Source organism: Struthio camelus, chromosome 5 (genome assembly GCF_040807025.1).
Source record: "Struthio camelus isolate bStrCam1 chromosome 5, bStrCam1.hap1, whole genome shotgun sequence".
Lineage (NCBI taxonomy): Eukaryota > Metazoa > Chordata > Aves > Struthioniformes > Struthionidae > Struthio > Struthio camelus.
This window is the reverse complement of record NC_090946.1, coordinates 73,361,959-73,506,137: the sequence shown is the minus strand read 5'-3', so window position 1 is coordinate 73,506,137 and position 144,179 is coordinate 73,361,959.

Below are 144,179 nucleotides of genomic sequence, written 5' to 3'. Positions count from 1 at the left end.
CTGGAGAGATTAAGTTTTCCTTAAATGTGTTGATTAAAAGATATTTACTGATCATGGTTCTTTTTTTTTTTTTGTGGCCAACACTTGCACTAGCTGCTGCATAGCTCAAGAACATAGATTTGTGTCACCCTGGTACCTAGGTTTACTATGCTGATGTCTAGACCTGCACTTTTACACACTGGCAGGGAATCAATATGTGCAACCCATGAGCTAGTCTTCACAGTGTTTATGATAACTCTATAGACCAATAAACTGAGAAAATGTTCAATTTTATTGTTTTCTCAGAGACCTGCAGACTTCCTCATCTTTAATAGTGTTTTACAATTAATTAAATGATCAGAAATTCTTAGGGTAGATCTAAGAGGAGCACAAACAAGTCCTGTGCATTTTTCTTGCTGCTGGGCTAAGAAACACTATGGCCGAGTGGCTCAGGTCAGCTTAGATTCACTATAGCAAAACCCTACAGTTCATTTCTGTTGCGTTTCCTACAATGCACTCGACAGTGGCCAAGCAGCTGGTGTGCTCTGCTTATTATGCAAACGATAATCATATCACTGCACCTCGTGCTTCCTTATCTGTTTGATGTACTCTCCTACTGCCTCTCACCAGATACGCAGGGTCCCGATCTTGCCATGCTGATGCTGAACCTGGCAGTCATGCCCACATGAAGCTGGAGGGGGGTCTCTGAGGGATCAGCAATCCTCATACTAAAAATAGCAGCATTTGGGCCGAGAATTATCAGCGCTCAGGTCTGCAAACCCTGTGGGCAGACGTGGTGGTCATCTCCATCTCACCGCTGTTTTCCTATATCACCAGTGCAAGAGGTAGTTGATCCACATAGCAATTCACAAGTGAAAGTGGGTTTGAACAGCCCATAGCCTCTGCCAGCTTAAAATTATGCTGCTGTAAATAGCTGGGCTGGGCTGGTAAACCCTGAAGAAAAGCAAAGGGTGTTAGCCGCGGCTGAGGTCTGTGCTGATGTGTTCAGCCACCACGTCGTTACTGCTGGCGCATGTCCCACAGGCTGGGGGCAGAGGCAACATGTGCTTCTCGCACTGCACAGGTGAGGGCCGGCTGGGAACAGACAGGAGAGCCCAACAGTCCCAGGGGCTACAGGAGATAGATCAGACTGACAGGGTTAGTTTGACTTATTTATTCTCCAGGATTTCTTTCTGAAGAGTGAGGAAGAGGGATCATCCGAGTGGAGCTCTCCACCATACAAATAAATAGCGCTGCTTTGCAGTGCTTCACCCAAGATGACAGCACTTGAAGGGCAAAGATGAAACAAAGAAAGAAGCAACAATGGAACATATTACATTAAAATATCAAAACCCAGCGACAAGTCAGGTGCAGTTCAGTGCCTTCTTGGCCTCTTGATGCACTATAATTATCGCACAGGGGAGATAAAAGCATTTTTCGGTGGTTTGGGAACAAATACCCATGAAGCAAGAAAAGGAGTTTTTGCCTTTGAGCTAAATTCTTTGTTGTTTTAAAAGGTGAAACGCTGCTGAGATAAAGGAGCTTCCATCTGCTTCTCCCAGCAGATAGCTCATTTGACATCTCTGCATGGTGAATTGTTACTACTTTCTCAGCCTTCGAATATGCTTCCTCCTCCTCTGTGCCCCAGAAGAAATGACATCTCTTGTGGTATCAAACAGCACAAAATACTGCACACCTGTGAGAGCTAGCTGGGGGTGCGTCTGGTACCTTTGAGATATTCAATTGATTTCAAGTCTGAATAAACACAAGAATAAAAAAAGTATAGGCTAGTATCTTTTAATTATCATTTCTAGAGATAATAAAACATGAAGTTACTGCTATTTTGCAGAGGTGAAAACACACCTCCTCCGAGTGGAATTTCTTGGGAAAGATTTTATGTAAAATGCCACTAGAACAGCCAGAGAAATAATTATCAACATTTTTTTGTTCACTTACTTTGACTTCTAATAAGTAAGAAATGTTAATATTGGTTTTGATCTCAACATATACTATATATTATATATGCTTAATGTAATATATGAGAGATATTTTTTGGTAAAATTTTGGTAATAATTACTGAAATTTTTGAAAAATTGGGAAATCATAGATAGTAGGGAATTTTATTTTTCTTGATTGACATTTTTTATCTGGCCTACCCATTTCCTTAAGTTAGGAAAACGAGGCTCATTAGTGACCCACTAAAATCAGTGGGAGTTTTGCCTTTCTGTCCAGTGCAGACAGCATCACCTTAGTTTAATTATCATTTTTTACCTTCTAAATAGCCATTTATAATGGGCAAAGCAAATCATATGGGGAGTTCCCTTCTCTGGCAGCACGAACAAATGAACACTTCAAGAGCAATATGGAGTTCGCTTTAAAATTTGCCTTCCAGGAATACATACACAAGTAAGCTTTTTACCAAATTCCTTGGAAGACAAAAGAAATCATAGCATGGGATTGTTATTACTATTCCCCTAGCTTCATTCCCATTTCTAGAAACCTCAGCACTGCACTCCCTTGTTGATATAGTCAACGTGATTTGAATATATCATCTTTACCTTCTAAAAGTCCTCTTGGCTCAGAGCTTGGCACTTGCCTTAAGTATCTCTATTCTTGCTCCATGAGGTAGCTCTGGGAGAGTGCTGGTGGCAACGTTTCCTTTCTAAATCCTTCCATCCTTGAGGTGGGGTTCTGGCATCCCAAGGTAGCAGTTCCTTGATGCTCCACATGCCCAGAATGGTAGGGCAGTGAACACCCCCTCAGCACTCAGAGCTATGTCCCAGAGTGGTTGTCTGGTGCTCAGCACCTTAGCACTCAGAGCAAGGTTGTTTGGTGCTCTCTATCTCTACTTGAACTAAGGAAGCACAAACTGTAGGTATATAGCCTCTTCAGGAATGGAGAGGGAGAAAGAGGTTTCTTGTGACCTCTCTCATGAGGCCTTTTAATTATGGTCATTAACTGAAGGAAAATTCTTTCCTGCTCACCTCAGCCCACAGACGGAAACATCCCTGGATAAGTTGTGTTTCAATCAGAAAACTTCCTTTCTAAACACTCACCTCATGGATTTCCAGTTCTGAGACAAAATTTGTCATGTTTCCTGACCATTTCCTAATCCATGTGCAATTGCTGCCCAGCACTCAGTAGATCAGAAATTGCAATGGGAGCCCCAAAACTAAGTAAGTCGTATTTCTAGGGTGAGCTGAGTGATATATCACCTGAGCAGAAACTGTAGCAGATTTCCACCCTTCCTGGACCAGGCACAGACAGTGTCCTACAGGGTACACGGGCATCACTCCTTTATTACAGCAGCGAAAGCTTCCTCCTCCATTGACTTCTATCATCCTGAAAGATTTGGCCAAAAACCTTTCTTTTAGGGAGACTAATACATCACCATTAGCGTGCTGGTTCTTCACCACTGCTCCAAAGCTGAAGAAGCCTGAGATCATTGCCCCTTGTGCCATTAATCAGAGGCGGTTTTGCTGGAGCTGTTACAACACACAACTGCTATGATGTGATATGTGATGAAAGGCTAAGTTTCTGGTTCTCCCTTAGTGAAAAGCATGTAGTGTGTAATATTAGCATAAAAAAGCGCTGAAGACTGCTTTTTCCTGCCACTGCTTGAGGTAAAAACTACTGACCACGGACACTCATGGTCAGCTCAGCTAAGGACCAAGAGGGACAGCTGCCACTGGAATAATAGAGTAACAGCAGAAAATGAAGAGTTGCAAAGGCACGAAACACAGCTACCATCCTCTATAACAATTCTGTACCACTGAATGAACTCAGCTCGGTCTGGATGTGCCTCTTTGTGAATGGATTTGTGCAATAGGAATTTTCATGTAAATTGATGTCAGCAGCCTTGGAAATAACAAGAGGTTGTGATAGAAAGAGCAAATAGCAGGCTTTTTCAAGGGAAATAAGTCTACAGATTGATGGACGAGTTTAGGGAGGATAAATCATTAAGCTTGTGAATATGAAAGTCTTTATTTGCACAGGTACAAAGTTTAAGTAGCTTTTTTGATTCACGGTTTTGAACTACAAAACAGCAGCGTAAATCGTGATATGTGTAACTTTTAATAATCTGCTTTAAAGCAAATGTGAGGCAACACCAATTAGGGCCATGTGTTTAACGAATAGCTGATCAGCCAGGTAAAAAACCATGTACCACATTGTGCCATCCATTTTAAGTAGAACTTCACACAGACCTTCAAAGGCTGGTTCTGCCTAACAAATGGATGGAAGCAATGCATCTCTATTTTACAAGGCAAAAGGGAATAGCATGGGCAAAGTATGATCCGCCTGCATGCATGTGTGCGTGTGTGTGCGCGCGCGCGCGTGTGTGTGTGTGTGTGTGTGTGTGTGTGTGTGTGCTCACAGTGTTGAAAGCACAAGATTATGCTGAGCTGATTAAACAAGCTTACAATTGCATTACAGCAGACACTGTGATGGGAGCCAAAATATGATTGGCAAAATATACGTGACATATTGTAAAACAGATAAAATGATAACAGCTTTTTACTGAAGAGCATCTGCTATTCAGTTGGGAAATTAGGGTAGGATGCAACTGTTCCTATAAATCATAAAATGGCGTTCCCATCATCAAGAACTGCTGTCTTAATTTTTTAAGTGAGATATTGTTGTTGCTTCTGTTTGCATTTAGAAAGTTAAAGACTCCAACATTTTTTTCTCTGAACATGCCAGAAACAGGTTTCTGTAAGCACACAGGGATGGAAGGAGGCCACAGTTTAAGGCAAAGTCCCTTAAAATCTGTGCTCGTTGACAGGAATGAGGAATATACCTGACTTGCTGGTTCAAATAACCTGAAATTAGTAGATTTTGAAATTGTTCAGAGGAACTGCATAAGGGAGAGTGAATCTGATTACCTTGATATTAGTTGAAACTCCTTCCCTTCTCGTTGTACTTGTTTCTACAGGGAAGATTGCACGCACAGACTGTATTGTTCTGTGTTGATCTGCCAGGTTCAGACGTACTCAGACTGAATTCAGCGACCTTCAAATGCTGCCACGGAAAAGGGTTCATTTCTTAAGCCAAATAATTAACTAGTGCAGGATGGATGTTGCCTCACTATCTATTGATTTGCCTCTGTGGGGTGTAAGGACTCACTACTTAATTATTATGGAATGTTATTATTATCTGTAAAAAGTTTTTCAGAAAGGAAAAAAATAATTGCAAATGGCCTAACAGAAACTGATGTAAACTGACCTCGTTCTACTAACTTCCAGTAATTATGAGTTAGGTCCTTAGCTGGTGTAAATCAGTAACTCCAAAGGGCTGTACTGATGTAAGTGACCCGTGATTACTGAGATGCATACTTCCAGGATAGGAGCAGAAGGCATGAGAAAGTGCAACGTACACAGTGCTCTTTGTAGTCTGACTTCCAATTATATGATCTCAGGGCATCCCAGATCCAAATTATGTTTGCCACGCTGCTGTGTTTCTGATCTATTCTGACTGCTCTGTTGCCTGCCAGGTTATGCAGTAGGCACTCATTTTTCCAGTCAAAATCAGGCTTTGTAAAATCCCTTATAGGCCTGATTGATTGCTGTGCTTTACCTGTCCCGTCCTGTCTTGCAGTACAGCAGAGATTGCCAAGGAGTTCTTGCACCTGCTTCAACTTACGCGCTGTCTCATACTGCTTGGTTGTTGTCAGGTTTCATTTCCCCCAGCTGGATCAGTTTAGGAAGTGCCAATGTGCAATAAGATTTTTGTCGGAGCTGGTAGAAAGTATAGACTCTACCATCACACTTATAACAGGACTGGTTCACATATGCCATTTCTGTTTATACCTGAGGTGCATCCACTCAGCCTCAGCATTGTGCTAATACATCAGTGTGTTTTTTAGCTTTGAACTGGAATGCAGGTAGGAGTCATTCTTGTTTTCTCTCACTAGAACGTGTAAACATACCCTGTGGACCCATGAAGATACAAATTTTCTGGCTCAGAAGCCTGTTCCTTCTTCCTGCTAGTAGGAAGTATTTGTTAGACCACACTTAGATATTGTGCTCATTTTTGAGGCTCCAAACATAAGAAAAATGTTGACCATGTGCCACAAGCTCGGCAGAGAGCTACGAGGATGGTCAGGGGCTGCAGCACTTGCCTTGTGAGGAGAGGCTGAAGGACCTGGGCTGTTCATCCTGGAGGAAAGATAGTTTCAGGAGACCTAATAGCAGCCTCCTGCCACTTACGAGAACATCATTGAGAAGACAGAGCCAGGCTTTTCATAACGGAGTATGTCAAGAGAATAACAGGCGTAAATTGAAACAGGACAGCTTGAGACTACATATAAAAAGAAATTGTTTTAGCATGACCACAGTCAAGCAGTGGAGCAAGCTGCCTATAGAGGCTGGGCAGTCTTAGTTCTTGTGGGTATTCAAGACCCAACTGGATAAAGCCCCGAGCAAGCTGGTCTGACCTCATAGCTGACCCTGCTTTGAGTAGGAAGTCAGACTAGGGACCTCCTAAGGTCTCCACCAACCTGAATTATCCTATGATCCTATGATGCCTAATAACCTGTTAAATTAAAAGCTCAAGATTTCTTCAAAGCCCTTCTCTTTCTCCCCTGTGCACCAAGGACTTTTTTATCAATTTTGCAGACTCATTCATGTCAGTGACCTACTGTGCTCTGATAAACTTATTTAAAGCCTCCCAGCTTTTCAGATCTTCTCTTAGCTTCTGCTTGTTATGGTGATGTATTTACTGTCCATTCTTACTGTCTCGCATCAAAGAAACTTACTTGTAGGGATTGCTCAGATCTGCAATACTTTCTAAAATCCTTCCCAATTAAACTTCACACTTTGCTCACTTCTCCACAATTCTTTGAGGTGTCTTTCTTAAGCCTTGCCATGTGTCTCTTTCTTAGCGAGCCCCCTATGAGATCTGTAAGCCATTGCACTTTGGAACAGGAATGCATTCCACCCTATGCCTGATGAAGAGCTGAAAGACCGAAGCTTAAGATAAACCTAAAAGTACTTCTCAGTGTTTCAGAAATTGTTCCTGTATAAACAAAAGTGAAAGTCTGTGAATTGCTTTTGTCTTATAATTTTTATTACGTATTATGGGAGAGTTCAGGAGCAGTCAGTAAGTTGAACTAGAACCAATCCTCATCTGTTGTTATGGTTACCAGGAGTAGAAAATAATTTCCTGTAATTTATCTTAAGATCATTTATGTCGGATACAAACACAGATTAAGCTGAATACCATGGTAATTTCTTCTTCAATTGTGTTAGGAACCATAAGACATTCATTTTTACTTCATAAATAAGGGTTACAGTATGTCATGCTCAGTCAAAGAAGATAAAATGAATCTAATTAAGTGCCATCAGAAGATCACTTTACTGTTTTTATTGCAGCAATAAAAGTGCCCTTACCTTCTTATTCTTAGAGAAATGGCAGAGATTATTATGGAAATAGGATGAGATCAAGTAAGTCTTGCTTGACCTAGACTTGGATATAACAATATACTTGTGTCAGTGATTGTTGACGTGAATAAGCAGTTTACAAAATCTGATGGGCTAAAGCTCATCAGAGATGCACTTGCTTTATTAGAATGAATGAAACCATATGTAAGCCTCAGAAAGGTCTTGTTTATTGAGTTTTATATAAACAGTATCAGCTTTTTATTGATCAATAGGCCTCAGTGGTGATCATGGCAGACTGATGACCACAGGTCCCTAATGTTGATTAGTTGATGTGCGCACATGAGAAAAGAACCATTTAGTATTAGCCACCACATTAGTATATGTGGCGCATACATTAGGTACGTGTATACCAGCACATTAATCTGGAGGTTGCAGGGTGGCATACATAGGAGAGCTCTGCATGGAACAAGAGCAATGGAGAGCCCTGAAAGAGCACAGATTAGATGAAAGACTGTTAAACAATACCTTGGAGACATTTCAATTGAGTTGCCAGAGTCTCTAAAACACCAGCAAGGAGTTTAAACTAAAATAAGGGGTCAGTGAAAAGACTCCTATAAACCTCAGAAAGTTTAGAGAAGGTACATTGTCCCTAATGAGACAAGCGGTAGCAGCACCGGGAACTTTCCTGGCCCATGCGTTGGGTAATGGCATAGAATTAAAAAAAACAAACAAACAAAAAGCACATATGTCTACCAAAATCCATGGCTGCAGTGAACTAGCTGAACAGTGAGCCAAGAGCTCCAGAGCCGCAAGGCCACGAGCCGCATTGGTTTTACCCTGCGCTGAAGCCTCAGGCCGGTCTGCCTCCCTCCAGTGCCTGTGCCAGGGGGGCTTGGAGAAGTGTGATCTCCCATACACCCTCCCCGCCACAGCCAGGCAGGGAGCCAGGGCTCCTCAGCTGACGAGGTCACAGCCAGGGGCTCACAACCAGATGACAGCTACAAAACTAAAAGTGCCTGGGAAACATTTCCCGTCTGGAAAACTTGGATGCTGCTGCTTTCTTTGCTACATTGCAGAAAGCATTAATTTGTTCATGTCCTTTTTTTCCTCCCCCCAGAAAATTTTTAGGAAAAGTAGGCCTTTTATCCAGTTTTCTTGAACTGGAAGTTGACCGTTTTTCTCAGAAGGCAAGCGTGGAAACTAAACCTTTCTTTAACTTACATTTTCGGTAAAAGCATGGTGCTGGCCCTAATGAAAGCAAAGTCCTGCAGAAGAGCGGGCTGGGCGCACCCCTTCCTTCAGGGGAAAACTGTTTGTAGAAGATGCAGTTTAGAAAAGTGCTCTGTCACCATTCAGTCACCTCCCACTCAGCTGCTCGGACAGAAGTGACTGAGCATGTTGCCACATCTGCTTGTGGCTGCAGGACGGCGGTGGCTCTCAGTGACGGCAAGCACCGACGGGGTTCAAAGCAAGCAGGTCTGCGGTACACCCAGAGCTAACCTTGCACATTCCCAACACAGAGGGCAGGCGGGCCCTGCCTGTGGTGCAGACTCAAGGATACCCCTAGTTAACAGCATTGATACAACCCAAGCAACTGATGCTGGGGTTCCTCTGCTTTAGGTTTACTGGTGGCTGGGGGGTATCCACACAGGTGTCAGCACAACAGGGTCGGGCTGGTATAGAGGTTTTCTACAAGGGAAACTGAGCTTCTCTGGGTAATGAAATGAATGTGTCCATCCCATTCATCTCATGCCTTTTTCTGAAGCCTAGCGTTTGCTGTTTTGGCTAGTGCTACCTGTGATAGCCTCAAGCCAGGCATCTAAAAACTGTAGAAAGGTGATAAAATAGACTATTCTTCACCATTGTAGCATGCTCTGGGGCTTCAGTTAGGGTTCTAGTGCTTAAGCGGAGGCTCGAGGAGCATTCAATGCTCCAGGAAGAGTCAAGGGGCTGATTTTGTGCCACTCCGATGAAGAAGAGTATTGCCAGGAGGTCAAATGACCCCAACTGCGAGCCTTTGACTGACAGAATTATCCCTGCAGCAGGCTGGGGGAGCGCAAAGCATTGGACTTACTGGAATGAATCATAAGCTTTTGTCATGACACAAATAAAAACAACTTTAAGTAAATCTTGATGAAAAAGAAAGCGCTATTTAAAATCAGTGCTAACTAAGCATAGAGATTTCCCCTGCAACAAACCTAGTGAGTCATAAAGAGATGCTCCTTCAGTAGTACTAGAAGGATTAAGTACTTTTATCTGGAACTTCTGCATAATATAATTATTCTGTAATGATAGCTTTGTACAGCAGATGTTTGAAAATCCTTAGATTTTTCCTGAGCTAGGCAGAACTGCTGGAAAAGGCCCTGCATCTGTGTGGCTGATGCTGTCTTTCTGGAATAGCTACCTCCAGGCCTGGACAGATAGGCCTGCTTACCTTTTGGCATACAGACAATGCAGTACATTTTGATATGTAGAATGAAGCATGTGCCTCAGGTCCTGTTTTATTTGGTGGCCAGCTGTCAGTTTGCAAGGTGACTGAAAACGCAGTAAATAGAATCAACGGGATGCAGCTGTGGAGTTCATTGGCATGATGAATATGACTAAACCCTACATCCCCACTAAAGAGTCTTGGAAAGCTTCTTACTCAGGGACTATTCAGTTCAACAGTTTTTCCATGCAAGAGAGAGCATATCTGCAGGGCTGTATTTTAGTATGCGCCTAGGGTCCAAGCAGAGACGTCTCCTTACTCAAGAGGAGTCTTTGCCTTTTTGACTTTAGCTGGTCTAGCAGAGATGTAAAGTGCCACAAAAATCCAATAATGCTAATTTGTTTCATTTCCTGAGCTGGAAGTGACAGGAGTCAAGTGCATGGTATCCAGCTCACATGAAAGCTGATGTGCACATTGAAGATCAAAAATATTGCCAAGGAGGCTGCAACTTGCATGGAATTAAACCGTGTCAAGTGACGGCTTCTGATATCCTTAATCTGCTTCAATCAATGACATTTCAGTGCTAATACGGAGTGAAGAAATGAGGGGAAATATTTAAGGGAAAAATATTGTAGCTGCAATTGCTGAGCCAAATCCTCTGCTGGTATAAACATTGTTGAAGCAAATACAAGATGTAATGATTTGCATCAGCTAGGAATATTCCCCTTAGCACCGTGCCATTAAAGTTCACGAGTGTGCGAGTTAACAAAGGCAGTTTAAAGAGCATTGGAAAATGATTTTTCATTCCATTTTAAAAACTCATTTCATGCATTGTTATGTCATCTACTTTTAAAATTACAGTTCATGCAGAAAGACCAATATGTGATACTGATCTTTTAAATCACGATCCCCAGGGCAGAAGTACATGATTGACCTGTAGTTATTTGTTAGGTCAGCAGAATGGAATGCAGGAGGGTCATATGAATAGCTATATAACAAGTTAAAAGTATTTGATTGAGAACTATATTAGAGTAAATAAATAACAGTGAGATGGCTCATGCTGTGAAGTTGTGACTGGGACTTAAATAGCCATTTTTGTTGCCTTGATGTAATTGGTGACCTACTGGAGCCAGCTCTTTGCTGGTAATCTATATCAGTGCTTGGACGATACTGCCTTTCAATTCATCGTTTCCCAAGAGATTTAAAGTAGTCATAGAAACATTTTCTTCCGTTGCATGCCATTTATTTCTTTGAAGGATGGAGTAGTCTCTTCTAACCTCCCACTGTGCATTAAATATTACAAATTAAAACAAACTACTCCCCCGTCTAAATAAAACGGTAGCCATGGGGGCAGGCTAGCATCAGCTTATTTTCTAACATTTTTCTCAGTTAAGGAGAAAGATTCTAGTAGCCAGAATATAATAAAATGTTGCTTCTCATTCTCGGGAAATATATGTGTACGTATATAAAAATATATATATCCCAAGAATGAGAATTAATTGTATTCCAATATGCTTAGTGGTTAGGGAGCACTATACAACTTCGTACGCCTGGCATTATTACTTAATCATATTGGCAGAGCTGGAAATGCCTCCTGTGTACGTATTCAAAATGATTAGACTTGCAGTAAGATATTAACTGGAAAATTACAATTTATGAGAAATGAGCATTTGTTTATGTCTTTTTTCTTGTGAATGAACAGAAAGTCCTAGCTAATTCCATCTGGGTCTTCTTGTTGTTCATAGCACACAGGGGTGAGGTTAAAAAAAGATGTCATAAGGAATTAACTTAACTGTATTACTTTAAGGTTTTTTTAGAGTATAAACCTCTAGTTTTCTCCTTTATATTAATATTAATGTAATTTATTTCACAAGAACAAAAATAAATCTTCTGTGAGAAATTTCTGCCTATGTTCAGAGTTCATTCCTTTAATCAAACTTCTGTATTTAATCATAATTCTAGATTCTGCCTGGTCTATCCTGTTTGAACAACTGCAATCTCTTTTTTTTTGTTTCTTGGACTACAGAGTGTCTGTCTGCTTCCCTGGTCCTTGATATCCTTCACTATTCTCAGCTGTAAAGGGACTCTGAAATTTAGAGAGGGTTGGTGATTTTGGCTTACACTGACCACACTGAATTTTAATAGCAAGCCACATGGAGTTGTCCTGCGCAGGAGCAGAGAGAGGGTGGGCAGATGAGGCAAGGAGGCACAGCCCTGTCTCTGCCCCCCCCTTGCCTTGAGAAGATCCCTTCACTGCTGTACCTCAGAGGAACATTAGGTATATGACCATGACCGTTGAATACTCAAGCACCCAGCTGCCATCTACGTCAGCTGGACTATTTACGACCAAGGTCCTTAGGAGTCAAGATCCCAAAACTTGTGTACGAGAGTTGTTAGCTTTACTTCACTAGTGAGTTATTGCAGAGAATAAAATGGTTGCCAGCTGCTAAACAGAGCTAAACATGGCGGCTCAGAGGCAAGAGGGTTTGCACTGGGGTGGAGGTGAAATGAAATATCTCTATGTAACACTCGTGGCCAGGTTTATTTCCCTTCCGGCATTTGGCCCACATGGTACAAACAGCAGGTATTTTTTGGGCTGTTTCTGAGCAATCTAATTCTCTAAAAATATCTGGAGTTTTTATGTGTCCTGTCAGATGTTTTGAAAAAAAATAGCTACACCTTAGCACTATGCTTTCACAGCACCAAATAGTATTTCATCCTATCCCACCAGTAGGCTTCATTCCATAGAGAATATACTCTTTCCCTATGAAATAGGTATACGCTGGGCTCAAAGCACTAATAAACATCCAGACACACACAAAATGTTAAGCCTGAGCTGAGATTCTGAAACGCTACCTGTTAATATTATTTACTATTACGTATGATGGTAGCTGAAAGCCGTGGCTGAGGTTGAAGTTCAAGGGCAGAAGCACTGCACAGAACATATAGTGAGAATACAATATGGCTTGGAGTCAGCAGGGAAAACCAGGCATGTAGAGGCGAGGTGTCCTGCCTGAAGCCAGAGAGCACGTCCACAGCAGAGCTGGAAATAGAACGTAGGTATGCCAGTTCCCCATTCAGTGCAGTAGTCCCTTGAGTATACTACTTGGTCTACCTTCTCCTCCAGTTTTACTTTATATGTCTCAGCTGCATGCAGAATCAGTGCAGTCCTCACTGAGAGCATAGCAAGGAGAAAAGCTCCGTGTTTGCACATCTCCAGATTGAATCTCTATCTCCCACACTTTCACAGTTCAACAAGAGAACAAATGAAGACAGAACTGCAGCTGGATTTCTTTCCTGCTATGGGATTTCTGCTCATTTTTAATGTGAGGTAATGAAAGGCTGATTAGGAGATTAGAGGCAGATTCTGTAATCGTAAGATGCTGTATCTTTTGTAGCCTAAAGCATTATCTGAAATAAAGCTGCCTGATAAGATGAAAGAACACATCTGAGCTCAAGAATTCAATCTAATACCATTTCTAAGACAATTCTTTCCCATATCTCTCAACTTAGGAGACGTTGGAGGGGTGAATAAAAACAACAGACAATAAATATGACTTAACAATGCGAGGTTCCAACAGCCCTTTGTTTTCTGCAGTAGGTAAAGGAGGCACAACACAAGGGTGCAACTGTGCATGGATGGTGTTCTCTTCCCTGCTCCACGCGTAGATTTGGACGTTTTGCGGCGATGCCAACCAAGGCAACCTTCTCCATACTGCAAATACCATTTTGACTGAAAAGTTTCTTCCCTGGAATTTCTCATGTCTTTTACTTATCCTCCCAGGAGATCCTCAGCACTAGCAACTTAATTACTAATCGAACGTTATGTATTGACTAATACATACTAATGTATTAGTCAGATGTGAGCCAAAAATTGTCCGTATATGTGATCAAAGTTGTGAATGGCTTTCACACAAGTGACCAGGACTCTTCAGCCTGTAACACAGAAAACTTGTGAAAGGTATAGCAGGTGTTCACACCACTGTTACTTGAGCGGGGAGAGAGGTTAAAGATCAGCTGTTCGTTGTCCGTTGCAGTACAATAGTTCAGGAGTGCCAGAGGAAGCTGGAAGGAGCAAGGTACAGAGCAAGTAGAAGGAGGTAGTTCTTGCAAACTGCAATGGAGCTTCCCACAGCACCCAGTGCCCCCTGCCACCACCACCACTCATTTCTAAGGTTGGCCAGACAGCTGGCAATTTCTCAGCAGCATGTAACCATGCTGGCTTCCACACTGATCCTTTTCCACCTGCTAGGCATTCTCAGGGCTGCTTCTCCTTGGCCTGCCTTTCCACAGCAATAATTTCTTGTCTTCTTGTCTATAATCCTCTGCAGTTTATGAGACACCATTCTACAAATTAACATTGCACTGAAGAAAGAAAGGTTGCAGAAACTACAGTGAATTCTCACCCATCTTTCCCTCCAATTTATTGGATTTTCATTTTTGAGGTACTGTCAAAAGAGTCATCTTCTGCCTGTCAGCCTGTCCCTGTCCACATCTAACATATAACTGTTTTACTTGTCTTCGTCAGACCCCACTTCAGACCTGGTATCTCTAAGCACAGTCAGGCCCCATCTGGAAGAATGTTATCACAGGTCCTCAACTTCTGAAATCCTTGGCTTTTGTAGGTATAACTCACCCCAATGCATTTGCTCTAGTATACTTTTTTTTCTCCCTTCAGTAGGTGACACCTACACTTTGGAAAGCCATAGAAATGAATACAGATGAAATATTAGAGAGAAGCTGCAAGAAGGTGTGAATAAATATGTTTTTACAGCCTTAAATAGACCCTAAAGCTGCTTTCATCTGTGCTTTCTTAACTTATCTTGGTAAAATTGATTCATTTTAAAAATTGGTCACTTACATTTAACAGCTTCTGTTCCCTCTATATTCTGCATTACTTTAGATTTCTGTAGCTAGAGATGTATGTTTGGCACCTGTTAGGGTTTATTAAGCCTGATGTATTTCTGGAGGCACATATTTGGAATAGCGATGGTGTATCTGGTTAAATATAAGGATGCCTGGAACTGGTACATGTAACGCTGACAAAAGATTTGGATTATCAGGCATTAAGCTAGTTAAAATGTGATTTAGCCACATATTGGAGATTGTATATTTGATTAAGAGTTTACGAGCAGAGTACGGAAAGGGTAAAATCAATCAGTCTCACAGTGGTCCAAGATATCACCAAGAGCAGGTAGATTTTATAAAATTTTCCGTTCAGTTTCGGAAAAGTGGACCCTTTCGTTTGTGGGCTGCCTCTTTCTAGCCTGATTCCTTAAAGGGTTGGATATTACGCCATGTGTTATCCAGCCTGCGCGTGTACTTTTGCCTATCAAAGGCAGTGGCTGAAGTTGATAGGGAGAGCCTGTTAGCCGCATTTATATACATTCCCCTTTCCAACTCAGGGCTAAAATTCCCCTGTTAACAGAAAACCCAGACTCTCTAAAATTCAAGAAGAAAGTGACAGGATCTGTTTTTGCGACAGCACTTTCTCGGTGATTCCAGCCCGGTATATATCATCGTCCTGCAGCCCTTTAATGTGTTCGCCCCGTGACATTTTTAGAAGGCAAGAGTAGAGCTGGCTAGAGGGAGCAGTCTGGGACAGGGCAGAGGAGAGCAGGCTTGCTGGTCCGTCACTCTCCCGTGGGCACGTGTCCATCAGTACGTAAGAGCTTACTAGCAGAACTCAGGTGTATTTTGTCTTAGGGCATATATGTATGCTGAGACATTGTCTGTCAATCCAGCTGCAGGCCTTTTAATGCAAAAAGAGGATAAGCCGCTAGTGTAGGATGCTGAGAAGGCTGAGTGAGGCTCACTGCCGGGCTAGCAACCCAAAAGGAAGCTCTGTCAGTCAGAAGCCAGCGGTCTGATTTACACAGCAGCTAAATAAGGCCGAAGTAAAGCACCATGATTCAACTAAGAAGTACTAAGTTTATATTAGTCTTTTGCATATAGAGACTTCATTAAGGAACCTGAAGCAGTGAGAATCTCTTATACAGCCATTGCTGGAGATTGTGTTTAATTATTATAAGTGATTTTGTAATTTTAATTATACAATTATTACAACATTAAAAGACACAATTACCTTATAAATCTACTTAAGAACTCAATTTTATTACTTTTTTATTACTTTGTAATGATATGGTATTTTATTATTCTTTAAAAACAATTTTATGATTATGCCGTTTTAAAATATGTTCTTTTTACTCTTTCATCTTTCTCTTTACTGTTTCATCATGGTTACCTTATAACCATCCTTATTATGTTGCAGAAAGTGAAATAGTGCAAGCATTTCAATAGTAACTTAGGTAAACATCAACAGTGATGGTGAAATGTTTGCGCTTTAGCTGTCACCTGCCTTACAGAATTAATGAAGCTGCCTTTACCTAAGACAAAAGTTAGTTCAAAGCAAAACCCCAGTTATGAAAATAGCTTTTGCGAGGCGTTCATGCTTAAGATGCATTATGTCACAACCGACTGCGAGATCGGGAAGCACAGGAGAGGAGGTGGTGAAGATGTCTGGGGTTAATTGTTCCATTTGTTCACAGCAACATGAATCAGAAGCAATCCTGTTGCAATCAGAGGCAACGCTTTTGTTATGGAGATCTGAAACTGGTTTCAAATTTGAACAAGGCTCACAGTCACCCATCTTAAAACTTCCAAAGAATAGGATGTTTTCCTAAATATGGGCTAAGAGTCAAGTCATACTACATATCAGGGATTGAACCACCTTAAATGGCCTCATTTTCTCTTGTATCTTTTATGTTTTTGTATATATTTACTGTTTGCTTTCATGTTTTTTCCTTTGTGTTTTTATTAGATAAAGTGTTCTTGTTGAGTTATATTAACATTTTCCATTGTTCTTCAGACTTTGATATTTTGCCTAAAAATATTCATCCTTTGTCTGAATTCGCTCCTGAGTCCTGTTACAATCAAAATGGAATACAAAAGTAGACTTTGATCTGCTGCAGTTAATAGAAATGCAAAGGCAGGGAGGAAGGGTGGGTAGGGATGTTTCCACCCTGCCCTAAAGAGCTACTAACCTGAAAGATGGGGCGGTAGTAATTTTAACTGCTGCTCTGCCACAAATGCGCTGAACACATGCCCTATGTGAGCACGAAGAATATGATCTCTCTAGTCTGTGAGTTATTGTAACAAGACAGAATTAATCTCTGGTGAGTATATCTTCACATTCATGGTTTGGTCCTCAGAGTGAATGGCAGGTCTCAGTGGAAAAAGGATTTATGCACCATAGACCGTATTCACACGCCTTCAGTAGTGCTATGCCAATATCAGCAGTTAGTAATGTCCCACCATACGCTCACACTGCCTGCTCCACACCCAAACTGTGTAACAGCAGAGAGAGAGTCATAGAGAGTAGGACATTTACCGCTATGTGCATGTAACCACAAAAAACATAATAAAACTTTAATATAATATATTCTTGTGTACATACACTGCTCATCCTAGATGCAAATCATTAATTTTAAAATTCATGTAGTTTTCTCTCCCCTCCGTTTTCAAGTCTGTTCTTTCTTTCCTGGTTTCACCTCATAAATACGTGAGCGTATGGTGAAAAGTCTGCATTTTCATAGGTGCCTCAGTCACACAGCTTCATTTTTGTCTGCCCAAATACCACAAATTCCTTTCATCTGGAAGGCATTGCATGGGAGTAGTATATAAAAATTATTAGGAACAAAAAGAAAACACACTGTATTTTTAATCTGTGAAGCTTTCCATGCAGTGATGTTCGTGCAGGACATACGATCCCTAAACACTCTTCTGATTGCGCTCCCTTTTAATTTTTAACAGGTAGAAAATATAATATTTTCTATATATTAATATTTATATATATATACACTACTATTTATATATATTAATATATATTATGTCTATATATTAATATAATATTGTCTATATATTAATATTCTAAACGTCTGATATCTATTCTGTACCACAGTTCACAACATTATCTGAAGTTGTGTAATGTAGTGTGGTAGAGTGTACACATGATGTAGGAATTAATACTTTGCAGAGATGTTCAAACCACAGCGTGCAGTGAAGAGTCACACTTCGTCTCCAGCCATTCTCTCAAACTAAAAGAAAATTTACACATCAGGACCGGATATGCTGAGGTCCTTCTTTTAAGAAGTGTTACAGCTAGCATATGCAGGAGGGCAGGAGTACTCACATCCTTCTGGACTATGTTTAAAAAGTGGAGAGATTTTAGTATTGTAAATTACTGCTTTTGATCACAGCACAGGCCAAGTACCACTCTGCCCTATGCTTTTCTTTTCTGAGATGCTATAGAAATAGCACATGTCCAAGAGGTTTGCAAAGCCAAAACTGAACAATAAAAAGTTCTTCTGCTATAACATAGTGTAATCATTCGGATCAGCATCTTTTAAAAGGTGGTTATTTCGCTTTTAAAACAGAATTTACACCAATGCAGCATCCATACATGCTACCATAAATGGAGAGATTTGTTGTACAGTAAGAAAAGCAACAAGGTGTTACAGTGTGAAGGCCTAATGTTCTTCTTCATATCATCTTTGCAGGTGGTATGCGGTTAAAGACAAAACACTCTGGAAAGAACTCTGGCTGAATTTTGATCTTTCATCACTTGTTAACCTTTTTGAGATGGGATACAGAGAAGGGGAGAACTCAAGTCAGAGAAAACCAGCATTAAAAATAACAGCTTGCAGGTACTTGAAGGACTCCCTGCTACTGTTTTGTCTGTGGACCTTGCTACCTTAAATCTCCCACAATATCCCAACGGATGGCAAACATCATTATCCCATTTTGCAGGTGAGCAGCAGAGGTGCACAGGCTGTCACACTCAGGCTGGTACTCTGTTACGGGGACTGTCTGTTGCGCTGCGCCTGGTTTCACCAAAGTCACTCCAGCTGGGGCAGATTCTGCTGAACAGAGTCAAAGGGGCAGCCTTTAAATTGACTGCAATCAGTGCTGAATCAAACAGAGAGCAAGCTAGGATATACTGTGCACACAAGCAGAAGTGAATCACTGAGGAATTTACTGTCACCCATATGGATCATTTGATCACATCTAGCTTTACTATTTTTGCAGACTGCAAAATAAAAGAAACTAACCTGTGATTCCCATTCAACCTGCAAGCTGTTATTTTCCTACATCCCTACTAATACCATGTGCAGGAATTCAATAAACAAAACACTGAACTTTGAATAGAACAATTCACCTTAAAGAAATTCTCCTCCATCATTCACATTTTTTCCCAAAGCAATCATCAAAAATTATGTGCTGGGCCTTCTCATTGCTAGGACCACTTTTTATTTTGGTGGAGGAGGGAAGGAATTTTGTATTTTGCGAAGGCTGAACTTTAGATTTTGGCAATTCAGTATGATTAAAACTGCAAGTTTCTTGGGGATTGTGTTGCAAAGCTGATTCGTTCCTTGTTTAATTTTCTTACTAAACTAGAAGCGTTGCCAGTGATTATCTTCATTTCATAAACACAAACCTATAGGTTTTGGAAAATGGAATGAAAACTCCACTGGTGTAGAAAGATCAATAATATTCCCTTTTTCTGATACTCTGGAGATACAGCTCTCTGTATAATTGGGCATAAGGGCCAAGTTTTCAATTGATACAAATCAATACAGTGTTTGGGGCTGATGTGGAGCTACAGCAATGTGCATTTCTGTAGGATTTAAGGATGTGATGGCAAATTTCGCAGACATTCTTAGCCATATTCTCCCTGAACCTGTAAGTATAGGAAATTTAAATAGCTACTCTTTAACATTCTGATACCAATAAAAGTGCAAGGATTGCACATAAATAGTCCTGGGTCCATGTATTCCAGAGTTAGATTTGTATGCTAATAAAACTGAAGAAGAATCACTCATCTGCCTACCTGGAGGCACGAATATATATAGCCCTGAACAAATTATGGCCCAGAGCACCCTCTCTCGCTGATGTAGGTTAAAATTTAAAGACGGGAGGAAGGTGATCTGTGTGTGTTATATGCCCACTGTCTGTTATATTTCAGCCTTCTTGCCTGACAAGTGTATATGCATTGCCATGTCCAAATCTTCAGGAATCCGCTTGAGGGAAGGATGTGGCACTCAGCGAAGTGATGTGGTGGCACCTGAATATCACAATGAGGGGCTCCGCCTGGGGAACGGCTGATGATGGAGCTCTGTCCTGTACTGTTAACCTCTTCAAAAAGCAAGAAGCAGCGCAAATTCAATGCTAAGTTTCTGAACAAGAGAAAGCTGATGTCAATGTCTGCTTAAAACTTCCTTTGGAATGGAAAACAATATTGCGACGTTTATTAGTGAAGCAAGAGTGCTTATCTCGGGGGTAGGGCTGTGAAGCTGAATTCGTTGTTATCGAGTGCTTGGCAGAAGTTTGGTGGGATTTTGAAAGCCCACTTTCATAACTCTGCTCCAGCTGAAATCGGTGTGAGTTGAACCTTTGGCTTCAGTATGAGATGAGTATGGTTAAGACTGATCAAGTCTGAAAATGCCTCTCAAAGAAACTATCTACAGCAGTTTCTGGTCTTAACAGTATTATGTTGTCCCATTTTATTATATTCTTGTTCTTCTTTAGGAATTGGAAGACTAAGAACATGAGTGATTTTTATTCTGTCTCAATAGATCTGCAAAGTAACAACAACTGAGGGAAAGTATTAAATATTTAAGAAAATTTTTGTATTCAAGGAAAAAAATGGACTTTTGCAGGAAAAACCATGACTTTATTCCATAAAGGATTTTGATCTGCAGAAAACTGCTTTTTTTCCCCACTGAGAGTGATCTGTCCGTGGGCATGCTGGACTCCGGTTGTGGATGCCGGAAATGTGGGGATCTCCTGCTTAGAGCTTGGGAGTTTTCATCCTCAGGGTCCCCAGGGTCTCTAGTCCCCATAAACCTCATCTGAGAATCCTGAAGAGGAAATTGGGAGCCTTATTAAAATGGATGCTGGCACAGAAGAGATGCAATTTCCGACATCTTGTGAGAGTACCAGGTGAGCAGCCACTGAGCTGGGAGACCCACACCAGCATGTGCGTTTTGAGCAGTCAGCCAAGAGAACTGGCAGGAAACCTGGCTGCCTGTATGTGGCTGCATTTCTAAACTGAACTGCTCTGCAAAACACTTAAGTGCAGATGAATTAGAACTTCCCATTTAAAACTGCTCCACTGGAGGTTTTCTAACTGAATGACAAACTACTTTTACCTGAAAGGCAGAAGATCTGAAAAAACATAGATAATGCAGTGATCCTCTTTTCCATGTGAAAGAAACTTTGCTCCCCAGATATCTCCTTTCCCAGCTCCCCACAAAGTGGGAACAGAAGTAGGATCATGTTGTACAAATGCCTGCCCTCCAAATATTCCTTGCTTGGATAGAAGCAAAAAGAAATTGAATTTCATAAGGCACCTCATTCTCATGACATTTTCAGGCCATCTTTGAAGGCTGATTAATATGCAGTGAGTGCCACGCTGTTAAAGTTCACCATGTTAAGATATCGATGTTCTGCTTTTATATTTTGGGGCAAAACATTGATTTGGGGAGTTTAATGGATTATAATAACCTATTCTACCTGCAGGCGGGAAAGATAGATCTCTGATTCTTTAACAGATTGGAGCAAAGCTTGTCCATTAACAGAGCCAGCTTTAATGAGAGAGAATGCTAAAAAAAAAAGCTTTTGATAGATAGCCTAATATTTTACATCTTCCACGTGAGGAAATTAACATGCTCATCACTTTTCTTTAAAGTTCGAATGGGTGCTTCAAAAGTCATTATGTTCCTTAGTTGGGTGATTCTCCTATTATTTACTTTGCTGTGCTCAGAGGTTAATCCAGATGAGCTGTACCTGTCAAAAATAAATAAAGCCAACGTGCCTTTCCATGCTTCTTTCCAGAATTGCAGCACGTTGCTTCTCTATCCCTTTTACTCAACTGAACAGTTTACAGCAATCAATAATGTTACTTTCATCTACATTTTTTTTCTCCAGCAATGTCATTATCGTTTCCTCTTTCAAGTCGGGGAAATAAATGCGAAATAATCTCAAGCTTCCTCTCCCTAATGTATTTTTTTTTCCAATTTTCCAAATGAATCTCTGTTTCTGGTTAAAGACTAGCGCAGTGTGATGAGTTCATTAGTTTGCTAGTGTGCGTTCCCTGACTCATATTAAAGCACTGAAGGTCTTTGAGTTAGCAATAATTAGATGAGGTCATTAAAGCTACAATGAGATCACGATTGCCAGAAATGGCCTCACATGGTATGAAGTAAGGTCAAATCAGCTATAACCATTATTCATTCCTGATTTTTTTCTTCATTACATATGCATTAAGTAACAGTAGTGGGTAATCCACAGTTTAACATGAGTGAGACGCCCTACAACCTGTCGTATGTGTGGTATTGCACAATGAATGAAAAGTTGCGTGGGGAGATCTTTTATAGTAACTATCTCTTAAACATAGAAACCACAGCATGGACAAAATAAGAACTGATCAAAAAGAAATGGCAGGGGGTGTAGACAACATTTTAAGGGAGAAGTGAGGCGGGAAAGCACGGACTACATTGTTTAAAGTCTCCAAGAGAGTTTTGTAGGAAGGATCAAATTAATGGGTAGCATTAATTGTCCCAAGCAGGACAGACTCAACTGCTTTTCAGGTCTGTACGTCACACAAAAGCCATGGCTCCATGGGAGTCCACAATCAGTGCTCCTGGCAAGCCAGTCACCTTGGCGGACATTAGCAGCTGTTGCTTGTAAAGCGCTGCTATCTGAGCAGTGTGATATACCCTTGTTCCTCTGTAATATTTGCCTTTTACCCATGGACAGAACTTCTCCAGATAAACTGAAGAGTCAACTCAGCCAACAAAATGCGTGTGATTTCTTTACTTTTGCATAGGAATGAATCCTCTAGGGACAGTCATTCATTACGAGCACATAATAACCCGGTGAGTGATGGCAGAACCCCTTCCATCTATTTCTCATTTTCTAAACCATCAAGAAACAGCTTTAAAGCCAAGCCTCTCCATGGCAATAGATAACACAAATCAAGCTGAACAAATAGTTAAGTGGGACAGTAGCCAGAAGAGGAGAAAATCAATATACTAATTAATGTAGCAATTGCTTCCAGATGTGTATATCATAGAAATCTGAGCTGTATTTGCTTGGTTTCTGAGTATCTTTCTCCTCCTCTTTCTCACACTCTGCTGATTAGAGGCACAAGGGAAAAATGACCCTTCCAACATTACAACATGCCACATTCCTTTAGCGCTGTGCAACAGGCAAAGTATTCCGTGAGAGCCAAGCAGTCTCTAGGAGAACTCACCATGCAGCAGCTCTCAGCTCTGATACATTAAAGTCTGCAAGAAATTTAAGGCTCCATTTCATCTGCTTTCACTGTGAAATGCCTCCTCCCTAGATTACAAGTGACAACCTCACCTACACGTCAAGGCTGAGCAGACACACAAAATTACATGTCCGTTCTGGGCCATGCCAGAGGAAGGAAAAATGCCCTCTTTGACAACTACAATCCAGACATGAGGTACAGACCAGGCTCTGCCTGGAAATGAAAATGAGTTGTGGCTGGGAGGATGAGAGTGGTGTCCAGGGAACTGGCCCCAACAACTAATATAGGGTTTCTCTCTGCTACCTGCTGCTCATCTCACTTTCCAGAAAGAGCTCTCGTCATGAAAGTCTGGACTCTGCTTAGATGCTAATTTGCCAGTTCAAGCACAGACCCAGATTTTGCTTTCAGTAATATCCATGTTGTCCCTGTAATAGAAATAATGACCCTAACTAGCACAGAGATCTGAATTCTACTTCCAGTTATACCTGAATTACGAACAAAAATAATAGTTACTGAACAATTATTAACTTGCAGGGTCCCTTTTGTCTGAACAGAGAGGCACTCTGGATGAGCAGGGGAAGTCTCTGTGAGGTTGGGATGTGCTGTTCCTCCACTTCTCCATTTCTCTTCCCTCCCTGTTTAGGATCAAATCTTGCTCCTACTGTGGACAGGAGAGGGATTTTTGTGGGCTTTAATAAGAAAGGTGTGGAGTTCTTAGACATTGGTTTCATTTCCATCTCCCTGCATATAGTTTCAAGTTTCTGTCTGTTCTTCCCCAGAAGCCTCACCTCCACACTTTCCTCCTTTATATAGGAAATATTGCCACGTTGGCAGGCCACCATTAGCATGCAATAAGCACAGTGTGCAAGTGCAGATTCCTAGCCTCCTGTCACTGTCAGAACCATCCACCTTGTTCACATGAGTTGCTTCTTCACTGAGGTGGATTACGACCTTGTCTTATCAGTCCCCTCCTGTGCTTTGGTCTAAATTGACTCCACAGACTCGGAGGGTCCTTCTTACCAGAGAAAATGCTGGTTTCCGCAAAAATCTTCAGTAATGCCTAGGAGAGAGAGCTGCCACTGGAGTTTACTGGCTATTGGATGTCTAAAGTTCTTTGACGTCTTTGTTTTAATCTTGGCCTGGAAGTATCTGGTGGTTTCACGTCCACTTGGACGGCAGTCCTGTTCTATTTCTGTCTGGATACAGATGCCTGTTATTTCAGGTGAGGACTACAGTCTTCGGCTGAAAATAATGCGGCTGCTGAATGCAGATTCTGAAGTATATAATGAGTTTTGGACCACAGATAGACCCTGGGATAATTCATTGTCACCTCTGGAGCCCAGATGCTATGGGTCAGCTTGCACGTGAGCTGTCAGTACCTCTGAAGAATGTGCAGTTAGACTTTTGCCAGCAGCACGCTGCAAAGATGCTTCACAGATCTCTGTCTTGGAGTTTTCTCTTTTTACTTCCACACTTGCTTGGCTGATGGGAAAAAGACGTGGCTATGAAACTGCAAAAGGAGGAGGGTGCAGATCTGGTGTGCCAGAGCCTGTCTGACATTTCAGCTACCCTGAAGAGCTACTTCTCTCTGATATGGAGCCAAAGGTTTCTTTTTTTTTTTTCATAGAGCTTTTCTTTCAGTGAAGAGGTAAATCGTTAATGCTAATAGATCCTATAATATTCACAGAGACGAAAAAATTGTTTTGTTTTAATATGTGTAGTAGAACTTCTGTGGAAATAAATAAGGAACAAACAGGTTCATTAACACTGATGTGCTGGGCAAAGGGAAAAGGACACTATAAGCAGCTGATGTTGTTTGTCTGATAATCCATCTTCCATGTCAGTGAGGAGAAAGAAACCTTTCCTAAGTTCCCTATCAATCTTCCTGATCTTTTTTTCTGTTAACATGATTTGCATTTTTAAATAAATTGTTTTGTGCTATGAAATTTTCCATTTCCCTTGTCACTTCATTTAAAAAAGAAGGGTATTTCTGCTCAGAAATCTCCTCTTCCAAATGCCTCTGTCTGTGAAGGGATCTTTACACCCTGACAGGAAAATCCAACATTTGCCCCATGGAGCAGGCAATCTACAGCTCTTCCTAAGCTGGATCTGAAGCAATGGCCCAAAGCCAACCTCACTGTTCAGTCAGCCTGCAAAAGAAGCAGGTTGTTCCTGACAAAGTCACACCTTATTTACCCAGCTAATAATAGATATATAGGCTCATGATACCTTTACACTATGTACACAGTGCCAGAGCAAGCAGAGATCATTAGTGTAATAACGGCATAGGTACACATCCAGCGTTCATATACCATCACTTACCGTTGGACCACAACTTCTGACGGACTGTAAAATCCTTCAAGTGTTTATTTAAAGGCATAAGGATTTATGAGCAAAGTAACAGAGGCTCAAAAGTTACCCTGTGTCAGCTGTGACAACCGCCTGTGACTGCCATAAGCAATATTAGTAAATAAGTCAATTACAAGTTTCATTTTACTTAATACAAAGTTCCTTAGTTTACTAGTAAGCAGAGAAAAAGCAGATCTGGTAGAAAAGATAAAGGAATAAAACACTAACCCTGCACTATTATAAAAAATAATCAGTAGTCTCTCTGTTTCTTCAAAAAGTAGGCCCAACTTTCACCCGCTCCTACGAGTCTCCATTCCTGTAGGGAATTTTGCAGAAAAGCAGAGGCCAGGCTCTCAGAAAGCGCAGACCAGTCTTCCAGGGAATAGAAGCACCTTGGCTCGATAGATTTGGCTTGATAGATTCGGGAACTGGTTTTCAGAATTTAGCACCAACAAAGAGCTGTACTCAAAATTTCTAATCTCTGTTCTGCTAAGTAAGCAGCAAAAGGTAGCAAAGGTAGCAAATCCTCACCTTGCTACCCAAGAAAGAGCTCATATGAATCTATGTGAATTACATTTGTGGCTGTAATTAATGAATTAATTAATGTAATTAATGTATGTGGAACTGCCCATAAAATCAATCTTTTAAAATCATACCCCACAAACGGTAGGAGCTGACTGCATGATCATGGGACAGCACTAGCAGAAGTATAATAAGGTAACTTATTAAATTGTTCCCATCTCTAACTTCTGTGGAAAGCTGTAACACAAAAGCTTTGCTATTTTTAATGCTCAGACTTTTGGAAAATGAGATGTAGCTTACTGACCATAAAAGAGCAGGAGACTGTGCTGTATTTGTGATTCTTATCATGACACTGACCCAGCAGTCAGATGTTTTCGGTGCGATTACGTTCGCGCGTTATCAAAGAGAGGATGGCAGCGGACAAGCTGACCTACCCGAGCGTGGCTGCTACTCTTGCTTGTGCGCATCTCTCTCTGATTTCCTCCGCAAGACAGGAAACTTGGGAAACAGCTTTAAAAACCTGACGTGCAAAATGCGTCCCGTGTCATGTTGTGCTGTGGAAAATGATCTTCAGTAGAATTATACGTGCTGTATTGCCTTCTCAATCCCCCAAAGCAGTTAAAGAGCCAGGAGAATATGAGACTGTCGTTATTCTGTCTCCCTCTCTCCGCTTAGGAGCATAAACCTCTGCCAGACACTCAGGCAGAACAAAACACTTAATCAGTGTTAAGGATGCATCTGGTCCCCCCAGAGAGATGAGCTGTTCATTTATGCTTGTTTACAATATGTTTATAAACATTAGTGGACAGGGATAGATTACCTCAGTTTACTGCCACATAAAGGAGTCAGCTGCTTACATTTCCCATCATATCTACGCACTTTTCTTTTACATTACTCAAGCGGTACCTTATGGCAAGTAATCTTTGTGAATTAGGCCAGAAATCAGGAGTGTTCCTGTAGTACTTATACTGTTTTCACCTGTCACTTAATGTTGTATCAAATCCCTACCCAAGATGTAAGTGTGCCTATTTTCCTGGCCATCTGAATTGCTTTACTTCTTTTTATTTTTTTTGCTTTTGCCCATGAAGGAGAAACACTGGTTTTATGCTCTGCTTGAAAAGTATATTTTTGTGTGGACACAAATGAAAAAAATGTATTGCAGTGATGGTAATCCCCAGTACACCAACGGCCATATCCTTCCAAAGAAAGCAGCATTTGTAAAGGAAATATTTACTTTTATTGTTTTTTTAAAAAGAGGCTATCTGTGTTTCCTCCGGATAATGCATTATGACTTTACTGAGTAGTGACAAAACGGAGAAAGAGTGTGCAGTGTTGGTCATGTAACAAACCTCCAGGTCCTTTGAAGGGGAGCCGGGAGAGAGGGATGCTGTTTGGTTCTGGGAGCAGGCTTCCCACGTGATTTTAACTCTCACCTCACCCGTCGTTCTCTCTTTCCTCTCCTTCATCTTTAACTTGATGGTGAGCTTTTTAGGCCTAGTTCATTTCATATTAAGCATTTGAATGGTACATCATGCCCTCGGTTCAAGTTAAATAATAATCATATTCAATATAAGAATACATACGGCTGCGAAACACTGATGCAACAGAGGAGAAAGAAGTTGAAAGATAGTGGAACGGACTTCACAGAGAGGGAATGCGATGGGCCAGGCAACTAGCTGGGTGTAAACCAATACAAGCCAATTGCTTTAGGTGAGCCTCTACTTTACTGTCGAGAGAGTGCAATGGCAAATAGTTGAATTAAGATTCCTATGATGTGCGCAAACCCATTTATAGGCACGAAATAAAAAGGTGTGCCCAGCTGCTGCTGCTTCTACCTGATCTGGTCTTTATCACAGAACCCTCCAGGATCAGGTCATCATCTTCCTTCTGTTTTCTGAAAGTCAGGTGCTAAGGGCTATTGCCACACCTCTCGTTAGATCATCATCTTAAATTATCCAGCAAGCCTACCAACTGATGCATGCGTGAAAAATGTCCACGAGCCTGCCCTTTTCTAATGGGATTCCCCAGGTCACCATGAGGCATGCCTTGCATAGTAAACCAGACCTCTGAGTGCAACTCGCTCACGGGAAAATTAAATTTATCAAATTACGGAATAAGGCTATGTCCCGTATGGGGAAAGCAACCTAAGCAAAGTACACCACAGCATCCTCTTGCTCGCACACTCACACAGACGCAAGGCCCCAAATCCCCAATTTGCACACACTGACAACTCCCCTTCCAGTGAGGTGCAGCAGGGGTTTGAAAGGCAGGGTTTTCACCTTCCAAGTAAACTGTGTGTGCTGTTCATGATTACACTGCTTTCTGTCAAAAATCAAGGACACTGGGAAATCAGCAAAAACAATTTCCTGGCCCGTTTTCACTGACACACAGAAAGCAGCATTCCCCATGTAAAAGAAAGAATATTCAATGTACGTATCTTCATTATTCTCAGCATTGTGGTGCTGGGTAGACGGACACAATCTTCTTCCCTTTAATAAGTCTTCAGGTGGCAGCTACAGAAAATGATATTTGTTTGTGCCTGATTCTTGAGGCTCCAATCTCCAAAGAATAAAACACACATTAGAGATGAAAGAGATTCCTATATCAAACGGTCCTACGCACAAGCAAATGGATTTGTTTGCAGGATGAAGTAGCTTGTAGACAAGATTAATGCCAAAAAGGGTGTGGATAGATTCTTGATATATTGTTATATAGTACTAATATATATGTAAAATAAGTTGAGCTGAGTCATGTAGCGCTGAACTGAAGTTCAGACTCAGTGCTGAGATTCACACTAAAAAAAACAAGTAACCATTCAACTGCAGGCTATTTGCACTCTGTTTCACACATTAGAAATAATATAGAAAAAAGGCACTTCCGATTTCAAAGTCAGACAAATGCATTTCCGATACACCGGTACATTTCAAAAGATTAAAATACAAAAATGAAATTTAAAAAAATGTGGAAAGAACTATGTGATTTTCTCTTGAAATCTCATTTTACAGGATCAGCGTTTGCAGAACTGACCATTAAAATTGGAAACATCAAAAGTGGTGATGCTATTAGCCTGGAGGATGCCTATAGCCAACAGTAGATTTTGTATTGTGCCCTAAACATTGAAATTCAGATGTACCTTAAAAGTAGTGTTTGTCACATTACCAGAGCAGAGTAAATGACTGGTAACATATATCTTGCTTTGTAAGCAGAAGTTTCTGCCACTCCTAATTTGCAAGCAGCTCCACTGATTTCACTTTTAAGGTTCAGACAGAACAGTGGCAGAATCTGACTCTGAAGGCTGGGATTTTTTTCCTTCATGCAGGATAACCCTGGACAAGTTTCAAAGCAGTCAGATAAAATTGTCGTGCAGAACTACTCGTGGAGATCTTTGCAGATCCCTGTGTCTCTGTGAATGAGTGGTTTTTTAGAAACGCTCCATCATGTGCTCAGATGGAATTGCTCAGGCACCAGCTATATTTTCTGCTCAAGTTTTAGCAAGGTATCCCAGCCACGCAGAAGGAGATGAGTCCTAAAGCCAGTGGGAAACCTCTGTTGTTAAAACTTTTTATACGCTGGCTGAATTAGGGCTCAAACAACAGGAAGTGACACAACACAAGCTGGTACAGTAAGAATACATCCAAAGGCCCTGATGATGCTGAAAGGAAACACTGACTCCCAAAATAGGGAGTGTTCACAAATGTGTATTGCTCACTATTTTCATCCTCTATATGGTAAAATATAGGTACTTCTACCTGAATAAGAGCTGCCTTTCTATATAAACAGGTTAGAGTTGATGCTTGTCCTGAAGAGTTTATGATCCAAACAGACAAGAACAGGAAAAAATGAATGAAAAGCCTTACTTTTATCCGTGATCACTATTCCTGTGGCACAGAGGGACCAAAGGTCTGACCCTGAAAACATTGAGTAACCCTAAGGGAGACATAAATGAAACACCTAGGCGGGGGCAGAAAACTTTGAGCCAGCTGAAACTGTTGGAAACATGACATGGAGACCTCTGACAGCGCGGGAGACAGAGATGATATCTGAGGTTGCCCGCTAACACATCCCGCTCCAGAGGAGCTGATGTTAGCTCAGATGTGGAGTGATGGGAAGGGCTGCACGAGGTTACGGGATGGCAAGTCCATGCTGTGCTGCATTCAGTGAACTTACAGGGCGGAGGTGAGTTGGACATACCTGTACCACTCTCTATTCTGCAATGCACATGAGGCTCCGGGCTCCAAAACCAAATCTGCATTCCTAAAACTGCCTCCGTTTAACCTTGCTGACACCTAAACTCTGTAAGTGCTTCACTCTGTTATTTAAAACGTCTGCGGTCACTTAGTCATAGATGTGCCCAGAACTGCCTTTTCTTGATAGGGCTAGTCAACTTGTCATGAGGTGCATAATTATGGCTGACCAGGACCCAGAAATTAGGCTTTGCTTTGTCCTCTGCTGCGCTATAGCCTAGGCTGGTTCTGAGGGCAGGGCTTTTTGTAGCCTTCCTGTTTGAATGAGTCACTGTGGAGCAAAGAATTGGTCTAAACAGCAGAGAGAATAAAACACTGAGCTACTGGTTAAAATACTTCCCTGGAAAGGCAGCAGAGCGGTTTGGGAACACATGAGTTGAAAATGCTTCCTGAGACATCATGCAAAAGGGAGAAGTCCTTCCCTGGATCTCGTTCCTGACTAGTAATGGTCAACGCAGAGTTCATATAAAACTGTAGTTCAGGGGATAGACCTCGGAGCTATGATAATCCATGAAAACATTGAGTAATCAGAAAGAGGAAAATGTAATGCTAAGAATCATTAGAAAAAGAGTAGCGAAAAAAAGAGGGTATCACTGTACATTTGTATCAACATGCAGTTAAACCGTGATTTGAACACTGTGCACAGCTCTGGTGCCCTTCTCTCCAAAAGGATATATTAAAACTGGAAGAGGCTCAAAGAGTAGGAAGCAAGAACGTACAAAGCTGTGGACCAACTTTTGGATAAGAAATATTCAGGTGGGCTAGGACTTTTCAGCCTGGAAAAGAGATAACTTAAGGAATACTAGAGATGTCTACAAAAGCCTGAATAGGCTGGAAAAGGTGGATAGAGACTGATTGTTCATTACCCTTTCCTGTACAAGGGCTAGGGGCCATCAAATGAAGCTAGTGAGAGCCAGATCAAAGCAAACAAAAGCAGGTGGTTCTTCCTGAAGCCAGCAATAGATATGTGGGAATCCTCGCTGAAGGGCATTATGGATGCAACAAAGTACTTGGTAGAGAGCTTTATGAGGAGCTGCTAAACAAAGCATACCAAGCTCAGGAAGTCCCAGGAGCTGAAAATACCTGGAGACTGGAAGGTAACTGGGTGGGAGTTCTTAGTCTTACCATGTTCTTATTCTTCCCTAGGGGTCAGCTTATGGGCCCTGGTGGAGCAAGAACAAAGGGCTACATAAATCCTTAATCTGAACAATGCAGCTCTGTTTATAGTCCTCTGCTCTGGAATTCAGGTCCCCGCTTTTACAGATGATCAAATCATTTACTACCTTTGGGGAAATGACCAAGATGTATCTTAAAATTAGCTCTGCTTTTTGCACTGCCTCTGTTCAAGACCTTCACAGCTCTGACAAGTAGAAATCTCCATTTGCTATCCAGCCATAATTTACCCAATTGGATTATGCTCATGGCTTCTCTCACAGCTGTCAGATGCATTTTTATATTTTAGCCAGCAACTATTTTGGGGATAAAATAAATGTGGTTTCAGTATCATCACAAACTCTGGTTTAAGAGGGTAAGTCGCACCCAGCTCTTGCAGGAAAGGGTCTAGACAGCTGATTTCAGGAGAGCCTTCAAAAGCAGAGGGTGCCAAATGGCCCCAGGTATCTTTGTGCACTGTTGTGTGTGGTGTCCCATATCTAGAGAGAGGCAGCATGTTCCCTGCTGGCCTGAACGTGCTACCTGAACTGGCTCCCATTAGGACTGCCTGACTCTCGGAGGGAGTTAACTTAAATAGAAGTACAGGAATTCTGGATCCTCTATTTAGTCCCTGATTCAGGAGTCAAGGGTCTAAACTTTTGGGAGCTCTCAGTCCCTTTTCGGAGTGCCCTTCTCTATGGGTGGCAGATCCAGTAAGGGAATTCACATCTTCTACACCCTGATTTTAAAACTAATTTTATTCTTCTTCTATTTTATTCTCAACTTGTGAAACTAGAAGGTAGGTTACATGAGGGCTTAGTTGGGAATTGCAGGTTTGAAAAATTATGTTAGTTTAGCACAAACTTTTTTAATGAAGAAGTGAAAAAAAAAGTTTAAAATATGTTTTAATTATAGTAACCTGCTTCATGCAATGTGCAGATAATTCAGGCAATCAAACTACCTAATGTGTAAGTCATTAATTCCTAGAAGCACCTTACACATTCCAACGATAACCGCATCACCCATTAAGAAAAAAAATCCATAGTCCTATGTTTGCTCTCATTTTCATCTAATAATAGCAATAGCGACCTCAGCACAGGGCATTCTCATCAATTAATGACCAGCTGGGACTAATGGCACCCTTGGCTACACCTCTGGCCGTAAACTCCTGTCAGTCCACCATCAATCTGCAGAAAATGCCCTATGCTTAGATCATTACTGCTTAACCAGTAGTTTGAATGAAAATGAAAAGCAAATGTAGAAAGAGCTATAAAAATTTCCACCTTTTATACATGATAGAGTGTGCTTGCCTTCTGTCAGAGAGCTATGCCTTAATAAGACTTCACAGCAATCTGTATTGGCTAACATGCATTGAAAGTGTCTGAAATTCTATAATTAGTCCTCATGCAATTAGCCCCCTTGACAACAAATTCTGAGGCAAGAGAGGTGGTTATTTACAGTCTGAGAAGTGCAATACAAGTTTTGGTACTGAAAAGCTACTGTTAACTTCCATCCTGAATATGATTGTGCGTTACTAGCAACGTCCAGCTAGGGTGTCTTCTTTTCATTTCAGTCCCTCTCAGGATGGCATAAGCCGAGAGCCGCAGCCTGTATAAATTATTAACACGCCTTTGGAGTTAGCAGCACTAATCTGATCTACAGAAAAACAATAGGAAGTGCAGCACTGGTTACAGTCAGTGCTCAATCTAATTTTTCAATATTTTTTCAACTGGCTTTCAGGAGAGGCACATAAAATGTCAGTTGAGGATTTGACCCAAGAAGACTCTAAATGCTGGGTAAATTTTCATCATACAACAACAAACCAATCCAAAGCACGTGTCTCTGAATTGCTGGAAATGCCAGAGATGTTTGTGAAAGCAAGTAAGAAAACAAGGGTGCGATTTGACTGACAACCAACTGCTGTCATTTATACTTCTTGCTGACTGAATAACCCCAGGAAATATTTATGCTGGCAAATTTGTAGGCGCAAAATGGGAAAATGAATTGAAGCTAAAGCTGGCAGGAAACTACTTTCTCCACTCCTCTTTAGGTATGTGTGGGTGTTCACATATTTAGAAACTTAATTAATAGCTTTCAGGGACTTTCCCTGGCTATTTTTCAATGAACTATGTTGCTAATAGATTTTTTTTTTAATTTTTACATTTCTATATCTCTAACTAAAAATGATAAATTCTGAGCTAAAATTTATTGAACAGGGGAAAATGTGATCCTTCTCTCTTCCGTTGTCCAGAAAGTTGTCATCACAAGATGCTAGAAGACAGTCAGAAGTGCTGTGTATTTCACTTTCTGATGCACCTCATTTCAGCAATTGCTTCTTGAGCTGTTTCACTCACAAGCCAACAGTGACTGGGTCTGACCGGTACTATGACACTGAACCTGCTGCTGCTTTTACTGCGGGTGTTCAACTTTGCTTTAGTCTCAAAGGTTAGGATATCAAACAAAAACATATTTCATGGGCTGAGACTTCAAGGGAGACTATGCAGTTCTGGCCTGTTTTTTTGGAAGTGGAAGTCTTGTTGACTGTAGCTCATTATAGAAGAAATAGCATTAAAAGATGTAGTGTGTGAGCAGTAGAAGAGCATGATTGATAGGAGAGCTAGAGTGTGAGTGGGGCACAGCACTAGAGGAAGATGACCCAAGCCCAGCAGTAGAAGAAGCCATGTCTGCCCTGCATTTTGGTGTGATTTGAAGCACCCTCGATCACTTTGACCCCACACCAGCTCTGTTTTGGTGTGCGGGAACCACATTGCTTGCAGAGGAAGCAAATCAAGAAGCTGTGCGCCAGGGTCTCACTGGCCGCATCTAATCATCTCCATGTGGAGAACTATGACCCAGGAGGCCAGGTTAAACCATAAACCATATCTGAAAGAAAGGTCCTGAATTGTCTACAGTGTAGATGCAGAGCTTCAGGATCAGCTGCTTTGATCTATAGACTACTTTTTACTGCAGCTTTGGATGGAGCTGTAGATCCTAGCAACTAACGCACTGTATGCCACAGCCATGCCAAGGTGGATCAAGAAGAGGCATCAGGGTCATTAGTGATGTTACAGCATTATTTGTGAGGAAAGGGGTGTTTTCTCTGTCTTCCGTTTATTTAAATCTCATCACTGTTTTAATGGCATTAGGTGTACTTTTTTGTTTCCTATCTGTATAATCTTTGTTTCCCATCCACCAGTTCTTTGTTTCTGGTCTATATATTCTGCATATACTGCAGAAAGAGCTGCTGTGTTCCTCCCAGAAAGGCAATGATTGAATTGAACTCTCTCTTTTAGGAAATTTTGAGTCACTGAGCTTTCAATTGGAACAAAAAAAGAGGTTACTTCATAGAAAACAGTCTGTCACATGAGGATGCTGAGAGAAAGGCTCTAGCCTGCCTTTCTTCTCTTTTGCCTATGCCACTGTAGTTCCTCCTGCATCGCCCACGTGTGAAGGAGAGGGATGATTATTCTAACCTTTCATCCTGGGATATTTTCTTTATTTTTTCATCCCCATGAATGTAACAAAATAGATGAGGGGGTTTGAGATGAGGTGAGACTCCAGTGCAGAGCAATCATGGAGGGTAAATCAGAGCTTGCTCTTATTGAGGTGTCCCCTGTGGAATACAAAAGTGTTCTAGCTAAATCTGACCAAAAGCCTCTAAATGGGAGTCCATCATCTTCATAGTTTGCATTCATTCATCCTTTCCTTTTATGGAGAAGGAAGGAGAAGAAGTTATCTAAATCAGTGGGATTAAACAGTATTATGTCAATTTACACTAACATCTGGCTCCTTTTAGATAAGCGCAAATGAACATTAACTAGTGCCAAAGCACAGACTTAGACTGTTGACCTAACTCTTTAAGCTGTCATTCCTGAGATGTGGATGAACAAATACTGGAACTAATCCTGCCCATTGCATATAACTTTATGCCCAGGCAGGCATCCATAAAATGTTATCAACATCACATGCCAAAGCACTTTTAAGTCTATTTTTTAAGGATTATTTTAAAGGCGAAAATCAGAAATAGTAGCAATCAGTTCAATCATAAGGCACATGAAGGTATTGCATCCTATGTACATGGTCTTTAACATTCGTTGAAACTGATGTAAGCATCACATTATTGAAGGAACCGAAAGCTCTGGGGAGACCAAAATAAACAAAAAATAACAGAAAATAAGCAATCAGTGGCAGAAGAAGTACTGCAACATAATTACCTGCTATAGTAAGCTTTCCTATGCCTTGGGACCTCTTAGTCTCCCACCAATGTTCACACTATGAGTAGCCATTTATCTGACAAATGTGAGACAAATATGCCTGGTCCCCTGATTGTGGAATCTGTTCAGGCCCCCTGAGACCAGCACGTTTCCAAGGAGAAGGTCTGGGCTCAAGCCCATGGTTGCTCCCATGGAAGGAGGTTGTTACATTAGCATAAAACTAGCATAACCCCCTCACCCAGCTCTCCTTCATGTTTTAATCTGTACCTGGCTCAGTGTGCAAAGCTGTACTATTGCATGAGGTGGTCCATTGCTCACTGAGCAGCATTGAGTCTGAATATCCATACCCCTAAATCACAGTAGATTATTGCTGGTTTGAACTGACTATTTTTTGGTTGAAGCAAATTGCAGTCAAGTGATTTTGAATCATATCAGTGAATAGTTTGTGCGGGCAGGTGGGAATGTGTGAGGACAACAGAGAAGGCTGTAATCACCTCAGTGGCTTAGTGTCAAATAAAATCGAGAACAAGAGCAGTGTTAACAGTCAGTGAACATTTGTCCAGTGCTTTTACGCTTTTCAGCACTATATAGCTATCATTATTAGCTGTTGTATTAGTCTGAAACTACATTTGACTCCTTGCCATTACCTCCCTGGTCCTATCACCTAGTCCCTGTGATGGGGTTTGCGGTGGGGAGAAGCTGTTATCACAGCAATGTCACAGTAATAGCTAGATATACACAGAAATCTTCCCTCTTCTAGTTAATTATTCCTGCCAATTAGGTGTTTACCCAAGATGCCATTATTGTAGGAATGAAAGCCCTAGTCCTTCTCAATCAGATGGTATGTTTTAATCGGGCTAGGACTTTCGTTTAACAGCTGTACCTCAATTAGAAATTGATTTCCATGAAGAAAGCACTGTTGGCTAATTATGCTAATAAGATATTAGCCACCATCCCTCCAAACTGCAGGCTGAGTGTCATGTCTCTCAATGGTACCTTATTTTATTGCAAACTGTATTCAAGAGCATTATTTACTCTCTTGTCACAGCACTCAGGGGAACATAACATTTAACTACTTACAAAATCTGCTTTCTGGGCCCGATCCTGCTAGCTTTTGGAAGGTTCAGGCTCAGTACTAGGGATGAGATTTATCACAACGTGAAGGAGATTATTTAATTGGAATTGTTTTAAGAGAAACTTGAAAGAAATTGCTTTTCCGAGCAATTGCCTACTAGAGTCACTGGCAGCTCCACTGTCTCCAATTCAGTGAGAATCTCACTTCTTCAGAGAACGATTTCAGATTCATTGGGAAGAACTGATGCTGCTCTTTATGTTAAAGAGTCCGTTTTCATGTAATTTATACAAGATTAATTTAGAGCTGTAGTTCACTGGTTTGATTTCTTATTTGTTGGAGACAGCAGTCTTCAAAAAGTGCTTTGAATCTATTGTCTTATTGGACTCTATAACAATTTGCTACCATTGACTAAAATAAATATTCCTCATTATTAACCCTTTTAGTATTATACATGGAGATTTAATATGACGTGTGGTTAGAGTGGGTTTATGCTCAAAAGAAGCAGCACACCAGCACGCTGAAAACGACCTGAAGAGCAGGAAAGTTAATAAAGCCTTTCCTTATTAAAATAGCTACTTCCAACTTCAGAAAAGAAAAGATCATTTCAGATGCTTGTTCATTTGATTGTACTTTTCTACTTCAAAGTCTGGCTGCAGAGGATGAGGACTTGTCTACTAGGGCGCTCTCTCTACCGGAGCCTGGAGCTGAACTTTTGGAGCCGGCTGTGGGTCGGACTCCCTGCAGAGCCCAGCACCCAGAGCACTGAGCATCCTGCACGGTCCAGGCTTAGAGCACTCCGCCAGTCGCAGGGAGTGCCGCCCCAGCCTGTGGAAAGCAGCATAGCTCCTCTGAAGCCAGTCACTGCCTCCTGAGGAACAGCCATTCAGTTTTCAAGAGAAAATTTTCAAAAAGGCCAGAGTTCAGCGTGGGAGTGTTAAGCTGCTTTGCTCTGGCACACGTGTGGGTTCATATTAGAAGGTTGCAACTAGTTGTTCATTATTATTGTTGTTGTTTTGATGAACTCTTTAACAGCTTATTCCCACTGAGTAAGGTAACTAACTATTCCTCTTTAATTAACTCTTTAGAATTATACATGGAGAATCATTAATTATCTTCAAGAAGTGTCTGCTCATTCTCCATCTTCACGAGTCCCACAGTGATTGTTAGTTTAAATGTCTTTAATCACGAGTAACTTTTAAAGTGACTCTGTGCATTTTATTTTTTCTAGTTCATAAATGGCTACTACTCTGCTTACAGTGATGCTTTGACTATAGCATATAAACAAAGAGACGACGACTTCCTTAAATACGATGGCCACAGACCAACTTAATAGTTGGCTGCTTAATTCCTATTTAGATATTAACTTCCCAAGTATTTAGCAAGCTGTGAGGTATGTAAAACTTTAAACAGTCTGGGCTTTTTTCCAAATAGATAACGCAGACAGAGACTGAATGGCCCAAAGCACTCACAGGTGGTAGCAACAGAACCTAGCATTTTGTCCACCAGGACAAACAACGTCTCCAGAAGCCATCTAAGGCAGTAAGGTCTGTAAGATGTGAATATTGCATTTGTACCGCATGCTGTGAATATGGTGCACAAAAATCCACCCTTCAGGAGAACGTTCTCCTGATGATCTCCATGGGGATATGTCTAATACCAGTGTGTAAAGTGCTGGAGATCCTCTGTTTGTATGTGGCCCACAAAAGTGGAAAGTGCTGAAAGCTGAATCAACTCACCATGTTGAACTGAAACCTCTTGGTGCTGATGGGATGTAGACAGACCAACACTGAGAACAAGAAGGTCTGAGATAGATAGCAAAATTGTCCAAAGACCATTTTAGTCACGGCATTAAAAAAAGGTAGAGAGTGGGGAGTTTCTAAAATCACTTCGCTACAGAGGTATTTGCTTTAGACAGGAGGCACAACACTGTCCATACGATCTCAACTACCAGCAAGAATTTGTTCTTGTGCATGTTCATACACTAGCATGGTAATGAACCTATATCTAGGTAAACAAGCTCTTTAATATTCACTTTTCCTAGCATCCAAAACATTTATGAACCCCTTTTTCCAAAAGGTGAATGTATTGAAACCTGAACAGGAGTGCCGCTAAACGTAACACTTTCAAGCCTTTTGAGTAAGCAACGCAGAAGTGTCTACATGTATTGTAAACAAGAGAGAATAAAATTATTCCTAAAGTTAATTAGAAAAGAAAATCCACCTCTATTTGCATTTATAAAAAGCTAACCTGACATCCCAAAAGCAGCTATTATATGTCAGCATGTCATGTGCATTGGGACTATCATCTGATCCAATTCACAGCTCATAACTGTCTAATTAAAGAAATATATATACAGAAACTTTAATTGGTTCATTGCATCATTTGTTTTTATTATGGTTTTAAACTCTTGCTCAACAGTCACAGCTAAAACTCAATTTGCAGAAAAAAAAAACTAGGAAGAATAAAGGTCTTGAACAATATAGAGATAAGTAGGAGTTTAATAATCACCACATGTACAGTAATATGTAAAAGTCTGAATGCTTGCTGGAATGTAAATCTAGGTTTTAATACTTCACTAAGTAAATTGATTCTATCTATTTGTGACGTGTACTATCTGCTAGAAAAGTCAGTGTAGCATCAGAAAGCTGACCAAAGCTTTCAGTTCAGTCCAAAACTTTAAGCTGAAGAACGCAGTAGACACATCTGTGAGAGCACGTTACTTCTGGTTAGAAAAGCAAGAGAGAGAGAGAAATCAGAAAATTATGCTTATGGTTGTTTGTTATCACTATTGATTTTTAGAATGCTGTAGGAAAAAAGTTACATAAAAGATATCTTATGGCTAGCTCAGTTTATATCTGATCCTTGATAAATAAAATTCAATTCATAATTATTTATGAATCAACATCAAGGAGTTTATTACTTTGATTACTCACTAATCATTTCCCGTAAATGCAGTGACCTAAAAATCCCATATAATCAATAAAGTAGTAAGTTCTAGATTTAAATCACTGCACCTTGTATTCTTGAGTAAACTTTTGGGTAATTTACAAAGGCTGTTGAATTTTATAGTAAGTGTTTTTCAAACCAAGCTGGATTCTAAACAATAATGACTTTTTAATGTGGATCTGTGATTACATTGTCATAGTGAAATACGACAGTCTTTGACTGCATTCGAAATGAGGCAGAGGGTGAATTACTCCAAAGGCATAGATTACCATAGCCTCAGGTAAAGCAATCTTCATAAATTAAACTCCAATCTAAAGTGACCTGTCACTACAAACCTGTTGCTACTCCTAGTAACCTAAGTTTCAATGTACTGTTTGTAAACAAGTTCTTTTCTTATTACCACAATTGGGGACAGTTACTTTGCTAAAGTGCTTTACAGTGAAGGGAGGGGGAAGAAACACACATAAGCATTTTATGGATTTCTTTCCAATAATTTTGAAAAACTGTTAGTTTAAGAAATGCAACTTGTCGTCTGCTAAAATGTTTATGCCATTAAGATATCTAAAGCCATCAACTGAAGGAGCCTTTGGCATAAACAGCAACTACAGCACTTTCCTAATGCATTCTTGACACACTGAGCATATTCGACTCATATGTTCAGCAATAACATCTACAGTTCAATGATATTCAGAGTTGTTTTGTACATTTAGCTGACACAGCCAACACTTCCCAAAGGGTTTATTGAGTTTGCCGTACCTCAGCCTGGGGAATTCTAGTTCTTAAACGGCTTCTTAGAGAGACCAGAGCAGCTGTCTTCTGAAAATCATATGCCTTGCGGGTAACGAAAAGCTGAGGGCTTCGTTCAGGGATGGCTTTGGATGGCATGGCTGACATAGTTGCCATCCCAGTTGTTCCCACAGCAGCTTTCTCAGAGGGTCTACCTACCACTGTAAGAACCCTGTGGGCATAGCAGCTCCTGACCCAGCCTATGACGGAAAGCTGGTACCTGCTTCAAACTATTCAGTATGCAAATACAGGCTGTTAGCAGCAGCTGGTCAGCAGCTGCTGCATGAGCAACTCATCCACCCCTGCAGCATGAGATGGGAACCTCCAAGAAAAGGATGGAGCCAGGCATGACAAGCAGCTGGGAATGGGAATCACTGCAGCTAGTCCCTGGTGCCATCCCTACCTAAAATAACCCAAATTCGCTAGACAGCTGAGAAAAATATAGGCCTCTCTGCCTGCTACAGCAGCATATCTGAAGCTTTAAAATCCCAAATGGTTACATCCTCATGGCCCTTCTAAACTATCACAGAAATCTAATGGCATTTTAAAACAGGCCTTTTCAAACTTTGATCCAGAAATTGTTCAATATTCTATTTCTACGGTGTAATGCACTGACTGGCATGTGCGCAAACCGTAAAGCGTACCAATCACAGAATGGGCCTATGGAGCCCTGTCTCCAGCTGCAAGTCTTCCTCGCAGTTCTTGGTGACAGTTGCATGAGGGAGTAGGTAGATAAATGCTGCCCTCTTGGGAAACATAAGTCTGGAGTCCAGTCATCCTAACTCCCTGAGCAGTTAATGGAGATGGATAGATAAGCTCAGTACACCTAAACTCTGCACTGTCCTGTGAAGGTGCTCTCTCACATCAGGCTCACAATTTAAGGATGACTGAAGATAGGCGGTAATGATCTTTTCTACCTTCTTTGCCAGCTGAGGCTTATCTTTCTAGGTTACCCTCTAGGCTGGCAGCACTTTATTTACACCCTCCTCCTGAGCTGCTATAGGCACTGACTTGTTGCACAGCCTTGCCTGCATTGCTCAAATAGCAGTCGTATCCTTGTAGCGCCAGAGTTTGCAACTGAATCCCCACCTCAGCTGCTGTTACCAAATGTGCTGAGGTTTGGCATCCACAATAAGACATTAAACGCAGTCAGGTTGTCCCGAAGGGCAAAGGTAGGAATGGTGAGTGAGCATGAGTGAAGGCTGAAAAGTGTTTTAGCCCTTCTACTTTGAATTTTCACCAAGTTTAGAGCTTGAGAGGGCTCAAAATCAATATGGGCTCACATGGCCAGATGAGTACAGTTCTCTTCAAGGTCCAGCACAGGGTTATTGGCTCTGCCTTGTCAGCACAGCTAAAAACCACACAGGGAAAAACCTTTTTTCTTTCTTCTTAAAGATTATTGTTCCCAAACTCCTACCAGATGTTTCAGCCCTTCACAGCATGGCCACACCAACAGCTGATGGAACAGTTGGCTGGACTGAGGTGATCAGAGACAGAAGGAACAGGGAAAGGAAATGGGGAAGAACAGAGAGTGTCAGGGAAGTCTTGAAATACTAGAAAAGTAAAGCAGATACTACTGAAGTGCCCTAGCCCAGACATTTGAGTTCAGCTTTTCACCGTCGGGAGAGTAGTTGTGCACGCCTTTATCCTCAATCCTGATGCTCAGCCTCATCTCTCCCCAGCTTTTTATCCCACTCATCTGCTGGCCTAAAAATTATTCTGTCAGCACTCTTTGTGCTCTCAATGGAGGCTGATACAAAACCAAAGGGATGCGCCAGGCTCTTACCACTGTTGCATATGCTAAGAAGAGCAGTGCTCCTCCAAATTGCTAAACGTTCTGCACTGCATGTGCAACGACATCTATCTCCCCAGTGATCCAGCAGTGGCAAGAATTTCATGCACACGTGGGATGTGCTCTGCTCAGAGAACCTTTAAGGGCAGAGTTCCTCACACTTTTATTTAAAGCTCTCACTGCTCCATGAATAGAGTTAGTTCATGCTCAGTGGCTAGGATCACCAGCACCATAAATATTTCCTTAAAAAGCTGAGCTAATTACTTGGAATTACTTGTTTTGATGTTTAGAAAGCAGACAAGATCAAACTATGGTTCCTTTTATATTTTCAAACAGGGGCTGAAGAAGACATTGGAGCATTCTTTTTTTACTGTATTTGCACGTATTCCGTCAGTAGCAAGGAAGAGAGTATAGAAGGCAGGGATGGAAGGTAAAACGCGTAATTTTGTTGACGAAAATCTAGAAAGAAACGTTTTATGAAAATATTTTCAACTGGCTTTTAAAACTTACTTATAAAGCCATTCATAATGATTGGGGAATCCCAGTATTACCTGTGGCTAGTTAAACGAACAGATGCTTACTGGTTACTATCACCAAGGTCAATCAGTTTGAAGCAAGACCTTCATATTTATATGAGCATCCCTTTTCTCTGTCAATTTTTTTTGTAAGTTTCCTTTTTAGTTTAATAAAAATCTCAGTCAGCTTCACTTACTCGGTAAACACGATGCTCTCACAGTGTGGGGTCTGGGTTTGAATCGCAAGCTCGGTTCTTTGCTCTGCAGGATGACAGGTTTATATGTAGGATAGTAATGAGGCAGAGAAAGGTTTCCCTGTTCTTCCCCCTCTTGAGGGTGTTAAGCCTTCCTTATTAAGAGTGACAGAGGTCTGGGTCGTCAAGATGTTTCTGAGGAGCTGAGCGAAATGGGTTGAAGACGATTGAATTTACAAGGTGCCGGATTTTCATTTAGGTTTTCAAATGACTTCCTTTAAGATGAATATCTGCTTCTTCATCCTAATTAAATATCGACATCATATCCAGTGTTTTCTTCTCTTCCTTTTCCACGTTTTACTCATTCTCCCATGATACTTCTTGAGCCTGATATCTAAAGAAACAGGTGTTATAGAGTCATTCTGTTTGCCAGGCAGTTTGCAATTCATGTCTGCTTACTTTGGATCCTGTGACCAATGTCATCCAAACTTGATGTTTAAAAAGCCTAAAAGATATTGCATTTTTGCAAGGGTCATGACAACCAGCATCTGTATCGTGTGTGTCTCCACAGAGGTAAAGATTCATCAGACAGCAGAGAATCCACATTAACCTGGGCAGAAGGGAAAAGGGAGCCTAAAAATGAAAGGTGCCCTAGTTAGCTTATCGATTTTGCATTACAACTCAAGGAAAACCAGTTAAAATCATTGCAAAAATTGTTTACCACTTCTCACAATACTGCCTGCATCTGCAGTGAGGAATAACATCTTCTAGATGCCTCCAGGCTTTCTGCATTCTGTCTTTTGGCTGGGCGTACGAGCAGCTGCGCAAGTCCTCATCTTGCTGAATAGTCTGATGTGTGGTCCATGCCTAGATCCTGATAGGATTCAGAATTCTATGTTTTCCCACTGATTTCTCCCCATTGATTTTTCCTGAGAGCTCGACTATAGTTGTTACTAGAAATATGCTTCATCCCACAGAAACACGATATGGTTCTTAAACTTACCTCCCCTTCTTCAGTGGGATGGCTGAAAGCACTTGGTCAGCATGTGGCACTCTCATTTCAAGCCTTCCTGATTCAGAGCAACATTGCTTACACATTATTAGCTTGCTCCTTTTATTATGGTGTCCTTAACTGAATGACCTTACACTATCTTTACCTCCCTCATTCTCTGTACAAGAGAGAATGCAGTCATAGAAAGAAAATAAATTAACTATTTCCTTTTTCGTATCACAGTTCAGGGTTGTGCCCCAGCCTTATTTACTGAACACTACTTGGGCCAAGCTATGCTGACTGGATTACCAGTTTCCTTTTGGTCTTTGCTAGAGTGCTCCTCACCACGGTGTCTGTTTCACAAATATTAATTTGCTTCCGTAATGTCCTTGTGAGCTGAAGGAATATTAACCCTATTTCACTGATAGAGAATTCAGATATGAAGTAATTAAGGTTACATGGCAGCTAATCTTTCAGATATGAAGTAATTAAGGTTACGTGGCAGCTAATCTGGAGTGCCCAATTTTAGATACCTGCTACTTCAGTGCAGTTATTCCCACATACCACTTTCCACATTCAATGAACAGGACTGACGGATTTCATTTGAATCTACAAATGAAATTCAGTACTTTTGCAAGTCAGACCCTAGGGTAACAATCTAGACAGCAGAAAACAAAAACCTCTGTTGAGTGACCACCTATAAAATGTTTGATTGAAATGTTTTGCCCAGGATCACGTAGCAACTCTTACAGATGCAGGGGCAGAACCAATTCTGCAGGGTGGCTCTTAACAAACCTGAACAAATAAGGAAATAACAAATTATTTCTTTTGTCTGCTACACAGTTTCCTCTACAACACAAAAAAGAAGGCATCTGGATAGAGCCTAAGCATCAGGTCTTTCCGCTGCTCACCCTGACAAATCCCCCAAAACAGCCCATTCTGTGCCCTGAGAGAAGTAGAAATCCTATGGAAAAAAAACACACGTGATCATGTAACTAAAACCTGCCTCTTAAAACAAATGCCCAAGAAGGCCAAACATAGTCTAAGGAGACAGAATTATTTTAGACATTTTCTAAGTTCCGGTGCTTGCTTTGCACTTTGAGTGGTCTAGGCCACCTATTTCTTTCTTTGTGATGAACAGTCACACAAAGCAGAAGAGGCCTTGGGGAATAAAAGAGTAGAAACAGTGTAAATGGTTTACATGATGTGTTAGGTAATGAGTATTCTGAGTTGTGCAATCTGTTTTAGCCGATTAATAAGGAATTATACTTTCACATTCATGATAGATAATAAAAATAATTAAAAATCATTTTAAGTTTCACTTGAAAACAAACAGCTCTGAACTACTTGCTCATTTTCAATTCAGAATGACTTTTGTTTGCTCAAATGCTAACCTGGGATTTGTTCTTATTCAAGAGATGATAACAGAACACTTTTTCACTAGAAAATCAATTGAAATTAGCAAAACAAGAAAGCTTTGAACTTGCATCACAAGCAAAGATATTGTCACTTCAGTTCCTGAACCTTTTATAGGACAAATATTGTAATCACCACCATCCCCACAGCCCGATTTCAATCAGCATTCGAAAGTCACTGCAATCCTTGCCTGCTTCTTCAGACCTGTCGTATAAACCTTTTTTTAATCTCTGACTCATTGCCCTGAGTTTAAAAGACCATGGCCGTGCCTCCTCCATCTGTCTTTCACCTGCTCCCTATCTGCTGTGCTAATTGCTCACCTTCCCCTGTGTAACCTGTCACTCCTTGGAGATGCTCACCCTCCCACGTGCCGTGCGCTCGCCCTTTTCCATGCTGCAGGGCCGCTATTCAATTAGGCTCGTGCATGCAGATGTGGGAGGGCCCCCAATTGCCTTCACTCCAGCACGCCGTCAACTGCTCTGCTTAGCAGCACAGCGAGTCACCACTCCACCAAGCTTTTCCTCCCCAAGGAGGTGATTTTTAAGTCTTGCTTGCTAGACAGTTCGGATAGGGTTTCTTGTGGATCAGAAGCTTTCCAGCTACATCTGGAAAACCAGATCTGCAAGAGGTATTTTAAGCAGAGGAGCTCTCTCTTTTTTTTTTTTTTTCCTAGTCAACCATGTCAGGGAACATGATACCTACACCACAATAAAACTGACGCGCGTCAGCAGGTACAAATGCAGTTTCGTACCGTAGAGCTTGATAACAGTAGAAGCTAATGTTTTCTCACCTTCACCAGCACAGTCAACAGCCAACCATGGAGGAGCCATGATGTGTAAAAGAATCGAAATGGAGGATTTCCTGGAAAACAAGACTGGGTGGAAAATAATGAGCAATAAGACAATGATTCAACCTATTTTCAGTACAGCTCATCCATCGCCTTGCTTTGAAATCAAATTTCTTAAAGCTTTTACATATGATACATTCCGTTTTTTTTCCACATGGTCCTGATAATTTGGTTATTCAGTGGATATTTCAAGCATGAAGTAACACACTCAGTAAGAAAAGAGATAGTTTATGAACAAATAACAACTTAATGTATCAGTATGATTTCCATTAGCATAACCCTGCGGATGAGCCCCTCTGAAAAAAAGACCACCAAGAACCAATATCTGAATCATTGGCTACCTCTTTTATCCAGAAATGAGGGGAGCATTTTGCAGCCAGAAAAGAACCTAAAGGACTGGCCAAAAAGGTCTGTGTCCTTTCCTGGTAGTCCCATAGAAGTGGGTGCTCCTAAGTCCTTTTGATTTTTTCCATGTTGTGGGATACAGACCTACCCAGACCGGTGGGATCAAGAAAGGGCTATACATTGGGCTGACAGTGAGGACAAATAGGACTTTGACAGAAGCAAGGGGGGATGTTGGATGCCATATCTTCAGGTCCCCCCTCCTGTTTTCCACCACCCCCATGCAATGCCAACAGACCATGGATGAGACCCACCAGCTGTGAGATGTATATAGGATGCTGTGGGAGATGGGATGGGGCTTTAGCTGCGTGTTGCCATGGGAGTCTTACACACAGGCGGTGAGATCTAATGGGTATTTCCCTGCATAATGAACAAAACTGAGTCAAGGGGTGATGGGCACTTCACGTTTCCCTCCAACAGTGCTGGGGACTTGGTCCCCTTCGTTGCCAACAAGTATTTTAAAGAGATCAAAATGTAACCACCAATCCTCTTCCCCCAGTACATCCTTTGCCTCAGTCTTTGGGCAATACCTAGTAAGATTAGTATCCACGTCTATTCTAAGTAGTAAGTAAGGAGCTTACACCTCCAGGAGGAACTGCACCACCACCAGAGCAGCTGACATATTTTGACTGCAGGCACTTGCTTATTTGCTCTCCTGCCAAAAATATCAGTTGGATACTACACTTGCTATTGATCCAAAAGATGTTGTTGTTGTTGTTGTTGTTGTTGTTGTTGTTGTTGTTGTTAAGAATGCATTATGTTATGTCATGTAATGCTATAAAGCAATATAAAAGGCACAGGAGGGAAAGCAGCAGAACAGAACAACAGTGATGTTATTGCTGCAGATTTTCAGGCTATAATGGGACTTTCTGGCAGACTGTCTCTCAGACAGAAATGGTGACATTATCTGTGGTGTCTGAGTCTGGAGATGATTCACCTCCTCCCTACTTTGCCTTGATGGGGTTGTCTGCAATGACACTGCCCAGTCAGCCTGGCTGAGATCATCATTTGCAACATCTTAATTAAGAAATAAACGTATCTGGAGCTGCTCTGGGTGTATGAGGAAGAATCTGGATGAAGGGTTTCACTGTCCTCCAGACTCCTTATCCAAACCTCGCTGCTGATGAGCTCTGAAGGAGCTGAGCAGGCTCTGATAACTCCCTGCTCTCTCTATCTGTCCCTTTTCTGTGCCTCTCAAGGGTAGACCTTGCCCTTTCCAGGGCACAAAGTGTGGTCAGTAGCTTGTGATGCAGGGAGCAGACCTCGTCGCACACCAGCGAGACCGATGAGCACTCACAAAGCAGTGCAACGTGCATGTCTGCCTGGGAATAGCATGTGGAGTCTGAATTCCCACCGGAGTTACGGAGATTCCTCCTGCTCTCCCTGGTGACTAACACTTCTCGTTATTTCCCAAAGAAGGGTGATGTCTTTTCAAAGAGCCTTTAGGGTGCTTTACACCGACAGCTGCTTGAGATGGAGGCTATAAAGGCTTAATTTTCTGCACACTTTTAAAGCTATGCCCCTGTCCAGTCATGAGCCAGCATCTCACAGGCCATTTCTCAGACAGGCACAACTGCAGCTGCTCATGTTAAATTTAGTAGAACTATTTAATGTCCTTAACTGCTCTGATTCTCATGCATCTATTTTCCAGCTCGAAGTAATAGCGTTGTGCAGATCTAGCTTTTCTTTCTTCATAAATAGCAAAGAACCTCCCACACTATTTTGGTATCTGTGATAGCCACCAACCAAGAAGGCTCCTCCAGCTGGAAGTTCATGAGCCCACAATGGATATGTCCCTTACCAGGAGACCTGTGCACTGTTATACTCCCTGTAGTCTTTCTTTCTGGACTCTTAGCAGTATTTCATGGACAAGGTTCTGAGTCACCCAGCTGGAAAAGAAATCAGGTTCAGGATTGACTGGTCCCAGGAGGACATAAGAGTTTATTCTGTCCTTTCTTCAGACATCTCACATGGTGGATATTTTGTGTTTATGGAATGCTTGCAGGGACATATAATTACGGAAGCAAATCACTCTTTTGGCATGGCAAGAAATACAGTCATCTAAATAAAAGACACAGAGCTCACATTCCTGCCTTCTTTTCCTTGCTCTACTATTAAATATTCCTTGTTCTTAAATCAGTGCCTCCTGAGTCCAGGATGTCCTTCTGGAATTCTTGGCTTCTTCTATGAATCAAGGAGTCTTTCCTCCCCTTTCATGTAAAGCCAGTTTCCTTTTTCCTTAGCTCTCACACAGTCAGCCACCCTCCCACCCTTTTTCCCTCTTGACCTTTTCCATCCATTTCTCAAAGCAATACAAACAAACAGGAGGCCATCTGGTTATATTTATAATATGTGCATGGATAAACTTTGTGAAAACAGTGTAATAAGTTACCCACTGAATGGAAAATAGAAGTTTAAACGCTCACCAGCTTACATCTAGCACAAGTATCAATCAACTTGCTCCAGCAGATCTGCTCCCATGTATCCCCACTGCGGATGTGAGCCAAAATCCTAAGAACAACAAACAGCCCATTATCAATCCATTAGTCCTCACTGACTGAACTACACACATAAAATCTTGTTTAACATGCATACTCCTGCCATTCCCCAGCAGAGATAATGAGATTACGTGTGCTGTATCATTCAGACCAGAAACTTGTCACATTGTAATGAGTTCCTTCTCTCTGCCCACAGATGCAAATCAAATACCTGTTTTTTCCTTTCCTGAGTAAGAAGTAGTCAGCAGCCAGGCTGAAACTTGCTTATGAAAATGGTAGCACCCACCACAGCACCCAGCTAATACACCTTTGATGATTCATTGCTAGTTTTGTCTGCCACTTTGCATTGCTTGTGAGGCAGCACAGTACAGAACGTGGCCCAGCCTGGGGTGTTACGTGTTACTGGGAAAATGGAAAAGTAGCATCCCTCTCAAATCTGCAGGAAAGTTATTTTCAGAATAAAAAAACTAACTTTCTTCTCCTGTCAGAACTTGTGGGTGTTCTATAATCTGATGAGTTGCTCATTCTTTTTCTCAAGGCAGAGCACTTCTCAGAGAGCTGACTGAATATTTATGGAGTTTTGATAGAGTATAACTTTAATGAGTGCATGAAAAAGAAGGGCTGGAGGAGCAATAAATAGGTTTTTTGGTTTGTTTGTTTGGATAATGTGATTTCACGATAGCTTTGCCCCATACAAATTTCCAACTTTTTGGACTGTTGGTGTAGATTTTACAACTGACGGACAATCACATTACTGTAATTCATTCTATGCTTATTCAAAAGTATATAATCTCCACAAACAGGTGTAATGAGCTCTATATCTATCCATGTTATGAAAGGTCTCAAAATGTATGTGCTTCTAAGACAAAGGGCTCAGCCTGGCAGGCAAGTCACCGTAGTTAGTGCAGTTATCATCCATACCTGACCCATGGTAACCATGCATTTTTTTAGCCCACAGTAAATGCAAGCAAATCAAATGTAGTTTGACTCTCAGTGAAAGATCGTATCCACATCAGAAGTGTGAATAGCAGCTAGGAGTGTGCCCACACCTTACCGCACCTTAGCTGACAGACAGCCACTGCTGAACCATGTCAACTTCATAGTGTATCTGAAGGAAATGATGTTTCCCCATTGAGAAAAAAATGAACAACTTTTCTCAGAAAAAAAGCTTTTTAGGATAGTTTTTTTTTTAATTTCTCTTTACTGCACTAGCTTTCTCTGCTACCAAATGGGAGATTCATTGGTATTCCACATCCATGGTGTCAGTCTGCAGAGGAAGACCTGGACGAGGCCATGGCATCCAGTGAAACATCTTTGCAAAGATTCAGAGGCTCACCAAGGGGAAGGCTGAAAGCTCCCATGTGAATATGCAGATTTATGCTCATAAAACTGGCCAGAAAATTTCACCTAGGGCATTCCATGCTGAATGCATGTCATGAGGCCACATTAGCAGGAGAGGCCACATCAGCAGGAGAGAGCTATGTGAGCAAAATTTCCTTTAGGTGTATTGTACAGTACTTCTGCATCCTGGACATTGCATTTGGGGATAAAAATGGAGCATAAGTGATGCATATCCCTTGCATTGGTTGCATATCCCTGATTTGAAAAGACTTTTTTTGTGAAAAAGGAAAAAGGTGCCTTTGTAAAAGTCACTGGCCTAAAATTCTTCTGCGAGATATTGCTGTGCCAATGGTATTCTTTGTTTTAGTAGGGGAAGCCCTGCTATAAATAAAAGAAGGGTCTAGCTGCTCATTTTTACTTTTTGATGTTAGATAGGTCTACATCTTGCTGAAGAGCTGGAAAGGTAAAGATATGTACAAAGGAATGGCCAATTTATGCCCTAGATTTTAAAGCAGAATAGCTCATTGATCTTGTCTGGTAGTTTTGCTTAAAATTCAGTGGTATAATATGTCTCAGGGCCTGGAGAGATGAGTGAAGATCTGTATAGCTTGTGTGAGCTGAGGAGGAAAAGGAAAAAAATCTCCCATTATGGTATAGAGTGGTTGTCTTTTCAATTATGGATGAAAAGATGAGTATGACCCTGAGGGGCTGAATTCAGACAGAATACAAGGAGGGGAAGAGCCCTAAAAACAAACAAAATCTTTACTAAGAGGTGATTAAAAGGGAACACAAATGTCTGCAAGTATTTTGAAGAAGGGAGCACCATGGAGGAGGAGAAAATGATTGTGGTGGAACATGGAGTAGTGGTATTAAATCAACAAAAGGAAAAGGTCTATTGAATATCGATAAAATCCCTTCTGTTTTGCTGTGTGATCATCTCCCAAGGGAAGCTGCAGAAGCCCCATCATTTGAGCCCTGGTGAATGACTGGGGACAAACCACAAGAAAATGGTTTTTAAGACACATTACTGTGATGCTCAGGGATGGAACTATTGACCTGGTGGCTCATTTCCCTCTCTCCCTTCCATGGGTTCCTGCAGCATTAAAGAAAGTAAAACAAAAGACAATGGAGGTGAAGGATAGCTTCTGCTTACACACGAGTGACAGCACTACACCAGCAGAGAAAAGCACAAAGGCACTGCACTTCCAAGCAGGTCAAAAGTACTGATGGCTACTAGCACACAGGGGTGGGAGAAACACAGAATAACTAGAAATTGCACAAGGAATGAGAATGGGATGGGTGAATAGAATGGACTTGCCCAAGGGAGCTAGCAAGCTTGGACAGGCACTACCGGAGCAACGTAAAGGCAAGGCATCTGGGTCCTTGCAAGATTTATTTTCAGATTGCTTTCAATCACTCCATATTTCCATCATATGGAAATCCACCCCTAGTGACTAACAAAGCAAGTGGTTCCAGCAGAACATGCTCATTTCCCCATGCTTAGACCACGTAGAGGTCTCATAAACTTCAACAGGATGGAGATACGAACCCCCCCATTTTTAATTTAGCACCAGGCAAAGTAGAGGTGCTGCTTACACCTTCATAGGTCAATCTTTTTTCATGGGCTCCACATCTCCCAGCTTTCAGTTAAAGTAGCTGGAGCACAGAAGTAACTGGTGCTGCTGGGGATTTCAGCTGCTTAGAAAGGCCAGCTGGCAAAGAGAAGGTGAAAAAAGATACCTAAAGATGGGATCACTGTACAAAAAGGCATGGAACCATATTATGGAAATGGAAGGATGGAGCTCAATTATAGGAAGATTAAAAGCTTTTCTAGCAACTGCCTTTAAAACACTACAGGAAGGTGCATGCATGCTTGGTAATACTAATGATGTCCATTTTGCTTGTGTATCTTAATTGCCCACCAAGGCTCCCACACTAATTTTCAAGCATTAGTTGGCTAAGCCCCACATCATGTTGATGTGACAGAGGAATGTCACCTTCTTCAGGTGCTGAGAACACCCAGCACACAAGGGGTTGCATCGTTACTTTGACCATGACCATGCCAAGTGCCAGCATCAGACCTGGAATCTGAACTTCTGCTTCTGAGTGCCCAGGCTGCTGCTCAAAGCCCAAACGCAGTCACACATCCCTGTTTACAAAGAACCCTTAAGCTGAAATGTGCGCTTGAACTCCATTCATCAGTAGGACATAATAATGTGCTTAAAGTTAAGCATGTGCTCTAAAGGCTTTCTTGAATAGCGTGTCTAACCACAAAATGGCATAAAATATTCCACAATGTCAGTTCAATAATTATTTTAAGGGAAAAAAAAACCTTTTGAAGTAGAGTCCTTCAGCACTTGACTACAGAATCACAGAATCACAGAATGGTTGAGGTTGGAAGGGACCTCTGGAGATCATCTAGTCCAACCTCCCTGCTCAAGCAGGGTCACCTAGAGCATATTGCCCAGGATCACATCCAGACGGGTTTTGAATATCTCCAGCGAAGGAGACTCCACCACCTCTCTGGGCAACCTGTTCCAATGCTCTGTCACCCTCACAGGGAAGAAGTTTTTTCTCAGGTTCAGATGGAAGCTGGTTGGACTAGATGATCTCCAGAGGTCCCTTCCAACCTAAACGATTCTGTGAACTTCCTGTGGTTCAGTTTCTGCCCATTGCCTCTTGTCCTACTGCTGGGCACCACGGAGAAGAGGCTGGCCTCATCCTCTTGACACTCCCCCTTCAGATACTTGTACATGTTGATCAGATCCCCTCTCAATCTTCTCTTCTCCAGGCTGAACAGGCCCAGCTCTTGCAGTCTTTCTTCATAGGAGAGCTGCTCCAGCCCTCTAATCATCTTGGTAGCCCTCCGCTGGACTCTCTCCAGGAGTGCCATGTCTCTCTTGTACTGGGGAGCCCAGAACTGGACACAGTACTCCAGGGGAGGCCTCCCCAGGGCTGAGTAGAGGGGCAGGATCACCTCCCTCGACCTGCTGACAACACTCTGCTTAATGCACCCCAGGAGACCATTGGCCTTCTTGGCCCCAAGGGCACACTGCTGGCTCATGCTTAACTTGTTGTCCACCAGCACTCCCAGGTCCTTCTCGGCAGAGCTACTTTCCAACAGGTCAGTCCCCAGCCTGTACCGGTGCATGGGATTATTCCTGCCTAGGTGCAGGACCTTGCACTTGCCTTTGTTGAACTTCATGAGGTTCCTCTCCGCCCAGCTCTCCAGCCTGTCCAGGTCCCTCTGAATGGCAGCACAGTCTTCTGGTGTGCCAGCCTCTCCCCCCAGTTTGGTATCATCAGCAAACTTGCTGAGGGTGCACTCTGTCCCTTCCTCCAGGTCATTGATGAATATATTGAACAAGACTGGACCCAGGACTGACCCCTGGGGGACACCACTAGCCGCAGGCCTCCAACTTGACTCTGCGCCATTCACCACAACCCTCTGAGCTCGACCATCCAGCCAGTTCTCCATCCACCTCACTGTCCACTCATCTAGCCCACACTTCCTGAGTTTACCTACAAGGATGTGATGGGAGACAGCCTCAAAAGCCTTACTGAAAAGCCTTGCTGACTAGAAGGGCTTGGGAGCTGTGTAGATGTCTAAAGGAAGAGCTGAGAAGAATATGACCATTTCGTTTTACTGAAACTTCAGCTGAACCCTTTGTCATTTCACTGAATCATTTTTCCATCCGCTTTGCAGGAACACTGTGTCAGAAAGGGCCCTAAGGGAAAATGCAACTAAATAACAACAGAGCTGCTCTGCTTTCCTGGAAAGAATCTTGAATATAAACATCAATTTTATCACAGGACTGTGACCAATAGCTGATGAGTAAAGCCATTCCAAAAAGAAAGAAGTCATCCATTGTTTTTAAAGTAAAATAAAATAATCATAAAGCAAATTGCCTCTCATCAGGACAGCAGAGAAAACCAATATAATTTCTGTAATATAAGACAACAATGATTATTAAATCTCATGAAAATAATTTCAGTCACCTTAAAAGTAGGCTATAAATGCTAAGTATTTCATGTCAAAAATTAACATATGAACTTCAAATCTGTGCACCAATTCAAAATCCGATTTAACAAACTGTTCTTATTAAAGTCAATTGGAGAGCTTTCCATTATAAAAGCAAATGAAATCTTAACTGTACATGAAATAAATAATTTTTTCAAAGACTAGGCAGAATGCATTAACTTAACAACCAATGATCTAAATTATGTATTAAACTCAATTATTTTTATTATGACTTTTCAATTAAGGTCACATGATTAACTCCATTTTTATTGGAGTTTCAGCTCTAATCCTACCTGTTTCAACTTTGATATCTTCTTTGGGGAAATTGTTCAGAAATATATTATAATTGAGGCTGTTCTCTGGAGTTCTAACAAGACAGAGCACAAAGGTCTGCAGTGAAGAACAAAACAACATTGCGATTACGAGGCAGATCAGAGATGCGGTGCTTGCCATAAGCTTTGGCAGCATTTTGAATGGAAGAAGATGAGTATACTAAGTTGTAAGAATCCAATTGCTCTGCTCTTACCCAGGTTTATCCTACGGTCAAATTTCGCTGAAGTAAAATAAATAATCCCTTTTACACCGTGTGTTAGTATTTACCAAAGATCTGACCCAGTACAAAATACAAAAGCTATTTCAAATGAGTAGAATCTGGATTAGGCCCATTTGTCCCAGTAAGGAAGATCTCATTGATTTCAGCAATCTCAGCCATTGGACTAGTTCACTGACTTCATGTAACTGGTCACTTGGAAGACATTATTTTCTTATAACACTGCCTTTGCGCATATAGGAAACAATTTGCATGGCTCTGATTTTGTATTTGTATACTTGTGTGGGTTTTTCTTCTTAAAGCATTCCCTTTTCTTCATATTGTGCTTTTTCTAGTGTAGCTTCTCACAGCCAGAAGTCATATCTTCAGCATTTATAATTTTTTTCTAAAGCTAGTAAGATACGAAATTTCCTTAGGAACTTGTTTCTAGTCCTCGAGAGCCATGAAAGTAGGCTACACTAGCACAGTGCAACTCAAAAGGTTTTACCATAATCGAAAACCAGACTTAGAAAATTTTTGAAAGACGTGATCTGCATATTCTGAAAAACACATGCAAAAGTTAGAAATGTTAGTCAGATCTCATTTTCAGTGGGGAAGCTTCACTGATTTCATAGAAATATCTTTGAACCGTTACTTGACTGAGAACTACCAGATCTAAGCCACTATCTACTTCATGCATAGAGCTCCTGTTTGTTAATCTAGCTAGCACCAGTGCAGAATGAAAGCCTCCGTAGACTCAATACTGTGTTCACACTCCATGCTTATCTGCTTGGAAGAAATCGCATGATATTTTGTCTGTGCCTTAGCGTAAGCTTTTTGTTTATTCATTTGATGAATTTCTTTGCGTTTAAAGACAGAAATTAATTTTACTTATTCCTCTATGTGATCATTAGAAAAGCTTTTAATGAACACAGTAAAACCCAACTAATTATCGCAATGGCATTTAACTCTAAATAAAATTGACAGGAAGCAAGAATATGATACATATAATTTTGCACAGTTTATTAAAACACATCTATCACTTTTTTTCTCCTAAAGAAACCTGATCATATTATTCTATGATAATTTAGCTAATATTTTTTCTGTGCGTTTAATATTTAAGTGGCTTTTACTGATATTAAAGTCATAATGCATTTTATGGAAATTACCTTGCATTCTAATTACTTTTCTTGGTGAGGAATGGTAAATAGAATTATCTTGTTATGCTTGTTGTAGATGAAAGCAAAGAAATATTTAATGACAAGAGACTGCTAAAAGAAAGAATTCCATATTCATTGTATGTTTTTTTTAATGAGTCCATTCTGCCATCAATTCAGAGATACGCAATCCCCAGACCCGCTAGCAGGAACCATGTATGTGTATGAGCAACGGAAAAGGCTCTGAATGGCAAGTTGGATGCTTTTAACATCAGTAGTTCCCTTTTTTCCTGTGGTCGACCTTTCCAACTCTAGTTGGGGGAGAGTTGGGACTTAGACAATCAGCTAGCTCAAGGAAGCAAGAAACACAAAAAACTGTGTCCTTGAGCCAAAGCGACCCCATGCTTTTAGTAAATTAATCCATTGTTAGAAAACTATTAATTGTATCTACGAAAAAGGGAAGGTGAGGTCAAGGCCTTTGCCAAAGTTAACCCCTCTCCTTGCCCTTTTTTTCCAGCTCTGTTTAGGAAATGTATTTACTGACCAGAATAATGAAAAGATTAATTACTGAGAACTAAAATTTTATGGGAGGGAAATTCTTTTGATGAACCTTTATAAAGGTGAAGGTCAGCTTCAGGATTAGCACTATCAGAACTGGACCACCCATCTCCTTTGGGTAACAGTCATCTTTTGGGGGACATAAGACAGAGTTTTGCTCCAGAAAAACCATGCTGGCCACAGAGCATCTGGAAATCTCTAAGAAAATCAAAAGGTACCCTGACTGTTTTATTTAATTTGTATAACTTCATAACAACCACAGAGCTGCCCAACAGAATATGAAGCAAAATTAGGCAGAAAGGAAGAAATTAGTGGCTATCAACACTGATAAATGAGGAGATTTCAGCTACCCCTGTTTTTCCATAAGGTTTCACAACTTCCGCAGTCTGCATTTTATTTGACAGCATATTTACTTTTCCCAGGGACTTTCTTTTGCACAGGGTTTTCTTATATCCACCAAGATCTACGGCACAGAGGCAGGAATCATGCTGCAGGTGCTGTATTTTCTGGGTGGCTATAAATCAGGCAGTCCCACCCACCAATGCTGCCTGTGTAAACTGCATGAAATCAGTTAGCTCAAAGCACCTTTTAGCCACGTATATCCACAATTCTTTTAACATAACTTTTCTGTTCAACTTGAGCAATGCTTCCCTTGTAACTAGATACAGCTTCAACACAAAAACCTTAAGTGTGGATGAAGTTCTGAGCCTCATTAATCTTTGAGACCACGGAGCATGAGGTGATGATGTGGGGCATCTTCTTCAGTCTTGCTGCCGTGTCATGGCATAAGATGCTTTTCGAAATGCCATTGCTACAAGTACAGGTCTGGCTGAGGACCTGGAGATTTCTTGCCTGGCGAGTGAGAACCACCCAGAGGAACTGGCCTGTCCCCTGGGAAAGAAGGGTGCTGAGGGCTTTCACACAGTCTAAAGGACTGCTCACTTTGCTCTTCCACATACTCTTAACTTCAAGGTCCAACATTTTTTTGTTAGCCTCAACAAAGTCTTAAACAAACAAACAAAAGATTATCATTGCTCTCATTGATTTTATTTTTAGTCTTCCTGTTCTAGTGATTTTAGAGTATTAAGCATTAAAAGGAAGTACATGGGAAATGCAGAATTAAGCTTTAACTCGCAATGAAAAAGTAAATTCAGTTTAACTGAAACATTCTGCATCCATTTTAGGTGAATTGTTCTGTTTAGGGGAGGGATCCTAGTTCTGCAAATAATACCTATTTCAAAATCTTCTGAGTGCTTTTTTCTACTTGAAATGAACTTTAAATGAAAGGAATTTTTTTTAAATTTTACTTTTCAGCTTATCTTTTTTATTTTTTGAACCTCAGGCAAAGCATTTATTTTTCTGCTTGTCTGTCATCATTGGAAACACCCCTGTAGAAACTAACAGGGTAATCCAGTCTACAGATCTATATTAATTCCTTTTTAGCCAAACCATCTCTGAAACATCTACTACAGCTGTACAAACAAATAATTACAATGATATTTCTCTGTTGTACTAAGGATCAGATTATCAGAGCAGAATATTTAGAAAGGTCAGTGTTTCATATATAACGAACAGGCAAAAATAAAGCCACTGTGGAATGTCATTAATATTTACTGCAAATGCACTATAACATTCTGAGTTTGCCAGGCACATTTCTCCCTGTAATAGAACATGTTTCTAAAATGGATTAAATCCTGATTTTATTTTACTACTGTACATATTACAAATGCATTTAATTTTAAGTGACAAAATAAAATGTAGCATATGACATCCTAATCTGATGTATAGCAGTTTCACCAGCAATCCCGTATGAGATATATCTCTTTTTGTAAAAACGTCAGTGTTGCCTGAGTTAGCTCAACAGGGCCATATATTCCAGCAGCACTGCACCTGAGTCCTGTGACTTAACCAAACGTTAACCAAACTGAAGGAATCTCAACAGGAGAAACAAAAGTGATTTGAAGGCATTTGTTTTATAAGTCGTAAAGAACACTCTCTCTTCCTATGCTCCATTTTATTTAAATCGATAGAGGAAAAAAAATGTATGTAGTGCTTCTGAAGGGCCATCGGAAGTCTTGCCATTGACTCAGGATGAACAGTGAGAGAAGGAACATGGTGTAGCTGTGTGTCAAAGGCGCAGTCTTGTTTTGGAGGTCACTGGGTATCTCACTGATGGAAAACAAATAAAATGAATAATAACATTAACTGGATGATTGGGTTATGGGCATTATTCTCTCCAGAATCCTTCAGAGGTTTCAATGTGTTGACTTCAGCAAGGCAAAATCCTCTCAGGGCATCATGACCATTACGACCTCTTTTCTCTCAAATTATGTTATTCCTGAATAACAATTATGGAAATTAACTTATTAGTGCAAATTGATACATGATGCTGGGCTAGCAGGATTGACTCTTCTATATTATTTCATTTATTTATGCTGCAGCACCAGTTATAGTGCAATAAAGAGAAACTAACTATATCATTAATGTACAGGGATATTTAAGTTACGGATTGACAAAGGAATTCATCTGTGCGAGATTTGCCAAAGAAGCATCAGGGAATATTCAGCTGTTATCTGCAATTGGCTGTGACTGAAAGGCAAAGAAATGGTTTTCCCAACACAAAATTCAAGAATTTAGAAACTACATTTCTTCTTTGAGCTTCAAAATGAAATCCTGCTTGCTTGAAATCGTTCACGCAATCCTAAAATAGCAATTCAGTAGTAATTTCACCGCTTCCTATTTGTTCACTTCTTCCCTCACTCATCTCTTTCCAGTCAAAATTTGAGAGGGAAAAGGGCGAACTGGGCAGCAAAAGAGAGCATGTAAGCCTCAGGAGTGGGGAAGATTAAAAACAAGAAACAAAAGATTTATGGACTGAGGCCCAGGGACCAAGAGCTCCCTGGGCTTCTTTGAGCTTTATCCCGGTGTCGTGACTGTGCCTCCCTCCCCAGGGGTGCTACCGTGCTGGGGGCACACGTCGCAGTCCTCCTGCAGGCAGGCAAACCTCTCCGTCCTTCCCAGTAACTGGGCACCCCTTCACTGGGGAACGTCCACGTGCACAAACCACCACTCCAGAAGAGCATAATCCAGAAAAGGAGCATGAACACCCACTGGTATAAAATGCATTATAATTTTCTGCTATTTCGCCCTCCCTGACGCTGGCTCTCCAAAAGGCCAAAAGGAAAGTCTGAGTAAGAATTAAGAAGCTTTCAACGTGGCTAGCCATATTCACATGTAAATTCTTGTCTTCAAGACTTGAGATTAGCGACATTGCCATGGGATTGAAGTGGCCGGTCCTGACCCTTGAATAAGAAAGCTCAAACTGGCTTTGCAAACATGCATGTCGTGCTTGCGCAGGAGCCATTCTAATCTATTCCGTATCATTTCAATTAATTTGGGAGCAGCCCCTTAGGCTTAAATATGTTTACATCAACTGTTTGACAAATAATCACACATAATGAGGAGAAAAATAAAATTCAAAATATGTTCATATGGGGGAATGGAAGCTAAATTTGTCAAGAAAAATTAAAAATAGTTATTTTGGCTTCATTCACATTAGTGCATGGAAATACACTATGAGCAGCTGTAAAGCAAATTTTAATGGTATGCCTCAAAGTCACACTTAAATCTTTTGCAAGCTTTTACAGCAGCAGCATTTTGTTTTCTTTTTCTTTTTTTTTTAACCTTGGAGGTTATAATAACAATATTTCCTTTCTTTTTTTCCACATTTCACATGAAAATCCTCAAACTTTAAAACTAAATTTTATCTGCAAATTAACAAAAACTTTTAGTGTTTCAAAAATAAAAGAAAGAATAAATATTTACACTTTGCTAGTCAGAAATTATCTTTAATTTAAAAAACAACCAATTATCTTTTATTTCACTGTATTTGCATATGTTATGGAGTAGTTTTGGGGAAAGTCTGATTATTTGCAAATTTTGCCTGGCAATAACGATATGCCTCTAACGATACCTGGCTGCACATTGCCCCAGCTGACCATTTCAGCCATTAGCAGGAATTTGGGTGCCCAAACTAATTTTCCCCTGGCTGTCTGAAATGTAGCCAGGAGGACATAAAGGACTTCCAAGGAGGACTGGCTATGCCAACTTTCCGGTCAACATATGCAGCTAGACCCCGACGTGGCTGCAACGCACAGGCTGCAGGCAGGAGAGTTTGGGGAGTCGCGGGAAGGCAGCTTGTGCAGGCGCGACTGCAACGCTGGCAATGGCATCTCAGTAAACAACACCTTTAAAACCGAGCTAGTTAAATGCTACAGGCTTTGGATCTGCTTACGTAAATACCCAACACACGGCCCTGCTTCTCTTCTCTTATGTTTAGTGTTTGGCACTAACCTCACGGGACAGTTAGCTTACAAACTCACCCATTAACCCCAAAGAGCAGATCTAAGCCAGATTTCTCATCCCCTCAAAGCCTGTCTCTGGGACTTGCGGACCTGAGGAAGAGACACAAAGCAGAAGCTTGCAACCTTTCGCACAGACATCCGCACCTGATGAGGCATCATGGAAAGCCACAGGCAATTCCCCCTCAAACGCTGAGCTGCAGACTGGGCAAACAACTCTTCGCCTAACACACTGAAGTGTGGTAAGGAGCTGGCACAAAGAGCCCATCACCTTCTGAAGCCTTCTCCTCCCAGCAGTGCTGTCTGAACTTCTCTCTGCTGTAACAAGCTCAGCCTGGCTGAAGCTGAGTAAAATCACTTTTCCCAAAGAGGAAGAAGGCATGGAGACTTATTAGTTCAGCTCCAGTCTCCACCTGGAGATACCTGCTGGGTGCCCCCAGACTGGGCCACCTCCATCTCTCTCTATCCCCAAAATGAGGGTGTAGGCAAGTGCCTATATAAAGCACAGCACAGCAGCCCCTCCTGTTTGCTTGAGGGGAGCACAGGAGGAGCAGGAATTTTGAAAAGATATTTTGTACAGTTTTAAGTATTGCTATTGTTCAACTTTCAGTTTACCTTGTTTCATAAGGGCAGAAATGAATCGGGGAATCTATGGCTCTTAATGGTACTCATGCCTGAAGCTAGTTTTGTGCAGTTTGAATCTAGATAATATCTGAAACTTTCCTTCCTGAGCCTTTTTCTTCTCTCTCTGCTCAAATGGTAGCTTTCTGAATAATTTTAAGCTATCAGAAAAACAAATGTCATGGTTCTTCTTAATTTCCCAGTCCTGATAAATAGATGTGAGTCTGCTGACAAGAATTACAGTGCACTGAAATATCTAATAAACTTGCACTCCTCTTCTTTTAATCTCTCAAAGATTTCTGGGCCCTCTCTGATTGTGATTGGAGCTAAGCCAAGTCCCAGTAACAAAAATAACAAAGGAAAGTAGAAAGTTGCCAGGTTGAGGCCTTAAGTACAAAACTATTAGTGTATTTTCTTTTTCAGAGGGATCTCTTCTTGCAATTTCATAAAACTTTCAGCCTCATCCACCAAAGTATGCCTTTTAAAAATGCTTGTTTTAAGTTTATGCCATTGTTTTAGCATTAATTCAGAGTTTTACGGGTAGATCTATTTGCTCTGGGTCCTTTCCTCACCTGTAGAGCCTGAGCTGTGTCTATCTGAAGTTTAGCAGTATCTCTGGAATTCCCCAAAACCTGTGGGAAAAACAGCAAGTTTGGGAGTTTGTTTTTATTCTTCCTATATCATGCAAGTGTTTAGAAAAGTTTTCAGTTCCTTTAGGACTCCACTCCAGGGCCAAACATCACCAACAGTGTTACTTTCCCATCTGCTTCCCTATATAACTCTAAATTTCTTAGGCTGTAGATGGTGAGCATGGCCTTCTGTAGAGCTGGCACAAGTGGAGAGAGCTGGCCTCATTTGCCTGCGTTTCTAATCACTGCCCATTTATCCCTGTTACAGTAGCAACAAAGCAAAGCCTAATTCCTCCTCCTAGGACAGAAATATGGATTTAGGTTGGGAGGCAAAGATGGTTTTATACTTCTCTGTTCGTGCTGATACCATATAGCACGTATGCCTGGATCACAGAGTGTGGAGATGCGGATGCCCCGCACCCTTTGCCATGCGGAGGTAGTGTCTGCCCTCTCGAAATGGGGGAAAGTAGTTGCGAAGTTGGAAAATGAGAGTCCTGACCTGAGGACCTGGCTCTAGTTAATGGATTTAGTACTAAATGTAAATTATTGCTAATATAAGAAAGTGGAAGACAATTTTAGCTATTAATAAGAACAAGTATGAGGTAATTATTTCTTGTCAGTCTTAATGCGAGAGAGAGAACAAAGACTGTGCCAATGGATTGGCACTTTATTTTATGTCCCCACCTTCACTGGGAAGAAACTCCATGCTGGAGCAGGAAAGATAAGATAAGATGAGATGGAAAAATAACCTAAAATCACTGTGGCATCTTTAAGAAACAAGGATTTAATAATTTTAAAATGTGAAAGTGCTTGGGTTTATTTATACATTTTTTTGTAGCACGTTCAATATGATCTTGATTTGAGGAGGAACAATGAAATTATAGCAAGTAATTTGTTGATAATAAGCTCTGTCTGGTTTTTGTAATTAAAAAAGTGATTAAGAAAGGCTAAATCATTCTTTCTTTATGAATTTGTGCAATGCGAGAATTAATAGACTGATATTCTGTGTAGAGAAGAGAAATCATTCTACCAAAGGCCAGTGCAATTGTAAAACTCGTCCTGTTACACAGAGGATATAACTGCCTCATCCTGCTGCTCAGGTACTTCTTCTTTTGCCAGGTTCATTATCCCAGAGGTAGATGGTCAGGTTTGGCAGGCAGCTAGATAAGCTGTGGAACGCCACAGCCCTCTATATCGGAAGCTCTTCCTAAGGAGCACCTCGGAGGGCGCATTTCAATGTTTCAGCATGTTTCAGTGGACCTTTGCCTTTTGCACACGTTGCGGAGTGCCTGGGCTCTTGTTCCACTGGAAGAACTTAGATTTGTGTTTCACATTAGGTATCGCAAGAATCCAACAGAACCCAGTGCTCAAGCTCCTGTCTTCAGTCTCAAAAGTATGGACATTTTTCCCAGGTATGTTTGGTCTGCCTTAACTTCTCAGCTTCAGGCAAATGTAGAAGCACTGAAAGAAAATGGGGCAGGTCTTGATATTAACGCAAGCAGAAAGTACAGCACTTCCTTTCATCCTATGCCACAGAAAGGTGCAGGCTGGTATCTCACTACCCCAAACATGGAAGAGCTCTTGAGATAGTACTTAATATTGCATATAAGCTCCAGTGCTCTGTCTGTGCTGAGTCTCCAGGCCTTTTGAGTGTTTTGCATGAAGCGGGATATGCGTACCAGACTCCGCACTAGGAGAGAAAGGGCTGGGAGAGTGTAGGGGGAGGAGGGTGCATCTCCTTCTCCATCTGTGGGAGGGAAGCCAGCATCATAAATCAGCTACAGCTGCTTCACTGCAAAAATATAGTTTCGAGAAATTATTTTCAGGGCAGAAGATCACCGCTCTTTGAATTTCATGACATTCACAACTTGCAGAAGACTTCTTGAAAATTCATTTTTAAATTTTGTCACAGGTGACATAAAGTTCACTTTTTCAGCTGTTTTACCTTAATATTGCAAGTCATGGAATAATGGGAAAAGCCTTTATTACTTTAATGAACAATAAACAGCCAAGGTAAAATAGACATCTCTCCACTTAACTATAAATATTAAAAATATTTATATGTTCTTTTATCATGTAAACCCATCTCTTAAGCTATATCATCAGTCAAATTGTAGGAGGTGTGAGGGTTTTTTTGTTTGTTTTTGTTTTTTGTTTTTTTCTCCAGATCCCATCTAGGCAGAGGAAGATTTAAGTCTGGGACTGACTTAAATTGGGGCTGATGCTGTAGTTCTGAATGTCCACTTGCAGAGCAATTTGGTTCAGAATTTTTTGTGATTTGGAGATAGAAATTATTTCTCCGTGACAGTGAAATCGATTAAGATCTATCAAACTTCAAGGAAATCACTTTCTACTTGGTAATGCCACCTGAGGAGAGCCAGAGGCTTTAAAATTTGTTATTACCCTTGCTGAGCAGCAGCATGGCTCCAGATTAGTCTTGTAAAAATTATGAAATGGTGTCAATGGAGGTCTTATATTTCCTGCACAAGGATACTCTATGAAATGATGAGAGAATACCAGGAATCAAAGCTTTTGCATTAGAAAGATTTACAGCTGCTGCCTCACATCATAAGTCAACACTGAATAATTAAAAGACTTGTAATTAAAGGCTAATTTAGTATTGATTGTGTCCTAGAGCAAGGGGGCCACTTCACTGTTCTCACATCGTCCTGTGCGAGCTTCATCAGCCAGATAGCAAGAGTGTAATTATCCTATGTCGCCATCGGCAATGGGTCAGCGTTTCCTCAATTCCATTTCTGGGGTCTCCACAGGTACTTTCACAGGATCAGATTGTGAGGAAAAGTGATCATCTTATAAGGTCTCCAAAGGTCTGAGGTCCCGTCAGAGCACTCAGTGCTCCAGATATAAACATCAAGTCTATTTATTTTGGGAAAGTGAGAGTCCTCTTGTTTATGTGTTCCCTCCCTCCATGGAGATTTTGACATGATTCAGGGTGGTTCCCGTGACTGGTAATTTCGGAGGGAGCCCCTTTCTCAGGTGTTTGTGGCTGCTGTCTCTGAGACCTCTGTAAATGCATCAGTCACCTTCAGGAAGAAGAGCACTGAGGAGAGCTGTGGCGCTACCTTCTAAAATCAGCTTGTCTTCTCTGGAGGCCACATCCACCTCCACGTGCTCCATGAAACTGCCCATCTCCCTGAGCACTCTGAGCTTGGAGCTGAATGATGGCATTTGGCACAGCTGCATGAAATGCAGAATGGCTGTCATGGCCTTATGAGAAATCTGTACCAAAGAAAGTAATGTTAGAAACTCTGAGTTTTATGTTTGTCCATGAAACAACTACATCTCCATGAAAGAGCAATTTGCAGGATGAAACCTGCTTTTGAGAGAAAGTTCAGAGCTGCCTTCTAGCTGGAGGAATAAATGAGAAAGGAAAGGCCATGGGTAACTGCTGTCGAATCTACAGATCCATGTCCACCTCTGCAGCCTTGCATATAATTTAGCTAGCCTTTCTGAAAGTGGAAGACTTCAGTTTGCTAATGCGCACAAAGCACTTACTCTTCGGTGCATTGACGAACAGGAAAAGATCACGTATTATAATACGGCAAAGGTAGCTGTCAGAATTCAGAAAGTCGCATTTCTTCCAATGACACCTTCATGATCCTTCGATTAATCTTCACTGTCCTTAAGTAGTATATTGCCACCAATCAATTGTTTTTTTTTTTTTCCTTCCAGGATCTCATATGCCTCTCGTATGCTTCATGTATCATAGAAATTAGGTCATATTTAATATACTGAATCATAAACATTAGAGATGGAAAATCTCATTAAGTCATCAAATTCATTCCTTTGTCAGTGCAAAAGGGTTCCCACATAGAGGAGAATTTAATTTTTAACATAACATATCTTCAGCCTTCAACTGTTTCTTTTCAGAGGATATTCTGCTGAACCCATTTAGTCCTTGCTATCAGTGATTTTTAATGATAATCTAAATTTCCTGTTTGAAACTTTATTCTACAACTTTTAATTATATCTCTAAATTGCTCTTTCTACATCTAGAAATGTAATATTCGCAGGTAATAACTATACCCCTTCTTTTCAGCACTACTCAAAATTGAAAAATTGTGGCTAAATATGGAAATTCTTCTGAGATATCCACTTGTTGTATGTCTCCAAATACTCCTCTACTTGTTTCTCAGTAGTGCATTTTTTTTCAGATTTTCAGAAACTGAAATAATCACTTTCAAACTTGAAAATCAGCTTTTGCTTAATGGTATTGTGAATTACTTTTCAATAGTCTTCATCATGAAAAAATCTAAGGCAACTTTTTCCCATAAAATCTTTTCTTTTCCCTTTTTTGCTAAGACTTTGAACAAGAACAATTTTCAGGGCAAACTCTGCTTTGTTTACATATTTGGCCAGCTGCGTGTTTTGAACTCTTTTGCACATTCCAAATCAATTCTTTTACCTATCTGATGGCTGACTTGATGGTTTTGCATAAGGCAGAAAAGCTAATAACTGCAACAGTTGAAACAGTCCTTTAGACATTAAAAGTAATGGAGGACAAATAGACACCGTATGTGAGATCCCAAATGATTTTATTTTTCCCCACAAGAATGAAGCCCAAAGGGAAACTTACTGTTACAGTCCACCGTGGCAGGTGACATTGCTAGGATTTATTTACTTTTTATTTATATTAACACAAAATGGAACAATGCTGAATCACTGAGTGGGGCTGAGCATCCCTTAGTTTTTCTGGCCACAATGATGGACAGCTGGGAGACAGAACCGTATCTAATAAACCTTATACCCTTCAAACGACTTTCAAAGCTATTTTGTGACATCCTTGATTCGGATGACATAAAGCAGCCAGTGTGACAACAACAGAAAATATAGATTAATGTACATGTCTTCTGGGGTTTTACCCAAAACGTGGCCAGAGAGGATGACCTATTTACAAATGTTGATGATACAGACCACTTTCTCTTTTAAGGCTTCGCACCACCTTCTTAGAATCTTTGGCTGCCAGCCAAAGGACAATTTCTGACCAGTTTCACTAATTTTCCCACTTGCAGCAATGTCGCCATTCTGCCTGACCTTTCAAATCAATTAATCTTGAGACATATTATTGACTAATGTCCTGAAATTCAGGTGAAGTGTGCCCATTTTTAACCTTGCTCCTTCCTTACATACTGAAATTGCCTTATCCTCTGGTACTAACATCACCATTAGTAAGCAATCAAAATTCTTCACCAAAGGCTTTTCTATTTTATTTGCTCTTTTCATGCTGAATTCCATGATGTAGTTCATCTAATCTTGGTGCTTTATCAACTTTTTAATAGTACGGAGAGCTTTAATTGCCTTATCTTCTCTACTGCAGTGAGATTAGGTTTTTTTAGCATTTCTTTTCCCCTCAAGGAAAACGTGGACGGTGGGATATTACAGGCCCTCCATTTCTTGGGATGAAGAAATTGCTCAGACCCTTAAGGACACCAACTTCATCTCTCATCAGCATTTCATCCATTACAGTCCCTCTTCATCCTGCCAATAAATTCGCTTCTCAGGCAGTAAAGGCTTCAACCCCTGTGCTCTTGAGATACAGCAGCATCATGTTGTTCAGTGTCTGTTTTCCTCTTTCCTGTAGTCAGAAAAGCCAAGATTATCGAGCTAGAAAGCCAGTAAGTCCTTAGGATCAGGACTGTAGTCTAAGGAGGGTGGCACTATGCTAGGAGACAGGGACCCTGGATTCTGCTGTTTGCTTTTCACTCAAAGGCTGAAAAAAGTGGAAATTTGAATAAAGTCCAGCCCGGGGGACTTGACATGATGGCAAATTCAAAGTGCTAGCAGGCTTTGGGTGGATGGATGGCACTTTGCATTGGGCCAGAGTAGGTGCCTCATGTCCCACAAGCTTGTGTGCACATATAGAAATGGGTATGGATACTTTGGTTAATATTGTCACCCAAAGCCTAGGCATAAAAATGCGTTTAGGTGACGAGGAGTAGTGCAACTACATCAGTGCTGTCCTTCTGGATTGCCTCCTTGGCTGTATCCTGCCTGTCTCATCTCAGGTGGCAAAGGGGCTTACCTGCTTCTTCTCACCATGTGCCCATCAATGGGATCGGTGGCAGGTCCTGGGTATGGTTGTCCTATTGCCTCCTGACTGTATGTCTTGCCATGTCTTTGCTCTGGCTTTATCAAAACTAAATGAGTAGAGTGTCACAGATGACCATCTCCCAGACCAGACACCGAAGAGACAACAGCAGTGAACTGGAGGACCAACAATGTCAGAAATTCAGGATTAAAATCCTCTACTAACATGGAAATGGATTTAGCTTTATTCACCTGATTTTCTTGGCACGTGCTCCAGACTGCACACTTGCTTCCTGTGTCACCTGCAAACAGCTGTGCTGGACTAAGTATAAAGAGATGAATAACATCACAGCCTGAGTATAGCCATGGAAATCACACATGAAGGAAAAAATATATTCCCACTCAGAGCTATATTAACTGAAACTTTCATATTATTTATTTTTTGCCTCACATACACACATACCAGCAGAAAATATCTAGCATTTATAGTAAATCTACTGTACTCTGTTGTAAGCCTGGAAAAAAGTGTTGACTGATTTGCTGCTCTGAGTTATTTAGCAAGAACTGAAAGCTGGAGAGCTGTTGGTTTCTGCTAAAGTGAGTATTTTTTTCCCCCTGAATAAAAACATTCAATTTAAAGATCCTCAGTATTTGCACACGTATTCATGTTTCAAATACAGGAATTAAATGTTAGCAGAACCAGGCCTTCAGCTACAGCTGATGGCAATGTTGAAGTCAGTACAGCCGTATCGATCTATTACCCGAGGAACTGACCCAGAGTCGTTACTTTCCACTGGACATCACGTATGAGCTCTACACAGGATTTCTGAGTGTGAGAAAATGCAGCATGGAAAGTGACTTGAAACCAGCAACTATGTGTGAATATAAAGCTCTGCCCTGTTGCAAATATACCTCTCTTTCTCATACCGTTGCAGTGGAAATGTTGTCTGGGAATCTAATGTCCCCACCACTCCTATTGGAAGCTGAAAGGGATCCTGTTGATTCAAAGAGCAGGCTTGTGTTTGAAAATTGGTCTCTTCCTGTTGTTACAAGTGATGACTTTCCATTACAGTAGCTGGAAAATTTTCCATTTTCTTGACAACAGCTTCACTGTGGGTAGCACAGGAGTGGTTTCTGCTCGTTGACCTGCAGATACCATATCTAGTGCTGAATGACTAATTCAGCTATCTTCATTTTTTTCAGTTTTCTGTTATATGGACAACCTACACAATTACTGTGCTAGCGAACAGAGTGTGGGTGAATCCAGAGAGTTGAAAATCTAAATATCTTAGGCTGTGAAGCATTTAAATTCTTAATCTAGATTTAAGGTTTATAGTTCAAATCTGAATTGGAATAAATCTATCTGCACTGAGTCTAGCAGGGCTCCTGTGGCTTGTAGCCACAAGGGATTAGGATCAATGTACTTTTGTGAACAGTGAGTTTCTCAATAAAACATTGAGAAGATTTGACCAGCTCATTTTGCAGTGGCTCTAAACTCAGAGCTCTGTCTGCCCCTCTCTTTTCACTAACTGTAAACAGTTTAGACCTGATATTTAACGCTTAAATAGCCTCAATTAGATGGCAGAAGACCCTCTCAAAAGGTCAGATTAAGTCCCAGTTGAAGCACTAGGGTGGAAATACTGTATCCTGATGCCCGTTGAACTACTACTGTTCAAAAAAATCTGCTGTTTAAAAAAAAACTTCTTTAAGAATGTAGACCTTTCTTTCGGATCAGTAAGTTGTTCCACAGGATAATCCAAACTGATTGGAAGCATCTGTTTTATGTGGAAGTATGGGCACAATAGGGTGGAGAATTTTCTGCACCTGTGCTGCTTTGCAGGACACTGTCTTTGGATATTCTCCCCTGCATGTATACAGGCTGCTGTGCAATGTGTTATCAATTTTACTTCCTGACAGGACACGGTGTATAATGAATAAACAAACATACTTCTGTAGGAATTTTCAAGGAAACAATAATTCATACTAAAATACACGAAAGTTTTGGGTTTAACAAATATTTCCGCAGATATCCTAAGGGTATTTGGGCATTCATGAATAATTCATGAAGCAGTGTTTTAAAGGAAACCAAACTCAATGGAAAATATTTGCAAATCGGCATTTCAATATTTGACCAGTTATGATCATTATCCAGTACCCGGAGCTTCAGCACCTCTTCAAAATGAAAAAAGTAATTTTACCACGTGGGCCTGCAGCTCACTCACTGCTACTGCGTGTCCTTGTAATAGGCAGCCGAATTAATAGCTTGGAACCAGGAAGATTAGACTTCAAACTGTTTTAATATATGAAATGCATCATTTGCAGGAATTGCACATGGGATTTAACTTGCTTTTTGGAAGACACAACTGATATCTAATCTACAGGTTAAGACTACGCTCACTGTCATGGTGTGTGAGCGCTTTAACTGGTTGAGTGTGAGTGTCTTGAAGTTTCAGCGAGCCCGACCGATCAGGTCAGTGTGTTCGCAGGCAGCAAGCAGGGACATGTTATGAGACTCGAGTTTCGTTATCACCCTTCACGTGGATTACTTGCTGTTAAGTAAGGGGGGAGTAACACCTGTGAACAGACAGAAAACATGCTTGCTGCTTCAGATGAACGGTAGTGGTTAATAAGGGAGGCAACGACATCCACTCAGGACTTCCATCTTCTCAGTGATGTGTGGCAGTATAAAGGGCATTGTAGATGTCAGCTGATAAGGGAAGAATAAGTAGAACTGACCTAGTATTAGAGGGAGAGAACAGAGAAATTGTCTGGGCTGTCATATTCTGCTGAGATAAACCTCCAGAGTTTCCTTTTCTCAGACACCTCTTCCACCAGTGCATGCTGGGTGCACATCCTCCTCACAGCATCCTGCAGTCTAGAAGCATGTGCAAAAGGCTTTTTTGTTGCTGTTTTTTGAAATTTACTGGATTTTGATTTTGCAAGATATTGGGAGAAATGAATGATTTACTACAAAATTTAACATTTCTGCCTTCAATGTTTTTATATTAATTTTCATCTCACATGTTGAGCTCATTGGTAATTTAAATACCATCACAAAAAATCAGCAAAGCATTTTTCTTCTTTTTGGGTGCAATATTCAATTATATGTTTGTCTGTAGCTTTTCTGACTAGGCAGAAAGGGAGTGTACTGGTAGATAATTGTAAATAAGGCAGTTAGTTAATAATTATTAATAGGTGAACTTTTGTGTATACACCAGTAACACAATTGCATACCAGCAAGTCCAAAAAAAAAAGAATAAATTTCCTCCATATTAGGCAAATAAAAAAATGTGTGCCCTCCTGACCTGTAAGCAAAGGCAAGGTCTGTACAACAGGGCCGATGATACACATTCCAATATGGGAACCAGGAGGTTTGATGCAAAGCCAGTAGGTAGGAAGTTCAAAGTACAAGCAAAAGTAGGTAGTTCTTCATTAAACACGTCATTTAATAGGAAAAACTCTTGCCATGGGCTGTCACCTATGTGAAAAGTTCAAAGGAGACTGGGCAAGTTCCCAAAACAGAATTTCCTTGAGAGTTACAAGACATACAGAAACTACCCCTGGGTCAGAAAAACTCTGAGCTGCAAGGGCTGCAGGTTAGAAGGAATGATTAGGGGAAACATTAACTACATTTGCTATATTCTTTTCTCCTTTACACATCAGCCTTTGGTCTGATGTAGAAGAGCTATTTTTACTCAATTTCTCATGCAGTGCCCATGTTAGCCACATTGAAAACCACTTTAAGCCTTCTAGTCCTCCGGGGGGTAGGGCATGCAAAGATATTTAAGAGATTGATGCTGTTTCTGAATTAACTTTAATGCAGATATTAGATGTTTCTGCTTGCTTTGGGATCATTAATCCAGTTCCTCCAGATCAACCACTCAGGTTTCCGCTGTGCATCTAACAAAAGACCCAAAACTCAGCATGTAGGAACAGGAGTCATAAAAACACAGTGGACACTCATCAGTCGTAGTAGCTTTACGGGTACTTTGCTGTGTTTAGAGGTCCAGAACAAGGTTTACTTACAATGAGTAGTAGGTCCATCAGTAAAGCTCAACACATGTTTAACAGTACAGGGCAGCTTTATGACAGGATCAGAATCTGCTATCTCATTTTAGGGCCAGAGCAGTCTATAGGAACAATTTTCCAGCAAAATATAGGGACAGAAGAATGTGGACATCTCCCCTCCCTTGTAAAAGCGTCAAAACTTCTAGAGGCTGCAGTTTTGTAAGAGGCTCTGCGCTTAATTCCCATGCAGAAGAAAAGTGTTACTGGATTTGTCACCTGCCAGGAACGGTAATTCTGTAACAGCAGCTGTCTGAAAAAGTGCATCCAGCCTGTCAAAGATGTAGGGGAAAAATAAACTTGAGGACAAAGTACTAGTTCAGCTCTGCTTCTTCTATTTTCCCTCTGTCTCATATTTGGGACATACCGTCCCGTCCTGTGTGAATAATGTGAGATACGTCCCTTTGAGGGCATATGTAGAAGTTCTGTATTACTGTTCAGTAGAGTCATCTTAGTCTGCCTGTTGTCTTCTCAAATACAGTGTAGCTCACATTACTGTTATTTTTAAATGCAGCACTTATTCAGCACTGAATTGTAGCTGCACAATGCTTCCTGGCTAAACTAAACAGAGCACTTGCACACACTGCAGCCTGTCTGTCGTAGGTAGTCGTGATATTAATGACCATCTGTAAGCAAAATATACAGGCAGGGTATTATTAGCGCAAGCAATTTAGCTACTGTGCTTTTTGTCGACGTGAATGCAGTGTAAAGTAAACTGTTGTTGGCTACAGCTGAAGAAGCTTTTACTTATCCTGTAATGAGCAGCTTCTAGTTTTCTCGCAAAATGCGTTCCTTCAATAACTACTTACAAGATGATCGTGCAGTTGCAAAGGCTCTGTGCCTGTATCTTTCATTTCAGAGTGGCTGGTTGGAAAAACATGGAAGATTCCAGAGCAGACTCTTTTTTCCTTTCTTGAGGGTGAAATACGATATTCATTCTGGTGTAAATCAGAGTTCAGCTATTCACATTCAAGTTATGCCTATTTACGTTCACATTTTCAAGTTATGCCAGTTTATGTCTGCGAAAATATTTTGTCAATTAATTTTTCTCTTCTGAATCCAAGGTGGTGTTTTCTTTTTAAGGCGAAAAACTGTTTGCTAGAAAATAGTGCTCCCACTGTAGAGCGAATTAGATGGCTACAGCGCAGCTCTGCAGCCAAGGGAAGACATAAGACTGTTTTAGAGTCGGTCTCTGGGGATCCAGTACTCCAATTCATTATGCTGTTTGTGTCTTAGAAATCCTCCAGAGTGCAATCCAATGACCATTGAAGCCAACTGGCATTGAACGGTGTCATAAATTGGAATCTCATGATCGACAGGTTTTAAAAATCCCTCGACTCGGGGGAAATTATTGACGCTTCTGGCACAGTGGCAAATAGGGCTAACACGAGCCACGACTGTACGCATGGGAGGAGAGGGGTAGGAGTAAGCAGGTGAGTTTACCTCTGCCTTTGGCACTGGTCAGGCTAATGCTGAAAGACTAGGCATGGTTCAGGTATCCATGATTTAAAGGTAATATTGGAAAATTGGAGAGGATGTAGGAAAAATCAGGGTAATTAATTGAAGGATGGGTATAATGCATGATGAAACACTGCTGTGAAAAATAGCATCTTCTGCATTTCAGGTCAAAACTGGATGCCTTTGAAGGTATGATTTAGCAGAGGCGTGGGAGAAGTATCTGGGATCTGCACAGGAGGTTAGATCAGTTCTCTGTTCGTAGTTTTAAGCTCTATGACTCTACAAGTTGTGTGATAGCCTTTCTATACAATGTTCAGGAGCAATGAACCTATTTCCCCAGCTCTCTGAGCAAACGATATCCTAATTGAATCCAAGTATCCTGGCTTGCACAGGAGCAATGAGACCGCTGATTTCAGTTACAGGAACACTGTCTGTAAATGAATCTGGGTAAGTCGTTAACAGGGTGTTGAGGTGTTTGCTAGAAAATTATAAGGTGAAAAAAAAAAAAGAAAAGGTTAGCTCACTGGACACAGTATACATTTCATTAGGTTTCTCAGCTTCTCAGCATGGTGTGATCTAAGGACTGCATGCCGATCCTGACTTTCATGTTTTTTGGATTTATTTTAATTTGATCCTTTTTATACTACTTTTTCCAGTTATTTTTCACTCTGTTTCCAATCTGTTTATTTTGACTGATCATGATACAGAGAGGTTATACCTGGGAAAGAATAAGATCATACTTGTCCTGTTTCTTATTTTTCTTCCCTAAGAATCCACTCCTAGCCATTCCTGAAAACTTTATTGGTCTGGATTAATTTTTGTTTTGACTTATTATGGGTGCTCCTATGCTGTCATATCATTGACATAGGTAGTATGGAGTTTCCAAAACCCCCAACATATTGAGGATTCCAGCGTTCATTAATTACGGACATATATTGAAAGCCTACTCTCTATTACTAGAATGACTTTGTTCTCTTTAACTATTTTAGGCACATAAGATAGTAAGCTGAATAGGCAAAAAACTGATTGAGTAGTTGCCATATGCAAAGTTCATAATTCACATTAAAATCTAAATATCTGTTGTTGCTATGGTACTAAGAAAAAAGAACTAAACCTTTCAGTGTTTTTATGTAAAAGAGACAGGAGAAAAATACAAATCCTATCGCTATGAAATTCTTTTATCCTCTGACCAGATGGTTGGAATTTCTGGAAGGAGCATGGAAATTATTTCTGATGTTTGGCCAGCACTGCCACATATTAGAGACACTTAGCATAAAGTGGGCCCAGTGGGAGAGCTGTTTGATGCTTCCAAGATAAATGTCCACTGGAATTCTGGCCAACTGCTCGGCTCAAGCATGATCAAATCCCTTCTTATTTGCTCTTATTTGATGAACAAGTGTGCCACAGGTCTGTTTGCCTGACCTTATTGCTCCAGAATACTTTTTCTCTAAGCAATAATACTGTTTGCCTTCACTTCTGGAGGCATGTTAATAAGTGAAGTAGAGCAGAAGCTGGTTATTGCATTGGGTGCTTACTTTGTGTTGTTTGCTTTTCTTATGTTTAAAAAGTTTGAGCTGTCCAATCGGGCAGCAGTAAGCAGTGTTTGTAGGTAATCAGCTGCATACTGTAAATAATTAACAGGAAATAGTTGAAGTGATAGGTTTGAAGAGGAAACAAACTGGTACTTGTGCATATGGCAATGCACAACAAATATATTAGCAGAAATCAAGACCTGTTCCGACTGGCATTTTAGCTGGCACCTGGCTTTTAAGTAACACATTATCCCATTCTCCCTAATTTGAGAATAGCTACTTTTGTACTAGGCTGTTCATGCTAAATCCCTCTTATGCTGGAGTAGGAAGGAAGGTGAGGGTGTGATGTTTGGAGATGCATTTCTTGTCAGTACAACAGGCGAGAGACCTGAGTGTCCAGAACGCGCTCTTATATGAAACAGGTCACCTCTTCTCAGCTCTTAGGGAATTCAGATTTGAGGGACTGTCAGAGCAGGAAGGAGTTGTGGGCTGACTGGAATAGCAATGAAACAATCGTATTGTCCTCAATCACAGTATTGCAAAGTCATTCTTTCAGAGCCGCAAATCCAAGGGTTAATCCCACTTGCTCATTCCAGCCAGGCAAGGAAAGGTTTATGGGAAGACACAGCTGGGAAGCACCAAGTGAGGGTACAGTTCTGTGCTAATCCAAGCTCACCATCCTACCCTATAATGCCAATCAGAAACAGATGAAACTTCAAACAACTTAAACAGTAGGGCCACACTACTGCTAACAGGAGCAGTTTGTTCCAGAGATAAAAACTTCTTTATAACAGTTAGATTAAACTTGTTTCATGGTCATTTGTTCTTGTGACAGTGTTGTCCTTTAGCTAAAATAACATTTTCCACTAGAGTTTGTACCATAATCACACTTCCTTGAGTATACCTGGGGATAGCGAACTTACCCTCCTTCTTTATACTGTTTTGGATTATTTAGCTTTGCAAAATCAAGTCTACCTCTTTCAGTCTCCTCTCATGACATATGTCCTCTTTTCCCTGACCCATTCAGTGCACCTATTCCTCGCATCAGGTCTTCTGACTTGAGTTCTTGTCTGTGCCTTGCACAATGGCACTCATACTTCCTTTTTAATGATGAGAATATCTCAGGAGATATGTTCTACTATTTCACCTGCTTTACTTTCCCATCTTCATCACAAAATGTCTCATGATTTTTCTTCAGAAATGCCACAACTTTTTATTCCTTACTGTTTCCATCTCAAGAGCTCTCTATTTAGATTTCTCATGAGTCTCTACACGCATGAATTGCACTTTGGCTATGAAGTCACATCCATTTCTAGCGTTTTTACCACTTCTCATACTACCCCAGTTCTTTCTCTGTTTCCCTGTGTCTTAATAATGCCTCTCATTTCTGTGTCATCAGCAAAGACTTCCACTTTCAGAGCCAGATCACCAAGTGAAAATTCATCCCAAGATCTATCCTTGAGGATCTTCACTAATAACTTCCTCTAATCCATTACCATCTCCCCTTCAGTTCATTCCTCAATAATTGAATGTTTTGCTTTCATCTCCAGCTTGCCCAGCTTAACTAGTAATTTCCCGTTTACCAAGCTGAGGGGACACTTTTTCCTAGAGAAAAAACAGCTGTGTTGCTGAAAGAGAAGTCTGATGAATCACTACAACCTGCCCGCAATAAAACTTTCTTCATGTATTTTGTTTTGCCTTCCTTTAGAATTTGTTCTAAAACCTTGGACCTACTTATCAGAATAATTGGCCTCTAGTTGCTAGAAGGACCCTTTCCTCCCTCCCCCTCCCCCCTTTTTTAAATGTAGAGACCCACAATCATATAGCTCAATATTAGATAGGCTAATTAAGTTTTGGTGGCTGTTCTTGAAATTTCACATGCAGGTTATCTCAGTTCCAGCATGGGAGAGTACTCAGCTCATTCAGACTACCTCTCCTCGTGTTGTCACTCCCATCACCTCAGTCACTGTCTCTTTAGCAAGTCTATACCTCCCTTAATAAAGTCATAGGGTTAGAAGGGAGGGTTCTTTGTCTAATGCCACTGGCAAGATGATCTATACCTTCACAATTCCTAATACTTAATTGTCTAACTTTTCCTAAAAATATTGTTTTGGAGACTTTAGAGTTTTTCTACGCTTACCATTAAGAAAAGTGTCCTTTACGAAAGTTTACAAACTTTCCTTATCTACAGTTCACATTCATTAGTTCCCGCTCCAGCCATCAGGGACCTGGAGAACAGACTATTTCTTCCTGACCTTTAACAGCCTTTTGTCTGCTTGAAGGCTACTATGTACCCGTCTGTGTCCTTTTCCTTAACATAAATAGGTCCTGGTTTATGGCTCATACACAACTGGTTATGTTTATTCAGATCCTGACCACTCTTATTGCTGCCTCTTGGGAAAATATCTTTCTCAGTGTGCTCCAATTTAGTAAAAATCTTGTAGAGTCTTTCTTAGTGCTAAGTAGAATATAAGAATTAATTGCTGTCTTTACTCACAGCACTCCTGCATGAACTATAGATGACTTCGCTGACTCATGTCCACCTTTTGATCTGCTGTAACCCTAAGGTCTTTCCTTGTAAAACTGCTGCCTAGATAGTTTGCCCCCAGCTCAGATAAGGGTAGTTGATTTTTCCTGCCTAAATATTTTTTGCTTTGCTCTTCTCTCTGATGAACTTCATTCCATTTAGCTTCCTGCTAATTTTCAGAATGTTCCTTCAATAGACAAGCTCATTTTGAATTTTCAATGTACTTGTAGTCCCTCCTTGCTCCATATCCTCTGCAAATTTAATAAACACACTTCCTATTCCATCATCCAAGTTAATGAAAATATTGAATAAATGTGGACTTAGGACAGACTCCTGCAGAATGTCACTCAATATACCCTTCCATTTGGATAATGAACCATTGATAAGTACTCGGTAAGTATAGATTTCCAATCACTTTTTCACCCACCAGTTTCATCAAGATAGTATTTCCCTGGCTTGCTAATAAGAACATCATGTGAGTAGCATCAAAAGCCTTATTAAGGTCAAATATGCCTATTGCTTCTCCTTTAGTCACACAACCCTTTATCTGGTTAAAGAAGAGCACTAGATGAATTTGACACAGCTAGGTCCTGACAAATCTATAACAAATCTATAAGTGGTTGCTTATCCACTTTTTCTCTTCCAGGCGTTGTCTTCCATGCAACGGTTTGTTCCAGATTTTTTCTGAAAATCATAGCGGAGACGGCTGGCCTAATCCTTCACAGGATTCACAGTTTTTTCTTCCCTTTGGCTATTCTAAAGGACCTGGAATGCACTGGCTCCACTTCTTTTTGCACTCCTGTCCCTGGTTATTACTGTTTTGTGTACCCAGTGTGCTTTTTACTGCCCATGTTATTTTACCACTTGATTAGAAGATAAGGCAAAGTACTCATTTGGTTTGGAGCTCTTTATTATCTTTACTCTCTCACATTCCAGTGTCCTCGCTTCTTGCTTTCTTTTTCATTTCTGTGATTGGAACATATTTTGATTTTTGTTTAATGGCTTCTTTGTTTCCCTTCCATTTTGTGAGGTCTTACTCGGCCTTGCCTTGATAGAAGGGACAAAGGGAAGCCAGAATTGTACAACACGGGCCAGGTTTTCCAACACAGTGCTCTGCCTGTGCTTGTAAAAGCATGCACTGTGCATGGGAATGACCTGCTTATCTGTGGAGAAGCGTGTACCCCATGCACGCGACGCTGCTGTTTCCTTTATCCCTCACAGGAACTGCAAAACGACCGCGTGTAACTTTGCAAGGCCAAACTAAGGGCAGGCTGCAGGCACAGAGGCAGTGCCAGGCTCTGCCTGGGGCTTAATGGGACGGGGATCTACCAACTGGCCTGCCAGCCCTCCGACTGCGTCCGCTACACTGCAGCTCCCTTCAGCTTTCGCAGGGTGTTAGCCATTGTGGTGAGATTCCGGCAATACTGAGATCAATGGCAAAATAACAGTCCGTAATATCAAAACCAGGATTTAAGCTTCAGGAACGATTTGCCCTTTTAATAGGTTTGGTAACATACTCTAGAAGTGAAGAAATAACGTTCTTTTCCCTCACTGCTTTCCCGTTTTCCCTGTATATGTTGGGGGGGGGGAGGTTACTTCCCCCCAGCCCTTCCCCGTTAAGGCTGTTGCAGCCTTCTGAAATCTAGGAGCTTGCAAAGCTTCTGTTTGCCGTCACAGAGGGCCTACCAGCAGCACCACTTCTGAGCGCTCCACTCTATTATTAAGGTAAACCATGCCCATTTGTGCACATTTGTTCTACTTTAGAGTGTTTAGACTTACCCGAAGTGGTTTATTACACCATTTAAATACTTGTATTTATTTTTAAAGGTCAGACAAAATCAATCAAAACAGATCAATTTACATTTTAAAAACTGTGTTAATGTGACACCGTGATCGTAAGGGAGATTGAGAGACCCTTAGCTTCAGGGAGAAATTAAAATAGATTTTGCAAAATAAATAACTACTGTAATTGTGGAGACTAAGAACTGAACTGACGCATCAAAGAGAAGAAAAAGGGTTTTCAGGCCAGGTCTGCAGCTAATGTAGTTCTCTGGGGTGATGCTGATTTTAAGCCAAATGAGGACCAGTCCAGAAACGTTAATTGAACAGCATAATAAATTTCTGCAGCGTTGTCTTCTTTCTCCTCTTTCACAGAACTCCTCTAACCACTCCCAAGCACTGCTATCCGCACTATATGCAACTATTAACTCAAGCCCAGCTCCGTACTGAATATATAGTGTGAAAAATGACTGAACGTATTTATAAATGTTCTTGCCTTCAGCTGCTTCTCCCCCTCCCAGGGGCATGTTTGCTTGGTTTCAGAACATTACATTACCTGGCAATATGACTTGCTGTTGCCTATTTAACGTCTAGGCATTGAAAGAATATTATAGGCTGTGGTAGCACTCCTGTACAGCACTTCCCTCAGAGCCAAGACGGAGAAGGCAGCACGCCGGAGGCTGAACGCCGGGAAAAACGCCGTCTGTCAGCTGAACTTTCCTGCTCTCTGCAGATTTGAAGGAAACTTGGGAGAGGCAGCTCTACAGTGCCGTGGCATCTCAAAAATGTAAGGTCTTGCTGCAGTTTTTTCCTGCTTCTTCCCCTGTCCACTTGAGAGGCGGAACAGCCCTCCAATTGCCAAGGTGGTGATGAATTTCAATATTTTGGCCAGAATCTTGAGGGCAAGTGACAAGCTAAGCAGAAATCTTTCAACATGCATCTGTATCTTTATGATTTATTGCTTTTTTAATAGCCAGTTCATCATGCGCAGCTCTGTTTCTGTATTATAAAAGAGACGTGGAAGTATTTGTTTGTTTTTCACACTCCCTCCAAGGTCAGACTATACCTCTGTTTTATATCTTCAGAGGAACAGAGCTTTATTTTGGGTGGGGGAGGGAGCAGCAATTCCACCACTTCTTTTTTTTTTTTTCTTATTATATTTCCAAATTCTAGTTAGCTGGGTTTTGTCTGGAGTATCCAATGGCAGTGTAATTATACCTGTCTGGAGCAGGATTCAGCTCAGCAGCCAGGGATAACAGTCCAACGAAGCCCCCTTGGAACAAAATGTCCTGGACCCTCCTGCTCATTTTTAGAAGCCAGAGCAACTTCAGCACTTTAAGGAGCTGTTAGTAAGTCTGGGAAAATCTACTTCTTTATTTACTACCTTTTACATGTACAGGATATACTTAGGACTAAAACCAGAAACGCTGATGTGCTGATGAGAAGCTGCTCTAAATTCTGGTTAGGATTAGCGGAAGATTTGCCAGAAATCTCATTAGCGGGCCCTGCTTTTGTCAGTTTTACAGCCCGATTGTCATGGCTTCAGAGCCTTGGATAAGCATCGCTGTCTGAACTTGCAGACACTTTTCCCAAACAACCCCCCTCTTTTAAGATTTGTCCATTAATCAAGACCACCTTAAATCCTTCAGCTGATAACATTCAATGGCAGTCTGAGTCACATTTAACTGCTTAGTGGCTTCAGAGGCAGAAAGTATTTGTTTTACTCTTTGAGGGAGAAACTGCCTCTCTTGCAGGGTACTCATGTTCCCTCCTTTCACAGCCGTCGAAGCAGCCTGCTTTAAAAGACGAGCCAAATTTTTTGGTTTTGAGCGCTGGAGATGAAGCTCTGGCTCACTGGGAGCTGTGTGCCTGGACGAGGCGTGAGCAATGGGCAGGCTGCCTCGTCCTGCCAGGTGTGCGGGCACTTTTGTGCCCACAGCTGAATAGGTGCTGGGAGGGAGGAAAAATCAGGAGGGCAAAGAGTAAATGTGGGGTAAGCAGCCCCTCTTTCCACTCTTCTGCTCTCGTTTTTGTCTCTTCTGACATAAAGTACGCAGTTCCCTTACCCTGGGCAGCTGCCTGCATTGCCTCTACCATGAGCTGGCACTGGCTGATACAGCTTTTAAGTATTTGTTGTTTCAGAAATCTGCAGCTGCCTTTGCTAATGAAAAGCAAACAGACCTTTGATACCACTATAATGGGTGGGGTTTTCCCCTCTCCTTTCCGTCCTCAGCTGTCCTAAAATAGCCACCTCAGTTCTGGTCATCAGTTCTTCAAGGGGAAATTACACTTGTAAATGGAAAATTTCATTTAATGCCACGTTTTAACAATTATTGTGCCAAGTTCCAAAACTATGGAAAACAGAGTTTCTGAATGGAAACTACCCCTCCTCCCCCACAGATAACACTGCCACTATAGCTAATATCAGGTGTCTCGTGATACTGAACGTCAACTCAAATTGATTAGCCAGGATGTTCTCCCCACACCCTGCTGTAAGATGTCACTGCTCATATTTATAACTGGCCTCTATCTACATACCTTGCAGATTGCATATGCAAAGCCTTATACTCATTCTCTTCATGAATGTTTATTTTTTTCCTCTCTTCCATCATTTCTACCATGAGAAAAATTTACTAGTCTCATAAAATAATCTGTATATTTGAAAATTAATTTTAGGTTTCTGGGCTTTACCTCAGCTCCACAGTTCCGTTGTATAAAGGTATATGTTTATGGCCTGGGTGGATTTAATCAAAATGATAAAAAATATCAGCTGTATTCAAGTGTCAATTGCTACTTAACACCCAGCCTTACTTTCTTGTAAAGGTTGTTTTCTTGAATGCTAGAGAGATGAAAGATTGAAATCCTTAGTTCTAGGAACTGCATTTTTTATGGTTCTTGGAGACATCTCCCTGAGGACCCAGAACATGATGGCATACTTTGGTAAGGAAATAAAATGCTATCTACTTAATAAGCATGCTACCCTTTCATATTTTAAGGTATCTAAACAGTATTTGCATTTCCCCAGCCTGGTAAAACTTCTGAGAAACATCTCAAGCCATTAGGTAAATAGGAGAAGTGAGTGTCTCCTCACTTTATGGGAAAGGTGTTTTTTGATGTTTAAAATACCATATTCCATTTAAGGAGATCATTACGGCAATGCTGGACAGACTTAATGAATGTTTTACTTTGATCCTTGGGATTTGATGTCAGGAATATCAGATTTCGAGAGGAGCAGCCAGATTTGGATCTGTATTCATCATATGTTTGTAAAAAGAATGGAGGATGAATAGCAGTGCCTTTGAAGAAGGGGAGCTAAAGAAGAAAACGATGCATATTTTAACTAGTAACCCGTCGGTAATACATGAACACACATTAATAGAACAGATATGGACAGACCAGCTGCCATATGCTACATGCATCAGGCCTAGCGGGTGGATTTGCATCGACTTGGATCCGGCTCTGACACAAAATTGACCTCATTTCCAAAGGACAGACTTTTTGTATCTCGTAGACTCCCTTCTCCACTCAGTCTGTTTTTCTCCTTTAGGAAGTTTAAGGACACAGATCAGATATTTCTCCTGGTTTGAAAGGTTATTCATACAGCTGTAGTGCTATGGGAATTTTTAATGCTTTGAAAAAGAAGCTACGGAGGAGATATATTCCTGTTTTCCCATCAGTGTGTGAAACTGAATAAACAGGAGTGGGGTGGACTGTGAAAGGAGGGTGAATGTACCTGTCATAAGCTTCTAAGCAGACTTATTTTCCAGGAAAGTCTTAAATTTTCAGGTTCCTCAGATAAAGTGCATTGTCTCACAAGTAACTCCATAATTAAGATTGCATTGACAGCTTTCGTACCTTTTGTGCCTTGTCAAAACTGAATTAGCATTAATTTTTCTACACGCATCAAAAAATATTTTTTTAAACTTTAGAGCTGGAAAGCAAAGAGCTCCCATTAAAAAATAAAATAATTTATTATATTCCACAATGAAACTGTAATGACTAAGAAATTGAAACTTTTGGAAAATTATTATTCTAGTATCTACTTTTTCTGTTGATTACTGACATATAGCAGCTTCACTAGAAGCTCCTCACAGAGGAGAGCCAGCCCCTCAATTACTGTTAGCAGTGCACAAAGACTTCCATCCTAATATGCTTTAATAGGAAGGTCTAAAAAGTATTCACTGAAGTTAATTAATAGCAGTTAATTGTGGCAAATGGAAGAAAATATATTCCTGCTTTGAAGAGGAACACCTCTGGAACAAGAGTTGTGAGGAAATGGTGTTTTTTCCAGAGGTGGCCTTTTCCATCTTCGGGCACTTTCTCTACTCAATTTGTATGTCTTCAGTTCATGAGAATTTTTTTTCAATGCTTCTGTTTTCATCTCCTCCCTTAGGATCAGGGGAGGGAGGATACATGAGCTTCTCTGTCTTCTCTCTGCTGGCTGTGAAAACTGCTCAAAATGGTGTGGAAATGGCTGAATAGCACATAGATAAAAGATATGTAAGATGAACTTGACTAAAGAGAAGATGGTAAAAGGTGAGAAGACATGAAAAGGGGAAAAAGGTGCAAACAAGCTTGTTGCTGAAAATTTGAGAGAATGAAGTGAAAATGAGACATCAAAAGTTATTTCGCAGTCTGTGGAGCGAGACAAACTCATAGTAAGAAGGACAAATAACTCTTTTCTCCCTTACCCTGAAAAAGCCTAAGTCATGTTTACAGTGGCAGCTATCTGATTTCTGTGTTCTCTGCCGTGCCCTCCTATATCTTGAAAGAGGAGTAATTATTGATTTAACTGAGCAGTAGAACAGCTGGGTAGATAAAACATTAGGTCTCTTGAACCTTCTCAGGTCCTTATCTTCAGGAACGTTCCACAAGACATTTTTGTTAGCTCTTGAGGAAAGAAGATACGCAAGCATATGTTGATTTATTTTTGAAGGCTGATTCAATCATGATCATAGGAGAGCCTGGAAATGGTAGAGTCAGTGCTCATAGCTGGAGGTATGTTTCCATAATAAGATGTGCCATACTATTTGTACTCCATCCAGCTGGCCCATTGGAGCACAGTATTTTATGTAATTATTGCATAAATTCAAAAAGATAAAACATGTAAATGAACCTGAGTGGTAGTAATAGATGATTTTAATTACCCAGACACAGACAAGATTGCATTAAGTAGAGGAAATATATTTCTAGATCTGGAATGAGAGTGCTTTCTAATTCAATCTGGACAGGCAAAAAAACAAGACTGGATTCAAATGTGACTTGGAGAGGAGGTTGAAGAAATAATGTTATAGGACAATCTGGGCTCCAGTATATTAGCTGGGGTCACAAATACACTACAGAGGCAATTAAAATAACAATCAAAGCTAAAGAGCGCAGTATAAGGGTAGACCCCAACGATTCGCTTCAAAATAGCATGCTCTGTATATAAAGCAAATTAAATGCAGTAAAGCACTAAAGACGAAGACAGTAGAAACTAAGAGGGTTAAAATGAACAGTAAATGCTTGGTGACAGCTAGACTTGATATATAGCGGATCTTGCACCTAATTGTACACTTATTTGTTGGAGGCTAAGCAAATAACTCCTTGTTCTAATGCGAAGTGAAACTGTATGCTGGCAGCATACATGCTCACAAACCTACAGACCACTGAAGGCAAAAAAAAAAAAAAAAGCCCACAAATTTTTGTGGACTTTGGCTCAAATCCACAAAGAGTCACATCCTTCCACCTCTTCTGTGCTTGCAGTCAGACTCGTCCTTAGAGGAGCTCTTCAGATCCCCTCTCAGTTCTGAGGGCTTGGTTCAAATGATTCATTTCTCTTCCTGCAAGAGGCTTTGCCTTCTCCTCTTTCTTTCTCTGCACATTTTAGCAGAGTAGGTGCTACAGAGCAGTAACTATAGAAAACTCATGAGCTATACTAGGCTTCGCTACGTAGGCTTGGCTATGAATAATCTCACTACTATTTGGGGAAGTGTGGAGGGGATTCATAACGGAAAGGTTAGCTGGAACAGAAATCCTTCGGTCAAAGAGATTGCTGTAGCCTTCTCCTCACCAACAGCTTCCTGATGTGACCACCCATCGATATTCTAAGCGACACCACCTTGTAGGCAGAATGACACTGGCAGGAACCGAGAAGGGTGCAGCTCCATGCTCTGCTGTGTGCCCCTCCAGAGGGCACACTCAGGGAGTCACTCTCATAACAAGTAGCTCACTTCTCTCCCAGTCTCTCCTCCTTGGCCATCTCTCTCTGGGGCGAACACTGCCTTGGAGGTGGCTGTTACCTGTGTGCAGCCATAATACACAATAATATTCTGCATGCTGAAAGCTTGTGCCATTAATGCTTTGACTGAAGGCTAGCCCAGCCTGCTTCCCCTCTGTTACTTGACGGGATGGTTGATAGGGATCCTCGTTTCCACACTTGTTTGTTCAGAAGCTCCTGATCCATCTCAAATGCGTACCTGAATTTTGAGACTGCGTTCAGAGCAGAGGTGAAGTGTGGATCTGGCTCTAAATTCTTATAGTGGTTGAAACTCTTCCTCCAGGGATTGTTTTTATTTTTTTACCCATTTATAAATAGGCAAGCTTTTTGATATTCAGCTACAAGCTGAATTTTGTCTGAAGTTCAGAAATATTCTGATCAGGAGTTGGCTTTGAGAAGAGAGAGAAGCCGAGGGAAGCACAAATGCTAAGTCCAGCCCCAAGGCCCAAGGTCTGCTCAAAAGATGGAGACTTGAAGAAGGTTTACCAGGATTGCTGACATGAGCACATGAAACAAAGGAATTAAAGATAAACACCCTTATTTCCCTGTCCCGAGCAAGCTGAAGTAAACAGCAAGGTAATGAGGCTGTCTAGCCATTAAGGAGCACAACTGGGAAGTTAGTGACAGCTCAGCTGATAATGTTGCTGACAGTCTGAATGATTTCTTTCCTTCAGCGTTCACAAAAGGAGCTGAAGATCACATTTCTAAGACTAGGATACATTTTCCTGGAGGGAAAGTGAAATGTTAAAAGGCTTTATGATTGTACCAGTGTAGACAGGCAATTAGAAGTATTGAAAGTTGAGAGGCACCAGGTCCTTATGAACTTTATCTCAGAATTCAGAATTCAACAAGAAGTAGAAATAGAAATGAAGAGAACCTTCTGCTGCTGAATTTTGATAGGTCACTGCAGACAAGAGCAGAGGGTAGAAAGAACAGCAAAAGGCTGGAGGAAGGGTTAAATGCAGCCGCACTGAGTAAGAATTAACTGAGAGAAAGAGAATGACAGGCCATATCTGCGTTTGGTTTTTGAGCAGAAGGTATAGGAAATACTGTTCAGGGACAAAGGCAGCAAAGCGTTTGGTGATCCTGTAATGAAAAGATCTAGGAATGGCTGGTAAAAGAGAGAGAAAAAGCAGCAGCTGGGGAAGGGGTGGAGAGTGATCGAACTGTCATGCCTTAATTTTCCTGTCCTACACATTAAGCTCAGTCCCAGGTCAGCCTTCCATTGAATAAATGTCAGTGTAGAAGGATGGTGTTCCTGAAGTATAGCCTTCGATTCGGAAATGGTCCTTACACAACTAAGAGCTAGTCCCTATCCCATTCTTGCTATTGTGCTCTCCATGGCTCCTGTGCTGTGTTCAACCCCCCAATCTTGAAACATCTTCATCGAAGCTTAAAATGAAAACATATTCTCTAAGCCCATGCTGGCTTCAGCTGATCATACTGCTAGACACTTGACTGGCTTGCATGCCTGAAGGTGGATATCATCTTAGTAAGACCGAGGAGAGAGAGGGGTGGAAGAGAGCATGCTTTCTTTCCCTGGGAGGGTGGAGAAGGTTCTGCCACCATTTCCCGATCCTGCCGCTGCTTGAGAGTTATTTAGAAGAACAACAGCTACAGTGAGAGCAGATTAAATTGATGCAATTAAACATGCAGTCATAGATGATCTTTTGATAGAGAAGCATAATCTCTTTCCCAGCATTAGCTACAAATAGTGCAGAGGATAATAACCAGTCTTTTAGGCCTCATAATACTCTAGCATATGATGCATACCTCTTGCCTTTGATTTGCTTTCATTTTTTTAGATTTCATTATCGCTGTATTATGGCACCATGTAAAGACTCTGCTAAGATACTAGGTTCTGTAACAGAAGCTAGGAAGAAATACTTTGTCTTTCACTTACAAGTTCTGTAAGGCAAGATGGACAAAATGGGGGAGGAAATGGTTCCCTACGGGTCAAATGGGGATAATGCTGAGGTACAGAGAAAATAAGCAATTTTCCCGTGTCACAAAGGAATTAATGAGGGAGCTTCAGATTGGTTAAGGGGTGGGCAGGAGAGCTAATTTCAGTCCCTTATTCAGCAGTGGTCTCCAGGCTTAGCCAGAATCTCCATGCATAAATAACACAAATGCAATAATAAATAGCAATGACAAATAAAGCTTTGCAGCAATTTATGGAGAGAATTTTTCCAATGTGCATTTTTATGTCTTTTTAAAAGCAATTATTTTTCATTAAAAGTAAAAAAAGGTTTGTAAGAAAATTCTGAAGAGAATTTTGGTCAAAGAGAAGGAAAAAAAGGTATTAGTAGGAGTTAAGTAGTTAGTAGTTAAGGAGTTATTGGTTAAACTGATTGTTTTTAAGTCAAGAGAATCCTTATTCTATTATCACCTAAGCAACTTACTGTTTGACCTTGTATACGTCATCTAAACTCCACACACCTCCATCAACTCTAGTGAAAAATAGGACAAAAAAAGAGACTCTCACTAAAAAACACATGCTGCGGCTACTGTGTCTTCCCCTGAAAAGTGAGCTATGAAAATAAGAAGAGATGACTATTGTTTAAGTACTGGAAAAAATATGGAGACAAAATGAAATAAGGGTAATGTCTGATTCTGTAACACTGACAATGATCCAAGAATAAACAAACTCTAGCTATCCAGCAAGAATTCTGCACTGCCGTTGCAGTTTTAAACAATGGGCACAGTTCTGTCCCTAGTTACAGCTGCCTAAGTCCATTTTACACCGTAGCTTTCTCCTGCAGCCCTTCTGAACAGAGATGGATCAGAAATCCCCAAAGGACGGGGCGACACAGCCTGGCTGTTTCAGCACAGCTGCAGCCCTATGCTGAAAATCCAGCCATTTGGGTTGGTTTCCAGGTTCTGGACCTGATGTTGGTTAGGGATTTTGCTTCATTCCCCTTCCAGTCGTTTGTCTGTTTTGTCTATTGCAAACTTTAATAAGCAAATTCTTCAGGATAAAACATTTATAGTGCTTACTGCAATGAGGGACTGATCTTCTGGGTAAAACCTAACCACTGTTTATGCCTATTCCCGTGTTTACTTTAGGTACAAGTGTCTTTATTTCCTTTTCAGTTACTTTCCAGCAGGTCATTCTGTAAAGACCTAACAAACCTTGAATGCTAACAAACCTACTTAGGAACCTGCTTAGGAATTTTGCATATACTGTGCAGTGAGACCAGATAAAGCAACTCAACGTATTTTATAGACAAGCTAACAGCAGTATCATTTCATGTTTTGTTATAAACTACAGCTGACAAATGTTTTGAATAGAACTGCTTGAAAAGGGTGGAAAACCATCAAAAATTAGGTTCAGTTGTTTTTTTTTCTGCTAGAATATGAGAAATGTATTTTAACTAATTCTAACTTTCAAAAGCAGTAAATGACCTGCAGCTGAAGACAACTTTCCTCCAGCTGAGAAGTAGAGCAGAACCCAAACAGAATTCTTACAATTTCCTTGTTATTTTGACCAAGAAAAAGGTTTTCTTAACCCAAAATGTGGTCTATTTTTTCCTTTTTGGCTAAAAGGATATCACTTATTGTATACATTTCGCCTTGCTTACGTGACCAGTCTGGCTACAGTAAAATAACTAGTTTACATGGTTTTGTTCATAACTTTCATTCAAAATCAGAATGGGTTTATTTTCTGACTTCCAGTTTTGTGCCAGAAGCAGCTTCTCTAAGAATAGCAAAGAATGTACAAGATTTCCACTCCTGGGAGTCAACCACTGGCAAAAAAATAGATCAAACTACTGTTCTGTCCGGTCCTAACACCGTTCCAGTGTCAGTGTGAAAATCTGGCTCTTTCCTTTTGTCTTCATCTGCTTCCATTGACTTCCTTGGTTAGGAAGACGAGTTAGGAAGATTAGAAGACTCACAGAAATTCAGCAGCTCGATGTGTTGCATGTTTCTCAGTATGGGAACTATTGAGCTGGTGGACTATAAGGCATCAGAAAGCAGTCTATGAAAAGGTTGCTGAAAACAAAAAGCTCCATGTGCCAGTGAGCAAAGTGGAGGGAAAAGGGTAATAGTGAGCTTATCTTCAAAATCGATGTTTAGCCACAGAGGAAAGCCATTGTGGAAACACAGCATGAGACAGTTTTGATGAGACATCAAAAGATTAAGATGTTGGATTAGAAAAGGATGAGAAATGATGGGACAGTAAATTTCTCTTTTCTCCTGAGGAAGGGGTCATGTAGTTGAATTGTGGTGCTGCTGCCCAGAATCTGTTCATGTTTCTGCTGTAGATTTTGGTGAAAATATACACCAAGCCATTTGAATGAGACACTGAAGGACTTGCCCACACACCTGCCTGCATGCAATTAAAGCAACAACTGTCCTCCTTGGCTCCAGTTCATGAAAGTTTGGAAAGTGCTGCAGCTCGAATGAAAGGCAGCGTCTATTTCAAAAACTCCCAAATTCGGCTCAGTGCGAGGCCAGGGGCACAGATGCAGTTTAAAGTCTCCTTTCTATTGACCCAGCTAGTAGGTGGGGACCTGCTGTAGTCAGAAGGATTCAAACCTTACTGCAGATATGCCTAGGCCCAACGGAGCTTCCCTGGAACCACAAGAGTGTGGAACTGCTCCTGCTTTTCCCTGCCTCCATGTTTAATTAGGGGATTCTTCTTATCCTTTCTCTGACTGTAGGAACAGTCGCTTGTTTTAAGAGTTGGTAGTGCTCAGTAGAGAGGAGTCAACCACGAATGAATAGACTGGTCCTGTAGCTTTAATGGTAGATATTTTTCAAGCTTACTCTTTCAGGATGGTTGATGTAGATATTTTATTTTAATTTTTGACTTGTCCAGATTTCAGTGAATGTAAAAAGGTCGATTGAAATGTGATCATGACCATAATCACATCTTGGCTGCAATTCTGCAATTCTCAGAATGTAATCCCAATGGGAGGCTTTATAGTTTTCCATCTAAGATTCAAGAATATTCTTTAAGAATTGAATATAGAGTCAGAAGTCCTCAGTGAATCTGGTCTGAGTTTTTAAATTTAGGATAGAATCCCAAAATATCTATATTCCTTGTGTTATTAAACACCATTCAGCAAAGAAATTGCTAAACATACACAAAAGAGTAATAATTGCCCTTTATAAATATCTTTATATATCCTGCTTTGAAACTCTCACTCTATCTGCATGACATGATTGTTACTGTGCATTCTGCTGCTTCCTAGACAATTGCTTTTATTTCCTGCATATGCTGCTGGCCAGCCAAACTTGAGAAGGTGTAGAACAGTGCTGCATGTGGATTCTGGCTCCACTCTTTCTTCTTCCTGCTATGCTTGCCAAGAATTACACAGGCAAAAATATGTCACTCACCTTGTCAACAAGGACAATCCTGTTGCAATTGCAGAGGAGAAAAAAAGCTGCCTGCTTTTCTTTGTGTCTATTTGTCAGCATAGAAATATCAGAGAACATTTCCTTCCTGCCCCAAGTATTCAGTACTATGATGCTATTGTTCACATCCAAAAAAAGATGCACAGGTTTAGCTCAGCCACATAGCAACCATGACTGAAAAAGGGTGTGAGACCTATGCCACATGTTCCATCCTGTTACCCACAAAATTATATTATATGTTAAATATTAAAATATATTAAATTACATTAAATATATAAATTATATTAAATATTAAAATATATTATATTATAGGTAAGCCTATCTGACCATTTAATGATATTGATTCAGGATGCAGTATGGTAGTACCATTGGGTAACATGCATGGCTGGAAGGAGTCACCGGGTTTCTCCCTTTCTCCTACCTCACTAGCGGCCTGCTCCGCAGCTTACCTGAATTCACTGCGAGCAAGGGGGTTGACTTGCCTGTGAAAGGCTTTGTCTAAATCTCTGAAGAAATCAGATTCAGACCTGTCCCCCTCCCTCGGGGCTGACGACGTCTCTACTGATTCTCCACCCGTAGCAGCTTTGCTCTGTTTGAACACCATTTTGGGGGAAAGGGAGGACTATTACTAGCAAGGGGAAGAAAAGAGAAAGGATGGCTTTCCTTGGTCCTTTATCTAATGTTGGAGTAAAGAGACCCTTTCATTGATATCAAGGCTATCGAAAAGTAAGGGCAACAGATTCAGATCCAGCAAGGCTGATCCAGACTCTGTAGAACAGGGTACGAGACTAATACCCCAGATACCAGCATCACTGGATGTTAAGTACACTTAAAGTCATGATGTCACTGTAGTGTTACTTGCTCATCACCAACATCCAGACCTAGCTTTCAGGGTACAGCTGCAGCCTGCTCTGTGCCGTGCTTTAAAACTCCGGCGAGTTTAATACCAATATTTTGGATGAAAATCCTTTATCCTGAACTCTTAAAAATCTATGACTGCATATCCGTTTTCACCACCGTGGTTATTCAGGGTTCAGCTGGCAAAATGGTGCTGTGCATAATTCTGTCACCATACGTCTCCTTGTTCAACCAGCCTGGGATCTGTGAGTCTCCAAAAGCCCCACAAGCTTGAGTAGACACGGGATTAAATTGCACAGTCCTCCCTTGGTAAATCCGATGTGACGCTTGGATGCTCCTGCCTGGCTTCTGTCTACTCACAGCACCAAGGGATACACAGGCCAGCTGGAACAGTGTCTGGGCCTGAAGATTGATGCTGTATGTACAGCATCATATGCTGCTTATACCTTATAGGGAGCCAGTGTTGCTGGCCCAGGAGAAATGTCCATACTGCTATTAAAAGAAAACAAAACAAAAAGACGAGAAATATGCTGTGAGCAGCATTATTTTCCACAGTGATCAGCTTATCAATGAATCACAAAAAATTCCCAGTGAGCAGTGCCATATTGGAACGCTTCAAAACTCCTACCCCAGCCGCTGTTCACCCTGACGCTCCCAGGGAAGACGGCACACAGTCATATGCTTTAATGACCTGTCTCCCTAACACAGGTCTTGCTGCTGGTCCTGCTACAAATCTAAAACAGTGAGGCTTGCTTAAAAAAATGCATATAAATCAAGGAGAAGTCCTCCGAGCTTCAGACCGCAGCCCATTTACAGCCTGGAAGACAAGAGAAAGAGGTAAAATATGGGTCTGTTTGCCCATATCAATTGCCTTTTTATCTCTTGTCTTCTAGGCGCAAAGGCATTTGAAGTGAGGAGATGTCAGTTTTGTTCTGTATGTTCATGGTTTCATTGTAATAAATTATGTCTTTGACACATTTTTTTGTAAAGAAGGGAAAAAAAGAAAAAACCTGCCCAAACCCTTGTAGTCTCAGGTACAGAGAGATCACATGAGTTCTGGTGATGATTTTTGACATCTAGAGAAATAATGTAATTCAGGTGCTTTAAATGAGACATCAGAACGCAGACTTTAGACACCCTGCTCTTTGCTATGCCGGTTTGCTGCAAGTTTGTCCACTGCCCCGCTCTGTCCTACCCGGGATCCAAGGTCAGAGCTGTGGAAAGGTGGACGGAGAGATTGAAGCCTGTGGGAACCGGCTGAGTGCACAGCTCAAGCGTGCTGAGACCCTCATCACAGTCATGCTGGTGGAGGGACACTGCGGGCTTCACCAAACAGGGGGAGAGAGTTGAAGTGCCATTGCGTATACAAACCTGAAATTGTTCTATGCTGCCTTACACAAACTGCAAATATCTGAGAGAACCGAGTAGAAAAGACCTTAAAGCAGGGGACTGCTGGACTCCACCGCTGACCCCGCTGCTCACTCATTGTGTGACTGCGAGAGGCACTTGTATTCATCTTCCCTCTCAATTTACTCATCTGTAAAATGTGTCTATCTGTGCCTCTCTCAGCAGGGCATTAATTAAAGGTTTTAAAGCTCTTGGATATACTCAGATGAATATCCTAGAGAAGCACTAGATATTTAATCCTTCGATAATATTTATTTGGCTGATGCATGCTAGAAGGGGAAGGAAAACCAGGACACATGTCTTTTTAAAAACATCCTTTCTCATTAAAAAGGGCCAAGCTAAATTAAAAGGTTTGTAGAATGTGTTTCCTGTCAAACCTCAGCCCTGGGGAAAAAAAGCTGGAGGAGGATTTGTGGCTGTCAGTTGGTTATGTGGTGACTGGAGCACAACTACAGAGCTTCTTGTGACTTGTGAGACCGAGGACTAAATTATTTCATTACCCTACAGTATGGCACTCTGCTAATATTTGCATTGCTGTGTCACCTTGGTTCAGCTACAGCAGGTATTAATTGCCTATACAAAACAAAACTGCCTAAGCAAGTTTATGGGATTTTTGGTCTGTATTTTTTAAATTTAAGTAGGAGCTGGTGACTTTATATTATTCTGCAAGGACCAGTTGGAATCTTTCCTGAAAGCCCTGGTAAAATTTGATATGTATTTTGTCTCACTATCTAAAAATCTTTAATCTTTTAAACCTGACATAAAATACGTACTTGCTCCTCTCACTTTATTAATTTTAATTTGTTGTGATCCTGTATTTGCTGTTTTAAGAATCCTCCCAATCTAGCTTCCAGGTTCAAAGCCAAACAAACAGCCTATGCTGCAAACTTCACATCTGTATTGCATTACATTTGGCAGGAGAGATAGGTTCACTCATTTACTGGAGCTCGGCATGGGATGAAGGTTCAAAGGTTATCATTCCTGATGACTTACATCTTTACAGATGTTTTCCCTTTATGAACAACAGAACCACTTGCCAATCACACACCAAACCTAAAAAAGAGATGCCCATGCCTCATTTTCATAACTGATTCCATGCTTTGCGGAGCCCCTTTTTAGGGTTCAGCAGTGAGGAAATGATTGCAGATTAACAGTTGCAAGAGATTAGTTAGCATTTTAAATGCGTGTGGAATATGACCGTCTAAAATAATAGTGAAAAATACAACGACAGTCAAAACATATGTGAAACCTGATCTGCAACAGTCTTGACTGAATTAAATTAAAGAATTAAAGAATTAAAGCCTATATCATGTTTTTTCCAGTCTTGCCACCGTGGGAATACTGAATGCACACATGTAATATACATTGCAATAGAATTCACAATCAAGATGATATATCACAGTAAAACCTAAATTTGACTGGATCAGATTTAGGTACATGACTCATTAGAGTGGTCACTGTTAGTTTAGTTTTGGTTTGGTTTCTGTAGAACCCAAGAACAGCACCTGGGTAGGAATGAATGCCATTCAACAGAAGGAAGCTCACAGCCAGAGGTTAAGTGACTTACCCAAATACCACGGGGATCCTGTGAGAGAATTAAAAAAATGAACCTATTTTTTCTCCTGAGCAGTCCAAGAAGGTAGCCAAATAATTTATTTCCTTGCTTGGACTGAATAGCACTTAAGGTTTTTGTTAAAAATTCAGCCCCAGCGTAAACAAGAAGAGTTCCTCCAACCACTTTTTCTGCATTAACTTTTATCTAGCTAAAGAAAGTTGTTTTAAACATTTAAACTAGCAAGTGATGGTCACTGGGAAATCTGCAGATGTTCAGAAAATCCAGACATTGATTCAGATGACACTGAGCAAGAAGAAAGCAAGTAATTTAAAGTTACCCCATCTCCGCTAATCTTCAATAGCCAACATGTGTGCAAGACCTTTGTCATCTAGTGCACAAACCACACCAATGGTTTGAATTTTATACAAAGTGCATCTTACTTTGCGGAGCAATGGACTTGGAAGTTACATATCACCAGTTACTACACCTTAGCTGAGAAGTGTCATCTTAAATTGCTTCCATTAAGTCACGGAAGATTGTCTGACCACCCCTTATCTAGACGTTTAACTTAGCTCTCCCACTCTTACAGCTTTATAGTGATCTATTTTTTTATTATTATTATAAGCAAATATACTATTTCTTTACTTATGTTTTTTAAATTCTAGCTGTGATTATATATGGATAAGTTCTTTATAATAAAAAATACCTACAGTGACACAGGCTTGAAATCTGCTTTATGCATCTGGAAAGAACAAGTAGGAATGGGTGAGTTGTCACAGGCAATAAAAAATGTCAGTGGCGCATGTTTATGTGTAGTCTGTGAAAGCTGTTTGATGTATTTATCAGTTCCTTCCTACAATATGTTGTAGCTACCGAACTGCACAGCTTGGCTATTGATGGGTAAAAGAAGTAGAAGATAAGAGAATAGGCAGACAGTGATTTGGATTCTGCAGATGATATTTTGCAGGTTGGAAAGGACAAAGACAATCTGCAAGCACCAGCAGCTGATATAGCCTCAATAGAAGATAATTCTGGGCTTGGAGACAGAGAAAAAACATATGCACAGTAAATCATGCAAATCAAGTCTAAACAGAGGGACGTTTGACAATAAGGCAGAAAATGATGGAGTCGGAGGTTGTTTAGAGGCTTTTTTGACGTTAATTTTGTACTAAACTTATTGTTGGACTGTTACTCTATTAACCTCTTGGTGTACAAAAGGCCATAACAGTGAAGCATACTGGGATAACGGTAAACCTATACTGGGAAGTGGGAAGACTGAGTAAAGGACCATCTAGATCTTCTGTACTGACTTCCCTGAAGCTTCTGAGAAAGTTATACCTGGGTAAGAAGAAGATAGTCGGTGGGTAAGAGTGCAGACGGTTTGCAGTATTTAAGAGTGAGAGGCTCTTTTTTCTGCTTCATTATTGCTAGTTAACTGCTTTCTCTGTGAATACTTAAATCGTTAATAGCAAACAACCCCTCCCAAAAAACCCAACAACACAAAAGCAGTGAGATTGTTTTATGGCCGCATTCCTCTGCAGTATCCCTGGAGCGCTTCCCCTTGGAGTGGATGCTGATCAGATGAAGAAAGCCAAACAGAGTCACCAGCAAATCTTTACCGCTGCAACTTCTTGCAAGAGAGTGCAATACTTAGGGATAGAGATAACGACCAACTGTGGCACCATGCCATGGAACTGTCAAATTATCTTGAGAGAGGATGTTAACGAATGTGTATCACTGCTATATATGATTTGGTTTTAAGCGGGTAGGTAGGGCTGTGACTGAACACAAGCCATTAAATTATGAACAGAAGGAGAGCTATCCAATTTTCTGCCTAGCTAAGGAAATGAATAGTTTTAATGATAGCTCAAGACTTTGAGTTTGCCCTTCCTTTGTAATCTTCCTCAATTGATTCCTTTAAGCATAGCAAATCTAATTCTCTACTCTGTGCTATCAATGTTGTGCTGGTATAATTCCATGGATGTTTTTGGAGAAGCTGGGTTTCATTTTAGTGCAGTGAAAGGAAAAATGAAGTTCATTGTTCAAAAGCTCATCTTACAATGAGATGAGTGAAACATATTATTTTATATCCCTTCCACTTCGTTGCCGGAATTTCTTTGGCAAGAAGAACCTTGGTTAAGGGTCACTTTACATCTGTGCTGTATGCACAGTTACTTCCCCGCTTCCACGTAGAGGTTTCACCCAGGACTAGTTTCACCAGTGTTTAAAGAATATAAAAATGGTGCAAATAAGAGGACAGTGGGACCCACAGGTTGCTATGAGAGCAAAAACTACACTCTTATTAGGAGGCTCTGTCATCCATCAACTGTGGAATGGGCATGCAGAACTGAAAAAAGTTTGATTCAAAGCTTGTTGACAACACGACTTTTTCATGGATTTTTTTTCATGGATTTTTTTCATTGATCGTGGTCACACATCCTAAAAAAGAAAATGCTATGCTCAAACGCATATTTAATAAAAAGGCCTCTTTATTAAACTAGGACTCTTTATTAGACTAGGATTGGTTTGTGTGGCTGAAATAAGAAGAAAAATTGTGTATAGTGGATTCTGCCTATCCTGTACTTACTGTTTCAGCACTGCTAAGTCCTTTCTTCATTTCATTGAGATGTAATTGGAATATATATATGGATTTCTTATGAAGGTAGCTTTCTGCTGTTGCAAACTGACCTTAAGCTCTGTACCTTAGGAAAAACAGTGCTGAAGAGATTGAAGAGGCAAAATAAAAAATGTGTGCAATTAAGGGTACTTCTTAGTACATAGCGCATGTCTTCTGAATACCTTTTATCTAGTTCTGATTAAAAGCATTTCACCTTCAAGACAACTTGATGGGTTTATGACTTATTGACTGTCCTGTTACTATGTAACGTAATTGACTGGCTCTTTCTTTGCTTTAATCTCTGATGTCTGATTCTGCTAAATCTTTAAAATATGTTTTTATCTACATCATCCTGTAAATCTTTAAAATAAATATTCCTTAACTGCTTTTTCAGTTTTAATAAGTTCTGTTAAACAAATAGGTGGGGGGGGGGGGGGGAAGTGGGGAGAAGGGAAAATGAATGAAATATTCATAAAAGTCAATATGAGATGGTCATTAGATAGGGCTCGTTAACCTAATTGCTTATCTAACAAGGTATTTAAGTCTGAATTCTCAGCTAGGACACTCTGAAATAAAGTGAATCGTACTTTCCTAAACAGTGAGACAGTCAGAGCCAGCAGAATGAGGGAGTGTTTCTCCCCTCTCTTTTTTTCTATTGTTGAACTACAATGGTGAGGTAAAGTAGCTCCCACATACTAACTTTGGATACCAAAAGATCACTTGGCCCACAAACAACTTGGATAAGGCTGATATAATTTCAAGTAAGCATCTCTTTCTACCTGGAACACTATGATGGGAGCTGAGCACAGACATGGGTGTACTGGGGGCCCATAACTCTCCTGGTGACAGTGCCACATCCTCTGAGCCGTGTGCCAGAGATCCGATGACCTCCCACCTGTGCACCTTCCTCCCTCCCACCTGCCTGAGCCGCCCCAGTAAGCTCAGTGCTGGGCAGAGCTGGTGGCTACGTGACTCGGCCTTGCTCGTGGTGCGTGGCTGGGAAAGGGCAGCAGCCCGCCTCCCTGTGCCTGCCTGATGCCTTCGTGCTAACTCTGCCTGCATGGAAAAGGAAAAGACGCCATAGTCCTGTCTTATTTTATTGGCTGGAGATGAGAGAGAAAGGTTATGGTTAGGGTGTTTTTGTCAGTACACTGAAGGCAATGGGAAACAGCAAGGGATTTTAGAGGGATTTCCCTTTAGCTGGCTGTTTTCACACATTTGAGTTAAAGACAAAATCTCAGGAGAGAAACTCTCCTTGTCCAATGAAGCTCTTGTCCAATGAAGCAAGACGCTTGATGTCACTAATACATTTGTGGTGATTTTGAAGACTTCCCTACAAAAAAAATCAGTCCTGGAGAAAATAATCTGTGTAGTTAGGCGTCTGTATGGATTTGTACCTTTTAAAAATCCGCCTCTTTTGTAGGACAGAATGCCAATTAAAGCCATTCCTGTAACATGTCACTAGAGGGACATGAAAACATGGAATAGATTAGCTCCTGTTGTTCTTAGTTATTGCTCCTTAATGTGGAAAAACACAACAGGGATGATTTAGGTTTCAGCTGGGCTTCCCCTTCTCTGACTGAATGAAAGAGCTTTAAAATATGATCTACAAACTGCTTGATGCTTGTTTAAAAAACAAAAAAACCCAGGGATAAAAAGTAGTGCTCAATATATTATAAGAGTATAAGTGATACACCAGTGAGTCTTGAGACATAAGATGGAAAGAAATAGTGCCTTTTACAGTTCTTTGGCAGTTAACTTCCTTGCACACCAAGTATTTTTATTAAGCTTGTACATACACACATATGCACATATTCCTTTCAGCCCTTTTGCCTGGAGAGCTGCAGAAATGCCAGTGTAAACCATCGAGACGCTGCAATGAAATTGCTTCTTAGCAGAGACTGGCATGCTGTGAGCCGCTTTCCTTCGCCCTTTGCCAGCATCAAGCCAAAACAGGCTTTAATGCTCCCTTGCTTTGCACTGGATTAGAAGAGGAGCTCCATAGCCTGGTGCTGATCGGAGCTGGGAAATGGCAGCTGCCACTGCTGTCCCCATGCGATTGAAGCTGGCTGCCTCCTAGCTGCCTCAAATGATGGTGGGACCACAGCTCTGGGTTCAGGCTTGCAAACATGCAATAAGGACATAGCCCGGGGATTCCCACTGCTTTCAGCTCAGTGATACGGTTCTTTATATTCGTCCTGACATAAAACTGCAAGCACTCAAGGCCTGTCCAGTCAAAAACTGGTAGCAACATGTGCCATAACTTCCTACAACGCCTTTTTGTGAAAGCTGTTAAGGGAGCACAGCTGAGACATACCCTCTCTTGGCCAGCCCTGTTTCTAGACAGCTGCATCCACATTTTAGGTAACTCAGTCCGTTCTGCCTCAGACATACTCAAAGCTTGCAGCCGTTTTGGTCACTCCCTCTGCCCCTCTTCCAAGGGTCTTCTCCCTGTGGCCTTGGCTGCCCAAACTTTCTCCAGCTCTCCCCTCACAGCTGAAGCCCAGCTTGCCGAGGGGAAGCAGCCATCCGTAAAGTTAAGACCTTTGGTGCCCAAACATGACAAAGGAATTTCTCAGTTTCTAGCAGGGGAGCTGCAGGGGAGGAGGGTTTCAGGGACACCTGCGCTCCCAGCCACCCTCCCTGGCTGCTGCGCAAAGCAGGGATGGAATTTTACTTAAGCACCATTTGTCCAAAGCAAATGGGACCCTGTTCAGTATTGTTTTCCCTTCCAAACAACCCATTGGGTGGCTTTTGTTTTACATGAAGTAATTAAGGAGAGGAAGCTGAGCCCTTTCCCTTTATGCCTTTGTTTCGCTTGTGTATCGAATTACAGGTGCTGGGGTCATTGTGTGAATGTGTCAAAGACATGTGATTGGTAGCAATAAATAGCTCCAGTAGAGGATTTGTATTACTGCTGCTTCAGTGGAAAAGCAGGCAGAAGTTGGACCCTTTTTTTTTCTGGTTTGTTTTCATTTTATTTTATTTTTAAAGAATTTAAACACTCAGGGGAGCATTTAGGTTTAGTTTGTCCCTCATTAGCTCTTGAAGAGTTAAGCATGCAGCATGATTAGTTACATGTTGTACCTGTCACTGCCTCTGCCCTTTGTTCAGTCTAAGTATAGCAGTACCTCGTTTCAGTAATAGACTTGACCTAGAGTGAAATGTGTGAATTCTTACAGAAAGTGCAATAATTGCAATTGATTTACTCTTCTGTGGGGAAATAATGTCTGTCTCAGACAATAACATCAGCTTTTTCTTAATTGCATTGCATTAATATGATATTAATCTGTATTCATATCCACATACAAAGCTGTGAAGCAGATTTGAGTTGGGTTCCTCCCTTCTCTGTTCCCAACCCGAATGACACGCGCAACTCTTAAAATATGTTACCAAGTCTCAGAAGTCTTTTTTTTGTCCGTTCCAGAGAGGAAAGACAAAAGGGAGCAAAAAAAAAAAAAAAAAAAAAACTGGCCCAGAGTCAAGAAAGCTGTATCTTACCTACCACAGCCCAGAACTCCCATGTTTATTTTTGTTGTTAATCCACCTTGGCCCAATGGTGGGGATGATGCCATATTAATGATGTGTGGGAGCTCTAGACTACTTCTTATTCCTGGCTCAGAGCAGCTGCTTTCAACAAATGTCTTTCACTCACATATGTGACCTTTTGGCTACCTACACTTAAGTCCACCTGTCAAGATGGCATCATGCCTGCTCATGAATTTGGTCTAACTAGGGTGCAGAGGAAACTAGCCTCCATGGTCCTGCAAGCACCATTTCACGGCAGAAGGCCTCTCTCTTCTCCCAGCAGCGTGGTGCACGTGGCTCCCTACTCCTCTCCCTCCACCTGACCATTTCTGTGCTGAAAATGAAGCTGGAGAGGAAATCATGGAGCCAGCACTAACTCACGAACTTTGCTGAGGGGCTGGGGGATGTGGGGAACCACCAGACGTCTGATTTTCAGACTAGTCCAGTCCCAGGCAGCTGCTTGGGGGGTCCTGAGGGACTCAATGACAGCTTCAAACTGACAATGTCAGTACAATGCTCCTCTGAGTCCCTGGCATAGCCTTGTGCTCTCCTGGCATGCCCACAGCACTGAGCAAGGGAGAGACCCTGGTAGAGGAGCCTGCTCTGCCAGCCTTGTGCTAGCTGAACAGCCCTCCCTGGTTGGGGCATTGCTCATAAAGCCAGCTGAGCTAGAGCTGGCTCCTTCACAGCGGTCACTACGGCTCAGAGAGGTTGGAATGAAGATGAGACCCAGGTGAAAATCCAATCCTTTTCAATGGCATAGACAATCATAGATAAAAACCTGGTCACTTTTCTCCTTCTGAAGATTGACCTGTGGAAAGTGAAGTACCTTGTAGGAAAGGTTTCATCAGCATGATTTCCTTTGAAATAGAAATATTTTGAAAAAGTTGCTTGTTTTTTTTTGGAAGGGAGGAAATTTCACTTCAAAGCAAAAAAAGTGCTTGGTGTTGTCGAAACAGCAAATTTCATGGTATTCAGTGTAAAGGTTTTTGCGTGTGTTTGTTTTGGTTTGGTTTTCACTTTTAGCTGCTTGAAAGGCAGGTTTTGGTGTTCAATTTCTAGGTAAAAATATATTATGCTGGAAAAAGAGAGAAATTGGACACATTTGCTCTTCAAAGCGACTTTGTTCCTTTTTGCAAAATTTATACCTGTTCTGTTTCAAACTGGAAAAGAAGTCAAAATAAGAGAATTTCTCATGAATTGGTAAACCTCATTCCTATTCTACTTTGGCTGGATTCAAAACATCGTAGGGAGACTTTTCCAAAAGGATTTTTTATGACCGTTTGAATATGGAAACATTTCAGTGTTTTCAACCTGCAGTATGTGGAAGCAAACAAGGAAACAAAACATTTCCATGCTTTTTTGCTACCGGAAGCAACCAGTACCAGACAACCCACACCCATGAACTAGGAAAGAGGAATGGGGAATTACACTGCTTTTCATCATATTGCACTTAAGGAGGCAGTCAGTGAATTTTCTCTGATAGCAGGGGAAGTACAAACACAAAAAAGTACTTTTCACACAGTGCACTAATTACATTGGGACACTTAGTGACACAGGATGTTTTGAAGGTCAAAATGGGTTCAGATTGGAATCAACAAATCTGATGAAGGCAGTCTATAAGAGGTGATTAAATATGATATTCCAGATGTTACCTCCAGCTCAGGAAGTCCCTAAATACTGATTGCCAGAAAAATTCCTATACTTCACCTGCTTCCTATAGTTTTTCCTTAATTGTCTTCTGCTCTTGGACAAAGGATAATGGATTATAGGATCCTTAGTCTGACCTTGTACTAGTGCTGTTAGCTTATCAAATAACGTAGACAGCCGCCAGGATAGACTAATACAAATGAGGAATGAAACAAAAGACTCCAAATGAAGCAAAATGAAAAAAAAAAAAGTATTTGTTTGGCTAGTATTTCCTTGAAAAGCACTTAGATATTTCAATTAGGCTTATTTTCCAACCTCAGCAACATCTCAGTAGCTGTAGGATACTGAACAGTTTGTAGAACGCAGGGACTCTTTGCAGAGCCCTTGATAGAAAAGTGAAAAATGCACATCAATAGCAAGCAGAGAAGATGAGAAGAGAGAGAAAAAAGGAAGATGAAGATTTTAAGACGGTGAGAACAGACAGGGCCCCATTTGACAGCTTTTTAATGCTTATCTTAATATTGTATTTAGCACCCTGTTACCATAGTGATTGGCATCTGATTGACAGGATTACGTAATGGAGCTGTCTCCGAAGAACAAGAGCCATATTTCCAGGGGGAAAACATCGCTTTGTTACTGGAGATGGGACTAACATGCAGTATGCTCAGATCAAGGGATGGTTTGGAAAAGAATCTTCTATTTAAGCAACCAAATATTAACAACTCCTTCCCAGTGAAATGTGAGTGAAAGACAAATAGCCATCAGGACCTCAAGGCTGTCTAGACATCTCATCATGCTCATGACCATCTGACAGACCCTGAGGCAACTGCAAAGCTGGCAGCATAGAGTGCCTGCTGAACTAGCTAGGTGGCACCCTAGCTTGAAGTGTCTCTAGTTTAAATGCAGGCGTAAAAAACTTGTTCTTGAAAATGTCTCAGAAGGAAAAAGTTGTAAATAATGATAATTGTAATAAAATACATTATAGGGAGCCTGTGTATTTCACAGTGATTTCCATCTTGTTTATTTAAGAGTTTGTTCTTATTAACTGGGGCCCAGTGGTGGGCATGAAAACCAGCTTTGTTTGCCCTAAAGAGCATTTGAAGTGGGTGGCTGACTTTTCCATGAGACACTTCACCTCATCAGTAACAAGGATCTCATTCCTATAGTTGCTGTTTCTTACCTAGCGCTTACACAACATCTCTTAATTTTTGAGATTTTTTGGCTTGTTGAGACTGGTCAGATAACTCCTGGGATTTGCTCACACATCATCGGGGTTTACCTGCACAATAAAGGAGCTCCATCAGATTGAAACAAAGGGGATGAGCACCTTCAGGGATTGAGCCCATGGGGAACGTGGCCAGAGTGCTCCCAATTATTCCCTGTCCTACAGGAGGTGCTCCCTGACCTTGCTCTTCTCCCAGGGAGATCTGCCCCTGAGCTGACTCTCATCCTGTGCCACTGTACCCAGCACTGTGAGTCAGGACCCAGGTGGCCTCCAGAAAGCAGTGCAGGTCTTCCCAGACTTTCTGCTTAAGTGTGGGTCAGCCAAGAGCTCGCTTTTATCCAGCAAAGCATGGAGCAACATAATAAACAATAAAGGGTTGGGCATAGCACAGGTTACTGTTTCCTTTCAGTTAGCAGAGGGATCCTGGATGGATACACTGAGAGGAGAAGGTGTTAAAGGGTATTAGCACTGCCTAATTGCAGTCAGCCCAGGCTCTGTCAGACAGCAGCAAAATTAGTCGCCTGCTCTCAGCTGCTCCCTGGAGAAGCCGTTCTCCTTTGTGGCCCCAAAGGCGACGTAGACACCGGGCCCCCTGCTATGGAGCCAGCCTTAGGTGGTGCAAAAGTCCTCTACCCCTCGGGCTCTGAATGAGCAAGTTTCCCCTTTCCCAGACCATATCTAAAACAGCCTTAATTACACACTAGATTAATGGTCAAGCTATTGTCAAGCTAGGGAAGTAGCCGTTGCAGAGTACATGTTTATACAGTATGGAGAGCATGTATGTGAATGCACATACATGTGTGTATCTTTTAGTAAATGAAACACACATATGGTATGCGCATCTGGCAGCTGCGGGTGATGGAGGGGGCTTAGATCTGCTCCGGGCACATGCGTATGCTCGGGCGGTGTTAAGAGCGCTCTTTCTCTGTAGCAGCAACATGTACAAGTTGCAAAGTGCATGCTGAGTCTCTTGGCATGTAAAATGGTTGAATTTGGCTCTCCTCAGCTTATACATCAAGGAATTTGTGCGGCTTGTGAGGTCTCTTGCTTTTGACATACGGTGTGGAGCTCACTGGTTTGCATATGAGGAAATGGGGTTTCCTAGGTATCTCTTGATGTAGCCACACTGCTCTACACAGTGTAGTAGGAAGGTTACGTGAAATTCGCTTTGAGAAACAGACTAGAGGATATGGTCAGCTTGCAGGGGCCAGGAATATGGCTGCCCCAAACAAACACTGTACATAGCGGGACAGTGAGGAGGATCTTATTTCCTTAATAGATAGTTAAGTTTCTGCAACCCCTGTCTGAGTTCTATACTATCAGCTGGAGATGATAAATCTAAATGCTGTCATATGACTTTAAAGCATGCCAGAAACAGAATACAGTTTTTATGTTTCCCTTTATTCAGCAATGTTTCTCTCTCTTTCAGGAGGACCTGGAAAAAAGCCCACTAACGTCAAGGCGAAGACTCCTCTTGACTTCACTGAGTATTGGATCTGGCCCTTTACAGAACAGCTTTATGGGCCTCGGTGCTCACAGAGCTTTTATTAGAGAGTAGCAGTTCTCCTGGACTACATGCAAGAGAGTATTTCTTTATAAAGATGCTTTCCTTTGGATTTCCAGCAACAACGACAATACCTCTGCGCATACACACGCACACATACAAAAGCCACGGAGAAGTCATCCATCTTAGAAAACGTGTTATGCCTTCCAAGTGTTTCCAAATCAAAGACTTATAAATAAAACATGGGTTCAATGTTAAAAGGAAAAAAGAGCCCTTTTAACAGATTAAAGTGCTCACAGTGCCTGACACTGTGAAATAAGAGTGTTGAGCAGCAGGGCAGTTAAGAAAAAGGACTGGTTTTGCTGACAGGTACAAGCTGTTGTGTGTCTTGTAGCAGCCATTGACAGAAAAAAAAACCCAAAAATGCTTTTCTAGCAAAACCTTCGAGGAAGGTAATAAACTGTAGCCATCTCAAACCAAAGTTTCGCTTGTTCTCCAATTGTATGCTGTGAAGCAAAGCTTCTCTTGGTAAAGGAGGAGGAAGAAAAAGTATTTAAGCCCATCAAAAAAAAAAAAAAGCCAACAAAGTTAGCATCCTTTCTTTCATTATAATTAATTACATATAATTAATTAATTGTTGTTATAATGCCAGCAGACTGGAAACCATGCTGGTTTTTGCAGCAAAGTTCCTCAAAGCTCTGCTTCTCCCTACAGCCCAGTGCTTTGGGTTAGGTCCTTAACTTCCCTTCCAAACACTCCTCAGCAGTTGCAACAGAAAGTAGTGGCAAAGCCTTAGGCATTTTCTCACTACTGTAGGACTGCAAATAGAGAGGCCATGACATCTAAAATCTGCGTTTCTACAGATGGGAACATTTCTCCATATGAACTGGAAGGGGGGGAGGGGTGACATTAACTAATTATGTTTATTTGGCTGATCAGAAAAGCTGAGCGTTAAGACTGATTTTTCTTCTCCCTTCCTTTCTGTGCCTGTTCTACCTTGCTAGAAGAGAGTCTTACAGTGGAGGTCACTGAAAATTCTCCTGAATATTTTATCAGTGCAGCTTCTTATGGCTTAGTCTACAAAGACAAACCCTTAAGTGTGAAGGGCATGGAGCTGAGCGCAGGGGGAGGAGGGATAAACCTGCATCTGTCCTTGCTTTGCTTTCTGACCAGAAAGCAGAACACTTCGGCTGTGGAAATGGCAAACAGAAAGAATTTGTGCACCATTGGGATTACACTAGATACGCAGACTTGCTCCTATTAGCAAAAGAGAGTCCCAGGAAATGTTAATGAAAGCCAGATCATTTTGCTGTCAGGCTAGTGAAGAGAAGTTTTCTGACTCCGTCTCTTAACCTTTTAGGACTAACTTGCCTGCTGCTCTCATGGATTAGAAATATTGTGGAAAATAGCAAGTCTAGATTAGAGCACAAACTTACAAATCAGGGATGTTCTTTTCTTAACCCAGTTGTACAACATGACCAGGCAGCATCCGCTGTGGAAATGCCGTGTTACTGCCTTTACCAATGAAGAACCATTTCCCATACAGTTGTATAAAGCATCTCCAAAATGCCCAGGACAGCAAGACACATGACCAAAGTGGGGTGGGGGGAGTCTGTAAAATTAAATTGCATCATCTATTGAAGAGACATCAGTTCTATCTTGCCCCAGGATGTCATTATACGCCTCTATTGTATGCTGATAAGTCATCTGCAAGCTGATAATGACTTTAATATATTTCTAAAATGATGATAATTTAATACCTTTATAAACCATTTTCAAAGAAATCTCTTCTTGACATACTGAAACCCTTAACAGACCATGGTGTCCCAGTGGGGACTGAATGGGACCAGAGCTAGGCAAACCAACCCCTCCACCATCCCCTCAACAGGGCAGGCTTGGCTCTATCAGCGAAGAAAATCATTAACTTCCCTGGCATGCTGTTCATGCTGGGGATGGGGCTGCACTGGTACAGCAGCTGCGGTTGGCCCAGGGGCAAAAGGGAGGTGAACACCCCACACCAGAGCAATATGGGACAGCTACAGATATTGTCCCCTTCCTCTGTTTGGCAGGGGAGAAGAGGGACTGTTGTGGCCTGCAGGATGGCTCACCCTACTTACGGTGGTTCTTGCTCAGTGTTGTGCCTCAGGTTAAGTAAGTTTTCTATTTGTATTCCACTTAGTCTGTAATTCTCATAACACACATCCTTCCAGCCTCAGCAGGTCAGAAACATTACCCCGTATTTTAGAACTGATGGGACGAAGTAATGAGAAAAAGTACTTCTGCTCACAGGAAGCCATTCTCAGCTTATGTTTAAACGTTTATCTTTTCCAAAATCCTAGCAGAAGCTTCCACCTTGGTCAGGACATAGTCAGATTTCCTTAGTGCCTTTTCACAGCACAGCATCTCCAGAGCATTTACAAAGGAATGGCTTTGGCGAAATACATCAGCTATTATAGGCCTGCCTCACATGCCGCCTGGGACATTATCGAATTTTTTTTTAATTATTTTTTATCTTACTTATTTACTCATTTTTTCTAAAATTGACAGCCCCATGGACTGGCAGCTCGGGTTTCTCCATTTGGTATTTGATACAGGAAACAGAGTATTTGCTGCATTTCTTTTCCGGTGTGCTTCAGCCTTGACAAGCACCTAGCAGCCTCTGCTGACACTGACAATTAACACCAATTTTGCAGGCAGTTTTGTGAGGTGAACATTTGTCCACTGGGAGGCTGAATCCAACCAACTCATTTCATACAGACTACAGATGACCATCAGATAATAACGATTTACTGACCTAGGCTGGACTCTGGCAGGTGACCTAGGTTTGATCAGGTCTTCCCCAAGACCTTCAGTCTACCAAAACCTGAGGTTGTTGAAAGTAAATGCCACTCAGGATTGACAATATCCATTCCTTGTTTCAAAAATAGCCAGGGGATTTTTTTCTTCCATATACCCTACCACCAGAGATGGGCAGAATGCAATGCCAGGTCTATATCCCGTGGAAGCAGCTCTGGCCCTACCAAGGCAGCAGCTCTTAATTCTCATAGCATAGTTCTTCATAGCAAGACCAGTAGTATTATTATTAGTGGCAGGAGTTGTATGTCATTAAATAAAAGCAGGGATCAAGGATCTGTGCCCCTATGCGCTAGCCATAGCATAGGCACATGTTGAGCCAGTGGCAACCAGGATAGGCGGAAGATCTAGCATTACTGCTTGGTCTGTGGAGTCTGAGTCCTTCAGCGACAAGAGCCCTGATTTAGGTGCATACACAACATTAGCACAATGGGGTGCTCTCAATGCTTTGGGGTGGCAGATGATATTATAGTACCAATAAACAAAGATAAAACTAGTGTCCCTGAGTCATGATGAAGATGTTATGAGGATTTTCTTTGTCTGGCCCTTAAAGTAGTAGCAATTTGCAGTATATTGCTGCCTCTCATTAAACTCAGTACTGTAGAAGGAAAAAGGAATTTTTTCACAGGAGTTTGGTAATAGGTCATAGAAATCCTACTCCACACAGATAATTTGTTCTAGAAGAGGTGGAAGTGCTCCAGAGGACTCCAGTGAGTCTAACTCATGGGATCAGATTTCAGTGCAGGGGTAAGAAGAAAGCACCAAGATGTCTCCTCCATCTATCCTGCAAAGGGAGTCTTCTTTTTGTTAATTATCTAATTTATTAAACTTCTCTCAATGTACACAGTGTGAAAACACTGAGACATTCCTAACTCTGCTGATGAATCCTCTGTCTAACGACACCACTGCTTCTTTACGTTTGCCTTACCATTCCCCTAATGTAATTTCTAGCAAGCTTGTGTGCCCTACAGAGGTATGGAAAGCTGTTGTTAGGTGCTAGAAATTCCTCCACCACATGCGGTTATGATGGGGCCCAGATTGCCTCTTTACACACACCGGTGTTTTTACTTATCAGGCACTGCTGTTTTTACGATTTCTTCTTTCTACAAAACAATCACTGTTGCTTTTGGAATCAATCTCTGAACAGATGGAGTTTCAGGAGAGTAATAAAGAGGAGGGGGCCTTGCTGAGTGTTAGTGGGGAAGCTGCTCCATCACTAATGAGTCGGGCGGGAGTGAGTGAGGGAGGTGAGGGACTGCAGCAGGAAGGGAGAGGAAGGGCAGTGGGAGAGAAGGCAGAGGAGGAACTGCAGAAAGACTTGAATGGGTCCAGACCTTGAAATCCCAGGGGCTGACGTCAATGAAGACAGGTCTGAGCTCAAAGAGTGGAGAAACTTGACAGAAGTGTACTGAAATGACCATAAGGCAAGCACAGAGCTTCAAGAAAGAAAGGCCATAAAGCTGTTGTATTCCTCAGACTGCCCTTCAAATACCACGGCTCTTCCCTACCGTCTCAGCAACAGTCTGATTTGCGGTTGCATCCAGCCAAATACACAGTCAAGCTAGCTGGCCGAGGTGGGATTTTTACCTACGCACATTGCGCTGGTATGTAGGACCATTTACCAGGTTGGCGAAGGGGAGTCAGGCCCTACCACGCTGGTTCTTATGCAAGGGCACGTCTCCCAGTCCAAGGAGAAAGCCTGCCATGAGACACAGAGCAGTGTAGGGAAGATGCTAGATGAATGAGACAGGCCATCCTTTTTCTTCCAGACCTAAAGGCTCTCTCACATTGCCTCCCTACCCTCCCTGTTCTTTTCTTTCTTTATCACCAGCTCTTTCCATTCAGCCTTTTTTTTCATTGACTGTTCTCCTTCCGCTAAATCTGCATGTCCCATGTTCTAGACAGCGTGAAATATCGGCCACCTTTGACTGCAGATTGCAACTCCATCTTGGGTGGCTCTGGGTTACATGACATCTTGTGAACCTCCTCCAGGTAAGGAGTGTAATATCTCCTTCAGACCAGTTCTTCATACTCAGAAAATACTGAAATTTCGTACAGGAATGAACTGAAGTGGATTTCCCGCCCTCCAGCTGACTGCAGCCTGACAGAGTTGACAGAGAGAGATGCTAGCAGAGATCTTTTTGGTTTCTCAAATTTAATTTGTCTTACACTGATACTTAAATAACTTGCTAGTAGTTTTTAACAAAAGAGAGGAATGTTTGCTCTGCAAACAAGTGCATATTAAAGCACTACAGAGCCCAGCAAAGTAAGTGATCTCCAATCACCATGGGTCTATTCCTGAAATCTGTAAGTTTCTCTTTCAAGTTCACTCTGTAGCTGCCATCATAGTCTAGGCAGAGAGGTAGATGTGATAGAAAAAAGAACTAGGAAAGTGATGAGAAAGAAATGCTTCTAATTATAGACTATGCTAATACTGGCTAAACGTTATATTTATTCCTCTTCTTTCTATTTTCTTCTTCTTTCTGTGACTTTCTACATTGCCACTCTCCAGTCTCCACTACTGGGCAGCAATTTCTAGTTTAAAAATAATATTTCCTCTGTCAGCTGCATTCTCACTTATTGATGTTGAAAATGATTTATAGCAGAAATAAATACAATGGTGATATTGTTATGTTTAGCTGCCTATTTTAGGTCTAAGCCATAGAGCTTTATATATTCTTATGTTAACAATATTGTTTGGTTTGCTTTTGCTTAGATTTACTCTTGTTTTTGGGTGACTTCCTTTGCCTCCCCTCACTCTGTATTGAACATATTTATTTTTAAAGGTAATCACTTAAGTCACTGTGCAATTTCTGTTGAGTAGGAATCCTGGACTTTCTGCTTTTCCTATTGTTTCTCATTTTCCTTCTCCAACTTAGCAATCCAACTTGTCCATTCTGGTCTCTCCCCTTTTTACCTTCTTTTGCACCTACTTGTTGAAATGAAGCTCAAAAGGTGATGATTTCCGTGGCAAGGCTGTGGCACAGAACCACAACTTCCTCAAAAGAATTGAGAGGCAAAAATACCTTTCTGACCTCAGAGCTGCAAGCCAAACAGTTTATAAACCTCTCGCCCACAAATGCCTTTGTTCCACCAGTACTGTATCAGACAAGCGGCACTTTCTAAACAAGACCCTCTCCTATCCTAAAATATCTCAGTATCTCCATTGCAAAAGGATTAAAAAGTGGGTAGATGAAAAAAGGTAGCACTATATTAGAGGAGAATTTATGCATTAGAAAGGAATTGTAGGCAATGATTCAGAACATCCTCAGGGTCCCTCTGTCCCACCTGAATGGCAAAAGGCTCTCTGACACCAGTTTCTCTCTGCATTTTGTTCTTCTGATTAAAATCTGACCGCAGTATTTGCATTATTTTATAAAGGAGTTCATTTCTGTTCTTGCCATTCAGAAAACTAATTTCTCCTGCTCATGGATTTTCCCCTAGACTGAGCAAACTGAAATTCACTCCAAGTAACCAATTTCTGAAATTAAAGAAGTCCCAGTTAAGCATTATTCCCAAATGTTCTTGAAGGGAAAAAAATGATTTTATCTTTGCTTTAAGAAAAATGGGTGATGCATGAAATTGAAACTAGCTTTGCTGGATGAGATGATGAGTAAAGATGAAGCACTCTTTTGTCTTCTGAGAAGAGCAGCAAGCAGATCAGTAAGGCTGACCCTTTGGCCTCCTGAGACTGCTAATGAAGGTGCCTTGCCAATATTGTGTTTTTGTGCATGGAGCTTTTCCCTGACTGAGCTTGGATTCACTTCCCTCCCCACATCACTGGGAAGCAGCAAAGTCTTGCAGATTGACTGTGCACCGGTTTGCAATTCTGAAAGCTAGGGTCTGATCCCAGCTCCTGCTATCACCTCACCAGATCACTTACGTGCCGCTTCAGCCTGTTGGGGTTTAGGAGGAAGTTCTTTGCTCTAGGGAATACCTTGTTTTATGTGATGATACCATGCTGGGTGCTAGAAGTATTAAACAGATTTCTGCTGGTGGTCTCTTGATATTTACAGTGTTGTAAATATCAATAAGGGAGTCTCATCAACTTCCACCTACACCCTTAAATTTTAGTATCTTCTGGCTGGATTGTCATTCATTGTCTAATGATGTTGCTTGCAGAACTGGAAGCTGCTCTGGAGATCCATCCCTACTCAACCCAGCTAGATCTTTGTGGGGGTTATTCTTTGGAGCCTGGTTTTTGTTGTCATTGGCAAAAGTCCTTAGAACAGCACAAGCAACATCACAGGCCCTGCAATTTCTGGCAGAGGATGTTTTCAGAAGCTCAGGAAAAATGACTCTCAAGAAGCTGGGTAGGAGCCCACCTGTGAAATCCAGCTATGGACTTTCAATTTGGTCCCCTGTTACCTTGAAGACTAAAAGAAAAAATAACCTTATAGACACTTTATGAATTGTACTGATTTTTCTTTGGGGTCAAAAATAATTGATTTCAACAAGAAATGATGGAAGAAACCAACTAAGAACAATAACACTAAAAATTCCTCCTACTGTTGTGTTCCCACATATATAACCAATGTTGTTGACACTCCCTCCCCCCTTCACTTTTCAAATTCACAATTTCTTCTGAAGAGAATTTCTTCTGCCCAAAAAGTTGAAAAGTAGCTACTGCTTAATTTACTATTTATTTGCACTAGTGGTTCTAGCTGCAATCAAAGACCTGTTTGTGCTAAGACACTGTTCAGATAAACTGTAAAAATAAACAGGTAAACTGTTACTGGCGAGTAACTTGGAGGTGAAGTGTGGAGGAAAAATAACTTATCTGAGATCACAAAGCAGATTAGTGTCAGAGACAGGGACAGAACCCATCGTCCTTCAGCCTCGCTCTACTATGCCGTTCACTTTCCCCTTTCGCATAATCATCCAGATTCTGGATGAAAGGAAACTATTAATTCAAGTAGTTATTTTTCTGCTAATACAGTAATAAAAATATAAAGTTATCAAATTCAGCATTCCAGACCAGCATATGACAGCAACAGACTATTTAATACAGAAACTCCCATTAGAGTGCTTGGAGTGTGTAAATAAATTAGTTTTATTTATAGATCTTTTTTTACTTTTATTTGCAATTAAAAAATAATTTTAAGGTGGGTGTATACAATTCACAGTGCTTCCTCTACAGAGCAATGATGCTATTTTTTTCTTCCTTCTCTCCAAATCCCCATTCCCTTTCTATATCCCCTTATTTGTTGAGCTGGCAAGTGACTGCATTTCTGCTAATTGGCCATCTGACACACCCCTGACTGGCAAGCAGGCTGCTCCCACGTGGCATGAATGAATAAAGGGCTGAATTGAAAGTGCCTTTCCCTCAGTATGGTGCTAATCTGAGTTGCTGACCTCTAACCAAAAGCCAGCTTTTGCAACCCTTGTAGGATGCTCTGTCCATCTGACAAATTTGGTTGAAGGTGGCCAGATCTTACTAGGAGGAGGACTGGCACACACCGTGGCCAAGCAGACGTCTTTCCTACAAAAGCCGCTCCAAAAATATGACTGATAGCAAGTCTAAAAGGCATTTCATGGGAAGGTAAGAGAGTCTGCCCCACCTGAGGCAATGGAAGGGGAGTCATTGCCAATCCAAAGGCCATGTGGTGGTGTTCATTATAGGGCCCAGCCTTAAGGAAGTGAGTGCTGCTGAGAGGCGTTGCAGGTAACAGGGAGCCCTGCTGAACAGAGCTAGAAAGTGATCTAAAAAACAAACACATCACGTAGGTCACCAAACCACTATGTAAGCCAAAACAGGGCAACACTGGTTTAGGTTTGATGTGTCATCTCCTCCTTCCTTGTGCATTTGCTTTTTGCAAACGCGTTTCATTGTCTTTGTTCATAGAAAATTAGTTTCAGGCCTGTCAATGACATTTGTTTCATGATGTAATTAAAAAAAAAAAAAAGAAAGAATTTGTGGCAGAGATGGGAGAGTCTGTGCTGGAACTCATCCCAACCAATTTCTCTGAAACAAGCAAGAACAAACAAAAACCCATGCTATTTCTTAGAACTGCTCCAGAGCCTGCTGTTATCAGAATTACCATGCTGGGGCAGAGGGAGGGAAGGTATTCACACTGTCCACTTGAGTCTGTATTAGGAGGTTAGACACCCTAAATTCCCTTACAAAGTCAGTGGAAAGAGAGATTTCTCCAAAGGCCAGTTCAGAGCATTCCAGGGTTTGGCTTCAGGGGGTGCAGTGAGTCCAACAAACTGGTGGTGGGGGCTGCAGCAGCAACATGCACCTCGTCCTCCCCGCTCTCAGCCATGCACCTGCACCAGCACTCAGCACGTGCCTCACCACTGAGCCGCCTCAGTTGGGAGGAAAACTAACACAGAAAAAGTCTGGGCTGCTTTCTGATGAGTCAATGAGCTAACTTGATTCACAGAACGATCTGGTGCTCTGTGCAGTTTCACACACAATAAAACACAGATCTTCTACGAGCCCCTGACCTAAACTGGTAGTTTCTTTTACCTTGCTTAGGGGCATGGCCAGCTTAGGGCTGAGAGTTTGCTCAGCTGCAGTAAATAGATGATGCGGTTGTACCATTTCCAAACCTGAACTGTCTTTGCATGACTTTCTTCAGCGCTTCCAGTTCCTGGGTCAGCTTTCACCACAGCACAGCCCTGACCAGCGCAGCACAGGGGATGCATGCACTGTCTGTCTGAAGTGGAAGTCCCCCTAGTCCCCTGCAAGTAAATCCATGCCTATCTGTGAGATGTAAGTCTGAGCTCAGCCCTGAAGTTTATGTTACTTGTTTTAAGATGCTTAGAAAGAGAGAATTTCCTCTCCTAAAGGATCTTACTTTTATTTGTCAATATATTTGTATTACCCAAATAAAGACATTTTATATACCAAGAGAAGGTTTATTCCCCCCCCCCCCCCCCCCGCCTTTTCATTTAATGGCTAATTCATACACAAGCTAATTTGTTCTGGCTATTATCACAATTTATTTCTGTTGCTACAGGGCAGCCAATAACTTTAATAAAGGAGGTTCCAGCCACCCAATCTTCCCAGTTAATAAACTGCACTGAAATACTCAGAAATGAATCGGTTCCCACAAGCTACAAATACAGAAAATTACCATGCTATAGTGTTATCACTACAACACAGCTACAATTAAATGTGTGTTATGCATGGAGCTGCATAGAACATTACCAGTAATGTCAAATGCAATTAAAAAGTAACTATTGTGTAGCTCCATCTGAAAAATCAGCCTGTTTATATGGACTTTGCACTGGATTACTCACTCAATAGGGCAATATTGAACCATTTGGTGCTAGGATTCACAGAAGAGAGCTACGTAAACAAAAGAGCATAGCCTGCCAAAGACGTAGTTAATAGTGAGGACCTTTCTTGGTGAGCCTTCCTTCTTGGGTGAAAGCATGAGACATTTATTTCCTGCATCATTGGAATGCTATTTGTTCATTAAAGTTGACCTTATTGGGTACACGCACTGTTCAGAGGGCTGTAGGTTTCATTCAGCCATGTGCACTATCTTTCTCCCATAGAAGTGACAGTTTTATGCAAGACCACTGCTCCGTTTAATAGATCATCTTTCCGTCATGTTATGCTCTAGTTGTCCTCCTTTTATCTTTAAATCTTTAGGTCTCAGCTTTCTTTTTATACTCCTATCAGCCCAAAGACACTCCCGATCCTTGCAATTACTACAGTAAAACTGTTGGTATCTTTCTATAATTCTGCTCTTTGAAAGAAAATCCTCTCTTGAGACCTATTACTATATTAAATAAATATGAGCTCAGTACTTTGATTATTTTTATCTGGTGATTTCTTTTGCTTACAATGCAAAATTGCAGTATCCTTGGACCAAATTCAGTGGATACTGAAAGCTGAAGAAAGCGTTACTTATTCAGGTCTCTATAAGGCTTAGTTGCTTTCTATACATTGCGTGCATATGAGAATCCCGACTATGTTTCTTGTGGGTTTGTCTCAGCATCTCACTGCCAGTGGAGAGGAGCAGAGAGGTGCAGTGATTCCTTCCCTGGTGCTATCTGAGCTACAAGTCTCCGTAAAGGAGTTCAGTGCCACTGGGCTTAGATGGAGAAGACACAGGACTGTGTCAGCATGTAATCAGACCTGAAACTAATCACCTTCATTCCAACGTGTAAAGACTTACCGCTTCAGGACAGCAGTAAGGAGGGAATCCCTGAATCACAAGTGTCTTAGAAGACTGAGAGATATTATTGGTGCTGAATTGAGAAACTTACACATAAAATTCACTATTCACCTAAATAAGACTAATAATGGGAAAATATTTACATGCTTTGAGGTTAACAGGATAAGCACAGGAACTCTGGTTTAGAAAAGACCTCCTGGGTCATTGAGGGCCTATTCACACAACCCCCTGTTTGCCTCGAACTACCAGAGTGCAGAGAAGTCAGTCTCAGTAACTCAGCAACTTGCATACCCTATATCTGGGTGCCTGTCGTCTTACACAACCACGTCACAAAATCCCCTGAACGAAATCGTTAGATTTGGGGGTTAAAACAGCAGCAAAAAAAACCCTCCAATACTTTAAATCTGTATGAATCTGCTACATTATTCACGTAGCTCTTTAGGATAGCTTGAGATCTGGATAATTATTTATCAGTCAGAATGCATTTTTTCCCTCTTTTTCCAACTATTTGATTTAGGGTCTGAAATGAACACCACACTTTCTAAGAGGAAAGATGCATTAAAAGTGCAATTTGAACTCACTACTGCCTTAAAATACCACTTGGCACATTAGGCCTGGTGCTAGGCTTTGTGAAAGAAGAGCATAAAATGGAACATTTCAAAGAGCATATCCTTGGCTAGAATAAATCTGCCCAGCTCCACGCAGACCACTGGAGCCACACCATTTTACCCCGTTAGTCTCTAGCCTGTATTTTTATTCTTTCGTTACAAAGTTAACAATTGAAATGGTGGCCTAAATGTCAAAATAATAACTGTTCCAAGAATTTGTTCCCTTAAAGAAGACTATGTTCAAACGCTGTCTCTCTTAGCGCTGCTGTTGACTATACTTCTCGTGCCTTTGGCTTTACGGTGAGTGTTTCTGGAAGTAAGACCAGCACTTGCTGGATGCGGATGTGGATTTGGAAGTAATTGTGAATCTCCTCATGTTGAAGCTGTCGACTGAAATTTAGACTGAGAGCTTGTAGCCCCATTCCTAGAACCGTGTGTTCATTATGTAGCTGCTTCAGCTGCTGCTAAGCAATGCCATCTGTAAAGTAGATGTGCTCTATACAGGGAAGAGCAGAACAGGGAAGGATGTGGCGGCTGCCGGTTGCAAAGCGCATACTGACATTGCTCAAAATGTCATGCTACTGTAGAGCTCCAGTCATATCGAATGCATTGCATGCCATAATATTGGGTGGGAACAATTACAGCATGCATAATTGCTGCCTTCCTCTCCCCCTGCCTTTCTCCTTGGCCCAAGTTTCGTGTGCACATGTTATCCTGTGGGTGAAAGCTAATATAATATGAATTAAAGAAAATTGCATGAGTCCCTAATGTCCGCATCACACAGATTGATTTGCATTTACTTGTAACTGAAAACACATGGCTAGTCACGGTTTAAGAAAAATAAAAAGGATTACAGTAACCCCAGACCATGACTGAAAGGAGTTATTCAGACCCTACATTGTATCGTTTAGCTTCACAGTGGAGCAGATACCTAATCTAACATACAACAGGCCATCTATAATCAAAGAGTTTGTTGCTCCCTGGCTGTCCTGGAACAATCACTTAAGCATTTGGTGTGACAGATATCCGAGGCTCATTTTGCAAGGGTAAAGCAGCACCAAAGGGAAGGCCCAGGTAGGAAAACCTTTAAGCGACTGATTGAAATCGCAGGTGACAAGGCGATTGACAGCAACGGCAATTAGGTGGCCTCCAGGAAGCAGATAACTGTTACAGATACAAAAGCTCGATTCGGTATGGGTGCCGCAATCCCCCTTTGGTCGAGAGAGTGACCCGCTCGGGTCTCTGAGATGGCAAAGTGATTTCCAGCAGGGCTCCCGCTTTACACCTAATTGTAATTCCAGAAAGCCCAGCACTGAATATTTTCACTGTTCTCACACCCAACGAGATTGTTCTGCCACAAACCAGTCAGTACCTTGTCTGAGAAAATTACTCTCTGAAATGCTGGGCTTCAAACCATTACCTTAAGTACAGTCCTTAGACTGAATTTAAAGCGCTATTTGATATGTGGAAGCTTGTGTCCTTCCCTTTCCTCTTTTTTCTTGCTTGGTTCTGTTTTATTTTCTTTTTAGAAGTTCATTCAGTCTCTGGATTGTTTGTTTTTCATAGTTCTGGGCTCGTCAAATTGATGGATAACTCTTAAGTAATGAATCCCTTGACTGCACTATTGAAATTATCTCAACCACCAAAATGTCTGTTTAATCTACATCAGAGTGGCTGTGCTCCTTTTGTGCCCAGATAAATCAGCTAAGCATAACAAAGTACCTCTAACATTCATTTCCAAAGATCTGAAAAGCAGTTGGCTTGTCTTAATGTAGTTCTATGGCTGGCAGCTGTCTGGCAGTGTTTCTGGCAAAAAAAAAAAAAAAAAAAGAAAAAAAAAGAAAAGAAAAAGAAGGAGGGGAGGAAACTTCTTTCTCTAACAGAAAGAATGATTTTATTAAAATCTGACTTGTGCATTTTTTTTTTTTCATTTCTTTTGCCAGTCAGTCAATAATCTCACTGAAGTAACTGGAGATGCTTTTAGGAAAAATGTGTCTGTATTTTTCTTCTTTAATTGTCCCTTCTTTCTAAGTGGACGGTATCTATTTGAAGCAGCCAAAACCCCACAGATGTGGGCGAAATTCCAGCCTTGCTGAAGGGAGGCCCCAACGTAAAAGGCAGAAGAAAAGCCATCAACGCAGCGGCAGTCCTGCTACGCCGTGCCTGCGTACGTGGCTGGGGGAGGTCACGCCCCAGTCCTAAAGCAGCTGATTTCTGACATTGAATTTGCTGCTGTGGCTGAAAGGAGAGGAGGAGGAGGCCGGCCAAGACTTGCTGTCCTCCAGAGCTTCGTGGGGCCCATCCGCTCCCCGCCACGGAGCCGCTCGACTGGCTCACAGGGTGGTTCGGTTCGGGCTCCCCAGCGCTGAGCTGCCGCATCCGCTCGGCGGCACCCAGCGTCGGGAACGAGCGCTGCGGAGCTGCAGCTCTCCCCACTCTGCCACACGCCCCGGACCGTCCTGCATCCCCTCGAGCTGGCGGAGGTATCAGGCATATATGAACTGGGGAGAGGTTTATAAGAGCCGTGACGTAAACCAAACGACCCTGCAGTCCTTCCAGGGGTTTGAATGGAAATAACAACACTAAACTGCTTTCTACCAGAGTTAAGTTGTCGGGGTCTACGTTTCTGGATTCTATTACTAATGCTAAAGAAAAAGAAATCCCAACAATGTTCTTCTGCCTTTTATTCCTTGAGACAATGGAATAACATGTATTTGTCATTCATTAAACAAATCTCTCTGTGCAGGATATAAAGGAACCACAAAAACTGACATTCCCAGATGAAGAGATTCATTAATCACAAACACAGTGAATAATAATTTTAAAAAGAGGAAGCACAAAAGACCTCAGAACATTTAACAAACATGGTAGGACTTAGCAGCTGTGAGTGTTATAGCCTTGACAATGCTGCCTGCAGCTTCATTCAGAACAATATTTCCTGGAATATGTCCTGTTGGGTTTTCTGTTTGTTTCAATATATTATTTGTTTGTTTGACACTTAGACAGTCCAACTGGCTGTATTACTCAGTAGGAAGCTAATAAAATGTAATAGCAAACCTTAAAAAATGTTTATTTAATTGTACTGTAGAAATGTTTGGTTAAAGAAAAATATTCCCCCCACAGCCGTATGGTTTCTGTTTGAAGTGCTTTTGGATTGGACTCAAGGCATTTGGGAGTTTGCCAGCAAGGGATGTAAACACGAGAGGCATGGAGCTTTATCCTCAGAGAATATATGGCAGATCCAGGGTGCAGCAATGCCAGGATGTTTGTGCTTCAAATTTAAATCAGACATCAAAAAAAAAAAAAAAACTCCTTTACTTCTGCTCAAGAAAGAAATGTACCGGGATCATCTTGTTGTAGAAGTCAGATTAAAAAGGATTTATTAATTCATGTGATTCTTGTACACCTGCAGTATTGTGCTGTGTGAAATAATCTGAACAGTTCCAAATTCCACCACATTCTCTGGGAGATTACTTTCTATCTTTATATATCTAAGAATCTGGAGGATTTGATTATATATAGCAAAAATAATTCTACTTCTAATTTATGCTATTCTCTTTAGTGGTAGCTCCAGTTCAAATAAATATTTGCTAAAGTCTGTTTTTTCTTTCAAGATATGTCACACTGCCAGAAAAGCAGGGCTGGAAGGACCTACTTGGGGTTGTCTTGTTTGTTCCTCTACCCCAAAACACATTCAACTCCATCTACTTCTTTTGTTTAACTTGTTCCTGAAAATCTCAAATGATGGAAATTTCACAACCTTCATGAACAGCCATTCCACTGCTGAGCTGTTTACTACCTGCTGTTTTTTCCTAACGTTTAGCCTACATCTCCTTTCCTGCAAGTTAGGTAATGACTCACTAATCTTTGTCCAAGCCGTAGACAAGGAGAACAATTCACTCCCTCTTGGCAGTGACTTTTTACATCCTTGGGATCTGTTATCTTCTCTTTTCTAGTTGAGGCTACCCAGTTCTTCCTAAAGGGACCCATTTTCTAAACGATTGGTCACTTTTGTTGCTCTCCATTGAATCCCCTTTCATTAGTCCACCTCTAAAAATACAATGCCAAGAATATCAGGTGAGAAGCACTGTCTTTGCTGAGCTGTATGGAAGGATTACTTCATGTGACTTATGTGCAACTCCCCTGTTTATACAGCCCACTACAATATTTTTTTGTAGTCGTGTGACAATGTTGACTTAAGTTCAGTCTGTGAACCTTGGTAACCCTCAGATCCTGTTTCACAGAGCTGATGCCCGGCAGACATTTTGCATCCGGTGTTTGTACAGTTCATCATCTCCACTTAGAAGCATTCACTTCTCTCTATTTTCATTGAATTGCATCCAGGATTTCTCGGCTCATTTCACCCACTTGTCAAGAAGATTTTGAATTCTAATCCTGTCCCTTAAAATAATTGCAGTTCCTCTTGCTTGATATTTTTGGCCTATTGAAGATCTGCTACCATGCCTCAAATTATGGGGTGGGGTAATCTTCCTAACCCATAAGCTATTTTAAAAAGTTTTTTTATGTCCAAGAGCTGTAAGATGCTTGTCAGACATCCTGGAAAGCCTTGAGAGGAAGATCAGCTTCAGATGTGGTTCACAGAGCTCCTCAAGGAATCCAATGCCTCATTAACAAGATGGCTCTGGTTGGGCATAGAGTGAAGTGGCAGCATGGCTCACGGCTTTCAGCATTTCAGCCAGAATTCAGGAATTCATATTACTCAGCTACCTCCATATCAGCACAACGCTATTGCTGGACAAATCACGAAGACCCAGAGTGGGAGCTGTGGGCTGGGCTCATGAGCTGCTTGCAGCGAAAGAGCCGTAGAACAACTGGCACGCATATATTTGAACCTATTCCTGTGTATAAGTCCTTAAGAATACGGACCTGAACACATGGCTAAAGACAATTATGGCTTTATATGTTACATGTTACGTATTTTTATATGCTACATATACGCATCTTACATGTTAGGAAGAAAATTTAAAACAAAAAAGATCATTTGACTTAAAGACCATAGATAGTGTGCTATCTGTAACTGCTGTAAGGAAATTTATGGTATAAGGCACGCTGCTTGTTCTAACAACAGCCAGACACATATTGCATCTCCCTCTAGTGGCTTAATCTACATGTCCTTCTTCCAATGATAATTCTATGTATTAGTACTAACTCTACATTCTTGCCATGGACAGGAACGTAACTCGCTCATGTGGGAGAGAGATCACTTACAAGCATATCTGTCTTTTGAGATATCTTCCATGTCTTTAGTTCCTGTCAAATTTAAAGTTTGTCTGGATTTTCTACAGCAGCACAACCAAACTCTGGCCTTTGCGTACAGAAAAACATGCGTACATAAGGAGCAAATTTTGGATTTCCAGTCTAAAATTAGTCTTGCATTAAGTTGATAGAAACAATGAGACAGAGGCCAAAATTCAAGTCTAGCAGACAGCTCAATGTTATATTTTTCTTTAAAAGACTGGAAGCAGCTCAGAGAACAAAATAGTTGTTGGGCTTTGGGCACCAGACAGATACTGTGAAGCTTCACAGAGACACAGGCAAAACAGTCTCTGCGCTGCATACACTATGTATGCACCAGCTGCCATATTTTTGAGTGACGGTTTATGTTCCTGTGTCAGATACTTGTCTAAATCCCTCACACTCAAGCTACTTGTTGTCAGACTTGCAGGTAAGTCATCTAGCTAATCAGCTATAAAACGAGGCAGTCATGACTCTCAGTAATTTTTCCCTTCCCTGCTCCTCACTGAAACATGCCATATGCCTCTGAGCAAAACATGATCACCCCAGCCAAAAACCTACAACTTAACTACACTCTGTGTTCATTAGCCATTCTGTGCCTCTCTCCCGCCCTGTGTCCTTCCTTCAGAAGACTCATAAAACCAAGGTCTTGGGCACTTGTGTTAATTAACATTCCTATAGTCCTTTTTGCAAAAGTGGAGATAATAGTGCTGATGTGCTGGCCAACTTCCAGTGTGCAAATTGCATTCAGCTTACCTAGACCTCCCCTGGCAGCTGGAGGTGGCACAGGTATTCAGATGCTCTCTGTCCTTCTCTGTGTTGCACGCTCAGAGTAAGCCCCGCTGGGAGCTGATCAAAAAGGGGATGGGGAAAGCTTCCATTTAAAAAATAGATCAGCTAATGGTATAGTCAAAGATGAAAACAAATAGAAGGAGCCTATCTACTGCTCATATAGAAAGTATAGAATTTATTTACTTCCCACTGACCAGTCTCTAACAATAAATAACACACTTTCCCATTTTTCTTCCTTTATCTGTATACAGCTGTTATTATAAATTATTTACCGTAAATTTAAGAGAGGAGCCTGTAATAAAGCCATAATTAAGCCCTAAAATTTAGATATCATTTTATTAGTTTCTGGGTCTATATTCACATTCTCCATGGTCCTGGACAAGACAGTTTTCTTCCTGTTCAGATGTCTGATGTAAAACTAGCTGAAACCTAAATGTGCCACTAAAAACAATATTTGTAAAAAAAGACTGAGGCTTAAGCATCTACAGGTTAAATGCCTTTTTAATCTTGCTAGAAATACAAATTGTGTTTAGGATGCAGAGCTTGGGCTCCAAAACTGATACTAAAGATTTGTCATTGTGAACCTATCTATCTCAAAGTGAGAAAACTGAAGCAAAAGTTTGCCAAGTAATTGCTTCAGTGTAACTGTGTCCAGCCTACTTTCATATCATAAAATCTCTATATTATGATAGAGGTTTTAGAAATCTCTCTTTTATCATCATAAATCTCTATTTCTATCTGGGGATGAAGAGAGGACCTGACCACTCTGTATGGACATACTAGGGTCCTTCTCTTCCATAACTCACCCTATTTGGAGAAGCTGATGCAATTACTAAATTATAGAAGAGAGATTCCTTTGATGCGGGCTTTATAACTCTCCTGGTTCCCTTGCCTGCTGTGGAGGCTTCCTGAATTTTCACCTCATTCCACATTGCTGAGGTTTAGGAATTTTGGATGGATCCTATTGCAAGCTCAACATATAGGTCTGACAAAAAGCTGCCAGGAGACAACTTGCAGACTCACTGTAAACGTGCGGTCTTTCACCTACGTGCAAAAAGAAGGAAACTGATTGCAGGTCAGCATTTCAAAAGGGAGGCAAGCGCTTGTGATGGGTTGGATCAAATGCTCATCTAGCCTCTTCTCTTGTCTCTGACAGAGGCTATGCTGATGCTTTAGGAGGAGATAATAAGAATAAAGAAAGCATAGGGCAGTTTTCTCAGTTTGCACTCCCATCTTCACTCATCAGTCTAAAGATTATGTGGTTTGCACAGCTCCAAGCCAGCAGAGGGTGGGAAGACATAATGCAGTAAAGGGGACGGCAGGGTGCAAAGATGCTCATACTTCCGTGAAGTCCCTGTCCAATGCAAAATTATTCTGAGGAGTTCGAGTTAATATTCGAGATTAAATCCTAAACTATTTTGAGGCCAGGGTCTCTGTTCAAGTCATGCAGTCCCCTTGCTTCAAGGCAACTGGTTGACCCAGATACAGACTGACCTTGTAGACAAATCTTAAGATTAAAAAGTGAAATTAAAGGATTCTAGAGGACGGAAAAGCTATTTCCTGCTCAAATCCAATACCCAAGACTTATTTCACTGGAGTCTTATCTTACATCTTTTTCTCAGAAGCTAGCAGGGTAGGAGGTCTGATAACTTGTTTTTGTCAGGAGATCTGATAACTCAATTTTGCCTTGTTTGTTATGCCATCAGTGAAGTTTAGGATTGCTCTGCCTGAAGTTTTAGATCACTGCTTTTTTCAAGCTAAAATGGAATTGTCAATCCCTGGTATTAAATTTTCAAACAAATTAAGTGATATTTATGATGGTCTTCTGAATTTATCTGAAAGATGACTTTATTTGTCCTAGACTGTGGATCCTTATCTAATCTTAGATTATTATGATTTGTTTGTTTCATCTGTTTCTCAAAGATTTATATGCTGACACTCTTCCAGTGGTACTAACCAAGATTTGATAACCCAGGTGATAAACCTGTTCTGCTTGTAAGTTTCTTATAAAACTTCATTACAAATGAAATTAATCACTGTAGATTTTAATGTGAAGAGAAGACAGAGGCAGCTATTTGATGGACTGTGTTCAAAAAGCTGGGTAAGCTTTATATCACTTTATATGATAATAAAAAATTACGGTGTTAAGACCAAGGTCATATCATAACACATAAGCAATAGCGCAGTGTGCTCATGATACACTGACAAAGGATGCTTGTTCAGCTTTATAACTCATACTGTAACCTTTCTGTACTTCATATGAACTCCTAAAACATTCGCAGTTCAGCTGCTACCTGAAAATAAACAATATGTTAAGAATAGATGGTTACATTTAGTTCTAGCAAACTCAGGCAAAGACTGTTTTCTGTTTCTATATGAATTCGGGATTTTCAAAAGTACAGGATCTGTCCTAGATATATGTTCAACCAACGTGATGCTGCAGTTACTTATATATATTACCATTTATATTCTTATTTATCTGTCTTGCTCAATCTTTTGAAATCCTTTGAAAGCTCCAGAAATAAAGCAGATTCTGCAGGGAGAAAAGAACAGCATGGTTTGTTACGTTCAGAAATCCTCTGTCAAAGGGAAAGAGTAATCATATTGAAAAGCTGTTCTGCTCGGTATTGGAAATGAATATATCACTCATCTTTTCATTAAATGAAAAATTTCTAGCCAGTATCTATTGGAACATGAAAAGCAGTAATACAGGCTTGTCTGAACTGAGTTGAAGGAGGAGTGTGTCCAACAGCAGCTTTAAGGCAGCAGAAGAGAATGGTTTAACAGTGCCCCTATTCCGACTCACCCATGACGCACTCAAGCAGAGAGTCGCATACTCACCCATCTACTTAATTCTACCCTGCAATCCTGGCAAATGAATATTGCACAGCTGAGACCTGAACTGAGGTTTCCTGGCCCAGTAAGTAGAAGCCATTGGACCGTAAACATAAACAGATGTTTGCACATGTGTGTGATTCACTCAAAGTAGCTAGCTGGGTTTGGAAATGTAGCCTGTAAATGCATAGAGGATGAAATGATGAAATTACAGTAGGAAATTAATTATCTCCAATTCCCTCAAAAGACATCCTGTTCTTTATAATTTTTAAGATCTGAGTTACCTCATTTTGGTAACGCTAAATTGAGACTATACTAAAAATCACCATTATTTCACTTGCTAAACAAGGGGATCACCAAATAGAAGTTGCAATATTAGAAGAATAGTCAACAAGAAGCGCATTATCTCTTCCTTCACTGTCTTTCCTCTTTGTCCCTAGGGCCAAATTCTGAGCAGCTGGAAAAGGATGAAGCTTTATAACGACACCAGTTTACTACAGCAAAGCTTGACCACTTAATGTCAAGGAAGTACCACAGGAAGCAGCATTTGGAGGAAAATAAAGTCATTCTTGGTTATCTGATACAACAACATACTGTAGTTTATAGTAGTAAGATCAGAACAGATCCAAACGTTTCAGTTGTAAAACAGGAAATAATGGAAATATTACAATGCGAGGAGCACCAAAGCAAGCCTATACAGTTGCTTTGCAGAGTAATTTCATGCAGTCATGAGTGAACGAGATTTTTTTTTCTGAACATGCAAGAGGAGATGACATATTTAAGTGCCTTATGTGATTAAGTAGACAAGCTGGTCATTTTTCTGCATTTATGCAGAAGCAATAAAAATGGATGGTCATGCACCAAATCCTAGGGTCAAAACGGCAGTTACCACTCAGGCAAAACTCCCATTGACATCTGTATTTTTTATTGAATATAGGCAGCAAGCTTCTTTCATTCATTTTGTCTGACCTCACATGTTCTTAAATAGCACCATCAGGTGGCTAAGTGGAGGAGGAAAAAAGGCAATGATTCACACAGTCATTTGACTCCTTAAAAACTGTAGCTACTCCCTTTCACTCCCCCATACCCCTGAGGATCCAGCCCAGCAGATGAGGAAGCGATAGGGCATTTTGACACCTGAACCAGTGCCTTCTAGCAGGATCCCTGCAGGGATAAACCAAACTGCTCTGGCTGAAGAGATACAATAAAGTTTTGGACCCTTTACATTTCTCACCCTTTCTTGGCTTAAAACAGAGTGTATCTCAGCATAGTGCAACTGCACAGTGCATGCCTGGGTAAAAAAAAAATCGGCTGCTGTATAAGTATCTGTGTTGCTGAAGTTTGAACCTCTGGAAGCCATGCTAAAAAGCCAGTATGCACATTTTGTGGTTTCTTACGTTCGCCCGCTGACTTTGCTATAGGCAGGGCACGAATAATAGAGGACAGGGGTTAGCCCGTTATATTCTGTTTTTTGACGAACTTTAGGTTGAATGAACTCTTGTCAGTTAAAAGTAATGTTATAAATGGGAAGTAATTATCAGTTTTCTCACAACATACGCTTTTTCGCAGGCTCAGTCAGCTGCAGGTTACTTTCCCCACAGCAGAGAGAGCAGAGAGAAGGGAACTCGCCCTCAGACAAATGTGCTTTCTCCTCTCCAGAGTGCAGCAGTTGTAACCAACTCTTCAGCGTGCAAAGAAGTCGCACACCACATTACTTCACGGCAGCCTGAGCCTGCTGACGCTTGCGCTGGCTAATTTCTGACTTGAATAATAACAATGAAACATGATTGAACTGCCTGACATTTACAAAAAGGTGCTTGTTAAAAACAGTTCCTCCCAACTCAATTAACACTAAAACCCTTTAGGTGTTCCACCAAGTACATATTAAAACAGCTGTCCTTTTCCCTGAAATGGAAGTAAACTAGAAGTGAGCTTCAATAAAACCAATGGACTATGACTTCTTCCAAGCACAACTATAATGAAATGTTACTGCTGTAATATCCAGCTAAATAAAGACTGGTGAGCTGGCTAGGCCAGCTGCAGTGGCAGATGCAGACAGGATCATGGGCTTTAAACAATGCTATCACTGAATAAACACAGACGAGGAGATAACATTTCTACACCTCCCCAGTTTCCATGAAATTAGTTTTTGTTATTCTAAATCCAAAAGCTGATAATCTTCTCAGTATAAAATGAATGGCAGTAATTGTTCCATAAATGGTACCATAAGCTACCATTAGTCATTAATCAGGAACATTTGGGATTATGTGGCATCCAGCACTGAAAATTGCATTACATATTTGAGGAGACTTGGTGTTTTGGTTGGTGATAGAGCTCACCTGTTGCTTTTGCGAGAAGTAAATATTCTTACCTGCATGCCATGCTTTCCTTCGTCAGACAGTTAATGCATGACCTAACAGTCACAGCCAGTCTGGAGTCCTTCCTTATGAACATATCCCAATAAATGCTAAATTAAGAACTGACTAAAGAAGTAAGTTAACTAATTCAATACAAATATGTTTTCTTTCGGTGTTAGATGTGGCCCGAAATAGAATTTACATCCTGTAGGATACAATGAGGTTTTGAAATTAAACTCCATCTCAAACTGAGGTCAAAGTTTTAAAATGTCATTTAAAAATAAATGTTAAAAGGTGTAGATGTTCAGTCTATCGCTTACGGTATCACCTGACAACATCAACATGAAAAACTTAGAATGAACAAAATATGGCAACACTTTCTATGAAGGTTTTTGAGAAATTGCTATGTTCTTGTGAACTGTTTAAATATTACCAGCATTTTGCAAAGGAAAGCATTATTATTCAGTGCTATTAGTCACTTGGCAAGTCAGATCCAACAGAACGTAAATGCCAAATAGGCACCAAGATTTACCTTATACCCCAGCCTAGGTGTTACCATGCATACTGGGTCCAAGCTCAGAAACTTCCAGTATTCTATAGTCCCACTGGTGTTCATGAACTAGGTTCAGATGCATATTTGATCTTTCAGCGTTTTGTTTCCTTTTATCTTCCTTAAAACCGAACCCTGTGTCGTATTAAATTTGGCTTGGCATAGATACAAATCTATGCGGTTATAGGATATGAGTGTTTAATAACGATGGGGCTGAACTGGATACCCTTGCTTGTAGTGAGTAACAGCATTTTATCCCACAAGTTCCACTGAAGTCAAAAGACCTCTTGAGTAATGAAGTACTCATATGCCATAATGAAGATGGCTCAGTCTTACTCTTATACTTTTTATCGTATACTGTTTGGCCAGCATCTGAGCAGATTAAGTACCACTACTGTGGAAGATAAATCATCACAAATTCACCCTGGCATCTAAGCTCATTTTTATAGTATTTGCAGAGAAGGAGATTTATACTCAGATAAATAGCGAAGATGACACTTTCGCTGAAAATAACCAGTTACTGGGAAATAAATGAAATGTGCATAGATATTGCTTCTGAAGACAAACTTAGTTGCCAGGATTTTCCCGGTACACTGAAAAAAAACCATTGAAATGAAACTTGGTTGATCCTACAGGGAGTCATGTGGAGCCTGTCTCTGAGTGTCGCAGACAGTCCTTGTTGCGTGTCCCTGGGGCCACAGGCTCCTGGCAGAAGCTGATGGCCAAGTCCCACAGGTACAAACAAGAGCAGGATCTGGCCACAAGTATGACAAAGGCTCTCTGAGGCCTCTTATTGCTGTTTCGTATCCTGCATCTTCCCCTCTCATGGTTCATTTGCTCCAAAGAGACTTTATCTCTGGACTGGAACATGCCAGGCTTCTTCTCTAGGGATGACAAAAGTGTTAGCAATTATTATGATCTTTTAATTTAAAAAAACGGGAGGAAGCAATGGAGAAGCAGAAGAGACCCCATCATTTAAAATAACTACCCTATAGCAATCAATTTGGGACAGACAAGAGGCACAGAGGGCTGAAAGGTAAATAGATTTTATTATCCTTTGGGCCAGACACGACAGTTGATCTTTTACGAACAAACTTACGAGAAATTTTCCTTCCCTCCCTAGCATCCTATTACTGTATTGGAAGAGGGAGGTGGTTGTTTACCGTTGCTTATAACATATCCATATCACAAAACAATTAAACCTCCTTCAACTAACATGATGGATTTGTAATGAATTTGCTTAGCAAAGCAATTCATGCATAGATCCTTACAAGATATCAGTTACCTGTTTCACAAGATCCAGGGCATCCATCAATCAGAAGGGCCGAGACTGTTGTTAATTTAGAGACAAATATTTTTACTTAAGCAAACTTTTTGATAGAAGAAGTTATAGACACCAAACCAACGTACAAACCACCAGAATCTTCTTACATTCCTATTTTATGAACACACTTAGTTGCTTGATCATATAATAAAATCATAATTCTCAATGGCAACATCACAGTTTGTCACCATGGAAATGAGTATGTGACCTCACAAACTCTTCATCACAGGCTGAAGAGCAAGTGACATTTCCTTAACCTCCACTTTCCTAAAGAAATATCAGCTGTGTCAAGAGCTGTGATCAAGAATCACACAAGTGTAATAAACAGTTATTTTATTTTCATATTCTATAATTTCTTAATCCACTTCTTTTTTCAGGGAAAGATGACCTGGGATTGAAGAGCTAGCCTAAATCTCAGGAGATCCAGACTCAGTTCCTTGCTCTTTCTCAGTTCCCTTTATCCAGCACTCCTGATTTCAAGCTTTGTCCCTTATCTGCAGACCATTATTTCCCGTAATAAAACAACAGAATTGGTTCAAAATAAACAAAACAACTCTCAAAACTTGTGTTAATCAACACTAGTAGTACTGCAGCATCCAGTACTAAGCAACTAAAACTGTTGCTTTCTCTCTGTGTTGCTGGTACTGCCTGTTTCTAGTCATACAGAAGTATTAATAAACAGAACGTTATCGTTTCTTTCGATCAGTCATTGTAATTTCAGTTCATGCAATTCGGGGCTGATTTTATGTGTGCATTACCTGACAGGACAGAGATTGATTTGCATCCACAGCTGTGCACAGGCATATCCTTGCAGCTCAGAATAGACTGAATAATTGCAACCAGCACACACTGGGATGACCATGTTGGTACACTAGGAAACCCTGAACAGATTTGCTAACTGGAGAGAGTTTAGTAAATCATAGGTTATCTAGCTTCATCCAAATTGCATCAAAGAATCATGCAGAGTTGTCAGTATAAGAGCTGACTGCATACTGTTATTATGTCCCTCCAATGCTGATAAAACCTGAAAAATATTGCTTTCTGGTTGGACCATAATAATGTTGTTTTGCATTCTCCAATTTTCATAATTATTTTCAGTAATTTATCAGGGTTGCAATTTTTTCTCTTTTGTCTTTATGCGCAGACCGACTATTTGTTCATTCCAAGGACATTTCCCTCATTGTCAGACAATAACAGCATCAAATAAGGGGGGCTTAGAACCTTTTGCATCTTTCCAATTAGCAAACAGACTGAAAATGGAAACAAAGCATTTTATTTATGCCTTTCTTTCCCCCATTACAGCATCCTTCAGATAAGCTAAACAAAGCATTTTTTAGCACTTCACATAATTATCATTGCGCTTAATGAAATCATGGAAATTGCTTGAGCTGCAGTCTCTGGCTACTGTACCTCACGTTGCAAATGGTGAGTAGCCACAAACAGAGGAAGGCCATGCAAGGCTGCAGGTCTGTATTAGGCACCTCTGCACTGGGACCAATTTTCAAAAGGTGCTCTGGGTAAATATTTCAAGTGTTCAGTATCTGCAAGAAGGACCAAACATCTGTAAGTGCTTAACAGCTCTGTTTACGTGTCTTCTGAGCAGGTTTTCAAAAGATGTTGGTGTCCTGTGTGTTGTACTCTCCTGAAAATCTAACCTGTTCGTTCCAGCATGACACGAGTGTTTCTGAGCAACACGGCCAGAAAAGTCATTTTCCAGAGACATAGATATTTGTGAGGTCAGAAAGCAACTACGGGATACCCTTTGCGCTGATCTTACATTTCTCTGATGTTTGGGATTGGTACTACATATTAGAGGAATATTACTGTCGTGATAAAGCTAGCAGCACGGCTGGGAAACTTGGGCTCAGCATGCCTGAGCCTATCCTTTGCCTCACAGTGTAGGCACACCCAGAAAAATTCCTGTGATAAAAATGAGACCTGCTGAAACATCTTTTCCAGTCCCAGACTCTTCACCTTATGCCCTCGCAGGTGTGTTACTCCAGCTAACATGAGTAACACATCAGAATACAACAGAAAGTGAATGTATTGCTCTGTGATGCTCCTGAGACAATATCAGTAATACTCCTCTTTCTTATTTATTGTACCGGTGTTGTGTTTCTGTACATTGAACTTACCATCATCTGCCCATAAAAGTATGGAAAAGCTTATCTCTCATAAAATATGCAAAATTATGGGTACATTTTTCTTTTGCTGTACCTCCCTAATGGGACCATTGCCATTTTGAGTAATGGTCCTCTACTTTAATTTCTCTCTCTTTTCTGCAACAACAAAAAAAGAAACTGGACTATAAATCACTCAGAAGAATAAACAACTTTTTGTCTGTTATGCCTGATTAAGTGTTCTTTATGCTTATGCCCCTCTCTGGAAAAAATAAAACAAAATGTGGATTAGGACTTGAGCTGAGTTCATCTTTTGTTTTGATTTGAAAAGTCATGAAAAGAAAGGATTATTAAAGAGGTTGCCAAATACCCTTGGAGAAGGGTCAGGCTTCAGGCCTCTCCTTTCCATAGTTCAGCTGAGCAGGACCGGAAGCCAGACAAAAGTCAAGCAATCAAACAACAGTTCTAAGGCATATTTTTGCACTTCAGTATGAGCAATGGATATTATTATACAGAAAATACCTACCCTAAGAAACAAACGAACAAATAAACACACAAGATATGGAAACCTGATTACTATAAAGGCTCTGCTTCAACTCAGCTGTGAAAAGTTGCATGGCGAAAGAAGAAGACTGAATGTTTATAAATCCATTAGCAAGTAAGCTACATTCATCTATTTCAAATTCTCGATTTTTAAAGGCAGGGATCATAATAAAAGGAAAAACACCTGATGGCTGCCTTAAACCAGGAGTTAGTTTCAGTTTCCAGGTAGGTCTGAAGCCTGTGTTTTCAACCACCCAGTTGTCCAAAAAGGATCTTTTCTACCTTACCACGTTAATTTACTCCCTCAGGTGTGAATTTTACCACCTGAATGGAATTGTCCAGCAGATGTAACGCTACGGAAATATTACCATGGCATTTACTGCACTAGGTGTGACAGCCCACGGCAATGCAGCTTGGGGACGAGGCTAGCTGAGGTGTCCTGAAGGTTCAGCCAGTTTGAAGGAGAGTGAGGAATACCTTGCATTTGCTACACATAATTTAATAATAACGGATAAGGTTGAAAAAAGACATTAACCTAATTTAGGAGATGGTAGACACCGCTGTGCAATCTCTTCTTCTTCCTCTCTTCTTCAACCATCTTAATGCTCAGGTGATACCAGCCTTGTTCTGTGGCAACAAATGGATATGTCTGCGGTCAGTCGTAACCTAACACTGTTGTGTGGTTTTGTGTTTAATGATGTCTAACTGAAAAGACTTGAACTCTGTCCTGCACGGAGCTTGTTGGAATGAGAGTAAATTGGCATCATGTCATTGAAGTGGACCTTGCTAGGCTTGCTTGCATCACTGAAAAAACAGTCCAAAGAGCACAGGAGCTGAATTCACGTTGCACACAGGTGGCTGCCGCAAGCCCACCTTTCACGATCAAAGTTTGCTACCTTTCACATGCCAAACATGCAAATACAAGCTCACACCTGGTCAAGCACCACCACCACAACACACTGGGCCCCACGAGCCTTTATGTGCGCAGAGCGTTGGTTTTTCAGAGTACCAGGCAAGGCAGGCCCAGACAGAGCATCCATGAGGTAGCTGTCTTGGCAGGAGGCAGATCACAACAGGCTTCCAGCCACTCTGGAGATAACACTTTCAGAGTTGCATAGTCACAGCCAGATAGTTACTACTCTCTGCTGTTAAGGTTTGTGGGCTTTCTTCTTCTACATGCTTTTCCTGGAATGTGATCAGGCTTTAATACACTGGGAAAAGGCTTTCCGATTCTGATCATTTGCACAAAATGACAGCGCGTAATGCTATTCACTAATCTGTTTCAAAAAAAAAAAAAAAAAAGAACAAGGCATTAATTTGCAACTTGCTGTGTGCTATCTTTCCTGAGCTGTTTCCTTTATGAGCTACATGTCTGATGATTGGCCTGCACTTTGATAGAGCTTCAGTCTGACTGTGATCATTATTAAACTATAGTATGCAAAATACAGCTTGTTTTTGACAGTCCCTGTCAGTTGCTGAGACAGATCCTTTCCTGATAAAACATGCAATGAGCTTTGACAATCATGCAGTCAAATGTTTATCCACTTGTCCACATATCAATGTGCTCGAATATCTTTATGCTCACTCTATCTCCAGGCACGTTTGTTAAGTAGGATATACTGTTAAGTAGGATACACTCTACAGATGTGTCATTCTGTCATCTGCAAAACATATCAAAGATGGAAGCTTTAAAAAATAGGTGAATAAGCGGCTGTGAACTCCAAGAGTCAATTCAAGAGCTTAGAAGGAAACTCTAGGACCCATGGCTAAGTGTATGCCTAAAGGGAAAGGAATTGAAGACCAAGTAAGCTTAAGACCGCATTCAAAGCCCTAGGAAAAGGGCATTGCTGCTGTTTTCACTTAAAACTCTTCCGTGAGGGTGTTATTTTCCCCAAATTTCTTAATTACAATTTAGTAATTTGCTCCTGTGGCTGGAAGTTCATTTTCACTGCAGTTGCTGCTCTGCTCCTGTTAGGCGTCTTGTAACTTTAGGCAGACCCTAAGCACAAAGAGGATGCATTGGCTCTAATTCCAGGTACAAATACCTAAAACAATTGAAAATAGGAAATATCAGAAACCGTGTGGAAAGAGGCTATTCTGGCAAAAATATGTCGCTTGACCTTGCTTCTGCTATTTGCTGGTGTTCGGGGTCTCATAATACCAGCTGGGAGATTTGTATGGCCTTCAAGACATATTCAAATTCATCATGGAATATAATGAAATGCCAAAATACAAAGTGCAAATCCCTGTACTGAAAACCAGAAGAATTTCTACTGTGCGTTGGGAGCTCCTTATCTAGAAACTGCAGAAGTGGGAAATAGACCTGGATGCATCAACAGCAGGTTTTCCAAAACATGTAATAGAAGGAAGGATTTGTAGGAAGAAGAAATATCAGGCAATTGTGAAAAATAGGCAACTGTTGGGCACACAAATACTTCTGGACTGAAAGAGAAGCAGTAAGCATAAAGTAAGCAATCTGTGTTAGCACTACTAAACAAAACTGTAGAAAAATGAATGGGAGCGAGAGATGGTACGAATCTCTCAAGCCAGCTCTGCCATCAGATCAGTTGTAACACAGACCCACATCCATCTTCTACCTCTCTTAGACATGCCAGTCATTTATTAGCATACAGGCCATCAGTGTAACGCATCCACGAAAAAATAAATACAGTGCACCTATTGTATCTCAGGCAGAATGCTTAAAGACAGGGGAGCGGATGATTTCATAAAGCAATGCTAAAATTTCACCTGGAGTAAAACCTATGATTTTTGGTTGAGAGAGAAATTTAATCTGAACCAGGCGATGAGAGGAACTGCTAAGGTGACATGGAGAAGTCTGTCGTAGAGAAAACTAAAGAGCTCAGCCTCTATAGCCTATTGAAACAAAGACTGAGAAGCAAGTAAGCTTATTCACTGTAAAAATATTGGAGTAGTAAATACTAGGAAAGAAAGGGAGTGATTTAAGATGAAGAACAGTGTTTGCACAAGAAATATAACCATGAAATGAAAAGGAGCAGCCTCAATTAAAATGTTTAGACTATAGTTTAGAATTTCTCATCTATCCCAAAAAAGCAGATTCGAGAATAGCCTTGTAGTAGGATGTATGAGGGCAATCCCGACGAGCAGTATTCGACACGAAACATTTCTGAAGAAGATTCATTGACACAAGGCCTGAAAGATCAGAGGACAGAATAACCCAAGTGTCTTCTATGTTCCTAAATCACCACACAGACAGCAAAAACTATTAAGACTGCCCCTGTTTGCAGGGGGAGGGGTGTTTTGGGGTAGGAATCTAATGAGAGAAAAAAGACAACCAGCAAATAAATGATCAGTCCCACAGTGCCAATATTAAACGCTTGCACAATGACTCAGAGGAAATGGTTCTCATATCAACTATCTGTGCAAATCTGCCTGCACAAAAGATTCCTCTGGCTGTGGCAAATAACTTCCAGGTTATTTTTAAAAGTCACCTTACAACTATAAATTTACTGAGTAAGTTATTCAGTATGGATTGTTCATGCAACTCTTTTCTGTGATGTGTGAGAAGAATGAATTTAACTATTTTGAAACCATATGCGTGCTCCTTTTTTAATCAGGGAAGTTCCAAAGATAATAGAATTTATTCATGAAATTTACACTTCAGTGGTGTAGGAAAATGGTACAAAATCATAAATGCAAGATCATAGAAAATACTGAAGAGAGTACTGGCCTGTAATTCAGCTGAGGATTTTGTTTACATCATAAACTGTAAAGGCAGTTGCTGCTTCTCAGTATCACAGGGCAGCATTTGACAGGGGCTTCACACTGCTGTGTGGGTATTTTACAGAATGCTTGGTGAAAGCACTCTCCCTGGGAGCCCTCTTTAAAAGGCTGGCCCATAGTCCAGGGAAGCTGATGGAAGAACTCATCTCAATTCCAATGGGCTTTGAATAGTACCTTTAATATTATATAATAGTTGCAGCAATTTTATTGAATTTCAGAACTGGTGTTGGCTGTTGCAGCAAAATGGGCATGCAAGAACTGGTCTTATTTAATATTTGAAGAAAAAAAGCATCTAATACCCTTCTAGGCAAACTTCATAGATTATAAATCAAAAAGTATCTCGTAGTCTAGCCTTGAGCAGAATACTGGCCAAGGGACTTCTTTTTTGACCTAGTCTTTTAGAAAAACATGATTACATTTTTTCAGTGACAAACAGCCAAGAATATCCTTTGCAAGCTGTTCCAGTGAATAATTCACCATCTCATCATATCCCTTAGTTCCAGTCTGAATTTATCTAGCATCTACCTGATTCACAAATACATATTTAATATTCTAGTAATTTCCAGTTACCCTATGTAGCCAGACAAGGACTGCTTCCCGCTTTGTCCTTAGCCTCTCCTGTCTTCTTTGGATGGTCATTTGTCATGATCATGGAGTCATTTTTAAAGCCTTTACTTCCCACTGTTTAAGTATAACCTACATTCTTTGCTCCTAAATTTCTGGTTTCCTTGTTATCTGTATCAGAACATAAAGTTTTTGCGGTAATCCACTTACCATGTTACCCAGATCACTCCCCTATCACTAATTTGTCTTCTTCACTGTTCCTCATGTCCCCAGCCTACATGTCGTCTGCAAATGCTATCAGTCACAATTTTAAGTTTTCTTTCAGACCTTCAGCAATGTTCAAGCGCTTAGGAACATGAACAGCAGCATGAACAGAAGCTCTGCAGCTTCTCACCAGAAATTCATGTGCTTTCTGTTGATTTCTCATCCGTAATTGTATGGTTAGAAAGCCAGGTTTTTATTCATTCTTAGGTGTCCCAGGTGGGTTTTAATCATTCTTTTCACTAATCGAGTAACATGAGTCCCAAACGGAATGCCATGCTTCCACCTTAGGGGTAGGGAGGCTGTGCAGTCACGTTGCAACTACTGTGTTGTAACGTATTAGGCTGTGTGACCAAAGGATCTACAGCTAAACTACGCTCCTTTGAACATCTAGACATGGTATGTTACATCATACGCTGTGACCTTTATCAACTAAGTTTACAGAGTCGTAAGCTTGTACTCAATTTGACAAGACTTATTTGCCGCTAACTCAGCCTTGTTATTTTAGCCTCCTTTCTTTCTAAGTTAATTGAAATCAATACTAGCTAGCCATTATTTTGCTTGGGAGGAACGCCGGGCTCGTATCACCTACTCTGTTCTAAATATTAGACTAACATTAGTTTTCTTTCAGCCGTCTGGATCTTATCAGCCAACAATATAACAAGCTCCTCTGCCAGTTCTTTTAAGGCTTTTGCGTGCAAGTTATCCGGATTCAGTGTTCAACTTTAATTTAATTTCATGCCTTTTTTAGCTATTGTCAGGAAATTTCCTCTTCATTGGATAAGATTACCAAATGATCTGGGTTTTTTTTTTCCAAATACAGAAAGGAAAGATACATATTTTCTGTCATTTCTATCTAGTGAAGGACCACTATGCCACCATGCCACCATGAGTATTTCTTTTGTTATTTTGTTATTATTAATCTTAATTCTACAGGCTATGCATACATCCTTACCAGCTTTCTACAATCCCTAGTTTCTAGCTTCTGTTCTATTCTCCAAAGTTCCACATTTCCATTTGTTGTAGGAACAGCTTAAAAATAATATATATAGTTATTTCCCATCTAACATATTGTTCATTATTTTAAGTAGTGGGTCCACATTGTGCTATGAGTTGCACAAATGCTCTGGAAAACACAGTTCCCACCTTAAAGTGCTGGTTCTCAAACCTTTTTTTTCAGGTCCTTGCCCAGGATGTGTTCAGTTCAGTTTCCCACCCTTTCCTTCCTACCCCTTCCCCAGTACTCTGGGGCAATGCATCCAGAAAGCCCACTGGTAGAGGGTTGCTGGGAACAGAGCGGGCAACGAGGTTGAAGGAGATGGGGAGGCAGTGCTGCACGGGACAACACTGAGAAGCAGAAGTGGATGCGCCATCCTGCTCCCAGCTATGGGCCTGTACTCTCTTCTCCTTTTCATTGTCCTGCCTCAGTGAGTTCCTCCCGGCCATACCACTGCTCTGCTCTGTGTAGCTCTTCTTCGTAGTTTCCTCAGATGGAGTCATTTTGGATCTGGCATGCTGGCTACGATGCCCTGCAAGGAAGTAGGTTCTGCTGAGGTATTTGCTCTCAGTGTCAGGATTCATTAAAAACTAGTCATAGACCTAAACTTGGTTTAACTCCACTTAGCTTGACAGTCAAGAAAATGTTCATACAAACCTCTGTAAAAGCAAACCCTGATGATTTGTATGTGACTTTTCCCACCGGCTCACAAGGGAATAAATTTTATGACCGGCTTGGTTTTCCTTTGTGCAGGAGGAGGTCCCTCTCCCTTTCTGTTCCTCCAGATTGCCTCAGCAGAGAGAGACGGTGATTCTGGCTGAGGAAGAAGAGATCTTTGGGTACAAGGGCAGCTGGAGTGCAGATATGATGTCAGTTGTGTTTTAACACAGCTGGCGGAATGCTATAAAACAGAGCTTTTAGTATTTGATTGAGGAGGGATTTGCATGAATTCCAGATGTTCACTATATGATCAATCTTGCTGTGTACACAACAAGTGTGTCCCCGTGCACATGTAAAACAAAGCTTGCCTAACCTAGCTAGTGAATAAGGGCATGCTTGCTTTCCTGGAAGCCTTTTGTTTGCTTTTCCATTTAGATCTCATATGTCAGGTCATACACAGTTTCTGTCAGGCTCATGAGATTAATACGGGACTTTATGGCCACTCTGCTGACCTAATACCTTGATTTCACTGAAACTGAAGAATCTGTATGTAAGAAAATGAAGTTAGAATGGCAATGACTAAAAAGTAACCCAGCTGAGCTTTTAGAGATGGACACAGATGCTCATATTTCAAGGCATTAACCAGCATCTAAAATGGAGGTTAAGGATTCTTCTGCATAGGCAGGTTGTGCTGTAATTGTTTCTTGAAGACTTTCTTGTTGCTTCCTCTAATGTAACTGCTGCTTGCCAGGGTCATAGACAGCATTGCCAGAGCTGGATTCCTGGCTTGAAATGGTGCAGCAAGTCCTGTGTTCCTGTCAGTCACTATTAATTTGTCTCATTATGAATGATATCGGGATCGGGCCCTCCATATTTTACAGAGATCAACTTTCTCCAAAAGCATGAGCATTTTGGTGTTAAAAAACCTAATGCCCCATGCAGTCTCAACAAAAACTGTACGTGAGGATTATTCTGTGTGGACTAAACCTTTTTTTCATTCTCTGCAAGCATAATAAAACAGCTTAAAGCTACTTTAAAAAATAGAAAGGTGACTAGTAAATGAAACAGAAACTAGGAGGTGGAAAGTGCTAGGATTAAAGCCATGCACGTGTTAGTTTTAGTTGGAAGACTTCAAGGAATCAAAGTCAGTAGATTTGATTTGCTTGGCCTCACTGGCTGTGGCGGGGACAGAAATGAAGGGAGTATTGGATTTGTTGCTGAATCACTCCCCAAGAGTTATTGCACTTGAAACTTTTCTCCCTTGGTCCTTTGGGCCAAATATTCCAACTTTTGAAGGGTTAACATTCAAAACTAAGTCCACTGGCTTCAGTTGCAATCAGTTTTTAAAATCACACACCTGCCCAGTCACATTATAGCAAATACAATCATCAAAGACTGGAATCCATGGGCCCTCTTTGGGGACTGTCTTTGGTATGATCGGCTTAGTGCCAGAAAAGGGCAAGTCTTCACATATGTTTTAAACTTGAAGTTGATGTGGAGATGCTCATACTCTGGTTAACATCATTGGAACCTGAAAGCTCCTCTGAAGTGAAGGGCACACTGTAAATCAGAAGTATCTGAGGTAGCAGGGGCAATATTAGGGACTACTGGTGGCGAACTGGCAATAGTATGTCTGTACCAGTGCGGTACCGAGTCCATGAGCCCTGTCAGAGGCTGAGTTTGCTTACTGACAGACGGCATTGCACTAATACGGCTCACTTGCTTCTCATGTAGGGCCACAGTACCGTGTGGACAAACCTCCTCAAGTATCCAGTAGCCTGGGTCAGTTTGCTGTACTCCATTATGGGGTGTAGGTATGGCCTCTACTACCCTTTCCCAGAGCGGCCAGAAACCAGAAAAGCCACCTATTAAAGTAAATAATTAGTAATTAGGATTCTTGCACTTATTTATGACTTGGTAATGACTTGTGGTAACTTACTTAACTAGCATGCCTCAGATTACTGACCTATAAAATGCAAATCACTGAGGAATGCACTGAGATGCCACTCACCCTTTTCTATTGGTTTGCAATCTCCTAGTAAAGCATCTGCTTCAGTGCCAGTACTTTCAGCTTGGCTATTGTCTAAATGAGATGCAAGCAAAATTTGTTAAAGATTCACTGTCAAACTGTTTGAAAATCTCAGTCTGGTTTTACTAACTGCCTATTTTTTTCTCTTCTTGCAGGAAGAACCTCCTGAATACCAAGTAATCCATGAAGTGTGTTTAAGCACAGTATTACTGCAACAAGATTGCTGCATCATTTGTGAACTTTCCCATGGGGAAACAGAACAGCAAAGCTGCAATAAATCTCCAGGTAAACCTTGCCTTAGTGGAGATCAGTCAGAGACATTCTTCATTCAGAGGCAACTAATTTATTTCTAAATCCAACAGAAAATATCGCTATCAGTGTGAGGATTTTGCAGAAGATGAGGAAATTACTGTAGTTGAATGAATGTAATTTTTTAGCACTCTAATGAAAAAATAAATATTATTGCGCTATTGCACAGGTTGGCTGCAAGCGGAACCCTCAGCAAGAAAAAGACCCCATGGTGTCTCCGTAAGGGCAAAGTATTCCTCAGTGTAGAAGGGCATATGACATTGTGTGCAGTGAAGGAGGAGAATCCCACTGGGCAGAACTCATAGGGTGACATCTATAGGGTCTCTTCTCTAGGTGGGTAGTTGAAGAGGGGGAGTTAACAACAAGAAAAGGAAAAATCACTTATAATGAATTATGCACTGAAGGAGGAAGGTTTGTATTTAATGCCTTCTTTTGTTGTTTTTTACCATAAGATAACGTGAAAGAAAGGTGAAAGTTCCCTAGCCGAAAAGCTATGAAAGTGAAAACGAGATAGAAGGCACTACTGTATTTGGGACTCCCATGACGAGTTCTACCATATTTTCTACTGATTGTGGTAGCAGAGAGATTCAGCTCACCCAGATTTAGGTGTCTATAATACAGATATCTACATCACAGGTGCTTGTCTGAGGTCCCATCTGGTCAGTTCAGTCAGAGAGTACAGGGAGTGATTCATCTCATCCCAAGGAAGACGCCTATATTTCATTATAGGATTTATACCTTAACTCTCCTGACTATACTAACCAAGTCTTCATTGCCCGCCATGAGAGTTCAGGGTGACTAGCATAGGACAGACACTGTCACTGCAGGGACCTAAATTTCAACAACGTGAATTGCATCCAAAATACCTGATACTGGCAACAGTGATAGAGTAGCCCCAGAGAACCTGCTGCTTTCCTGCAGAAGCTACAAAGCTGAGCTGCCGTGGAAAGGAACCAAGGCTAGCCCGAGGCTTCTCACGGAGTTGCACCCAAAGATGAAGTGCCAGTTTGTTCCAGCTGCAGAAACACTACGGGGAAAGTGCAGAGCTGAAGAGTCAGGAGGTTCAAGCCTGCAGCCTTGCTGCCACGTGTCAGATGTGCAGAGTGGGGGTGATGGCTGTCCCTGCTGGGCACCATCTTTCCTCTCCTAGCTAGTGCGATGCTTTACACACCTCAACCCCTCCAGTACAAAAAAGATAGTGGGGTCAGGTCTGCAATGCTCATATGTGCCTGAGTTCAATTCTCTATGTGCCTTCTTACTCTGCTTATGCCAGTTCTTAGCATTGTGGAGAACGCTTAACATGCTGTGGTAAAACAAATTTCAGGAGCTGTTCCAACGTATGCAGCTTAATGCCATGGGAAAAGGTATGCAACAAGTACCAGATACTCTGGGAAAATACCAAAACCAACATGTCACGTATATTGGGGGAAAGAGGATGTAAAGAAAAAAAAAACTTGAAGAAAAGTTTATAGATTAAAAAATAAACATCTAATGTTGAACTGTTCCTGAGAAGTTCCATCAGTTTATGTTGTTCTGTGGAGAAATCTTCTAGCGTTTCCTTTTCTTAAGAGGGGGAAAAAAAAGCAGCGGAGTTACACCTGAATTAGAAAATCCAGTCCCGTTCCCTCATTAACTCTCTTACGTGCCTTTTGCTTAAGAAACAGCCATGACAAAGCCCCATACTGTCATAATCATATCCCTTCACATTATCATACTATTCAATTAATATTAAAGAACTAATCTGGAGAACAGTTACAACAGTGCATATTCAGCATAGCTTCTCCAACATCTCCTGTGGCGCTGGAGTATGCAGTACACACAGCACAGCAGTATATGACCATAGTGACATCAGGATGAGCCCTGAAGTCTTCATTATTCTCTGAAAAATGTAATTTCTGTTTCTTTCCCTCATTCTGAATTTCAGTGAAGACTTTAGCATTGTCTCTCAATTCCAGTTTTGAGTATTGAGAGTGAACTGCTGTACAACATATATATAATATCCGGTCTTATCTCTTGCATTATATGCATCAGTTTCCAATAAGTAGGAATGAAACTGAGGTAATCTTTGAAAGAGTGTATCCATTTGGCCTAGAGGGCATTTTGTGGTTAATGCCTGTAACTTTCAGAGACCAGGATTCAAATCTGGTTTAGATCATAAATGAAAATAAATTCTGCTTCATACCAACTCCTTTGGTAATTTACCTATATCATAAGACAGCAGTGTAACATGGATATATGATAGCAATTTACAAAAATGGTGGATTTAATAACTATCCAAACTTATTTCTAGTTTAGGGCTTTATACTGCCTCCCACTGCTGTAATACTGAGTGCTTGAGCTTCTCCTCTGCTCTTACGAATATGCTTTCATGAAAAAGGCAGCTGTGTGGGAGATCTGGATGCACACAGCATATAGGATCAAGCCTTAACTTGGTTATGTAGCTGTTAAAAATGCTTAGGGCCATATTTAGATCAGCTTTTGAGAGCTGCAACTCCATTAGCATCACTTACAGAGGTACTTAAAAGTGGAAAGAATCTTCTCCTTGGATTGCCTTTTTGACCCAGTATCT